This window comes from Rana temporaria, chromosome 6, assembly GCF_905171775.1.
Source record: "Rana temporaria chromosome 6, aRanTem1.1, whole genome shotgun sequence".
Classification (NCBI taxonomy): Eukaryota; Metazoa; Chordata; class Amphibia; order Anura; family Ranidae; genus Rana; species Rana temporaria.
Genome location: NC_053494.1, coordinates 30,021,865 through 30,129,218, shown reverse-complemented (window position 1 = coordinate 30,129,218; position 107,354 = coordinate 30,021,865). Strand labels below are relative to the sequence as shown.

General features: G+C 44.6%; 3 protein-coding genes across 3 annotated transcripts in view; 2 read left to right on the top strand and 1 right to left on the bottom strand.

Annotated features, from left to right (window-relative positions):
* Positions 1 to 12,895: 12,895 nt before the first annotated feature.
* Positions 12,896 to 49,207, top strand: SLX4 (SLX4 structure-specific endonuclease subunit). The gene is given in 23 exon segments (XM_040358443.1): positions 12,896 to 12,989; positions 22,924 to 23,324; positions 25,018 to 25,167; positions 25,244 to 25,421; positions 25,505 to 25,711; positions 34,086 to 34,273; positions 34,407 to 34,666; positions 34,668 to 34,739; positions 35,326 to 35,554; positions 35,645 to 35,739; positions 36,712 to 36,858; positions 38,231 to 38,323; positions 38,325 to 38,401; positions 40,113 to 40,578; positions 40,581 to 41,042; positions 41,044 to 41,714; positions 41,770 to 41,898; positions 41,962 to 42,134; positions 42,137 to 42,163; positions 42,166 to 42,198; positions 42,788 to 42,890; positions 43,125 to 43,475; positions 48,116 to 49,207. Coding segments are annotated over 22 exon segments (4,725 nt in total). The 5' UTR covers positions 12,896 to 12,989; positions 22,924 to 23,038; the 3' UTR covers positions 48,444 to 49,207.
* Positions 49,208 to 67,910: 18,703 nt separating this feature from the next.
* NLRC3 (NLR family CARD domain containing 3) lies at positions 67,911 to 99,957 on the top strand. Its single transcript, XM_040358442.1, is given in 29 exon segments — positions 67,911 to 67,977; positions 68,843 to 69,138; positions 69,141 to 69,159; positions 71,719 to 71,946; positions 71,949 to 72,016; positions 72,018 to 72,095; positions 72,097 to 72,240; positions 72,242 to 72,292; positions 72,294 to 72,815; positions 72,817 to 72,973; positions 72,976 to 73,355; positions 73,357 to 73,400; positions 75,736 to 75,752; positions 75,755 to 75,821; positions 77,857 to 77,940; positions 79,159 to 79,242; positions 80,361 to 80,376; positions 80,378 to 80,445; positions 82,600 to 82,703; positions 82,860 to 82,950; positions 84,357 to 84,434; positions 87,797 to 87,880; positions 88,006 to 88,089; positions 90,985 to 91,068; positions 91,706 to 91,789; positions 94,065 to 94,148; positions 95,632 to 95,715; positions 97,990 to 98,073; positions 99,544 to 99,957. Coding segments are annotated over 29 exon segments (3,342 nt in total). The 3' UTR covers positions 99,635 to 99,957.
* Positions 99,958 to 101,356: 1,399 nt separating this feature from the next.
* Positions 101,357 to 107,354, bottom strand: part of CLUAP1 (clusterin associated protein 1) — a 76,783-nt gene continuing 70,785 nt past the window's right edge. Inside the window, exons 10-13 of the mRNA XM_040356564.1 lie at positions 107,152 to 107,262; positions 104,575 to 104,624; positions 102,932 to 103,135; positions 101,357 to 101,755 (exon numbers count right to left, since the gene is read on the bottom strand). Coding sequence (XP_040212498.1) covers positions 102,962 to 103,135; positions 104,575 to 104,624; positions 107,152 to 107,262 — 335 coding nt within the window. The 3' untranslated portion in view covers positions 101,357 to 101,755; positions 102,932 to 102,961. The remainder of the gene's footprint in view (positions 101,756 to 102,931; positions 103,136 to 104,574; positions 104,625 to 107,151; positions 107,263 to 107,354) is intronic.

Below are 107,354 nucleotides of genomic sequence, written 5' to 3'. Positions count from 1 at the left end.
CCAAAAAAAATCCAAACCAGCCTTTTTCAACCAGGGTGCCTTCTGGGTTCTTCAGGGGTCCCTTGGCAAAATGCTCACAGATTGCTCCAAATTGGCCAAGCCAGCTAGGCCAGGCCTGCATTTTTGTTCTACAAAGTCACCGGTTTTTATTGTGCAGCATTGCAACCTTGGGCACTGTGCAAGCCTGCCACTGGCATTTAAACAACTTAATAAAGAGGACATCAGACAGGTGCCTCCCATATTTTCCCCTTCCCTTCCATGGTGGAATGGTAGTCAGTACCAGTGTGCAAAGGTATACTGCTTGTAAGAATAAATCCCCTCTAATGTTGGGTGTCCTACATATGTGGATTTTGCTGCATTATGTAAAACTATTAGTTTCGTTTTTTACATTTTAGAATGGGGTGCTTTGAAATTTGTGCCAAAATTTTAAAGGTGCCTTGACTGAAATTGTTTTGAGAAATACGGCCATATACAGTATTCAGACTGTCACAGCCCAGCATAAGTCTTCGAGGCCTTCTTTTCCTTAGTAATAGACTATGGCCCAGATTCTCAAAGAACTTACGACGGCGTAGCGCCATGTACGCCGTCATAAGTCCGAATGAGAGCCGTCGTATGTATTCAGCTGATTCTTAGAATCAGTTACGCATAAATTTGGCTAAGATACGAGCGGCGTAAGTCTCCTACACGTCGTATCTTAGGGTGCATATTTACGCTGGCCACTAGGTGGCGCTTCCGTAGATTTCTGCGTTGAATATGCTAATGAGCTAGATACGCCGATTCACGAACGTACCTGCACCCGGCGTAGCAAGATACGTTGTTTACGTAAGACATACGCCGGCGTAAAGTTACCCCTCATAAAGCAGGGGTAAGTCATGTTGGGTATGGACGTCGGAACAGCGTCGTGTTTTACGTTGTTTGCGTAAGTCGTCCGTGAATAGGGCTGGATGTAAGTTACGTTCACGTCGACTAGGCATTGAGCGGGCATAATTTAAATTGAAAATTTGACGTGATACTGAGCATGCGCCGTTCGAAAAAAGCGTCATTTACGTGGGGTCATGATTAGTTTACATAAAACACGCCCTCCTGTTCTTCATTTGATTTAGGCGCGCTTACGCCGGCAGATTTACGCTACACCGCCGTAACTTTAGACTCAAGTGCTTTGTGAATACAGCACTTGCCTCTCTAAGTTGCGGCGGCGTAGCGTAACTACGATACGCCCGCCTACATTTACGCCACTGACTGAGAATCTGGCCCTATGTCTTCTGGGGGGAATAAGCTTCTGATTTAAAAGGGTTGTAAAGGTACAATTTTTTTCCCCCCTAAATAGCTTCCTTTACCTTGGTGCAGTCCTCCTTCACTTACCTCATCCTTCCATTTTGCTTTTAAATGTCCTTATTTCTTCTGAGAAATCCTCACTTCCTGTTCTTCTGTCTGTCAGGCTGGGTTCACACTACTACACTACTTTCATCCTACTTTGCTCTGTGTTCAATGTTTCCCTATGAGAGCGTCTTGTAGCGTCCTACACAAGTCGGTCTGACTTTGAAAATGCTCCCTGTACTACTTTTGGTCCTACATTGATCCTACTTCAGGCCCATTGAATATCATTGAAGTCGGACCAAAGTAGTATCCTGTTCATGAAAGTAGGATGGATGTAGGACCAATGTAGGATAAATGTAGGACCAATGTAGCAGAGCAAAGTAGGATGAAAGTAGTGTAGTAGTGTGAACCTAGCCTCACTCGCCACAGTAATGCAAGGCTTTCTCCCTGGTGTGGAGTGTCGTGCTCGCCCTCTCCCTTGGACAACAGGAGAGTCAGGACGCTCTCTACGTTGTAAATAAAGGAGCTGTGTGTTAGTGGGCGTCCTGACTCTCCTGTAGTCCAAGAGAGGGGTCGAGCACGACACTCCACACCAGGGAGAAAGCCTTGCATTACTGCGTGTAGTTAGACAGAAGAACAGGAAGTGAGGATTTCTCAGAAGAAATAAGGACATTTAAAAGCAAAATGGAAGGATGAGGTAAGTGAAGGAGGACTGCACTAAGGTAAAGGAAGCTATTTAGGGAAAAAAAATTGTACCTTTACTACCCCTTTAATTGGAAGAGCCATAGCAGCGCACATAAGACACAGATTGGACCGTCTGTACTAGTTTACATAAATCAACCCTAGTATTGATAATGAACCACATATATGGAAGGCCTTCCTAATAGACACAATAAACAATATATACATGTAAAGCCTTGTACACACGATCAGTCCATCCGATGAGAACGGTCTGAAGGACCGTTGTCATCGGTTAACCGATGAAGCTGACTAATGGGCTGTTGCGCCCACACACCATAGGTTAAATAACCGATCGAACGCGGTGACGTAAAACACGACGACGTGCTGAAAAAAATGAAGTTCAATGCTTTCAAGCATGCGTCGACTTGATTCTGAGCATGCATGGATTTTTAACCGATGGTCGTGCCTACTAACGATCGGTTAGGAATCCATGGGTTAATTTTAAAGCAAGTTTACTTTTTTTTAACCGATGGTTAAATAACCTATGGGGCCCACACACGATCGGTTTTGACCGATGAAAATGGTCCATCAGACCGTTCTCCTCTGGTTAACCTATCGTGTGTACGAGGCCTAAGAAGTAGTAACTGGACAGCCAGAGCTGTGAATGTTACATGATATGGCTGCTACAAAAGTGTATTAAAGTTATTGTAAAGGTCACATAAAAATAAAATGGCAAGCATGTCAGGCCCCGTACACACGACCGAGAAACTCGACGGGCAAAACGCATCGTTTTGCTCGTCGAGTTCCTTGTTCGGCTGTCGGAAAACTCGTCGAGCCAAATTCTCCCATTGCCCAATGAGGAAATAGAGAACATGCTCTCTATTTGGCTCGACGAGTTTCCCGGCGAAAAGTGTACACACGACCGGTTTTCTCGGCAGAATACGTCTCCCATCGAGTTTCTTGCTGGATTCTGCCGGGAAAACTGGTCGTGTGTACGGGGCCTTATACTTGCCTGCTCTGTGCACTGGTTTTGCACAGAGTGGCCCCAAACCGTGCAGTTCCCCGCCTTTGATCTTGGCTCTTCCTCTTCTGTGTCTCCCCCCACAGCAAGTGTCTTGCTATGGAGGCTGGTGTCCTCACCTCTGCTCCCTCCTGACATGATTTGACTGACAGCAGCAGCAGCTCTTATCCAAGCTTGTAAGGCCACGGAGAGGGGAGAGAATAACTGAAGCAGAGTACAGTGCTGGATCGATATAGGACTCTGGTAAGTGTTAGGAAGGGGGCTTGGGGGGGGGCACCGCTATCGTAAGGTTTTTAATCTTCATGCAGAGAATGCATTAAGGTTAAAAACGTTTAGCCTTTACAACCACTTTAAGACTGGATGATAAAGATATTTTGGATAATGGCAAAAATACTTGCGTTTTTACCAATACAAAGAGCTGCCATGATTGTCAGTAAAGTCTCCTCTATGTTTCCTTGTCTGGTCTACTTGGGGGATATATTTTATTGTTTATCACTTCTGTTTTCCATTAAAGAGACTTCTGTAAAAGTTATTATTTGCTGCATCCCCCACCTCCTGGTACTGCTGGGGTCCTCACTAATTGAGCAGGGCTTTGGGCAATGGGGGAGCCGGTGATCTCCCCTATGTGACAATGCTTAGGCCTTGGCTGTCAACCATCAGACTTGAATGATGGGTCAGATCCACAATGAACTTACGGCGGCGTATCTATTGATACGCCGCGTAAGTTCTACGATGCGCCGTCGTATCTTTATTTTGTATCCACAAAACAAGATACGCCTGAATGTGGGCTAGATCCGACTGACGTACGTCTTAGTACGCCGTCGGATCTTAGGTGGCCGCTAAGTGGTGCTTCCGTTGATTTCCGCGTAGAGTATGCAAATTGGCTAGATACGCCGATTCTCAAACGTACGTCCGCCCGGCGCAATTTTTTTACGCCGTTTACGTAAGGCCCCGTACACACGACCGGTTTTCTCGGCAGAATCCAGCAAGAAACTCGATGGGAGACGTATTCTGCCGAGAAAACCGGTTGTGTGTACACTTTTCGCCGAGAAACCTGTCGGGAAACTCGTCGAGCCAAATAGAGAGCATGTTCTCTATTTCCTCGTTGGGCAATGGGAAAATTGGCTCGACGAGTTTTCTGACAGCCGAACAAGGAACTCGACGAGCAAAACGATGTGTTTTGCCCGTCGAGTTTCTCGGACGTGTGTACGGGGCCTAAGGCTTTTTTCGGCATAACGTTACCCCTGCCTCTATGAGGCGTACGCAATGTTAAGTATGGACGTCGGGACAGCGTCGAATTTTCTGTCGTTTGCGTAAATCGTTCGCGAATAGGGCTTTGCGTAAGTTACGTTGACGTTGAAAGCATTGACTATTTGCGACGTGATTTTGCGCATGTGCACTGGGATACGTCCACCGACGGCGCATGCGCCGTTAGTAAAAAGCGTCAATTACGCGGGATCATACTAGATTAACATACAACACGCCCACTCCAATTACACAGGCTTACGCTGGCAGATTTACGTTACGCCGGCCCGCATATGGGAGCAAGTTCTTTGTGGATACCCTACGAGCCACTCCGATTTACGGCGGCGTAGCGTAGATGAGATGCGCTACGCCCGCCTAAATATACGCCCGTTTTTGTGGATCTGGCCTGATGTCTTCCTTCATTCTAAGTTCTGACACCAGAAATTAGACAGGTGGAAATGCTGAAGCAGGAAATGTGGCTGGGTATGTATACATGCCTAGGGGGTGGGAACTATGTAGACGCCAAGTCCAGGCGTTTAAAGTGAGCAGGTCAATATTAAAATCTGGCAATGTAATTTTACATTAACTTAGACAAAAAAAATGAAACAAAAATTGAGCAGTAATCAATAGCATGCCAGCAGAAAGTCCCAGAGATGTCTACACTGTATTCACATTTATTATCCAGATTTGCAGGTTTCATTTTGGACCCCCCCCCCCCCCCCCCCCCAATCGGGGGTATCATGTAATGGTTGTGCGTGACAACTAGACTTTTTCCAAACAATTCCAAAGGGGCTACAATTGTGTTGCAGCAGAATAACTCAAGGTACTGCCAGCAGGCTCCACCTGGTGGCAGATACAGTTACTGCACCCTTTTAAAATCACATTTTACTGGAATATGTGAAAGTGATGTTGGCTGGTTGAGGTTCCATGGCATTCTGTGGTTCCAGAAAGGTTTGTTGCATGCTCATTTTTGGGAAAGAGGGTAATATTTCTGTGCAGACCCTTGTAGTAAGGTAATGCATATAATTTTTAGCCCAAATAAGGTCAGGTGTAGACTACAAGTTAAAGCGAATCCGTCCTGAATGGAAAAAGTGACATGTTCTCTTTTAAGACCTTCAACCCACCGGATGACAACCTACTGAAGGATCCCTTAGCCACGATCCTGTTTTTCAACATTCAATGGACAATCCATTTCCTTCAAACCTTCGGATGGGTGATAAACAGGGCGGGATTAAAAGCATCATGTGCCTGGTGCTGAGGATTTTGATGGGCCTTTTTATGGAAATAAATAAAATGAAAATGAAAACAATTTTTGTTAAAAACAAATTGGTATAGAACGGGATCTATGATTCCATACTGTTTCAGAGAGCCTGGTCTCCACAGAAGTTATTGCTCCCCATCAACATTCTGTAACGGAGCCATATGATTGACTCCTCTACCTTTGATGCGACCACCAACGTCTTTACCTACTTTATTCAAACTCTTACTGACCTATCTGGTTTATCTGTAAATCTTTCTAAATCCTTAGCCATGCCTGTCAATTTACCTGCATTCCCGATTGCCACTTTGAGGTCCTCCTTCCCATTTGGATGGCCCATGGAATCTGTCTCATACCTGAGAATCACGCTGACCCTCCATTTGCGTTCTTTACTTTCTATAAAATCTTCCACTTGCCTCTAAAATTCGAGGTATGCTCAAGATGTGGAGCTCTTATCATCAGGGGCGGACTGACAACTCATGGGGCCCCCGGGCAATAGAAGACTATGGGGCCCCTGGGCTTACAGATGTCCACCACGCCAGGAGGCAGTGCAGCTAAAATCTCGGGATTTTCACATCAGAAGCATGTTGGTTTCAGACATATCAGGGACAGATGTAAAAAAAAAAAAAAACATAGATTTTTACATACTGTCCCTGGTTTTACTGAGCCTGGCAACCCTGATGGGGCCCCCTAGTGACATGGGGCCCTCGGGCAGTGCCCGAGTGACTCAATGGTCAGTCCGCCTCTGCTTATCATATTTCATTCTTGGGTAGTGTCACAGCTTTAAACTGACAGCCCTTCCATACTTGCTCTACCTCTTTAGGGCCCTCCCTATCAGACCTGCAAAATATTTTTTGGACTCTCTCCAATCGGATATTAATATATATACTCGCGTATAAGCCTGAGGCCCTAATTTTACCACAAAAAAATGGGAAAACGTATTGACTCGAGTATAAGCCTAGGGTGAGAATGCAGCAGCTACTGTAAGCGGAAAAGAGGGTCAACAATGCCCATTTGCATGCCTCACAGTGCCCGTTTGCAACCTTACTGTGCCCATTGCAACCTTACTGTGCCCATTCTCACTGTGCCCAATTTCAGTTTTACTGTGCCCATTCTCACTGTGCCCATTGCAGCCTCAGTCTACCTGTATTCTTGACAGGCTGTGGGCATCCATTTTTCAAAAGTTGCGGCTTCCTCCTGGTCCCATTCTGTGATAGTCAGTGTACCTGTCGGGTCGTGGGCGTCCATTTTTCAAAAGTCGCGGCTTCATCCTGGTCCGTGATAGGCGTTTGACTCTGTGTTCCGCTACCGCCTATCACAGAGGTCCTCTCATCCTCGGACTCGGTTTCCCAGCAGATGCGGTGTTCAGTGTTCCGCCTATCACGTACCTTCTTTCATCCTCAGGCAGGATGTCCATGATAGGCGAAACGCTGAACACAGTGTCTGCTGGGAAAGTCAGAGGATGAGAGGACCTCCGTGATAGGTGGTAGCGGAACACAGTGTCAAACGCCTATCACGAAAAATAGACGCCCGCGACCCGACAGGTACACTGACTCGAGTATAAGCCGAGGGGACTATTTTCAGCCCTAAAAAAAGGGCTGAAAAACTTGGCTTATACTTGAGTATATACCAGTGATATGCAATTAGCGGGCCTCCAGCTGTTGCAAAAATACAAGTCCCATCATGCCTCTGCCTCTGGGTTCATGCTTGTGGATGTCTGAGTCTTGCTTTGCCTCATTGTAGTTCTGCAACAGCTGGAGGCCCGCTAATTGCATATCCCTGGTCTATACGGTATATATGATCCAATTCATGCCCCTGTTTTTTCTAAAGGCCCGTACACACGATCTGACTTTTTGACCACGGACCTGTTTTTGCAGACAATTAGACCATGTGTACACTCCATCGGACAAACTTTTTCGCTTTTTCATCAGACAAATGTTCGCTGTGTGAACAGACAAACTTTCCAGGAACAAATGTTCGATGGAGCAAATCCGATTGTGTGTAGACAAGTCCATCGGTCAAACACGCATGCTCAGAACCAACGCTAAAAATCAGACAACAATAGCAAAAGTTGCTCAAAAGGTGGCGGTAAAGAGCATAAAAACTAAGTAGTACGTCACTACATTCGCGTTTGTTGGCTGATAAAGTCCAACCGTGTGTATGCATACCAAGTTCATGGACAACGCCCTTCGGAGAAAAATCCACGAAAAGTCAGTTGGAAGTCCGATCGTGTGTATGAGGCTTAAGAATGTTTTTTACCATTTACAATACAAGGATGGCTTAGACTGCCCTTCCCAATATCTGGTTCTACTAGTTCTCTTCTCGCTTAACCCAACTGGCCCAGTGGAACCTCTATCAATTCAAGTTTACCTATTATCTCCTAATATCAGTGAAACTGCAATGAAATTAATTATTTAGTAGCTATCTAGATTGTGATGTGCTACCAAAAAGAGAAAAAGTGCATGTGCATAACTTTAAATCAGTTTCCTAAAAATTCACAAAATTCATACAAATAAATTATAGGTGTGTGGATATGGCAGCCCAGATAATCCCATAAATAATACTCTTCACCAATTTCTAAATACCAACACTGAGAAAACTGCTTACCAGATTCTCACACCTCAAACTAAAGGAAAATAAAATGAATAAAGCTTTCTTTTAGTTTTTTTTTAAACGCCAAAGCGCCTGGAAAACGCTTGAATAACGCCCGTAAAATGCCCCAGGGTAAAGGGGCATTAGGGGGGAAAAAAAGGGGTCACAGGAGTCCGATCGTTATTCCCCCCCCCCCCTTCCCTCTATTTGTCTCCTCCGTTTCTATGTTCTGGGACAAAGCCTGTTAAAGGAATTTAGCTGGCAGACTGACCATTCGGGCACTGCCCGAGGGCCCCATGCCACTAGGGGGCCCCATCAGGGTTGCCAGCCTCAGTAAAACCAGGGACAGTATGTAAAAATCTGTGTTTTTTTTTTACATCTGTCCCTGAAATGTCCCTTACTGACGTCATCCTTTCGGTCCAAGATTATAGCTGGGCGTCATATGATGTCCTTGACTTTGCAGGGGGATATCTGAATGATGGGTGCAAGCTAGAGGCATCAGATATCATTATTTCATGCCGGCGATTCTGTGCACGATAAGAACAATCATAGTTTAATTTCCGCCGCTTAACCACTTCCATACCGGGCACTTACGCCCCTTCCTGCCCAAGCCAATTTTCAGCTTTCAGCACTGTCGCACTTTGAATGACAATTGCGCGGTCGTGCTACACTGTACCCAAACAATTTTTTTATCATTTTGTTCCCACAAATAGAGTTTCTTTTGGTGGTATTTGATCACCTCTGCGGTTTTTATTTTTTGCGCTATAAACAAAAGAAGAGTGACAATTTTTAAAAAAAAACACTATTTTTTACTTTTTTATTTAATAAATATCACAATTTTTTTTAAAAAAACGTTTTTTTTCCTCAGTTTAGGCCGATATGTATTCTTCTACATATTTTTGGTAAAAAAATCGCAATGATCATATATTGATTGGTTTGCGCAAAAGTTATAGCGTTTACAAAATAGCTGATTGATTTATGGCATTTTTATTTTATTAATTTTTTTACTAGTATTGGCGGCGATTTGCGATTTTTTTACTGTCACCGTGACATTGCGGCGAACACATCGGACACTTTTGACACGTTTTTGGCGCCATTCACATTTATACAGCGATTAATTCGATAAATATGCACTAATTACTGTATAAATGTGACTGGCATTCAAGGGGTTAACACTAGGGGGGTGAGGGAGGGGTTAATATGTATACCTATATTGTGTTCTAACTGTAGGGGAAGGGGGGTGACTGGGGGAGGTGACCGATCTATGTCCCTATGTACAAGGGACACAGATCGGTCTCCTCTCTCCCCTGACAGGACGTGGAGCTCTGTGTTTACACACAGAGCTCCACGTCTTGTCCCTGTAGCCGCCGATTCCGAGTGCCTGGCGGACATCGCGACCGCCAGGCACGCGCATCGGCATCTCGGGGACGTGCCGGGCGCGCTCGCGCGCCCCCCAGTGGCCGCAGGAATACAGGACGTCAATTGACGTCCTGTTGAATATTCAGAGTCACCGTGGAGCCGTCATTTGACGATGGCCCGGTACTCTAGTGGTTAATCGTTCTTATAGGTGACGGGAGGGGACATCCTCCCTCCCGCCACCATCCGGTGCTTCTCCAGGCTCTCCTGTGCCATCGGGGGCCCGGAGAAAGAATCGTCCCGCGCCCGATGCCGAGCATAGAGATTTCTGGTGACCATATGGTCATTAGTCATCATCTCTATAACCGTTGGAGGCCCGGGCGCGACGTTATGACGTCACGCCCGGGTTCCCGGAATGTAAACAAAGCCGCGTTTGTGGCTAGTAAGCATGAGATCGGTGATTTATTTTTCCAGATCTCATGTTTTCCAGCCTGGAGGAGAGATGTAGGGTCTTATTGACCCCGCATCTCTCCATAAAGAGGACCTGTCACACACTATTCCTATTACAAGGGATGATTACATTCCTTGTAATAGAAATAAAAGTGATCAAAAAAATAAAAATGTAAAAAAATAATCATAAAAAAAATTTAAAACGCCCCTGTCCCCGGTAAATCGCGCTCAGAAAGGAATGCACACATAATTCCCGCCCACGTATGTAAACGCCATTCAAACCACATATGTGAGGTATCGCCGCCTGTGTTACAGCGTGTGCAACAATTCTAGCACTAGACCTCCTCTGTAACTCTAAACTGGTAAAAAATTCAAAGCGTCGCCAATGGAGATTTTTAAGTACCGAAGTTTGGCGCTATTCCATGAGTGTGCGAAATTTTAAGGCATGACATGTTAGGTATCTACTTACTCGGCGTAACATCATCTTTCATATTTTACAAAATAATTGGGCTAACTTTACTGTTTTGTTATTTTTTAACCACTTGCCGTCGCCGCACCGTCGATATACGTCCACAAGGTGGCTCTCCTAGGCGAGATCACGTTATATGACGTCCTGCCTATTAGCCGCCACTAGGGGCGCACGCGCGCCGCCGGAGGCGCGCGCGTGCCCCCCGCTCGCCCCCGACTCCCGTGCGTGTGCCCGGCGGGCGCGATCGCCGCCGGGCACACGCGATCGATCGGTACAGAGCGGGGAACGGGAGCTGTGTGTGTAAACACACAGCTCTCGTTCCTGTCAGCAGGGGAAATGCTGATTTTCTGTTCATACAATGTATGAACAGAAGATCAGTGTTTCCCCTAGTGAGGCCACCCCCCCCCACAGTAAGAACACACCCAGGCATACTTAACCCCTTCCCCGCCCCCTAGTGTTAACCCCTTCACTGCCAGTGGCATTTTTATAGTAATCTAATGCATTTTTATAGCACTGATCGCTATAAAAATGCCAATGGTCCCAAAAATGTGTCAAAAATGTCCGAAGTGTCCGCCATAATGTCGCAATACCGAAAAAAAAATCGCTGATCGCCGCCATTACTAGTAAAAAAAAATATTAATAAAAATGCCATAAAAATACCCCCTATTTTGTAAACGCTATAACTTTTGCGCAAACCAATCAATAAACGCTTATTGCGATTTTTTTTAACGAAAAATATGTAGAAGAATACGTATCGGCCTAAACTGAGGAAAAAAATGTTTTTTTATATATTTTTGGGGGATATTTATTACAGCAAAAAGTAAAAAATATTCATTTTTTTCAAAATTGTCGTTCTATTTTTGTTTATAGCGCAAAAAATAAAAAACGCAGAGGTGATCAAATACCACCAAAAGAAAGCTCTATTTGTGGGAAAAAAAGGACGCCAATTTTGTTTGGGAGCCACGTCGCACGACCGCGCAATTGTCTGTTAAAGCGACGCAGTCCCGAATCGCAAAAAGTACTCTGGTCTTTGGGCAGCAATATGGTCCGGGGGGTAAGTGGTTAATTCATGAAACCATTTGAAAAATGATTGCGCAAATACCGTGCAAGATAAATAGAGTCCTGACCTCAACCCAATAGAACACCTTTGGGATGAATTAGAGCGGAGACTGCGAGCCAGACCTTCTAGTCCACATCGGTGCATGACTTCATAAATGGTCTTCTGGAAGAATGGTCAAACATTCCCATAGACACACTCCTAAAACAGGGGTGTCCAAACTTTTTTCAAACAGGGCCAGATTTGATGAAGTGACCATGCGTGAGGGCCGACTATTTTGCCTGACATTTTTTTAACTATTAAAATTAAATGCAAATTAACTAATATACGTCCCAACAAGAATTCTCCTGCCTTTGTGGTTGTGTGTGGTGAGGAGTCTAAGGATGAGCTTGGGCGTGTTATTTGGATATACCGTATAACCGTATTTATCGGCGTATAACACACACAGACGTATTACAGCCCCTTCACTTTAAGAGGGAAGTTTCAGGAATTTTTTTTTAAATAATGAACTTTGAAGCAAAATAAGAGTTAGTGCCCCATCAATGCAGCCTCACCATTGCCATGAATGCAGCCTCACCATTGATATGAATGCATCCTCTGAATGCAACCTCACTATTGCCATCAGTGCGGCCTGATCAATGCCCATCTACAGCCTCAGAGGGGACAGGGAGGGGGGCGGGACCAGTGCCAACGGATTACATACAGAAGAATCTCCTGTTTACTTGGCGGCCTTCCTATTACAGAGGACGCCAAGTAAACAGGAGATTCTCCTGTATGTTATCTGACAGCACTTGTCCTGTCCCCTCCGAGGCCAAATATCTATATATATATATATATATATATATATATATATATATATATATATATCTTTTGGGGCCCTCAGAGAATCCCAGAGTGCCACGCGGTGCTCTGGGATTCATTGGGGGCCACAAAAGATATATATATATATCCAAATTACCAGTGGGGCCGCATTAAACCAAAATGCGGGCCGCATTTGGCCCCCGGGCCGGACTTTGGAAATGCCTGCCCTAAAACCTTGTGGACAGCCTTCCCAGAGGAGTTGAAGCTGTTATAGGTGCAACGGGTGGGCCAACTCAATATTGAACCCTAGGAATTAAGACTGGGATGCCATTAAAGATCATGTGCGTGTAAAGGCAGGCGTCCCAATACTTGTGGTAAAATAGTGTGTAATATTGCTTTATGTATACAAGAGGGAGAGTGATGTAACAGCTCCAAGAGAAATACTGATCCCCAAAACCAAGTCAGGAGCTGAGGGGAGCATGATGTCGTGAGCTGGGACCTGTAACATGGACTATCTGATGGGAACAGGCCATATCGTGTAGATATGAGGTGCACAACACCAATGAATCATCCCTCATTGGACCATTGGGCGGCCATTTTGTTAGGCAGGATTACTATCAGTGCAGCGCCGCTAGAGGGCAGCATACTCGGTTGCTGGGGGAACACCGGCTGGACGCTTGTTGCTGGTCTCGCGGTGACGTAATGGAGCTACTTCCGGATCCGTGTGTACGGCGGGGCTCAGGTACTGTGTGATAAATGGGGGAGGCGGGAAGGGGCACGGAGAGGGCGGTGTAGAGAACATAGGAATAGGATAAGAGCCTGGCCTGTAGTTGTATGTTGCAGTATGCGCTTTAGGGACCAGCCAGCTGTGTTGGGGAACCATAAGTCTCAGCATGCATTACTGTGCTGGGGGACTACAAGCTTCAGCATGCACTTCTGTGTTCACAGCGAGGTGTAGTGAGGGTTGTGGTTGCACCTATCGGCTTGCTCTGCTCTTCAGGGACCAGACAGTTGTGCTGGGGAACCACTAGTCCAAGCATGCCCTTCTGTCCTCGCAAGTAACTGTGCCGAGGACCACATAACTTTGCATGCACTACAGTCCACACAAGCAACTGTGCAGGGCAATCACAGCATGCACGACAGTCCTCACAAGCAACTGTGCTGAGGAACCACAGATCACAACATGCATGACAGTCCACACAAGCAACTGTGCTGAGGAACCACAGACCTCAGCATGCACTACTGTCCTCACAAGCAACTGTGCAGAGGAACCACAGACCTCAGCATGCACTACTGTTTTCACAAGCAACTGTGCAGAGGAACCACATACCTCAGCATGCACTACTGTTTTCTCAAGCAACTCTGCAGGGCAATCACAGCATGCACTACTGTCCTCACAAACAACTGTGCTGACTGAGGAACCACAGACCTCAGCATGCACTACTGTCCACACAAGCATCTCTGCTGGGGGACCACAGATCACAGCATGCATGACAGTCTACACAAGCAACTGTGCAGAGGAACCACAGACCTCAGCATGCACTACTGTCCACACAAGCATCTCTGCTGGGGGACCACAGATCACAGCATGCATGACAGTCTACACAAGCAACTGTGCAGAGGAACCACAGACCTCAGCATGCACTACTGTCCTCACAAGCAACTCTGCTTGTGACGTTTCCATAAGGCTGCCAGCTGTGCTATGGAACTAGAAGTCCCAGCATGCGTTATTGTTCACATGTAACTGCCAGTCTTGTCTTATGCCTCACAGAGTTGCTTGTGAGGACAGTAGTGCATGCTGAGGTCTGTGGTTCCTCAGCACAGTTGCTTGTGAGGACAGTAGTGCATGCTGAGGTCTGTGGTTCCTCAGCACAGTTGCTTGTGAGGACAGTAGTGCATGCTGTGGTCTGTGGTTCCTCAGCACAGTTGCTTGTGAGGACAGTAGTGCATGCTGAGGTCTGTGGTTCCTCAGCACAGTTGCTTGTGAGGACAGTAGTGCATGCTGAGGTCTGTGGTTCCTCAGCACAGTTGCTTGTGAGGACAGTAGTGCATGCTGAGGTCTGTGGTTCCTCAGCACAGTTGCTTGTGAGGACAGAAGTGCATGCTGAGGTCTGTGGTTCCTCAGCACAGTTGCTTGTGAGGACAGTAGTGCATGCTGAGGTCTGTGGTTCCTCAGAACAGTTGCTTGTGAGGACAGTAGTGCATGCTGTGATCTGTGGTTCCTCAGCACAGTTGCTTGTGAGGACAGTAGTGCATGCTGAGGTCTGTGGTTCCTCAGCACAGTTGCTTGTGAGGACAGTAGTGCATGCTGAGGTCTGTGGTTCCTCAGCACAGTTGCTTGTGAGGACAGAAGTGCATGCTGAGGTCTGTGGTTCCTCAGCACAGTTGCTTGTGAGGACAGTAGTGCATGCTGAGGTCTGTGGTTCCTCAGCACAGTTGCTTGTGAGGACAGTAGTGCATGCTGAGGTCTGTGGTTCCTCAGCACAGTTGCTTGTGATGACAGAAGTGCATGCTGAGGTCTGTGGTTCCTCAGCACAGTTGCTTGTGAGGACAGTAGTGCATGCTGAGGTCTGTGGTTCCTCAGCACAGTTGCTTGTGAGGACAGTAGTGCATGCTGTGATCTGTGGTTCCTCAGCACAGTTGCTTGTGAGGACAGTAGTGCATGCTGTGATCTGTGGTTCCTCAGCACAGTTGCTTGTGAGGACAGTAGTGCATGCTGAGATCTGTGGTTCCTCAGCACAGTTGCTTGTGAGGACAGTAGTGCATGCTGTGGTCTGTGGTTCCTCAGCACAGTTGCTTGTGAGGACAGTAGTGCATGCTGAGGTCTGTGGTTCCTCAGCACAGTTGCTTGTGAGGACAGTAGTGCATGCTGTGGTTCCTCAGCACAGTTGCTTGTGAGGACAGTAGTGCATGCTGTGATCTGTGGTTCCTCAGCACAGTTGCTTGTGAGGACAGTAGTGCATGCTGTGGTCTGTGGTTCCTCAGCACAGTTGCTTGTGAGGACAGTAGTGCATGCTGAGGTCTGTGGTTCCTCAGCACAGTTGCTTGTGAGGACAGTAGTGCATGCTGAGGTCTGTGGTTCCTCAGCACAGTTGCTTGTGAGGACAGTAGTGCATGCTGTGGTTCCTCAGCATAGTTGCTTGTGAGGACAGTAGTGCATGCTGTGGTCTGTGGTTCCTCAGCACAGTTGCTTGTGTGGACAGTAGTGCATGCTGTGGTCTGTGGTTCCTCAGCACAGTTGCTTGTGAGGACAGTAGTGCATGCTGAGGCCTGTGGTTCCTCAGCACAGTTGCTTGTGAGGACAGTAGTGCATGCTGAGGTCTGTGGTTCCTCAGCACAGTTGCTTGTGAGGACAGTAGTGCATGCTGAGGCCTGTGGTTCCTCAGCACAGTTGCTTGTGAGGACAGTAGTGCATGCTGAGGCCTGTGGTTCCTCAGCACAGTTGCTTGTGAGGACTGTAGTGCATGCTGAGGTCTGTGGTTCCTCAGCACAGTTGCTTGTGAGGACAGTAGTGCATGCTGAGGTCTGTGGTTCCTCAGCACAGTTGCTTGTGAGGACAGTAGTGCATGCTGAGGTCTGTGGTTCCTCAGCACAGTTGCTTGTGAGGACAGTAGTGCATGCTGAGGTCTGTGGTTCCTCAGCACAGTTGCTTGTGAGGACAGAAGTGCATGCTGAGGTCTGTGGTTCCTCAGCACAGTTGCTTGTGAGGACAGTAGTGCATGCTGAGGTCTGTGGTTCCTCAGAACAGTTGCTTGTGAGGACAGTAGTGCATGCTGTGATCTGTGGTTCCTCAGCACAGTTGCTTGTGAGGACAGTAGTGCATGCTGAGGTCTGTGGTTCCTCAGCACAGTTGCTTGTGAGGACAGTAGTGCATGCTGAGGTCTGTGGTTCCTCAGCACAGTTGCTTGTGAGGACAGAAGTGCATGCTGAGGTCTGTGGTTCCTCAGCACAGTTGCTTGTGAGGACAGTAGTGCATGCTGAGGTCTGTGGTTCCTCAGCACAGTTGCTTGTGAGGACAGTAGTGCATGCTGAGGTCTGTGGTTCCTCAGCACAGTTGCTTGTGATGACAGAAGTGCATGCTGAGGTCTGTGGTTCCTCAGCACAGTTGCTTGTGAGGACAGTAGTGCATGCTGAGGTCTGTGGTTCCTCAGCACAGTTGCTTGTGAGGACAGTAGTGCATGCTGTGATCTGTGGTTCCTCAGCACAGTTGCTTGTGAGGACAGTAGTGCATGCTGTGATCTGTGGTTCCTCAGCACAGTTGCTTGTGAGGACAGTAGTGCATGCTGAGATCTGTGGTTCCTCAGCACAGTTGCTTGTGAGGACAGTAGTGCATGCTGTGGTCTGTGGTTCCTCAGCACAGTTGCTTGTGAGGACAGTAGTGCATGCTGAGGTCTGTGGTTCCTCAGCACAGTTGCTTGTGAGGACAGTAGTGCATGCTGTGGTTCCTCAGCACAGTTGCTTGTGAGGACAGTAGTGCATGCTGTGATCTGTGGTTCCTCAGCACAGTTGCTTGTGAGGACAGTAGTGCATGCTGTGGTCTGTGGTTCCTCAGCACAGTTGCTTGTGAGGACAGTAGTGCATGCTGAGGTCTGTGGTTCCTCAGCACAGTTGCTTGTGAGGACAGTAGTGCATGCTGAGGTCTGTGGTTCCTCAGCACAGTTGCTTGTGAGGACAGTAGTGCATGCTGTGGTTCCTCAGCATAGTTGCTTGTGAGGACAGTAGTGCATGCTGAGGTCTGTGGTTCCTCAGCACAGTTGCTTGTGTGGACAGTAGTGCATGCTGTGGTCTGTGGTTCCTCAGCACAGTTGCTTGTGAGGACAGTAGTGCATGCTGAGGCCTGTGGTTCCTCAGCACAGTTGCTTGTGAGGACAGTAGTGCGTGCTGAGGTCTGTGGTTCCTCAGCACAGTTGCTTGTGAGGACAGTAGTGCATGCTGAGGCCTGTGGTTCCTCAGCACAGTTGCTTGTGAGGACAGTAGTGCATGCTGAGGCCTGTGGTTCCTCAGCACAGTTGCTTGTGAGGACTGTAGTGCATGCTGAGGTCTGTGGTTCCTCAGCACAGTTGCTTGTGAGGACAGTAGTGCATGCTGAGGTCTGTGGTTGCTGAGGCCTGTGGTTCCTCAGCACAGTTGCTTGTGAGGACAGTAGTGCATGCTGAGGTCTGTGGTTCCTCAGCACAGTTGCTTGTGAGGACAGTAGTGCATGCTGAGGCCTGTGGTTCCTCAGCACAGTTGCTTGTGAGGACAGTAGTGCATGCTGAGGCCTGTGGTTCCTCAGCACAGTTGCTTGTGAGGACTGTAGTGCATGCTGAGGTCTGTGGTTCCTCAGCACAGTTGCTTGTGAGGACAGTAGTGCATGCTGAGGTCTGTGGTTCCTCAGCACAGTTGCTTGTGAGGACAGTAGTGCATGCTGAGGTCTGTGGTTCCTCAGCACAGTTGCTTGTGAGGACAGTAGTGCATGCTGAGGTCTGTGGTTTTTGTGGATATTTTATTAAGGCTGCATTCACACCTCAGCGTTTTCAGCTCATAAAATGCATGAAAAACACCCAACAGGCAAAATCCCATTCATTTCAATGGCACCTGTTCACATCTGAGCGTTTTGTCAGCTGAAGCAAAAGGCCTGAAAAACACCCTAAGCTCAAAAAAAAGAACATAAGATTCTTTGGGGCAGATTACAGGCATTTTTCTGCTTTTTACATTGGTGACCTTTTGACCTGTACAAAATCGCGGTGTAAAATTGCGGCAAACTGCGCAACTTTGAAACACTCAAAGTTTCATTGTAGCAAAATGACACTTTGCTACAATGTTGTGTAGTGAGTGTACAGTTTGTATAACAGAGTACATTTGCTGTCCCCTCAAAATAACTCAACACACAGCCGTTATTGTCTAAACCGCTGGCAACAAAAGTGAGTACACCCCTAAGTGAAAATGTCCAAATTGGGACCAATTAGCCATTTTCCCTCCCAGGTGTCATGTGACTCGTTAGTGTTACAAGGTCTCAGGTGTGAATGGGGAGCAGGTGTGTTAAATTTGGTGTTATCGCTCTCACTCTCTCATACTGGTCACTGGAAGTCAAACTTGGCACCTCATGGCAAAGAACTCTCTGAGGATCTGAAAAAAAGAATTGTTGCTCTACATAAAGATGGCCTAGTGACCCAGGGATATGCAATTAGCGGACCTCCAGCTGTTGCAGAACTACAAATCCCATGACGCATAGTAAGACTCTGACAGCCACGAGCATGACACCCAGAGGCAGAGGCATGATGGGATTTGTAGTTTTGCAACATCTGGAGGTCCGCTAATTGCATATCCCTGGGCCCTAGTCTATAAGAAGATTGCCAAGACCCTGAAACTGAGCTGCAGCACGGTGGCCAAGACCATACAGCGGTTTAACAGGACGGGTTCCACTCAGAACAGGCCTTGTCATGGTCAATCAAAGAAGTTGAGTGCACGTGCTCAGCGTCATATCCAGAGGTTGTCTTTGGGAAATAGACGTTTGAGTGCTGCCAGCATTGCTGCAGAGGTTGGTGAGGTGGGGTGGGGGGTCCAAGCTGACTGTCCAAAGATGCCTGTGGTTAGCGGGGAGCTCGGGGATGCCGCATCGCTGGACTGAAGAGGAGCATAAGTCTGCTTTAACCTCCCTGGTGGTATGATTCTGTCTGGAATTACGTACCAAAAGCGGTACAATTATTTTGCAAGGAAATTTGGCGTTTTATATTGTAGGCCTGTAATTCTTAGGAATAACTAATTTAAAGCGGATGTGCCACTAAAAAAATATATTAAAAGCCAGCAGCTACAAATACTGCAGCTGCTGACTTTTAATATTAGGACACTTGCCTGTCCTGGAGTCCAGCGGCGTCCGCAGCAGAGGACGAGCGACCGCTCGTCACCCTGCTGCTCCCCCCTCCATCCACGGTGAGGGAACCAGGAAGTGAAGCGCTGCGGCTTCACTGCCCGGTTCCCTACGGCGCATGCGCGATTCGCGCTGCGCCCGCCGATTGGCTCCCGCTGTGTGCTGGGAGCCGAGTGTTCCCAGCATACAACGGGGGACGGACGGGATGCCAGGAAAAAACCCGTCCTTTGCCCGTATCGTGTGTGCCCGGAAGGGGGTGCAAATACCTGTCTGTAGACAGGTATCTGCGCCCCCCTCCCCCCTGAAAGGTGTCAAATGTGACACCGGAGGGGGGGAGGGTGCCGATCAGTGCGACTTCACTTTAGGGTGGAGATCCGCTTTAAATCTGACCAAACAAGAGTCTAGTAGGCATCCCGGGTATGATTTTTTTTTTTTTAAATCAAAATTATAATATAATAAATAAATAATTATAACAAATAATAATATAATTATAATAAAAATTATTCAATAATGTAATCAACTCAAAATCACTGAAATTTGCTCAGTTGCAGAATTGTCGCTGTCATTACTTTTTTTTTCTATGACGAATTTCCCCACAAATCGCTATAGCTCAATTCTGCAAGTGATTATAATTTATTATCGCTGTTTTCTAAAACCATTTTTGACATAAAGGGACACCTTTGGTTGCTATGGACAATCGGCAGGGAGAAAGAACAGTTTTTATTATATAAAAGAACATGTAGGACACTGGGCAGACCACTGGGGACAAGGGGGGTGTGTATTTTTTACATACAGTACTGTAATCTATAAGATTACAGTATACTGTATGTAATGTGTTTGTTTACTTTTTTGAATTTGGCGCCGTTCTCCGCCCCCGTGCGTCGTAACGTCGCAGGGAACGGAGATCGGCGGCACACGGGCACTGTGTGAATCGAGCGAGGTCCCGCTCGCTCACACAGCGGGGAGGCATCGCAGGATCTAGGGACAAGGTAAGTAACTTTGTCTGTGGATGCTGCGAGAAGGTAAGCCGTGCCGCTGCACGCTCTGCACATCTACCCCGAGCGTGACTCAGGGATACCGATCCTAGCATAGAAAAACCACCCCGAGTCACGCTCGGGGATACCGCTAAGGAGGTTAAAGGGGTTGTAAAGGAAATTTTTATTTTCCTAAATAGCTTCCTTTACCTTAGTGCAGTCCTCCTTCACTTACCTCACCCTTCCATTTTGCTTTTAAATGTCCTTATTTCTTCTGCACTACTGGCCTCCCAAGCAACTGTGCTGACGAGCCACATACCTCAGCATGCACTACTGTCCTCCCAAGCAACTGTGCTGAAGAGCCACAGACCTCAGCATGCACGTCAGTCCTCACAAGCAGCATTGCAGGAGAACAAAGACCTTGCACACAAGGCTGTTCACAAAGCCAGGTTTCCATAAGGCTGCCAGCGGCGAGCAGGAGTGTCAGGAGGATGCCCACTAACACACAGCTCCTTTCTCTATCTGCAAAGTAGAGAGTGTCCTGACACTCCTGCTCGCCCCCTCCCCCCTCAAGAGGCTTTGGAAGAAAGCCTCACATTACGGTGATGAGTTACAGACAGAAGATCAGGAAGTGAGGATTTCTCAGAAGAAATAAGGACATTTAAAAGCAAAATGGAAGGATGAGGTAAGTGAAGGAGGATTGCCCTAAGGAAAAGGAAGCTATTTAGGAAAAAAAATGTTTTCCTTTACAACCCCTTTAAATTTTGACTTTATCACAAAGATCAAATGCACATCATCTATTAAATCAGAATCCAACCAAGTAAACAACCTGCCTGTAACCATGGTCAGAGAGATGGCAACCTTCTAACTGTTCTCCAATGCATGCACCTCATTAGCATGACCCCCGTTACGGCTCACAGCAGGTATACCATCCCAGCAGTATAATATTCAGAAGAGCAGATTACTTACCTGACTTCACTTTTATTTGTAATATTAGGTAAGGTGTCTCTGTTTCAAACTAAAGCCTCGTACACACGATCAGTCCATCCGATGAGAACGGTCTGAAGGACCGTTGTCATCAGTTAACCGATGAAGCTGACTGATGGTCCGTCGCGCCTACACGCCATTGGTTAATAACCGATCGTGTCAGAACGCGGTGACGTAAAACACAACGATGTGCTGAAAAAAAACGAAGTTCAATGCTTCCAAGCATGCGTCGACTTGATTCTGAGCATGCGTGGGTTTTTAACCGATAGGTTGTGCCTACTAATGATTTTGACCTATCGGTTAGGAATCCATCGGTTAAATTTAAAGCAAGTTGGCTTTTTTTTAACTGATGGTTAAATAACCTATGGGGCCCACACACGATCGGTTTTGACCATCAGACCGTTGTCCTCTGGTTAACCTATCGTGTGTACGAGGCCTAAGACAACTATTTTGTGACCAAATATAGCTGGTCTTTATCTCATGCCAAGAGATCCCACATCGGATGCATTCTTCGGGTCCCTGTGCTACACTTTTATGTGTGAGGATAATTCCCTTTGCAAAACTGTAGGGACTTCTCTGACCTGTAAATAAGGAGGCACAAAAAGAAATGATAAATTCCACTGGGGCGGGGGGATTGACATATGTAGTTGTGCTGACATTTAACCTCTTGACCACGGCCCCATGTCCAAAAGATGTCCTGTTTTTAAAGATGGCTATCTCGGTAACGGCAGCAGCTGCTGCCACAACCGAGGTATCCATCTCTTCAGTGGGCGGTGGTTTACACGATAACGGCGGTCTCCGCGGCGGATTCGCAGCGAGATCGCCGTTATCTGTGGCGGACCCCCCTCTCCCGCACCCTCTGTCGCTTACCGGAGCCGTCGGTAGCGGCGGAGGAGATCGGGTGCGCTCGGCTGCTGACTGGGGTTGCAAGTGAAGGAAAAATCTCCTTCGCCCGTCCCCATAGCTCTGCTGGGCGGAAGTGACGTCAAAACATCAGTCCCGCCCAGCGTCTTAAAGAAACATATTTTTTTTGTCATTTGAAAAAATGACAGTTTAAATTTTTTTTTTCTTTTTTTTGCATTTAAGTCTAAATATAAGATCTGAGGTCTTTTTGACCCCAGATCTTATATTTAAGAGGACCTGTCATGTTTTTTCTATTACAAGGGATGTTTACATTCCTTGTAATAGGAATAAAAGTGATCATTTTTTTTTATTTCAGTGTAAAAAATTAACTAAATAAATAAAAATAAATAAGAAAACAAAAAAAATATTTTTTTAAAGCGCCCCGTCCCGACGAGCTTGCGCACAGAAGCAAACGCATACGTGAGTAGCGCCCGCATATGAAAACGGTGTTCAAACCACACAAGTGAGGTATCGCCGCGATCGTTAGAGCGAGAGCAATAATTCTAGCCCTAGACCTACTCTGTAACTCAAAAAATGCAACCTGTAGAATTTTTTAAACGTCGCCTATCGAGATTTTAAGGGTAAACGTTTGACATCATGCCACAAGCGGACACAATTTTTAAGCGTGACATGTTGGGTATCATTTTACTCGACGTAACATTATCTTTCACAATATATAAAAAAATTGGACAAAATTTATTGTTGTCTTATTTTTTAATTAAAAAAGTGATTTTTTTTCCAAAAAAAAGTGCGCTTGTAAGACCGCTGCGCAAATACGGTGTGACAAAAAGTATTGCAATGACTGCCATTTTATTCTCTAGGGTGTTAGAAAAAAAATATATAATGTTTGGGGGTTTTAAGTAATTTTCTAGCAAAAATACTGTTTTAGTCTCGTAAACACCGAATCTGAAAAACAAGCCCGGTGGGAAAGAGGTTGATATTTATTTTCTTTTTTCCTAAAGATGCTTTACAGTAATGGCTTTCTTTAGCTTGTGATGGTGAGATGAAGATTTGGCTTGCCTGCCCTGCGTCTGCTGACCCGCTTGTATTATCCAGCACTCTTGAAAGGATTTACTAATGCTGGAGTCAGACGATGAATTTACTGAATTATGTACCAAGCTCTTGAAGCGGGTTAAAAAGAACAAGCCATTGGAGGGCAAGAGTGTATCCACAGCCTGCACCACAGGCAAGAGCAAGTTAAAAAAGCCCAGACCTTCCAGGGCCAAAACTAAGACAAATAATGGGGTCAGTAAGGAGGCGGAACAGAACAACAAAGCGGGAGATGGACCAGAGAAGCCAAGAAATGAGGATGAAGCCGGGAGCGCTGTGCAGACACACCTGTCCAATGGGCACACAGAGAAAGGTAATACAAATGCACAAAACTGCTTCAGTTTACTGAATGGCTCCATTCACTCTCTGTAACAGGTTATTGCTAAAGCAAGCTGATCTTGGAGTTTTGAGTCAAATCACCCTTTGGCTTTTGGGAGGAAGCTGTATATAGAGAAATACAAGGCCAGTTATTGGTGGTCTCCTGAAAATACCGGCACAAGCATTCTCTGATTAACTGACCCAAAACAAGCATACAGATTAGAAGGTGAAAGTGAAGTGAGTGCTTCTGATCTGCATACAAGTTTAGGGTCAGAGTCCAATGCTGTATCCTGGCCTAGGCCAACAAGGCCCAGGCCTAGGGCAGCACGGACAGTGTTCCCGCCGGCTTGCGCTACACTGTTAGGTAAATTAGTTTAGCGCCCCCATAAATCAGCCGCACTGCTTCCAGTATATGGGCGTTCTGCAACTGTGGGGGGGGGGCGTCGCTTAAATTTTTTTACCATCCCTGTCCCATTGCAGAGATTTCACTTCCTGTCCCATAGCCAAACAGGAAGTGAGATGAAATCTATGCAAATTTAGGGAATCCATCGGATGCAGACGGTCCGTCTGCATCCGATTCCCCATAGGGGAGAGCGGAGGAGAGACAGGGCGGTCTCTGCACTGTGTGCGGGGACCGCCCTGTCCGCCGACTTATGTGCCACTTTGTGTTGGTCTATCACATAAAATCCTAATAAAATTAATTTACGTTTTTGGTTGTAACATGACAAAATGTGGAAAATTTCAGGGGGTATGAATACTTTTTCAAGGCAATGCATATACCTTTTTTTTATAAAAGAAGAGGTTATTTCCACATCAGTCAGTCACATGTTTATCTTCTTTATATTTACTGCTCTAAAAAAAAACAGAAGAGGAGCATATTGGCTGCTTTTACTCGATATCTACCTTCAACTGTTGGCTGCAGGGAAGACGTGGAACGCTCACCACTTCTTCTGCCCACACTGATGAAACTAGTATAAGGCCCCTTTCAAACGTGTGGATCCGTTTGCGGATGAAAAAGGGACATACATTGGTCCCTATGTGATTGCGGGTGTCAGCGGATAAACATCCGGTGACACCCGTAATCATACGCCTCCGCAAACATCCGATTTTGCAGACGGAAGAAAACCCTATTTTTTCTTCCGTCTGCGGAATGGATTCGGATGAACACAGACACATGGTCCGTGTTCATTCGATCCCCCATAGGGGAGAGCGGAGAAAAGACAGGGCGGTCCCTGCACAGTGTGCGGAGACCGCCCTGTCATCCGACGGCTCAGCGGGAATTTACGGAGCGATCCCCGCTGAGCTTACGGACACATGGAGGCGGATCATTACTGATCCACCCCGTGTGAAAGGGCCCTAAGAAGCCGCCAACTGAAGATCCTGCAAAATCCATCACGTCCGGGTGTGTCCGATTCATGGTCCTCTGCTGCACTCAGTGGTTTGGTTGATTGGCCCTCATGTCATTACATTGTCCTGTAGTGTCTTAGGGACCGCAGTGCACAGGGCAAACCAGGAAATCTGCACTCCTGAAAGTGTTGGATTCTGAAGGATCTTCAGCTGGCGGTTTGCTTCGCTACTGCAGAGGTTATCAGTGTAGGCATCTTCTGTACAGGCAACAGTAACATTTAAACATTTATTTTAGTCTCTGTAACAGTACTGAAACACATCCCTGATGTCTCGTTTATCAGATTTCAGTGGTAAAGAGTCTCGGGAAGAAACAGCCCGACAGCAGGACCAACCTTGTGTGAAAGATCTTGTCTTGGAAAGGATGCAGCAGTATAAGAGGGCCTCCCCTGTCCGAATGAAGCTGAATTCTTTGGAAGCCAATGGAGAACAAGGTGAGTGATTCCACAACAGATTCTGTACATGATGATTTAAAGCTCCTCTAACTTTACCCTTACTGTTCCTGTTAAGTCGAAACATTTAAAGTGGATGCAGATGTTCACACTGATGGGGATCTGGCAATGGCTTTGCAACTGGACCATAAGAATCATTCGGGTGACCTACAAGATGAAGGACTCTTCTTCTGTCAGTTGTGCCAGAAAGACCTCACTGCCCTGAGCAGCGTGCTGCGGGAACAGCATGTTAACAGGTGGGGCAAGAGAACTTATCATTACTCCACAGTACTACCTACCTATTTCCTGGGTTTCTGAGACTTCTTTTATAATCTTGCAGGTGCCTGGATCAGAGTGAGGGTGTACAAGGTCATTCAGCTGCAACAGCAGTTCCCAGTTGTCCATTATGTGGAAAACCCTTCACCACAGAGAAGGCCCGTGCCTCTCACCTGAAGCGATGCGCTGCCAAGCTGGAGGTGCCTGCGCAGACATTGTTGCAAGCTGTCCAGAGACAGGCTGCTCATACCAGCACAGAAGTACCAACAGGGTGAGAATGTAAACTTTGCATTATAACTTTCTAAAAAAAATAACTAATTTCAAAAGAAAAACTTAAAAAATAAAAATAAATGTTATGTTTTAGATGGAGGGTTTTACTGCTTTATGTTCCCCAATGGGGACAGAGGTAATCAATTTCTGTATTTGGGGGATCAGTTACTACTACAATAATCGGGGGCTAAATCTTTGCAACATGGACACAGGCGTCAATTAAAACCTGACAAAAATTTTAAGTTTTCAAAATGTATTTTAGCTACAGTTTTGTGCTAAAGTGTGGCCATGAAACAAATGCAATTGGTTCCTTTCCCGGCCCACTCCCAAGCAATATATATTCCTTGTTTAAGGGCCGGTTCACACTGCTGCGAATTTGATCCGTTGCGATTACTCAAATTCGCAAGTCATTTTACTAACATAGTTTTCCATGAGTGCCGATAGAACATTGAACAGAAAGATATAAAATGATCACACTCCCTATGGGGTGTCAGCAAATTAAAACAGCGCTAACAAATATCTGTGCATATTTGACTAAAAGTGAAAAAAATTATTACAACCCATATGTAATGATATATAGTGATAATAAACAATATATACCCAGTTAAGAAATAAAACTCTAAACTGTGACTGTAATAATACAAAACCACCCGTGATTAACTGAAACGTGAAGTGAACGCACTAAAGGTGCAAAATAACAGTCTTTAAAGTAATTCAAAACGTGACAAATAAATAGAACATTGCCGATAATTCAAATAGTACTGTGTACTGTTGATTGCCCTCTGATAGACCTTCTGTAAAATATACAAGCTGCTGTGTGTTTCTTTGCATCACCTCAGTATCATTTTACATACAGGAGACGTATTTGAATTAAAAAATACAGGTATATGCACAAGACGCTAATAGTCCTGTCCTATGCCAATTAGCAGCATTTGGTATCATAACAGGACATAGTATCTAAGGGCTAGTGTCACATACCTTTACACTTGTGCCGCGTATCAGAGATACGCTACGCCACCGTAACTTTTCCGGCTTTAGTTCGAATCCTGAAAGCTTGCGCTCTGAAAGTTACGGCGGCGTAGTGTAATTCTGGAGGCGGAATTCAAATTGACGGGTAGGGGGCGTGATTTATTTAAATGAAACGCATCCCCGCGCCAAATGAACTGCGCATGCTCCGTTTCGAAATTTCCCGCCGTGCTTTGCACGAAATGACGTCGCACCGACGTCATTTTTTGAACTTAGACGTGAGTTACTTCCTTTCCTATTCACGGACGACTTACGCAAAAAAAAAAAAATTTAAAATTTCGACGCGGGAATGACGGCCATACTTAACATGGCAAGTCTATCTATACGCCGCAAAATAGCAGCTTTAACTATCCCCCGGGAAAAGCCGACTAGCGACGACGTAAGAGAATGCGACGGCCGCGCGTACCTTCGTGGATCGATGGAAAAAGCTAATTAGCATACCCAACGCGGAAAACGACGCGAACTCCACCCAGCGTGCGCCGAAGTATTGCACCTACAATCTGAAGGCGTACGAAGCCGTACGCCTGTCGGATCGAAGCCAGAAGCCGTCGTATCTTGGTTTGAGGATTCAAACTAAAGATACGACGTGGCAAATTTGAAAGTACGCCGGCGTATCAGTAGATACACCGGCGTACTCGCTATGTGAATCTGGCCCTAAGAGTCCATGTGATACTAATTATAGTGTGAAAAGGATGGGAGCACAATGTCCAGGGGCTCTGAGGGCTGCCGTCATAGGGGAACAGAAACCTGATTCCAGACTGCAAACAAACAACAAGAAGAGAGGCGCCTCTAAGAGTAGACGTTGGGAAAAAAAAACTCTATTAATTAACATACAGTATATGCACTTACATTTTAGATGTGTAAAAACGAGCATATCAATATCCAAATGAAGTCAGGGTGACCACTTCTGCGACCTGCTTCCTGAATCCAAGCAGCTGCGGCGGCGCTCGCTGGGCTGGTATCGCTTCATCAGGTGGAAGCCGGGATCTGGAGGAACTCTGCGTCAGGCCGGGGCTTGAGAAGCAAAGCAGGGATGGCAGCAGGGAGATGGCGTCACCTGGTAATGGACGCGTTTCCTGAGCTGACGCGCTGCTATGGTAAGGCAAGCCGCACTCCTTTTTCAGCAACAGACTGTTGTTGAAAAAGGAGTGCAGCTTGCCTTACCATCTGACGCTGAGTTCCTCCAGACCCCGGCTTCCACCAGATGGAGTGATACCAGCCAAGCGAGCGCCGCCGCAGCTGCTTAGATTCAGGAAGCAGGTTGCAGAAATGGTCACCCTGACTTCATTTGAATATTGATATGCTCGTTTTTACATACCTAAATGTGAGTGCATATACTGTATGTATACTAATTAAAGTGTTTATCCAACGTCTACTCTTAGAGGCACCTCTCTTCTTGTTGGATGTATTTAAATTATCCTGAGTTGTTTTACTGTTTATGTGGTGAACTGCATTGTCACAGCAAAAAACAGTTACATCCAGAAAAAAAATGATTAATCTGGATTGTACTGAGGATTTCACAGGAGGAAACTTGATTCTCATTACTTATTGGCTTTTGGTTTTTCTCTTAGGGCAAATTGTTTCCTAAAGAATAAAATATAATACATTTGTGCAGCCATAAGTCTGTACACATATGCAAATAAATGCATAAATCTGCCTACATCTTTCTTTTATGGATAAGGCCCCCTTAGCAACTGAGGATGCTGAATGTAGGTGGAGGTCATTCTGTGACATCAGGATGTTGGTATTTCACTTGCATGAATGTGAGCTCTTCTCCAATGTAAAGGATAGCTCCCGAGAGGGAACCTGCACCTGGATCTGACTGCTGAATAACAGCCAACATCCTGCAAGCCTGACAGGAACCTGTGTGCTGTACTTACAAACTAAATAAATTACTCTTTTCTTTTTCATATATATATATACAGCCCTCAAAATTTCCACTTGCCTACTAGCATTTGGCGAGTGGATTTAAGCTGGGGGCGAGTGATGACAGGGCTGCATGACCAATCTCCCTCCAATCTGTGCCTACGCTTAGAGTCCCGATGAGATTAGCGGCCGAAGAGGACAGGTGCATGCTCGGGAAATGTAGTCTGGTGAACCGCGCACAGGCAGAGCAGTATACAGGTGCTCTCCTTACAATTCTCATTAAGCCATGGGACCTCTCTGAGCCTGCCCCCCCCTCCCCCCGACCAATGTAGCTGGAGAGCAGAAAGTAATGAGTGAGGTGGAGGATTGCAAAAATTACCACTCCGGTGCAGCGCTCACTGAAAGTTGCCCTGACATGAGAGCGGCAGCCTTCTAGTTTGTGCAGTTTTCTTCTCCTTGTGCTCTATGTAAGTGTCCAACAGTTTAGCCTGAGCACTGTGAACAGACTGGTCTCAATGTGTGCTGTGCGCTGTCAGTGTGCGCTGTGCTATGGTGTCAATGGCTGTGCAGTTGTGTGGATCTCAGTGCTGGATTGTACTCCCTCCAGCAGTGCTGCAGCTCCTCTCCTCTCTGCCAGCCTGAATAAAAGGGGGAAGTGGGGACATGCAAGCTTGGAGCCGCACACACAGGCTCCTGATGATGAGATGAATGGGAGAGAGAGAGAGAATGGATGGGAGTTGCAGAGGAGACAGCAAGAGAATGGGGAAAAGACCCAGTTCTAGTGCCCTGTCCCTCTGGTCTGCCCCCAGTGCCCTGTCCCTCTGGTCTGCCCCCAGTGCCCTGTCCCTTTGGTCTGCCCCCAGTGCCCTGTCCCATTTTGTTAAAGTTGTTGTTGGTAATATTTAATTTTGTAACTTGATTCTGCATAAAACATTGTCATTCCATGAGATAATCTACGAGGGCGTGTTTACGGGTGCAATTAGGCGCAGGGCAGTGTATGAATTAGGTGGGGCAATTGGTGGCGAGTAACTCTTAAGGCCTGGCTAGTAGCTCAGGACTTGAAATTTTGAGCCCTGTATATATATATATATATATATATATATATATATATATATATATATATATATATATATATATATATATATATATCTCTATTAATAAGGGAAATACTTAATCACTCTTCTGTTTGGACCATATTACCAATGCTGAGGCATTGACTGTTCTTCCTTTGCGGAGGTAGTGGACCTTGGGAGAGCAGTTCCAGCAGTCCAATCCAGCACAGCTGACTTGACACACTTTTTTTTTTTTTTTTTAAAGATATTTTTATTGAATTTTTTGCATCAACATACAAAAGCAAAACTTTGGTTATTCATTGCATCGTAATATTGCAGAAATACACTTGAGTGGTCAATAAACAGATTCCATTTTACATGTCTCTAGCAGTTATTAAATGTAAAGTTACAAGGAGTAGTCGATATGCATTTCTCTAGTTACAGAGTGTACATGGTTTAGTTGCACTGCATCTATAGGAACATTATACAGCAGGTTATCCATTTGGCGTAAGGGTTAAAGGACTGGCCAGCCATCTGCCCCATATTTTGTGAAAGGTTTTGGTTCTTTTCCAAACCTCAAACATGAGTTTGTATAGAGGTATGGAGTCATTAATCGGTTTTAACCAAAGGGATTTTAGAGGTACTTGTGAACCTTTCCAGGACAATAGTATGGCTTTCTTTGCATAGAAATGGAGGATACGAAGAAGTCTCTTTACATGAGTTGAAATGTGGAGATCCCCAAAAATGCTTAGGAGGCAGTTTTTGGGGTGGAGAATGTTTGGGAGGCTTATTGCCAATGAAATGAAAGACCCTATCTCTATCCAAAAGTTCTGAACTATTGGACAGGTCCAGAAACAATGTATAAAGTCAGCCTCTTGACCACAACCTCTAAAACAGTCCGCTGTGGGAGCCAATGCCATTTTATGTAACCTAGCTGGGGTTTAGTGGGATAGATGAACATTTTTTATGTTAATGATACGGTCTTTGGATGATATTACCGAGGTCTTGTATGTATCACTGAATTCTTACCAGTCACCCTTTTTGAGTGTAGAGTCCTGTGACGGTAGTAGAAGATATCCCCGTCAAGCATTCCCTTCTTCCCATAAAAGAAAATCACCCAATATTCCACGAGTAGAAATCCCTGGAATCGCCGAATAATCCACACATGAGCCAAAGCTTAATGCTGGAACCAGACTCTCTTTAATGGCAGCATTCTGCTAGTTATATACAGTTTACAAGCTAATCATCAATCAAAGAACAATGAAATCTCCACCCCCTTTTCACACACTGGGGCTCCCATACAGATTATAGGTAGACACTCTGGTGCCGACCCTGACAAGACACATTTCTTTACATAATGACATCAGTGAAGTTAATTACTACAACAAAGAAATCAGAATAATTAACATGAGCCAATTATCTAATCATTTAGCCTGACGATACAATACACATCTCTTAAGGGTAAACACTGGTCTTCTTCACACACACAATAGATCAATTACCCTTTAGAATAGAGAGCTGTCTGGTGATGGGACATTAACACTTCAACAGTCTGTTATGCAGAGGAATGAATCACTCGGGTCCACATGAAATCACCTTCTACACATAACACACAGACATTAAAATAGCAGGGAGAGAATTAAACTGAAGCATATAGGCAATTGCATAAAAGTCCTTCACAAGTCCATAGAGGCCCATTTTATCTGAGCCACTCGAAATCTAGGGTTGCAGTCAGTCATAAGGGCAGCATATGTGGAGATAAGTTTTGTGGGGTCAGGGTGTCACAGTACTTTCTAAGGCCCCTTTCACACCACTTCTAGCGGCGATTTACCATCAATTTTGCGGCGCTATTTAGCAGCTAGAGGAGCAGTTTTACCCCCGCTAGCGGCCGAGGAAGGGTTAAAAACCACTGCAAAGTGCCTCTGCAGAGGCGCTTTGCCAGCGGTATAGCCGCGGTGCCCCATTGATTTCAATGGGCAGAACCGGTGGAGGAGCAGTATCACTCCAAAGATGCTGCGAGCAGGACTTTTTTTTACCGTCCTGCTGGCGCACCGCTCCAGTGTGAATGCCATGAGGGCTTTCACACTGGAGAGACAGCAGCGGCTGTTTCAGGTCGGTTTGCAGGCTCTATTTTTAGTGCTGCAGCGCCTGCAAACTGACGCAGCGTGAAAGGGGTCTAACTGATGTATAACGGTGGGATTTTCCAAAGAGCCAAACTGGGCACGAATGGCGTGTCAGTGTTTGTAGTAGAAGAACATATATGAGCATGGCAGGTCAAAATCAGCCCACATCTGTTGGAAGGATTTAAATCTTTGTGTGTCATATAGATGGCACAGGTATTTAACTCCCTTGGAGTACCATCGTTGCGGGTCAGGTATAGAGCATAGTTCTTTAAAGTTGAGGTTGAACCACAAAGGGTTATTAGGGGACGTCGACCATGACTCTTTGTGATTTGACACACTTTACCTGAACCTCACTCTTCTAAGATCTCGAGAGATCACAGGAACAAGGGGGTATACTTACTAAAGCTAAAGAGTGCAAAATCAGTCACACTTCTGCATAGAAACTAATCGGCTTCTAACCTCAGCTTGATCAATTAAGCTTTGGCAATAAAACCTGGAAGCTGATTGGTTTCTATGCAAAAGTGTGACTGATTTTGCACTCTTTAGGTAGATTCAGGTAGAGAAGCCTATAGTTACGGCGGCGTAGCTTAGCGTGTTTAGGTTACGCCGCCGTAAGTTAGCTAGGCAAGTACATGATTCTCAATGTACTTGCCTGCTAATATACGGCGGCGTAGCCTAATGCGGGCGGGCGTAAGGGCGCCGAATTCAAATGTGTTGGAGGGGGGCGTGTTTTATGGTAATGAGGCTTGACCTCACGTTTTTTACATTTTTTTTTTAATGCGCATGCGCTGGGCGCCTACATTTCCCAGTGTGCATTGCGGCTAAGTACGCCGCACGGGCCTATTGATTTTGACGTGGACGTAAACGACGTAAATCCCGATTCGCGGACGACTTACGCAAACGACGTAAAAAATTTTAATCTCGCGGCGGGAACGGCGGCCATACTTTAACATTGTTATTCCACCTAATAGATGGAATAACTTTAGGCCTGCTAATGCCTTACGGAAACGGCGTAAAAAAACTACTGCGGCGGCCGGGTGTACGTTCGTGAATCGGCGTAGCAACTCATTTACATATTCTACGCCGACCGCAATGGAAGCGCCACCTAGCGGCCATACAAATAATTGCAACCTAAGATAGGACGGCGCAAGCCGTCTTATCTTAGATATGTTTAAGCGTATCTCTGTTTGAGCATACGCTTAAAGGATCACTAAAGGAATTTTTTTTTTTAGCTAAATAGCTTCCTTTACCTTACTGCAGTACTGGTTTCATGTCCTCATTGTTCGTTTTTGCTTTGAAGTAGCTGTAATTCTGCTGTGATCTCCACACTTCCTGCTTGCCTGGCTCCTTATAACCACAGTACTGGGAGCTTTTCACGGTGGTCTAAGCTGTCATTACTGTGTGTCTAAAACTTAACAGAACCAATCAGATTCATTTTAAAAACAAAACACTGCCCTGGATTTGTTTGTTTTTGTTCTGTGGGTCTCTTTACTTCACAGAAACATGAAACCAGTTTAAAACCGAAAGTGAAACTAGAGGCACATTATATGATTGAATTTAATCAATTTTTAATCATTTTTAAAAGGAATCGGTTAACTTTTATGTCTCTATACCCTTTAAACAGTCATTTCAGCCAAAATTTTTTTTTACTAGTGACCCTTTGACCCTTTAAACATAAGTTGGCGTAGATTCTGAGTTAGGTCGGCTTATCTACTGATAAGTCGACCTAATTCTTACTGAATCTACCTATTTAGCTTTAGTAAATAAACCCCAATGTTTTCTTTTTGGTCAAAGGAATTAAACATTTGTACTTTAAAGAAAATAGACCTTTGCATTTTCATTACATACCTTATCTTTGGTCCTGTGATATCAGCACTGAGTCCCTGTACGTAGATCATGCATGGTAGGAGAGGCCCTACATAGCTAGCATGGTAAACTGATCTAGGTAATGCTCAAATGTAACTCCATGATTAAAATAATTGAAATCAAATGAATGAAAACGGTGGGCTAGGGAAAACAAGGCTGGTGTGGTAATAGCTAGATAATGCTGGATGTCCGCCAGCCAGGAAATGAGGCGGGATCCATCTGACTTGCTTCAGCTTCTAATGCACACTGGGAGAAGTTCACAATTTTGGTATAGGAAAGGAGCCTGTACAACTAAGCAAAACTGAAGGCAAGGCCTTCAGCTTTAAGTTGTAAAGTCAGATTGGAGAATGTTCATCGTTATCAGTAGTATTCCGGGTCTATTTAAAATTTGTACTTAATTTTAAAAAGTCATAAATACCCTGTACATCTCTCACCCCTGCAGGAAAGTCAATGTAAAGAGGAAAGGGGCACCAAAGCAGAAGGAGCCTTCCAAGAGAAGGAAGGTAGCAAAGACTGGAGCTGATATGGAAAATTTGATGGTTGCGATGGCGCTGTCACGTTCTCTGCAAGAAGAAAACTTTTCAAAAAACCCTGAGTACGCTCAGCCTGCCAGACACATCGCTCCAATAGGTACGGACACATCACTCTGTTGCTATTCACTAGTTAAACTACTAAGGTGTGCAAGTTATATTAATATGAGCTGACATTTTTCGGAGAAATTTGTGATCCAATTCAAACTGAGCTGTCTTTTTTTTTTTTTTAGAAAAGAAAAGTCGCCGGAAAAAAAAGGACAAACCGCCTTCTGTCCTGATGGTCCAGACCCCAGAAGAGGCCATGCAGAAGCTTCAGAAGAGGTTTTCTTTGCTGCTGAGCGAGGAACCTGTGGAGAACAACCTCGTTACACTGCCCGCCAGTCACTTCTGGAACATACAGGAAGAAGACAGAGAAACCTGGAGAATACGTGCTGCAAAGAATTGTGTCCTTTGGGACATCAGCAACATGATGGAGACTAGAGATGCAATCACCCTACTATACAGCAGAGCTAAATCCTTCAATAACTCCATGGAAGCCTCCCTTGAAGGTAAACCTGGCCTTGGTATGTAATGATAAAAATTCTTGGGCAAGTGGAAGTATCCCAGATTATGCATACTAAGATATTTATCTATTCTGATGAAGTAGTAATAAAACAAGACCCCATTCACCTCTTTAGCTATAGGAAATGTGGAGAAATTCACCTTCAAATGTCACAACCGAAGCAATAAAATCCTAGCTTTTCCCCTGTTACTTTCAATTGCATGGAAATGTACATGCAATTTGCATACATTTTAGCACAAGTCAATGTGAATTAGGGTGGTTGCTTTTTACTGTCTTAGGACTGTTGGACATGAATAATCAGAACTATAAGCTGTTGCATGGATAACACCATAGGGAGCTCATTGTCCTATCAGTTTACAGTTGCTACACTTCACTAATTGCAGGAAATTTTTGTAGTATAATTGAGCTACTTAAAATGCCTAAAAAGCTTAAGTTGGGTTGGGAGGACAAAGTGTTTTTTTTTAGCTTGGATGGAGTTGAATGAAAAACTTATATAGCGCGGCACATGCGAACTGAATCGCCTCTGGGCTTCTAGTGAGTTGTGCTTCTAGTGAGTAATATAACTGTGCAACTTGTTCCTACAAAAGGTGCTACAGGCGGTTACTCCTATTGCTCCCAACTTACCCACTGGAATGCCAGCAAACCAAACGCACAATGACAAAGTTGCTTCTCCTGCCACCCCGTTTAAGGATCAGAAGCCACTGTCTGTCAGCCAGAAGGATAAACAAGCTTTGCTGGACCTAGCAGAACTAGCAGGAGAAGGTATGACACTGACTCAGTGGAACTTTATACCCAGCAAAGCCAGCAACCAAACAGGTGATCTGAAAATCCAAAAGAAATTCTAAACTGTTTCCTTTGATGTTATTTTTTTACTGAACACTTACTAAACACAATATTTATCCCCAGGCCGAGAATCACCAGTCAGCATTGCATGTAGTGGATTCATTCCTTCTGAAGAAGAAGTGACCAGAAAAGAGAGCCATATTCTTGATCCTAACAAAGTATGTTGATTTAACTCTTATATCACTAGTAGATACAGTGTTGTGGGTCTGTTCACCTCCTATACAAGCAGTGACAGTTAAATGAAAACATACAAACCCTGGGCAAAATTTTTTTTTGTATTAAGATTCACTATTGGATGTACTTTGAGTAGGCGGATGTGCTAAACACTCCAACACATCCATGCTTCACAAAGTTATAATCTGTCCTTCCCTCTCTTGTGCCTCTGCCCATCACATTATGGCGCCAATAGTGAGGCAAGGGCTTCTAAAGCTAAAAAGTTTTTTTTTTTTTACCTTAAAGCGATACTAAAGTCCCATTTTTTCTTTTCTTTAAAAATATCAATGTTTAACTTTCCTGCTCTGTGAAATGGATTTGCACAGAGCAGCCCAGATCCTCCTCTTCTCTGGGTCCCTCTTTGACGCTTCTGGCCCCTCCCTCCTTTTCAGTGCCCCCACAGCAAGCAGCTTGCTACGGGGGCACCCAAGTCGAGCCACAGCTCCCTGTGTCTATTCAGGCACAAAGCCATGGCCTGGCCCGCCCCACCCCTTTTCTCGCCTCATTGGCTCACTGACTTTGACAGCAGCGGGGGCCAATGCCCCCACGCTGCTGTCTCAGTCAATGAGGAGGGGAGTCCCGGACAGCCAAGTTTCTCGTGCAACATCGCTAAATCTAGATGAAGTATTTTTTTTTTTTTTTTTCATTTTAATGCATAAAATCCAGATCACTCAAAACATTTAGGAGTGTGCCTGCCGTGCACCACAGTGCAGCGTTAAATAGGACATCATAAAGAAAAGGTTATTTAGAAAAAAAAAATGATCTTGGTAGAACTAGCATTTTATTATAGCATCACTTAAATTTGCTCAAGAATATAATGTAAAACTCTTTATCTACAGAAACATTTTACAAAATATATACATCAGATTTTTTTCATTTGTTTCTTCTCCATCTTTTATTGTTCTTGGTATTGTCAGAATGCAGTCAATACTCTGATGGCAGATTTCATGGAGATGGTGAATAATCCTCATCTGAGTGATGCTCAGCTGCAGACGGACTGTGGGGAGGTGCTAAGTGTGCACATGTTTGTGTTGTATGCCCGCTGCCCTCTGCTTGTTGAAGCGGTAAGTGACATTTTTTTCATTTTTAACAATAAAAATTACTGTATATACTCGCATATAAGCCGACCCGAATATAAGCCGAGGCAAAAAACTTTAATATAATAAGCCTAGGGTGTCCATGTGCATGCCTCGCTGTGCCCATGCCTCACTGTGCCCATGCCTCACTGTGTCCATGACTAACATGGGAGTCTATGGAAGGGGTGCACGAATTTGAAAAATTGGTGCTCCCTGGCCGTAGGTCCCCCAGACAACAAACTTTGTACACTTGTAGAGAAAGAGTGGGGCTACAGGTGTTCCAAGTTTGGGGTCCAGGGGACCTACGACCGTCCGGTACGGGTCTTCAAATTTACCGGAGAAATTACCGTTTAACATGGGAGTCTACGGAAGGGGTGGCCGGCTTTGAAAAATCGGTGCTCCCCGGCCATAGGTCCCCCGGACAACAAACTTTGCACACTTGTAGAGGAAGAGTGGGGCTATACCAGGTCCCTAAAGTACGGCAGATCAGGCGCAAAAGGTGACTCGAGTATAAGCGAGGGGGGCATTTTCAGCACAAAAAATTGTGCTGAAAAACTTGGCTTGTACTTAAGTATATATGGTAGTTTACAGTTTTTCTGCACATGATTTGTATCTTTTTTTATAGCAAAGACAAAAAATGAAAATGTATATTTTTTATTCTCGTGTAAATTGAAATATTGCATAATAATAGCTTGCATTCTTTTTTGGAGTCAGCAGGTGGAGATTAAGGCTCCATGCACATTGGCTGCTTGCTTGCCCAGTGTGCATGGAGCCTTAGGCTCCTTTTCATCTATTTTTAGGCTCTTCCTTTTATTCTTTTAACAGAAAGACATATTGTTTACAGAACTCAATAACTTAAGTTAAAATTAACATATCCAAGTGAATTATTTAGAACAGTAACTCATTCCTTTGCTAATTGCTTATTAGAAGTTTTAGTAAGACAAATGGAGTCTGAAATTGGCAGCGTCTGTTGTGGCTTTATATGCAAATACCATAAACACTGGGAGGTTAATTTATTAAATGCAAATATACTGTGCACTTTAAGTGCATTTGCTCCAGATCTGAGGGGAAACTCTAAAATGAGGGGAAGCTCTGCTGATTTCTATCATTCAATATGTACAAGCAAAGATGCTGTTTCTTTATTTTCCTGCATGTAATTATGCATTGTTTGCAAAGTGAAGTTTTACCCGTCTCTTTCAGTGCACAGTATATTTTCCTTTTTAGTAAATCAACCCCCATGGCTCTTTCAATTGCCTTGCTACTAAGTCCGATAATAAGTTGCATTATACTTAAAAAATATGTATTCATACCATCATGGAGGTGTTTGGTAGCTTTTAATGTTTTCTTCTATGCTGTCCAGGTACACTCTGAAGGATTCTATGTAGATGAAGCTAGCACGGGTCGTGTGAGACGTTTACTTGTCAATGATGTGTCTGCTGAAGCGGCACTCGTTTTTTCTGCGATTTCTGTACTCTGCCAAGACAGACATCCCCAGCCACTGCCTACCGCATGTTTGCGAATTGGCTCGAAGGTAAGTTACACATGTGCATTTGAATGTTTTCCTTTCACAAAGGAAGATTATGTGGATGGTGAACTATTCTTTGTGTAAAATGATATACTGTATAGAAAAAATACATCTTGTAGGTATAGTTCTAAATCAGTGGGTTTGTCGGCCTACTATATTTAACTAATAGATATATAATATAGATCTTGTATGGACTGACTACCCATTAAAGTAAAATAATATTGAGCAACCAAACTGATAAGAGGCATGGAGGAGCTCAGCTATGAGGAAAGATTAGAGGAGCTGAATTTATTCTCTCTTGAGAAAAGGAGATTAAGGGGGAATATGATCAACATGTACAAATATATAAGTCATACGGGGTCCAGATAGTGAACTTGGTGTTGAGTTATTCACCATAAGGTCATCACAGAGGAAAAGAGATTTATTCTCGAACTACAGAAAGGCTTCTTCACAGTAAGAGCTGTGAAAATTTGGAATAGACTCGCTCAGGAGCTAGTTCTGGCCAGCTTCATAAATTACTTTAAAAAGGCCTGGTTTCTTTCCTAATGCATATAGTATAACTGGATACTTATATTATAGGTAAAGTTGATCCAGGGAATATCCGATTGCCTGTTGGGGGATCAGGAAGGAATTATTTTCCCCCCACTGGAGAAAATTGGATCATGCTTTATACTGTGGATATAGGATTGTGTGTGTGTTTTGTTTTTATTTATTTTTTAGCCAGACTAACTATGCAACTATGTAAGTATTAGGAAGTGACACACTGGGGGTTATTTACGAAAGGCAAATCCACTGTGCACTGTAAGTGCACCTGAAAGTGCAATTGAAGTGCACTTGCTGTAGATCTGAGGGGAAGATCTGAAATGAGGGGAAGCTCTGCTGATTTCATCATCCAATCCTGTGCAAGCTAAAATGCTTTTTTTCCCCTTGCATGTCCCCCTTTAGATCTACAGTGACTGCACTTGAAAGTGCAAGTTCAGTGCACTTGCAAGTTCACTTGTAGTGCAAAGTGGATTTGCCTTTAGTAAATGCCCCCCACTGTCCAAATTCAACCCTTGACCATCTTATAATCACCTCTCCAGCAGCACTCTACTCTTGCTCTCTTTATTTCATGGCTGATAGCTTAGAATATACTGGGCACTCCTAGGTGTGGGGCAGCATGTGAGCTCCTCCAATCATTCTCAACTCCCCCCCTATAACCCAATGTTCGAGCTAAGAGGGAACGGTAACATTACCCCTTCCATGATGTGACAGTGCTCAGTCATGGTGACTGGCTGCTAGGCTTAAGCACTATCACCTGATGGAGGAGATTATGTCACTCCCTCTTAGTTCCAATAATGGGTTTATTAGTAATGGCTACACAAAGTAGCACAGGAGTGCACTAGAGAGGTGAGAAGTACATTGTCGGGGTCGGCTTTACCCAGACCCACAATGGGCACGATGATAGGGTCTCTAGAAAGTCAATTGCACTGAAATACAGTCACAGCCATGAGGAATCATGCCCTCACCCAGTATTTCCTGTACTAAAAATGGGGAATGTGGAAAGCTCTGGTTAAGGCATAGATTACTTACTTGCTTCCTTAGAAGCCAAACCGTACTTGTTTTGTGGACGATTGTGTTCTTGAGATTCTGATAACGAAAGCCAATTTTAGAAATCGTTGTGCTGTCCTTCTCCTATTAATGTGTAATTTTCTTCTTTTTGTCATATGTCTTATAGATTTGGAGTAAAAAGTCTCATAGACACCTGTGAGCTTTTAGTGGGCATGCCCCATGGGTCAGAAGATGTGGCACTTGCAGAAGAAGAAGAGGAGGGTGATGATGGAGAAGAGAGAGAAGAACATTTCCGGGAGTTATTGAAGTCCATGTGGGTGGATGAGGGCGAAGATCTCTTTTCAGAGCAGGAGGTGGTGGAAGCACTTGAGGAAAAAGTTAATGATGGACGGGTTGAGGAGGTGGATTTGGAGGAAATCTATGAATTTGCAGCCACTCAACGCAGAAAGCCAGAGGAACAGCCCACAGAAGCTGAAAGTAGTAGTGAACTTGAAGCTGGATATCAAGACAAGGAGTCTGAAGACCAGTCTCTTTCAGCCAGAAGCCAGCCGGCTAGAGAAGGAACAGCCTATGGATATAGTAAATCAACAGTCTGTCGATTGTCACTCAAAAAACAATATAAAAAATAGTTCTTTAACCTTGTCCCTGTCCAAAAGGATGTGGCATGGTCTCCTCTTCAGAATTCACCGCTTGTCTTAAATCTAACAGCCTAGAGTCTTCTCCTGCAATACCTCCCTTAGCTTCTCCTGCTTGGACCAAAACGCAGCCACCTCCAATTCATTCTGTTTCCCCTGTTCAATCTCCCTTCAAAAGGCACCGTTCTATATCTAATTCTCCAGCGCGTAAATGTTTTATCACACACTCGGAGCCATTGGTACGTCCCTCAGCTGTGCTCAGTGATACCTCTGCTGCAGTTGTACACACTATTTCACTCATATCCCCAGAAAGAGAGGAAGATCCTGAAGCAGACTTGTTCAGCCAGCACAGCCGCACACCTCTCGATGATAGCTTTGACCGTTTATTTTCAGAGACATGTGGCGAGTATGTAGAACCTTCGGGGATTTGTGGATCAAGCTCCCGCGTGCGTGTTGACACTCCTTGCCACGGGCCACCTGTACTTACAAGCTCACCTTCTGTCATTCAGCGTCCTTTTCTTCCAGAGCTTGGATCTTCACCTAATTTTCAGCAGCAAACACGGTCTTTTAGGGCAGTCCTCTTTGTCAGCTCCTGAGAATGGAAATTCCCCAGCCTCCATTTGTAAAGATTCTAAACATAGTGAACCTACCCAGAATTCTAGCAAGGTTTCCTCTACAGCTGTGTCCCAGGAACAAGACATTATCTTGATCCTGTCATCTGACGAAGAGGCAGAGGACAGTGCTCATACTGCTGAAGTTAAAGCACATAGCAGTAAGTCTGGTATATTCACAAGCATTAAAGACTCTCCCACTAGCTTCAGTATACGAAAAAGCAGTGAAGGTCATTCACACATGGATAAAAGCAGCAGTTCAGAGATGTCTTGGTTGATACCTGCTACTCCAATGTCACATTTAATAGGGACAGGAGTTTCCCTGCTCCAAGCATCACATATAATGCAAGCAGCCAAAACATCCAAAGCAGGCAACCATGATGATTCTCGTCATGACTTGGTGTCACCAACTCAGAAAAGCACCTCTCTCGCTGTGACTTTGAACACAACCCAGACATCTTCATTTGCTAGTCGACCCTCATACCCAAGCACCCCTGGAAAAGATCGTAGGGTCCTGCACTAGCACAGGTAGCAAGATTTCCTGTGTCCGCTCATCACCATTGTCATCCATTGCTAGCAGTACTGTGTTTGAAGTTGTGGACAGTGAAGAGGAGGAACCAGTGGCTGAGCCCCAGGCTGACACCAGCACTTGCAGCTTTCAGATGGATTACGATGAGCCACCTATGCCCATTGAAGATGATTTGTGGCAAGAGAGGAGTCCAGAAGGCCTTACTCTTCACCAGACAAGGCCCCTTCTTTGCACGTAACACCAGCCAAAGACCCCGGGACCCTCTGCAGAATGCCTGCACTTCAGGAAAGAGACAGTGAGGCCTGATAAAAGCGAGGACTCTACTCACACTACAGCTTCACAGAGCAAGCAATCAAGCTACCTCAACTCCAAGCTGTGGGATGAGTGGGAGGATGAAGAGCCTGAGTTGCCTGCTTTCTGCCATTGTCTCAGCGAATAACAAAGTCCCGGATGTGCATAAGTTGCTGAGGACCCCAGGTAGGTTTGTCCGCCATGATGTGACAACACTGTAGAACAGGGCTCTCCAAAATGCGGCCCGAGGCCCAGATGCGGCCCTTTGCTAGCCTTTATCCGGCCCTCAGGTTTTTTTTTCTCCCACTGATATGAGGCACTATTCTTCCCACTGACTCCAGCAAGGGGGGCACTTTTTTTCACTGATACCAATAATGAGATGCAATTACTCCTACTAACAGAGGCACTACTCTTATCCTACTGATCGCAAACTACAAGGCCATTTTTATACTCTCAACCACAGCTGGGGCTCTGGGCTTTTTCTGCCCCAGCTGGCCACAATCTGGCACTCCTAAAGGCTGAAGAACAATAAACTGGCCCTTTGTTGAAAAGTTTGGAGACCCCTGCTGTAGAACCATGAAAATGTATGTAACAAAACTTTATAAATAAAATTACAGTGCGAAACTCAGTGACCAAATCACAGTAAAAAAGTGTTGTGATGAGACTTTGAAGTGAGCAATCTGCTTGTAGTTGGGATGCATTACATAAAAAAGCGTTGCCATTTTTCTGTGGCCCTACGTAGTATTCCTAACAAGTCATCTCTCTTCTCTTTTAGTTTCTATTGTGCGCAAGAGAGAGCTGCCACCGAAGGTTGCTATCACCCCACTACCGAATTATTCAGACATGGACACCCCAGACTTAAAGAAGGAATTAAACAGGTAAGTAAACGGCACTGTTTGCCCCCCACCTTTTTTTCTGATATCTTACTAATTTATTTAAGGAATGTGTAGGATAAAATTAATGTTTTCGCTAGTGCAGGAGCTTTGCACCAAAATGGCTAAACTGCTGTATTTATTTTTATCATCGAATGAGAACGCAATAGTGTGTATGTCAGCCTAGAAAAAAAGTTTTTTTGTGTTTTGCCATATATAATTTTTTTTCCTGTTACTCAGGTACGGAGTGAGAGCCCTTCCCAAGAAGAAGATGGTGCTGAAAATGAAAGAAATATTCAGTTACACACATCAGGTCATGAGCTCCGATTCTGAAGAGGACATTTCCTCATCACAGCCTGGCAGAAACATAATCAGTGCAGTCCAAAGTCAGCGTCTGCCTGCGTCCAGCAAACAAAGCGCTCCATCCACAGCTACAACCACCAGCATTTCCCTGACACAGATGGGGAAGAGGACAACAACTGTATGTGCAGCACAGGAAGCAGACAGTGGAGATGATCAGCCACCAACAGCATCACAGGAATCTACAACATCTTCTGTGGCTGCAAGTGACACCTCTTCTATATCCCACAGGTAATAAGAAGCATCACTATTACTGTAACCACCCACACATGTATGAGTAGGTACAGGGCAGATATGTATTTATAGCTGCATTTTACAATACAAAATCCTCCTCTTTCATAGCTTTCTGTACATCCTTTATTTTTTTCATTTAGATTTAGAGCAGACCTAAAGTAAAAAAATAATCGCACCTTCCTCAATCTACTGTCATTTTAAAATTCAGCTAAACACTCAAATACTTATCTATACCCTGGGGCGAGGTCAGCCTGAAACCAGCCAGTCACTGTTCCTCAATTCCACTTCTCAATCTTCTCTGCAATTCTGTGCGTGGCTAAGGCTGATTGCTTGACTTTGAGTGCCTAATTATTGTTTGCAATTGAATAGGCAACCATGACCCAAAAATCAGACCTACACTTTTGTTTGTAATACAGTGCACCACAGCACACAATAGTGCCTAACCGTGTGTTGCAGCACAGGTGCGTTCTCTGCATAGGTGTGAACAGAATTTTGGGGCTCCTTGAACAGCATCAGGCATGGGCCCCCTGGAGCAGAGAAACCAGGGGGGTGCAGCAGCTGAAAATTGAGAAGCGGGGGTGATGCAAGTTGAGAAGCAAAAAAAAGGGGGGGTGCCATCTGGGGACCACCGGGGGCCCCTTAGAGGTCTTCATCAATTTAGGCCAATAAGTATTCTGCTACATATTTTTAGGAAAGAAAACAACCTTTAAGCCTATGTTGATGGTTTGCGCAAAAGTTTATGCGTCTACAAACTATGGGATATTTTTGTTTATTTTCATTTTATTTATTTTGGCAGCGATCGTCGACTCAATAGTGGGATTGCGATATTGCGGCGGACAATCAGACTTACTGACATGTCAAGGAGAACCAGTGACACTAATACAGTGATCAGTGCTAAAAAATATTTTGTGCCGGCATTCGGACACTGGACACCACCTGACACTTTTTGGGGACCAGTGTCACTAATATAGTGATAAAAATAGCTCTATTTATGTATATAGTGATAAAAATATAGTCCTAAAAATATACACTGTCATTAATGACAGGCTGGGAAGGGGTTAATGTCATGGGCTATCAAAGGGTTAACTTTGTGCTTAGCTAGTGTTTCTGTGTACTATAGGAGGTGCTTTCACTAGGGGAAAAAGGTTCCTGCACTATGGGAAACAAGTGGTACCCAATCATGTGATCACTATGTTACTGATGATCGTGATGACTTGCAGTATGAAGATAGAAATGTTCCTCTTGAGAAAAGAAAAAGATCCTGGATGGCCGCACAACATAGAAGGCATCTTTATTGATATGAAAAAATAAGTAAAATCCAAAGGGAAAAACAGGGAGAACAGCTAACACGTTTCACACCTTTTCATGAAAAGGCGTGAAACGCGTTAGCAGTTCTCCCTGTTTTTTCTCTTTACAGGAAGTGACTGCATTTGGATTTTACTTATTTTTTCACATCAATAAAGATGACTTCTATGGTGTGCGGCCGCCCAGGATCTTTTTCTTTTCTCAAGCTTGTGCAGAGCCAGCACCTGTGATTTCCATTTCCAGGCTGGAGCGGCAATCTTTGTTTCAGGAATGTTCCTCTGTTTAATACTGTAACTATCAGATACAATTACAGTATAAAATAGTAAATTTAAAAATAAAAGCAATGTTTTTGTTTACATATTTATGTCCGCCTATAGTTAAAACACAGCAGTGTTTTTTATTAAAACTTTGTAACAAATAAAATCTTTTTATGTCAACAGTAAAATTATAAAAATGATTTAGGTATGCAAATTAGCAAATGAGGTTTAGCGTGAGCATTAAAGCGTCAGTAGTCTCTGGCAATAAAAGGGTTACTGCCACTTTGCTGAAACTTCTGCAGTGATAAGAATCTTTGCAGTGTCCTTGGTGACTTCATCCTCCTCGGTGACGTGCCACACTCTGTGTATCATAATTAGGCAGAATTTTGACTCAGCTGTCCATGATTCAGGGCATACTGCAGGGTAAGAATAGTATTTACATAGATCTTTACTCCCACGCGGTGAGACACATTCACAGATTACACGATTAAATTTAACTGTAATGAAATGACATTGTGTCAACAGGTGAAATTATTAGCTTTAAGCCAGAAAATGGTCTGTATAGGCTGGAGCCCTAAAACCTTCTGAGTTTTGCATCTCTCCTTAACCACTTCAGTACAAGGCATTTTCACCCCCTTCCTGCCCAGGCCAGTTTTCAGCTTTCAGCCTTGTAACATTTTGAATGACAATTGCGCTATCGTGCGACGTTGTACCCAAATAAAATTTTGATACATTTTTTTTACCCACAAATAGAGCTTTTTTTTGGTGGTATTTGATCACCTCTGCATGTTTTATTTTTTGCGCTATATAAACAAAAAAAGACCGACAATTTTGAAAAAAACACAATATTTGTTACTTTTTGCTATAATAAATAAAAAAAACATTTCTTAGTTTAGGCTGATACGTATTCTTCTACATATTTTTGGTAAAAAAATCGCAATAAGCATTTATTGATTGGATTGCGCAAAAGTTATATTGTCTACAAAATAGGTTATTGATTTATGGCATTTTTTAATTTTTTTTATTTTGTTTTACTAATAATGGCGGTGATCTGCGATTTTTATCGGGAGTGCCACATTGCGGCAGACACAAATCGGACACTTTTGGCTATAAAAATACACTGATTACTGTGTAAATGTGACTGGCAGGGAAGGGCTTAACACTAGGGGGCCATCAAGGGGTTAGTTGTGTTACCTAGGGAGTTATTCCAACTATAGGGGGAGGGGACTCACAAGGGGAGGAGACCGATCGGTGTTTCTCTGTACTGGGAACACACCATCGTCTCCTCATCTCTGACAGGACGTGGATCTGTGTGTTTAAACACACAGATTCACAGTCCTGCTGTGTTAACAGGCAATCGTGGGTGACCGGTGGACATCGCGGCCGCTCAATTTTCCGGGGAAGCCGAGGACGTCATATGACAGTGACCCGCAGGGGCGGAGGGTTTCTGCCACCGTCATATTACAATGCCTCGAATGGCAAGTGGTTAAAGTGGAATTCATGCAAAAACTAAAATCCCTGCTTCTATAGACACCACTGATCTAACACTAACCTATCTACCCCTGTAAAAATTAATTAGTATACATACCTTTTTGGGCTGTCAGTCGCGGCTTCTTTGTGTAGGTGGGCGCTCTGAGCATGCCGCTACTAACCGCATCATGCCGTTAGTAACGTCATCGCTGCTCCGGGCAGTCACAGCGCCGGAGCAGCGATACCCGGAAGTCACTCCGGGTATCATGGTGGCGACAGAGGAGGTGTCCGAGGACCGCTGCGGGAGCTTCGTTCTCAGGTAAGTTATTCATAATGAGCTAGTATGCTAAGCATACTCATTATGTCTTTGTCTTGCAGGGTTTTTTTTTTTTTAAGAGAGGGTTTACTTCCTCTCTAAATATCACCCTAGCATGCCACAACTGTGTGCATTTCATACAACTTCAGAGTACTTGCAGAGCACCCCCATTCACTTGAATAGGTCACGGTTGGCAGGTGCTAACCCCACTGAAAGGGACAAGGTTGAATTCCTGCCGAAGCTGCAAAGCAAGGAGCAGTTGAGAAAAAAAAAAAGGAGAGAAATCTTAAAAAAGAAGACTAATGCAGCCATCACATCTAAGAATTTTTAAGCTGCAATATAATAAATGTTTGTTTTTGGGTTTAATACTGCTTTAACCTCCGTGGTGGTATGATTCTTTCAGATTTTTGGTGCTGAAAGCGGGACAATTGTTTTGCATGGAAATTTGGCGTTTTATATTGTAGGCCTGTAATTCTTAGGAATAACTCACTTAAATCTGTCCAAACAAGAGTCTAGTAGACATCCCGGGTATGATAAAGTTTGAAACACAAAATCACAATATATAATTATAACAAATAATAATGTAATTATAATAAAAATTATTCAATAATGTAATCAAATCAAAATCACTGAAATTTGCTCAGTTGCAGAATTGTCGCTGTCATTACTTTTATTTTTTATGACGAATTTCCCCACAAATCGGTATCGCTCAATTCTGCAAGTGATTCTAATTTATTATCCCTTCTAGCTGCTCTAAAATCACTTTTGACATAAAGGGACACTTTTTGGTTGCTTTGGCCAATCTACAGTTTCCAGGCAGAAAGAACAGTCTTTATTATATAAAAGTACATGCAGGTCACTGGGCAGACCACTAGGGACAAAGGGGGTGTGTATTTATTTTATACAGTACTGTAATCTATAAGATTACAGTATACTGTATGTGTACTGTGTTTTTATTTTTTGAATTTGGCGCAGATCTCGCCCCCCCGTGCGTCGCAGGAAACGGAGCTCGGCGGCACACGGGCACTGTGTGAATCGAGCGGGGAGACATTGCAGGATCCAGGGGACAAGGTAAGTAACTCTGCCTGGATACTGCGATGCAATCCTGAGTCTGAATTTCGCTAATGGTACTGGATTTCCACCCAGAACACCAACCAATATTTTTTATGAGAGAAAAAAAAAAATCTTTAAGGCTACCAGAGGGCCAGAAGTGTATTTTACTAAAGTTTTTTTCCCCCCTCCATTATGGGCCATTGTGGGTTTGTAAAATGTACCACCTCTCTCTACAGTTCCAACACCAATGAGTTTGAAACGGCGTTTGCAGATGAAGACGATGAGGAGTTGGTGCCGGCTTCTCAAGCAGCCAACAAAGAGGCACTGACAGTCGAAGCATTGAGAAAGTTTATAGAAGATCGTCCTGATTTACATAAGCGTATCTTGCTCTACCAGCCTCTGGACCTGGCAGCCCTTCATGCCGAGCTTAAGCAGAATGGGATTAAGATAGCTGCTGGGAAGCTATTGGACTTTCTGGATGCGCACTGTGTGACTTTCACAACTGCCACCGCGCGGAAGGAAAAGAAGAGCCGCGGGAAGAGGAAAGCAGGAAAGCGTTACTGAATTGTTTTAAAGGGTCAGCCCTCCAAAAACTGATAGGTGAACTATGGGTGGACACTGGTGTACCTGATCACTATTTTATTTTATTTCATATATATATATATAATGTGTGTGTGTGTATATATATATATAATCTATTAAGGGGTTCCAGAGGCAAGATCCCTGACCAAAGTCTCAACTTTCCCTACATTTAACATGGAGACTTACGGCTGCTGTGGTCGTTTATATGTGCCTGTTGTATTCTCAATAATGTGAAATTAATGAAAAATCCAACAGGGAAACTAATTATGTCTGTAGAACACTGTTTCTCAGCTCGCGTCCCAACAGGTCATGTTTTCAGGATTTCCCTCGGTTAAAACGGCTGTGGTGACTACTAAGGCAGTGCAACTGATCAAATCATCTGTGAAAAATAACGGAGAGCCTGAAAACATGACCTGTTGGGGCGCCTTATGGACTGGAGATGAGAAACACTGCTGTAGAAGGTGGGAGGAGCTGGGAGCTCAAGGGCTGAGATTTTGCTGCAAAGTCCCAGTGAGATATAGGAAACCAGTTGAATTACTACAGTTCATCATTTAACCAGGAATTACAGTTTTAGGTGGACTGACATTTTAAGACAGAGGGGTTATTCCTTCAATGTAAATATATATTGTAATTGTGTATCAAATTATGTATATGGATTTTAAAGAAAAAAAATGAACGTGATGGCTGTTTTGTTTTGGATTTAATATGTAATAAATATGAATGTTATAATGACTGGTTGCACTTCAGCAGAGCACAGATATGCTTTATCAATGGCCCTTTAAAGTGGTTGTAAATCCTTAAAAAAAAAAAAAAAAAAACTGCAAGACAAAGGCATAATGATGCATAGCATACTAGCTAATTATGAATTACCTTAGATCGAAGCCTGGGGGGTTACTTAGGTGTATCACGGCTCCAGCTTTGTGATTGTCCGGAGCCACGATGATGTCACTCCAGCGCATGCGCGCGGCAGCTGCCGGTAATGGAACACGGACTGAAACAATAGCACATAGGTGCCATTGCTTCAGTTTGCCCCAGTGCGCATGTGCCGATGATATCGGCACATACAGGGGATATCTCCTAAACCCGTAAAGGTTTAGGAGATATCCTGGGTAGCTACAGGTAATATAGGCTTACCTGTAGCGTAAGGTGGTCTGTAAGGGTTTACAACCACTTTAAGTGTATGTCTGGTCAACATGAACTTTAAAAAAAATCCTTTAAGTACGCCTCTGCAATACTTGCAAATTACCCCATGTTGTGTCTCTAAAACCCCTACAGAAAAATACCTATTAATCTGTAAAAATACAGTTCCTAACTTCCTATGTGAACTGAAATGCTGCCTCTGAAACTCCAGTGTTGCCAGCCCTGCCCAGGTCTCTCCTGTTAGACTACAGATCACCTCCTCATCTCCTAATCTCCATAACATAAAGTGTTATGTAGAGTGTGGTAGGGCTTGTGATTTTAGTGCAGCAGAAGGAAAGTTGTCGGCCTACTACAAAAAGCTCGGAGCACACTGGATTTCTGGCATATCCAGGTATTTTTATGTAGTTGTAGCATTTAAAGGGGTTGTAAACCTTCCTGTTTTTTCACCTAAATGCATCCTATGCATTAGGGTAAAAAAACACCTTGCACTGTCCGGTCAGCCAACCCCCCCGTTTTACTTACCTGAGCCCCGAATTTCAGTGGGCGCGATCCCGCATCGCTCTCTCCACTGCTTCTCGACTCTTCATTGGATAGATTGATAGCAGCGCAGCCATTGGCTCCAGCTGCTGTCAATCAAATCCAATGACGTGGGGGGCAGGGCCGAATCATACACTCGGCGGCTATGGACGCCGAATGTTTAACACGGGAGCGCGCCCGCAAAGTAACCCCCTCGGGAGAGAGATTCCCAGAGGGGGTTATCTGTTGCGGGGAGGAGCCACGAGAGCCGCCGTGGGACCCCAGAACAGGGGCCACTCTGTGTAAAACCAACTGCACAGTGGAGGTAAGTATGACATGTTTGTTTTTTTGTTTTGTTTTTAAGTGTCACTTTAAGCCATACAACATGGGGATATGTGCATGTATTGCAGAGATGTACTCAATCATTTTTATTTTACCCAGATATTTACTTTAAGCCTTGGCGGATGATTATCGGGGGATACAGAGGGTATGACTGCCCTTGGATGCATAGGCCATATAACCATTCTGGTCCCTTGCTCACAATAAATGATGTACATGATACAGCAGTATTTTCCTTGAAACTCTTATTTCCTTTCTGTGTTTTTCTATTTCGGTGTCTAGTAGTCGCCTTATTAGAATGATTTTAAAAAATGCCCATTTTTTTTTTTTTTTTTTTTTAGTTCAGATTTAGCTTCCTGTCAAACATTTTTGTATAAATTGGACTAAGTTTGAATCTCATCAAATAATGTGTGGTTTTCTTTGACACCTATGATGACATTATCCTACATTATAATTGGTATTACAGGACAGGAAGTCAGCTGTAGGAAGAAAAATGTCTCATTTAAAAAAAAAAGAACTTTATCTCAATTATCTCCCATTCTGTTACGTTCCTGAAACCTATATATTTGATGACGTTAAAATGTTATCATTAAAAGTAAATATGAATTCCAGCAGTGAGTGTCCCCACATTTTTATTATGGAATGTGTGCTTTGTTAGCTTGGAAAGAGCAATGGATTCAGCGAGCATCTGCAGAGCATTTAGCACATTTTGTGGCGCACAATTGAAGCCTATAATTGCACTTCTCTAAATACTTTTTTTCCCCTATGACTCATCCATCTCATCACTTGATGTGTGGGTTCTCTTCTGTCATCGGTGGTGGTTGGGTCCTGAATGCTGCAGAAACGCGTGGCCCCGGCAGCACTCTCCTGTGAACCCTGTGAAGCTTGAAGAAATACCCCCAGGGGATGGGTCATTCACACATTGGGCTCACAGGATGAGGGTTAAATGACATGGGGCCATTCAAATTAGAATAGAGGCTGGTGCTGAACCTCGGAGCAGTGAGTCTGCAGGGGCACATCCATTAAAAACAGGGTGAGTATTTAACAAGGCCTGGGGACAGGCCCGGACTGGGACAAAAAATAGGCACGGGCATTTTAGACTGAGCAGCCTGGCATTGCTTCAAGGCGGTGGTTAATGATGGGATGTGGGGTTCCAGCACCTTGTACCTCTGGACCCCTTTACATTACACAGCACCCTGCACCTCTGGACCCCTTTACATTACACAGCACCCTGCACCTCTGGACCCCTTTACATTACACAGCACCCTGCACCTCTGGACTCCTTTACATTACACAGCACCCTGCACCTCTGGGCCCCTTTACATTACACAGCACCCTGCACCTCTGGGCCCCTTTACATTACACAGCACCCTGCACCCCTTTACATTACACAGCACCCTGCATCTCTGGACCCCTTAACATTACACAGCACCCTGCATCTCTGGACCCCTTAACATTACACAGCACCCTGCACCTCTGGCCCCCTTTACATTACACAGCACCCTGCACCTCTGGCCCCCTTTACAATACACAGCACCCTGCACCTCTGGATCCCTTTACATTACACAGCACCTTGCACCTCTGGGCCCCTTTACATTACACAGCACCCTGCACCTCTGGGCCCCTTTACATTACACAGCACCCTGCACCTCTGGACCCCTTTACATTACACAGCACCCTGCACCTCTGGGCCCCTTTACATTACACAGCACCCTGCACCTCTGGGCCCCTTTAAATTACACAGCACCCCGCACCTCTGGACCCCTTTACATTACATAGCACCCTGCACCTCTGGACCCCTTTACATTACACAGCACCCCACAGTTTGTTACACAGACACCCCCCTAACACTTCTGGACCCCCTGCATGTAACACTGGGGGGAGACATGACATGCGGCCCACGGGCATATTCCAGTCCGGGTCTGCCTGGGGACCATTTTTTTTGTACTCAGAAATTTGAATTCGATTTTACCTATCAAGACAGAAATATAGAAGCTGACCGTCTTTGGGGTTGTCACGCTGGGCTTGGCTTTACTACCAAGTAAGCCATTGACCAAAAACTTAGAAGAAGGGGAGCTTAGATTTACTGGAACTTAGAAGCCTACAAGGTAGGTGTATCTAGGATCAGAATTGGGGAGAATGAGCAGGGTCACCCAATCAGCTTGTGTTATTTCATTGGTGAAACCACTGTTTCTTGCACATGATTGGATGATTGACGTCAGCAAAGATTTACTTTTTCACTAATGCCTCGTACACACGACCAGTTTTCCCGACAGGAAAACTGCCATGAGAGCTTTTAGCCGGGAATCCCGTATGCTCCATCGCAGTTTTCCCGACAGGAAAACTAAAATAAAATAAGAGAACATGTTTTCCCGGCGGACTTTTTCCCGTCGGGGGAAAAAAAGGGGCGTGTGTATCCTTTTCCAAAGGGGCAAAAAACGTGCATGCTCGGAATCAAGTATGAGACGGGAGCGCTCGTTCTGGTAAAAACTAGCGTTCGTAATGGAGATAGCACATTCGTCAGCCTCTGACTGAAAAGCACGAGGCTGAAAAGCGCGAATCGTCTCTCACCAAACTTTTATTAACACGAGAATCAGCAAAAGCAGCTCAAAGGGTGGTGCCGTTTGAATGGAACTTCCTCTTTATAGTGCCGTCGTACGTGGTGTACCTCACTGCGCTTTGGACAGGCGGTATTTGGCCTGTGTATGCAAGGCAGGCTTGAGAGGAATCCCGTCAGGAAAAACGTATTTTTTTTCCTGCCGAGAAAACCGGTCGTGTGTACGCGGCATAAGTTAAATGAACATTCCCTTTACTAAGTGAATGTACTCTACTCAATTAATACATCAATCCCACTGTCTTTCCAAAGGCAGGACGGTTGGACACTTTGGAGAAAGCGGTGTCGCCCTCTTGTCTGACATGTTCTGGTTCAGAGACTCGGAAAGTATAGAAGCCAGAGTGTCGGCATACTATGCTGTCTACTGTCCTTGTTATGCTTTTAAATGTATACTTTGATGAAATCTTTTTGACAAGTTAAAGCGCTACTGTCCCTTTCCATGTTGAAGGTGCCACCAGATGTCCTCTCCTTCCAGGTTGGACAACGCTCAGCATCATTCAACCACTTCCTGTGAGCCCATGCTGTCAGCGGCACTCCATCTGACAGTGTGTAATCACAGAGCCAGAGCGAAATGCTGCATAGATCGGAGCACTCGCATGTGACAGCGCAACCAGCATTGAGGATCACTGTGCTAAAAAAGATGAACAGCGGACCAATCCTATGTGAGTGCATTATTTTCAGTTTTTTAGTCTAATAAAATGTTCAGGAAGTACAGAAAATATGTCCTTGTCACTTCCTGTAAACTAAAAATAGATGCAAAAATTTAGCTTTTAGATTCATACTGTATTTTTTATTTTTTTTATGGACCTAAACGTGTTGTAGCCGATGATTCCATGCACAAGGCAGCTTTTGGATCTGTTTTATAGAGCAGTAAAAAATCGCAAAAATCCCACATTCGCCAAAACGGCTGATTATTTTACACTGTAATTGTGGAAACCCTTGTACAGTAATACTTCGGATTGCGAGTAACGCGGTTAACAAGCGTTTTGCAATACGAGTTAATATATATTTTTAAAATCTGGACTCAGTTTGTGAGCAGGATTCAAGCCTCTGCGGTGTGCAGTACCTCATTTGGCCAGAGGTGCGGGGGCGCCAGTGACATTCGTAGCTGCTCAGGTGCACCATAGAAGTCACTGTGGAATGAATTATCTGAGTTTCCATTGACTTCTATGGGGATACTCGCTTTAATATACAAGTGCTTTGGATTAAAAGCATTCTTCTGAAACGAATTATGCTCGTAATCCAAGGTTCCACTCTACTAAAATTTGCATGCATGGCTGACATGTAAATAATAATGTCTAGAGCAGGGGTCTCCAAACTGCGGCCCGAGGGCCAGATGTGGCCCTTTGCAAGCCTTTATGTGGCCCTTGGGGCACTATTTCTCCAACAAGCAGTATTTTTCCCACTGATAACAACAAGAGGGCACTAGTTCTTCTACTAATATCAATGATGGGATACTATTCCTCCTACTGATAGGGGCCCTACTCATCCTACTGATAGGGGACCTACTCGTCCTACTGACCACCAACCCTGAGGCCACATTTATTCTCACTGAAGCTGGGTCCAGAACATTTTCTGCCCCCCGCTGGCCACAATCCGGCCCTCCTTGAAGTTTGAAGGACAATAAAGTGGCCCTTTGTTTGAAAAGTTTGGAGACCCCTGGTCTAGAGGGCGACACCGCCACTAGTTACTATTGATGCTTAAATGATGGCCTGAATGAATGAGCAATGGACAACTGAAGGCTGATCATTCTGCACATGCGTGTCGGCCAACGAATGACTGATTCAGGGCCAACATGCATCTTTGTTGCTAGAATGCAGGTAGCTCAAGTCTAACGTACTAGCAACTAGTAGTGCCCATTTGCACGGTACTGTTGTATGTATGTAAACATTGCAGAAACATTTACTGCATACAGCATATGGACAACATTTTCACGCAGGATCTTGTTACTAAGCCCTGAAAACAGGATGTAGGATTGATGGGCAGATTTTAGTTATTAGTTTGCATGAGCCCGAAGCCCTATCAACTACAATTTAATAAGGATGAACAAAGGCAGACATAGTCCAGTTTGTTATGACGACCATGTTCATAGATACAGTGGAGGCGTAAAGCCCCTTTCACATGCGAACTGTCAAGCAGTTGAGATGAGTGCTGGACAAACATATACAGTGGTACCTTGGATTACGAGCATAATTCGTTCCAGAAGAATGCTTGTAATCCAAAGCACTGATATATCAAAGCGAGTTTCCCCAAAGGAAGTCAATGGAAATGCAGATAATTTGTTCCACAGTGACTTCTATTGCATGCAGTACCGAATGTGGCCTGAGGTAGGGGGGGCGCCAGAGACACTCAGAAACCGCTCTGAGCCATTCGGAGAGGCTCGTAAACACTCGGGAATGCACTGTTTCCGAGTGCATCCGTGCGGCTCCGAGTGTCACCGGTGCCCCCCGCACCTCTGGCCAAATGCGCTACTGCACACCGCAGAGGCTTGAATCCTGCTAGTTTTCTGAGACAACGCTCGCAAACCGAGTCAGGATTTTTTTTTAAATAATAGCTCGTATTTCAAAACGCTTGTTAACCGCGTTACTCGCAATCCGAGGTATTACTGTACACATTTTAGCAGCTGCCTGCTACTATGCTCCAAGAGGTGAGTGGGGCAAGGCATCAACCGGGCCCAATGGATGCAGTCGGAGCAAAGTGAAGAAGGATTTCATAGTGAAATCCAAACAGGAGGTGACACATTCCCTCCCGATAGCCTAACTGTGTTTCGGCTGATGCTGACAATGCAGTTCACTGCGGATTGAGAGTAAAGGGCTAAGGCGAAATGAAAGAGGCCTAAGTGCAGACACAGTGGGACATGAAGTGTGTTATTTCCTGGATTACCAGGTTAAAGGGGTTGTAAACCTCTGTGTTTTTTCACCTTAATGCATCCTATGCACTCTCTGGTCCCCCCAAGCCCCCGTTTTACTTACCTGAGCCCTGAATCTCCGTGTGCGCGATCCCTGGATGCTTTCCCGCAGCTCTTGTGGGCTCTTCATTGGATGATTGATAGCAGCGTAGCCATTGGCTCCCGCTGCTGTCAATTAAAGCTGAGCTCCACCCTAAAGTGGAACTCCCGCTGATCGGAACCCTCCCCCCTCCGGTGTCACATTTGACACCTTTCAGGGGGGTGCAGATACCTGTCTAAAGACAGGTATTTGCACCCACTTCCGGCCACACAGTCTTGGGCAGACTGCGGGCATGACGTCACCCCCCCCCCCCCCCCGTTGTGATCTGGGAACACTCGGCTCTCAGTACACAGCGGGAGCCAATCGGCAGGCGTAGCGTGACTCGCGCATGCGCCGTAGGGAACCGGGCAGTAAAGCCGGAGCGCTTCACTTCCTGGTTCCCTCACAGTGGATGGCGGGGGCAGCAGAGTGATGAGCGATCGCTCGTCCTCTGCTGCAGACGGCGCTGGACTCCAGGACAGGTAAGTGTCCTCATATTAAAAGTCAGCAGCTGCAGTATTTGTAGCTGCTGGCTTTTAATATTTTTTTTTTTAGCGGAGCTCCACTTTAAATCGATGACATAGCGTGTCGGGGGCGGAGCAAAGTGATACACTCGGCGGCTATGGCTGCCGACTGTATCACACGGGAGCATGCCTGCAATCTACCCCCCTTGGGAGAGAGCTTGCCAGAGGGGGGTTAGCTCTTGCGGGGAGGAGCCGAGACAGCCGCCGAGGGACCCCAGAAGACGAGGATCGGGGCCACTCTGTGCAAAAAGAACTGCACAGTAGAGGGAAGTATGGTATGTTTGTTATTTAAAAAGAAAAAATAATTAAACCTTTACAACCCCTTTAAATTAAAAGAGAAAAAAAAAGATAAAATATAAATAATATAAAGCTTTAGATAGACTAACAAAAAAGACCTGCAGGAGGTTGGTAAGGATCCACTGGGTGGTGATACATAGCTGGACCAAACTAAATAGTCCATGGATAATAAGTAGGGATCACTTTTTAAACATGCAGAGAGTGTAGCTGGTCCAAGATGTATACAAAGTAGCTGAGCATCATTCATGCACATAGCTAGCTCTGTCTTCTTCTTTGTGTGGTTTATAACTTCCTGAGTGTGACCCGTGTTCTCTGCACACTCCTGTAAATGTATATATTTAAACACACAAAATGTCACCACTGGAGGGTTACCGCCTATCAGATGTACTGTGTATGAGCTGAATGGAGGATGGGACTTACCTCTGCTGCTGTAACTGACCTCACTTTCATTAAAGTCATCTGTATTAATATAGTGTATGTAAATCCTAAAAATTACCTCTTATTTTTGCTGCCTTTTGATCTTCAAGGGAATTCAGTAGAAAAAAAAGTTCATCCAATCCCCCCATAGAAGAGCGGAGATCTGACAGGGCGGTCCCTGCACAGTGTGCGGGGACCGCCCTGTCATCTGCCGGCTCAGCGGGGTTCAACGGAGCGATCCCCGCTGAGCAAGCAGATAACACATGTACGGATCCTCACAGGATCTGTACATATGAAAGGGGCCTTACACTTGTTGTCAAAAATGCTGTCTGCTTCACAAAAAAACAAAAAAACAAAACGGAAAAAAAGGCGCTGACTCAAAAAAATGTGTTGAATACTATAGGCAGCAGCTTGAGTGGGATAAGCACAAAAAAGCAAATAGAAAAAATGAAACTGCGCCAATTGTGACGGAACTTGATGGGGAAGCTAAAGCCTCGTACACAGTGTTCAATTGTTGGAAAGGGATTGTCTGTTGACAGACTTGTCCTAAATTCTTACCGTTAATACGCTTCTTTAGACAATTGTTTTTCGATTTTCAGCCAACGAATGTTGGATAGCAGGCTAGTAAATTTTCGGCGAACAACGCCTCCATGTCTGATTTTTTTATGGTCAGTACACAAATCCGTCACACAAAAGCCGAATGTACAAACACGCATGCTCGGAATCAATGCTCAGCAAACACAAAATTGGCAGAAGGGGCCCAATGGGTGACACTCAACAGCTGGAATTCCTCGTAGTACGTCACTACGTTCGTGTTTGTGGCACAAAAATTGTGTAACGTTAGTAGGCAAGACAAGATCCTGGCACAAGATCCTTTTGACAAAAATCAGACACTCGGTTGGCCAACAATCGTACCGAGTATGAGGCTTAAGACACGAATCCCCCATCAGATTCTTTCTCTTCTTTTGATTAATAACAGGCAGTGGATGGATTCTATAGCAGGCTGTCTATTGGCTAAGGAATCAACCTACTATCTGCTGTCAGTTACAAGGGCAGCTACAAAACATCTTGGCTGCTGTACTGTCTGTATGACAACTTCAGCAGCAGGAGGTAGCTCAGCTGTGCTGAGGACGGAGTTATTTTTTTGTAATCTTTATTTTAGGTTTTACAGATATAAAAAATAAGTAAAGAAACAAGTCAGTATCCACAAGTGAGTGTGACATAGGATACTTACTTAAATTCAGCACTCTCGGCATCCACAAGTTTCACTGTGCCCCAGCAAAAAAGGCATGTTCAAGTAAAAAAATTTTTTTTTTTACATGAGAACAATAGTTAAGCAGCAGGCTAAACTAACAAGGAAAACAAAGTAAAAAAAGAAGATAGAAAATAAAAAACATTAAAGCGGATGTCCGCTGAAAAAAAAATATTAAAAGTCAGCAGCTACAAATACTGCAGTATACTGAGTCCAGGGCCGTCCGCAGCAGAGGACGAGCGATCGCTCGTCACTCTGCTGCCCCCCCGCCCCGCCATCTTCGATGAGGGAACCAGCAAGTGAAGCGCTCCGGCTTCACTGCCCGGTTCCCTATGGCGCATGCGGGAGTCGCGCTACGCCTGGCGATTGGCTCCCGCTGTGTACTGGGAGCCGAATGTTCCCAGAACATCAGGGGGGGGGGTGGGTTTGTAGGTGACGTCATGCCCGCAGTCTGCCCGAGACTGTGTGGCTGGAAGTGGGTGCAAATACCCAGACAGGTATCTGCACCCCCCTCCCCCTGAAAGGTGTCAAATGTGACACCGGAGTGGGGGAGGGTTCCGATCAGTGGGAGTTCCACTTTAGGGTGGAGAACCACTTTAATATGGATACTAGCATTGCAATTGTTGAATGAATGAGTGATTTGTATAGCGCTACACATGCGAACTGAATCGCCCCTAGGCGCTTTTTGCAGCCAGTGTTATCCTGGCAGGTGCTCCTAATATAAATAAGCAGCCTGGGAAGGTTTCACCCCGCCATACGGTGCCAATGTGGTCAGGATGACAACCCATGTGATTAAATTACATGTCGCCTCCACATATCAACAGGTCACCAGTGAGAAATAACTAGTTAACCTATAGCTCAGGTGGAACCGTGCACCGTGACTAAATAAAGAAAACAAAAATGATACAAAGTGAGGAACTCAAGGTGAGTCTAAGACGAGTCAACCACAGGCTGAAGGGAACTGAAATAGAAACCCACAAAATCAGAAAAAAATGGGAGGTAAGGAGGTCAAGATCATTGGTGTGCCTGGACAAGTTGTTTAATCACTTGCCGACCGCCGCACGCACTTTTACGTCGACAGAATGGCATGGCTGGAAAAATGGGCGTATATATACGTCCCCTTTGCCAGCCATGTGGGCTGGTGTGCTCGCGACCCTGTTGCGAGCTCCGTGACCGTGCCCACGGGACCCGCGGAGTCGATGTCCACCAGTGTCGTGCAATCAGGTCACAGAGCTGAAGAACGGGGAGATGCCCACTCTTACATTGAAATGGAAACTCCCTTTCATGAGAAATCTTTTATTACCTACCCAAATTTTTTTTGGGGATCTGAAAATGATCACTAATTCTGATAACTACTCTTACGGAAGTTTAGGAAAGAGGAAGAGGAAGTTGTAGACCACAAAGGACCATAGGTGATGCCTTTCCCTCATGATAATTTCATGCTGATTGTTGTCAGCTATAATTATCACTGTGTGAAGGAAAACATTTATAGCCAGATTCACGTAGATGGCCGCAACTTTAAGGCGCAGCGTAGCTTAAGGCATTTAAGCTACGCCGCCGTAAGTTAGCGAGGCAAGTACATGATTCACAATGTTACGGCGGCATAGCCTAAAAGCGGGCGGGCGTAATGGCGCCTAATTCAAATTTAGCTAAGGGGGCGTGTTTTATGTTAATGGGGCTTGACCTGACGTTTTTGACGTTTTTTTTTTTAACTGCGCATGCACCGTGCACCTACATTTCCCAGTGTGCATTGCGACTACGTCCGCCGCACGGGCCTATTGATTTCGACGTGGACGTAAACAACGTAAATCCCTATTCACCGACGACTTACGCAAACGACGTAAAATTTTCAAATTTCGACGCGGGAACTATTCCATCTATTTGATGGAAGAACTTAAGACCACAATCAATACAGATGACTAGTCCTTTGCCCTCTGCCGGACCTTAACCGGGCATAGCTTTCAGAGTTCAGTTCCTCTTACCCTAGATTGCCCCTTTTTTTCTTTTACTGAAATTTTATTAAAGTTTTATAATATAACAAGTGCAATACAAAAATGTTACCGCTTGCCGACCACCGCACAAACTTATACGTCGGCAGAATGGCACGGCTGCGCAAATCTGGGGCATTCAGCAAGAGGAATATGCTTCACACAGGGCGATTAAGGTGTGCCCAGCACACCCTTTGCACACGCCTATGGGTAGAGGGATTTGGTTCCAAAAGACGGAGAGTCCCTTAAAATGAGTTACAGTTAGGAGCTATGAGTTATTCCCTTTACAGTTTCTTTATATTAGCTTTTAAAAACAAGAAATCCAGTCTTGGGCCTCGTACACACGCATGGTTTTCTCGGCAAGAAAGCTGCTGGGAGAGCTTTCTGCCGAGAAAAGCATGCGTGTGTATGGTTTCTCGTCTGGAAAACTGCCGGGAATCTCGACGAGAAAAATAGAGATCCTGCTCTCTATTTTCCTTGTTGGGATTCTCGGCAGTGTTTTCCTGCCGAGAAACCTGAGCGTGTGTATACTAACCTGCCTCCATGGAAAACCACGCATGCTCGAAACGACTTTGATGCATGCATGGTAGCTTCCAAGGAAAGTGTAGGGTGTAGCAAGATGGCGGCGACGGCATCGAATGTGTCGAGCGCATGCTTGTCGTAGTCGATGACATCACTGCTTTCTTGCCATTCAAAAGAACGGCGGTTCATTTGAATGAGCGTCTGTACACAGGACTTGCCAGGAATCCCATCGAGAAAACCGACGGATTTTTTTTCGATGGTATTCTCGCCCATGTGTACAGGGCTTCACAAGGCGTTACAAAAGTATACAGCATTTTTGTCTAATAAATATTTTCTGCTGGATTCACGTAGGGCGGCGTATTTTTGAGCCGGCGTAGCGTATCATATTTACGCTACGCCGCCGTAAGTCAGAGAGGCAAGTGCTTTATTCACAAAGCGCTTGCCTCCTAAGTTACGGCGGCGTAGCGTAAATGGGCCGGCGTAAGCGCGCCTAATTCAAATTGTGAAGAGGTGGGCGTGTTTTATGTAAATAAACCATGACCCGACGTGATTGACGTTTTTAACGAACGGTGCATGCGCCGTCCGTGGACATATCCCAGTGTGCATTGCTCCAAAGTACGCCGCAAGGACTTATTGGTTTCGACGTGAACGTGAATTACGTCCAGCCCCATTCACGGACGACTTACGCAAACAACGTAAAATTTTCAAAATTCGACGCGGGAACGACGGCCATACTTAACATTGGCTAGGCCAGCTATTTGTTCGACTAACTTTACGCCTGAAAACGCCTTACGTAAACGGCATATCTTTACTGCGACGGGCAAGCGTACGTTCGTGAATAGGCGTATCTCGCTGATTTACGCATTCTAGGCGTAAATCAGCGTTCACGCCCCTAGCAGCCGGCGGAACTAGACAGCTAAGATACGACGGCGCAGGCAGTCGTATCTTAGCTACATTTAAGTGTATCTCAATTTGAGAATACACTTACATTTACGACGGCGCAGATTCAGAGTTACGACGGTGTATCTACTGATACGCCGGCTTAACTCTTTGTGAATCCAGCTATTTGTCTTATTTTCTCCAAGGGGCTGCTTGAACCTAAAAATGGACCAAAGAAGGACTGTCCCTAAAAAATTAGATACTTATGGGAGCTATGCAAAGTAATTGGGTAAATCCAGTTATGCAAAACACAGCTTCTGACCTTGAGAATTGGCGACCCATTTTTTTATTTTTTTACTTCTACAGATTCTCCTAGATAAAACCTCACTAATTTGTCATTCTTGTAAGTTCAGTTTGAAGACAGGAAGTCAAAGTGCATTACAGCAGGAAGAGGTGAGAGCCGTATATCAGAATATCGCAGACAGAGGAGAACTAGTAGACATCGAAGGAGAACTGGGTAGCAGCATGGCAATGTGGTGAGGAGCTACAGTGGAGATTGCAATGAATTCACTTCTTGAAGGATTCGGACGTGATCACAAAAGAAATATGGACAGAAGAAGCTTAAATGCACTGTGATCAGAGATAGTAGAATATAGAGAGAGGAGCCCAGGATACTGAAGCGAAGAAGAAACAACACATCTGGCCCACAAACCTGGTGTTAACGGCAACTGACCAACGCCTTTACTACTTTGTGTATGTTGGTGAGTATTATACCCTCCTGTCTGTCTCACTGATCTAAACTGTGTCTATTGCCCACAGCAACTTATGAGATTTCACCTGTCACTTAAAACTAGGAATCTGGATACTATTGGTAAGGCAACCTATACATATGGGACAACAGTCAGCCAACGCTGTATAGACATCAGGGGGGTTGTACGAAGATGTTATGGCTTTGAGCGGTCCTAGGTGCTACTATTTTAGATAAAGTGATTGGACAGCTTAGATAACCTGTATCTTGATCGCTCTTGTTCCCCTTGTGCTAAACCAATGGCAGCAACCTCTACCCTACTCCTCTTTTCAAGCGCATCAGCCAAGCTGATAAGTCTGTCAAGTGCTGCGCAGTGCCCTCCAGGGTCCCTCTACACTTTTGCATTCCATGACTTTAAGGCAGCCCCTTCACAGCACAGGGGCGTTAGAACATTTGTCAGGTGTTTATTGTTCTCTGTGTCTTTCTGTCCCTGGGGCAACCGCACTGTCTCATTGCTTTGCCTGGTGTCGCCAAAAAAGGAAGTAAGAGGAAATCTCCCCAATTAAGACACGGACAGCGATAAAAGTTTTACAAAGAGTGAAATATCTTACTCAGATAGATTTGCTGTAGTTGGGCTGTAGAGCTCCATGTAGATATCAATAAAAACACAAATGAATGCACTTAAATGTATTTGAAATGCTACTAGTGTAAATATATACCATATTTGCCGGCGTATAAGACGACCCTCTAATTTTCCAGGAAAAATTTTGGTTTTGGGATATACTCAACGTATAAGACGACCCCCTTCCTACTAGTCTTTCTGGAAGCTGAGGGGTAGCCAGAACAACCGCTGACAGGAACAACCTCTGACAGAAACAGGCTTTTTTCAGATCTCACTGTGCCATTACATTACACGCCTCCACTGTGCCATTACATGCCTCCACTGTGCCATTACATGCCTCCACTGTGTCACCACATGCCTCCACTGTGCCACCATATGCCTCCACTGTGCCACCACATGCCTCCACTGTGCCACCACATGCCTCCACTGTGCCACCACATTCCTCCACTGTGCGGCCAAGACGATCTCCTACCTTACTTTCTGTTCAGATTTTGGCTTCAGGCTGCGGGCATCCATGATTCAAAAGCCGCGCCTCCTCCTCAGGCTGTTCCGGGATAGGAGGGAACACTAATTTTCCCAGCAGGGCCTCTGTTCTGTGTTCCGCCTATCCCGGATGTCCTCTCGTCCGAGGATGAGAAGGCATCCGTGATCGGCGGAACACTGAACAGAGCCCTGCGTGGGGGGAAAATCAGTGTTCCGCCAATCGCGGAACAGTCTGAGGAGGAGGCACGGTTTTTAAATCATGAATGCCCACAGCCTGACGGAGACCGGTACCGGCGTATAAGACGACCCCCGACTCTGGATGCATTTTTTTGCATCCAAAAGGTCGTCTTATACGCCGGAAAATACAGTACACTCACCGGCCACTTTTTTAGGTACACCTTGCTAGTACTCTCGGTCTCTTTGACAGCTATAGCAGCTTTCCTGCACGCGCGCCTGCTACAAGGCGGGGGAGCTGATACATGTGGTCGGCGGCTGCGATGTCTGCCGGCCGCCCGCGATTGCTCCACAGAGTCAGAACAGGGATCTGTTACATAGTTACATAGTTAGGTTGAAAAAAGACACAAGTCCATCCAGTTCAACCAGAAAAAAATTAACAAACAAAATAAAAAACATAGTACCCATACACCCAACTCGATACCCACAGTTGATCCAGAGGAAGGCAAAAAAAAAAACAGCAGAGCATGATCCAATTTGCTACAGCAGGGGAGAAAATTCCTTCCTGATCCCCCAAGAGGCAATCGGACTTACCCTGGATCAATTTTACCTTGTTTGTCTGTCAATGTAAACAAATAGATCCCCGTTCTGACAGGGAAGTACAGAGTGATGGTCTGTTCCTAGTGATTAGGAACATCGATCCCAGTCAGTCCACTCCACATCGCAGTCCCGCTAAAATAGCTAAATAGCAATTCGATCACTTCTGCGGGTGGCGAAAGGGGGTCCCGCCGCCGCCTTTCCCAGGCTCTACCGTCCGCTTGGGGAGCGCGGGAGTGATGCTACTGGCGGCTACACAGAACAGAGAGAGAGGAACTGATGTTTTCCTCCCTCTTTGTGACCCCGGAAACCAAGAGCGACGAGTATGTTGTCACTTCCAGTTCTGCCTCTTTGTTTACCTGGCCGTTAGCGGTCAGGAAAGCACCCAATTAGACCGATCTGTGTCTTATCAGCTGCATTGGAGGCCAGAGGAGAGATTTGGGGTCTAATGGACCCCAGATCTCTTCATAAAGAGAAGCTGTCACAGCCCATGCTGTCACAAGAGATGTTGTTAATCCCTTGTGATAGCAATAAAGTTAATCCCAAAAAAAAAACAGTGAAAAAAAAAGGGACCCCTGTCCTTCCGTGCATAAGCACGGGGGGGGGGGGGGGCAGGGGTTAAGCACTGCAGTTTGCCACCATTCCATGGGCAGATGCAATTTTAAAGCGTGACATGTTAGGTATCTATTTACTCAGCGTACCATCATTTTTTTTACATTATACAACACAATTGGAGTTTATATTGTGTTTTTTTTTTTGTTTGTTTTTTTGAGTTCAGCTTTAAGATATTTCATGAGACTATGTGCAAGTTGTAAATCCATTATGAATAAATTCCCTGTACATGCATTAGATATGCACTGTCCCAGAAAAGGACAGAATGCTTGCTTTATGAAATCTGCGCTCTGTAAATAATAAATTATGTACAAAAATAGCATAAAGCTTTTTTATGGCATGAGTCACAGCTCTGATGTCCAGAATGAAGTCTGGGGTCCCTGATTTAATTTAGGTCACAGCGCTTTTATTTATCCAGAGCTAATATTAGAGTAGTTTAGCGTAGCTGATAAAAATAAATATAAATATATAGTTACAGCTTCTGCGGTCTGAGAAAGTGTTACTTTTCAAAAAAAGGTGCTCAGTTTCCTAAATCAGCTTTCCAAAAGCAGTATTAAATCCCAAAACCTAAAATGTAATATATTGCAACTTACCAATCATTAGGTGGCTGCATTTGTTTTCTCCCCCCCCCCCCCCACCCCTGTTTTCATTTGGTGATCTGGCCAGTAATGCACCTCCTGTATTAGAGTGCTGAGTGCACACACTTTGGATGAAGGCGCACAGGGGTGCAGATTTAGAACATTGGGTTTTGCCAGAATTTTGTTTTAAGAGGGGAAATTTGTGTTCCAACATCTTGCCTGAAAGGGAAATTCTCTCACTTTGCAAAGTTTTCACTATTGCAGAGCTAAGCATAGTGCACATGACCCCAACCATGTGCAATACAAAGGTGTTCAACATTTAAATCACAAAGTGCCCAATGGACATAAGTCAGAGGGAGCCTAAAAAATGTGTGAGTCTCACCCAAAAGACAGCCGACCTTGACCCCGCTTTCCTCTCCAGACAATGAGGTATAACTCCAGCATTCCATATGGTCAGCTGAATAGAGTACCAGCCCCAGAACTCCAATGAACCAGGCAGGGGGCGTGCAAACCATGGTATGAATTTCAAATATTTGAGTGAACTGAGGACAGCCAGCAGTTCCACTACCTTTGTCAAACTTAGTTTGAAGGCTCAGGCCCGGATTCTCAGAGGACTTACGATGGCGTGCGCGCCATGTACGCCATCGTAAGTCCAAATCCGAGCCGTCGTATCCTATGCGCCTGATTCTTAGAATCAGTTAGCATAGATTTCTATTACATCCGACTGGCGTAATTCTCTTACGCCGTCGGAGCCTAACTGCATTTTTACACTGGCTGCTCTAGGGGCGTGTAAGCTGATTTACGCGTCGAAATATGTAAATTAGCTAGATACCCGAATGTACGCGCGGCCGACGCCAGAAAAGATACGCCGTTTACGTTAGGCTTTTACTGGCGTAATGTTGCCCCTGCTATATGAGGCATAACTGCGGCGTACCAATGTTAAGTATGCGCGTCGTTCCCCGCATCAAAATTTGAAAAGTTACCTCGTTTGCGTAAGTTGTCCGTGAATGGGGGCTGGACGTCATTTACGTTCACGTCGAAACCAATGACGCCCTTGCAGGGTACTTTGGAGCAATGCACACTGGGAAATTCCACGGACAGCGCATGCGCCGTTCGGAGAAAAAACTTCAATCACGTCGGGTCACAGTACATTACATAAAACACGCCCCCCCCCCCTGATCCAAATTTGAATTAGGGGCGGGCTTACGCCAGCCGATTTACGCTATGCCGCCGCAACTTACAGAGCAAGTGCTTTGAGAATACAGCACTTGCCCCGTCTAAGTTGCGGAGGCGTAACGTAAAGCGGATATGTTACGCCCGCACAAAATTACGCCGCTGGACGAGTAATCCTGGCCCTCAGTGTTTGTAAGTATACTTGTAGGAATTGTAGGGATGAATGGACCAGTGCTTGCATCTGGTTTCTTCCATGTGTAGTGCTGGCCTGGACATTAAAGTATATGATGACAAAATATCTAAGCAGAACCTTCTGCTCTGAAAGCCAGGCCATATTTCAAAAAAGTTTCATAGATCCAGAGATACAAGCATCTGAAGTCAGAGGAAGTAAACCCTCTTGTCAAAAAAAAATGTAAACGACAACCTGCAAGACAAAGGCATAATGAGCTAGTATGCATAGCAATTTTGTGCATATATGTGTAAAAAAAAGTATTATGATGTTTAGATAAGAGTATAAGGTGAAGAACATAAAGCTCTACAATCCCGCTTTCTTTTCCAAAAAAAATAAATAAAAAAAATTTGTGTTAATAATACTATGGATGTGGTGTATAATTTATAAATGAAAAATATATGTGTTCTTGTAAAGAACAGACTTTTATAAACCCTTCAGTTGTTTATAACTTTGGAACTGCTGATCACTTTGATGTACGTTATTTCTGATGTTGACCTCTGCTTATGTGTTTTGCATTATATCCTCAAATATAATTGCCCAGTTTGCAACAAGTTTACATGCTACATTATTTGACAGTCAAAGAAAGCAAATTACACCGACACCATAACACTGCAAAGTATTTAAAAAAAATAAGATCTTTTTATGTAAGAAAAAAAAAAGTATAATGTATCTTATTCTTCTATTCTGAACTAGATCCTGCTCTATCAAGATGATGTTAGGAGGGTTCCATCCACTCCTCACCTTATCCTGAGGAGATGACATGGATCGTGAACAACCTGGAAAGCCTGAGTCTCATTGGTGTTTTGAAACATGACATGGAAGGTATGTATGTAGGCACTTTGGCCCGGATTCACAGACACTAGGCCGCATATTTATGCCGCCATAACGTATCTCCTTTACGCTACGCCGACGCAGCGCAGAGAGGCAAGCACTGAATTCACAAAGCACTTCCCTCCCAAATCTGCGCTGGGTTTCCAAGGCGTAAGTCGGCGTAAGTGGAAGTGGGCGTGAGCCATGCTAATGAGGCGTGACCCCATGCAAATGAAGGGTCCGAGCGCCAGACAGATACGTATCGCCAACTGCGCATCGCGCCATCCCAAGGGCGCATCTCAGTGCGCATGCTCACGAATCACGTCGGAACAACTGCCTAAGATACGTTGGATCACTGCCTCGGCGTGAAACGTAACCTACGCCTAGTCATATTCACGTCCTACGTAAACGTCGTAAAATACGTCGGCTTGTGTTTCCCTGGTGCAGCCCTTTGCATGGATGCTGCTGAGTTACACCTCCTTTATGGGGCTTAACTTTACACCGGACGTATGACTTTAAGGCGCACTGCGTCGGACGGACGGACCGTGAATCGCGTATCTCCTTATTTGCATATGTGATAGAAAATCAATGGGAGCGCCAAATACGACCAGCCATAAGTATGCGCCCACTCCTACGCCGGCGTAGGCAAGTTACGTCGCTCCGATGAAGCCTATTTTCAGGCGTATCTTAGTTTTGTGGGCATGGCGCACAGATACGACGGCGCATATTTGCACTTACGCGGCATATCTCGAGATACGTCGGCGCAAGTGCTTTGTGAATCCGGGCCTATGTGCATAGACTGTGTAGTAAACAGATACCTTTTCTCTGGGTTGAGCTGGCAGTGTAAAATGTGTGTCTTTACATTGTTTTGCCATAGCTTTATCTCTCTTGCCTCTAGTAACTGTCTCCTCTCCTCTCTGCCAGGCCTATGGATCCTCCGGTACAGGAGGCAGCTGGCAATCCAGCGCCAGTTTGGAATCCCATACTGGAGTCATGGCTAAGCTGCAGGAGCTGGAGATGCTAAGCGTGGAGGAGATCCGACGTCTTCAAGAAAACTGACCGCCATTAAACAAACGGGCTGAAGCTCTGATGGACACACTCAGGAGGGAAGGGCCGGTTGGTACCCTTCAAGGACTGCAGACCTGCATAGAAACAGTCCGCTCTTCCATCTACCCTGCCGCATACGTCATCATGGTGGGTAACCAGCTTGTCTGGTTTATAAAAATGTAATGGGCAAGATTGCCAGATACAAGTCCAAAGGAGATCGAAGGTTTGCAGTCCAGGGACCTCAACTGTGGAACGCTCTACCAACCACCACTCGATTGGAGTTGGACCACTTGGCCTTCAGGAGAAGGATCATAACCCATCTCTTTTGAGGTCAAAGGGTTTCACTCAACGGAATGGATACAGCACCCAGAGGCGATTCAGTTCGCATGTGTTGCGCTATATAACGTTTTTCACTCACTCACTCACTCAGTTATTGGAGTTTTACTAGGAATGTGGTCACTAGGGAATTTTTGACTTGGGCTGTGGATTTTGAAACCGTCCCACTGAGTTCAATAGGGCATTCAACGAGAGCCAAGTGCTTGACCTTTGTCTGTAGTTTAGGAACCGACACTTCCTGTTAAGAATCCACATATCCTACAATCCTGGGTCTCTCAGTCTAGTGCTCTTCAGGTAACAGCTAGTAATTATATCTGAATTAAACAAAGCAGGCAAAACTTTTTTTCAGTTTTGGATAAAAAAGAGGAGGGATTAGAACACCTGTCAGGTTTTATTTACTGTCCCTGTTAGGGAGATTTATCCTCTCTATTTGTCCTTTTTACCATTATAAATCAAAGTGAAAGTAAAAGAATATAAACATTTTTGGGGTGTTTCTAGAACAGCAATATGGTTTGCAAATGTGTGCTAATTAAACGCCTGTTTTTTAATGCATACTGTAATGCCTTGTGCACACGATCAGATTTTCCATCGGGATAAACCTCTGATGGATTTTTTCAGACGGAATTCCGTTCAAGCGGTCTTACACTGTCGCACCAAATTCTGACCGTCAAGAACGCGGTGACGTTCAACATGTACGACGGGCTGAGAAAAATTAAGTTCAATGCTTTCTAGCATGCGTCGACTTCATTTCTGAGATGCGTGTTGTTTTCTCCGTCTGAGTTCCCTACAGATGAACGGAATTTACGCTAGAAGAGAACATGTTCTAAATTCGGATGGAGGGAAAAGGCAGATGGGGCACACACAGGGTCGGAATATGCGATGAAAAAATTCTGTCTGTCTTTTTCCATCGGAAATTCGGATTGTTAATTTGGTGGTAAACAGACTGGTTGGTGAGTTGAGGCTGGGAATTTTCTCTGGTTGTGTCTTGCATGTGTTGCCCTTTCCATGTGCTACTTGCTGTGAAGGCCATTTCAAGTGTTAATACTGGGGATATCTTCCATTTGGGACACTAGTTCTGGTGACAATGAGGGATTGCCTTACTTTAGAGGGATATTTTCTCACTTTTTGTCTTGGCTATGGGACAGGAACTAAAGGCAAAAAGAGGAAAACGGAGGGCGCACCGACCTAGTGTGATACTGATTGGTGTATTTTATTAAAATAGTAAAAACAAATCATAATACTCACAAAGGGAGTGTTAAAAACAGGCCTTGAGTAACAATGCAGCAAGAACCAACACCATCGGCATAACACGATATTGTTTCGATCCGTGGCTAGGGCTGACGCGTTTCAGGGGAGAACCCCTTTCCTCAGAGCTTAGTGGTCTGCAGTGCTTCCTCACCATGGGACTTGTCTCAATAAATACTAACTTAGGTAAGTGGAAAGAACACCCCTCCATAAAGAAGGAGGTGCCATAGCCGGGAACCCACCCACATGTCCACCTCCCTTCCCTTCCCCTCGCCTCCATGTCTATATCCAGCCATCAGTAATGTAAATACACCATCCAGAATGCACTAGACACAGCAATGTATACAGGAATGAAAATACAAATATATACCACAATATGACAACAATATATACCACAATATGACTGGCCTTTTCAATAGGAGCACTCAGCAAGTTACTGGCTCCAGGGTAAATGGTTACATCCAATCTGTAAGGTGCCAAAGTATAGTGGAGCGTCTCAGCGTCAGCACTTCCAATAAGGGGCTATATGCTGCCCACATGTGCCACACAAGCCCCACTTGCAGTGCTATGCCTACCTTTCCTATGGACGAGGTGGCCTGAAGGAGGGCTGCAAGACTTTGGAAGATACCTTTTAATTGAGTTGCAATTGAGTTTCACCTTTTCCTTCAAACACTTTTCCAAAAATACCGGATGGCGCAGGAGATTTGTCTTTGTTTTAAAGGAAGTAAAGGGAACTCTCCTTAATGGAAAAAAGATGGCAAAAATAAATCTATACCAGGGATAAAAAACCCTCACAATATCCAAATGAAAAAAAGTTGCCTATCCCTTTAGCGAATAGAGACAAGCTAGGTAAATGATTCACGTGGACATAGAGAGATCGATCAGCCATGATATTACAAACTGCAACCATGATATCTTGAGCCCATCATTACTAAGTAAAGCAATAAATGACACGAATACCTAGTTAAAACTACAAAAGCATTTGAAAGTGTAAAAATGTCTTTAAGCCGTACAGAAACTGTCCCAAGGAATTGTTAAATAGTTGAACATGAATAGACAAGGAATGTTTTTTAAGTTACTTTCCTTTAATTTGTCTGTTTGTGCTTGTGTCTTTTTTTGTGACAGATCCATTGGTGAAGAAACATTTGGACAGTGTGAAATATGACCAGCAACCCACTGCTAGCTCAGTTGGACTCTCTCTGTTGGTCGAAGGCCTTACAGATGCCCAGCTTCAAGAACATGACATTGTGCAGCTGGAATTAGGCCAGGGTGGAAGAGGTACCCCCCAAAAGATTGCCCTTGGAAAAAAACTGTTGACGCCACTGTCGAGGGTCAGCCTTCCGCCACGTATCACCTTACTGTAGGAGTTGCAGGAGCTGGTAAAAGTACCCTGGTGAGGCTGTTTGTGGAGAAGTGGGCACGGGGGTGAGCTATGCACTAACATTCCCTGTTTGTTGACCCTGAACCTCTGGGAGTTGAACGTCTTTGATCGTCTTTCTGTGGGAGAAGTTAATACGGATTGCCTGTCCTAGCTGTTCAGTGCCAACTCCCAATTCCCTTCTGATTTTGGATGGCTTGGATGAGCTTCGAGCCCCACTTGACTTCTCTGAATCAATAGCTAGCACTGACCCTCAGAAAGAACTTTCCCCCTGAATGTCTCATTACCAACATCCTACGGGGGAACCTTACTGCCCGATGTCTTTGTGTGGGTAACATCGAGACCAGGAGCTGCTGCTATGATTCCTGGAGGACTTGTGGATCGAATGACGGAGATATCTGGACTTGAATCAAGTGAAATTAAGCAGTACATGGATCAGCTTTTGCATGATACCAATGGCTTAGCGGACAGGATCTGTGGGCACCTAGAAGGCCATCGTTCCTTAAATGCTTTATGTTCTGTTCCCACCTTGTGCCATATCATAGGAGTATCTTTAGGATTTGCAGCTCATGCCTATGATTCTACATGTTCTTCTCTACCTATGACACTCTCCACCATCTTCTCCTGGTATCTGAAAGCTCAGTTTACCTACTTAGAGGGAATAGAGCAACCAAGCAGTGCCCGACGAACTGTTGGCAACTTAGGAAAGTTGGCATTTCAGGGATTGCTTAGAAGACGGACTGTATTTTACGAATCAGATTTGAAATCTTGCGGGATTGAGACTCCAATATTACCAGGAAGCCTTTGTAGTCGGCTGCTGCTGCCCCAGAATTCACCCTCCTGTTCCCGCTTTCGGCTTCTCCCACCTCCTTGTACAGGAGTTCCTGGCAGCTGTCCACTACTATTCTGCGGCCAAACGTGCCATATTTGACCTCTTTGCTGAGGGAGGAGTTTCTTGGCCCAAGTTGGGCTTTCTAAACCATTACAAAGGTGCAACACAGCGGTTTTACAAACGGAGGGAGCTCAGCTGTCCATCTTCCTTCGCTTCCTCTCTGGCTTCCTGTCTTTGCAGGTTGTTAGGGTTTTAGCTGGGTGCCTGCCAAACAAGGAAGAGCCCAGCAGCCACCGTGGGCAAGTAATGGACTACCTTCAGAGCTTGATGAGTGCCAGCAAGGCAATCTCCTGTGGAATGGTGAACTTAATGTGCTGCTTGCATGAGATGGGCCACACCGATGTGATCTGTATGGTGGAGGAGGCTCTGAAGACCGGAACACTCAGCAGAAAATTGAGCCCTTTGACTTGCTGTGCTCTTGCATTCTTACTTAGAACATCTCGCAGCTGTGCCGAAGAAACAAACCTTTCCCAGTGTCTAAATTACAATCTGGGTACAAAACTTCCTGCCACAGCTACAGTACTGCACTAACCTCAGGTATGTTCTCAAAGCGAAACTGGTCATGGGTTTGGTTGATTGTATTTATTTTTTTACTTTATTAAACTAATGTTTTATGTGTTTTGTTTTGCAATAGGTTTTACAAACAAATATCATTACAGTGCTTTTTTTTTTATTTTTATATTTTATTATTTACAGTGCCTTTTAACCACTTCCAGCCCAAGCCAATTCTGGCATTCATTTCCTACATCTAAAAATCATAATTTGTTTTGCTAAAAAAATTACTCAGAACCCCCAAACATTATGGGGCAGATCCAGAAAGAAATACATTGGCGCAGCGTATCAGAGATACACTACGCCGCCGTACCTTACCTGGCGCATTTTCGAATCCTCAGCGAGTTTGCGCCGTAAGTTACGGCGGCGTAGTGTAATTTCTGGCGCCGTATTTCAAATATGGGCGGGATTGGGGGCGGGTTTCATTTAAATGAAGCGCGTCCCTGCGCGCGAAAGAAATGCGCATGAGTCGTTCCTAAATTTCCCGCCGCGCATTGCGCTAAATGACGTCGCAAACTACGTAATTTTTTGAACTTAGACGGACTTACGTCCATCCCTATTTCACGGACGACTTACGCAAAAAAGAAAAAATTCAAATTCGAAGCGGGGAACGACGACCATACTTTAACATGGCAAGTCTATCTATACGCCGCAAAATACCATCTTTAACTATACGCCGGAAAAAAGCCGACTAGCGACGACGTAAGAGAATGCGACGGCCGTGCGTACGTTCGTGGATCGTCGGAAAAAGCTCCATTTGCATACCCGACGCGGAAACGACGCGAACTTCACCCAGTGGATACCGAAGTATTGCATCTGCGATCCGAAGGCGTACGAAAGCCGTACGCCTGTCGGAGCGAACCCAGATGCCGTCGTATCTTGGTTTGAGGATTTCAAACTAAAGATACGATGCGGGAAATTTGAAAGTACGCCGGCGTATCAGTAGATACGCCGGCATACTTGCTCTGTGGATCTGCCCCCAAATATATATTTAACAGAGACCCTAGGGAATATAACTGGTGGTCGTTGTAATTGCACAAAGGAAAGGGGGCGCTTTAACAAAATATAGGTATTTTTTTTATTTTTACACTTTTCCTTTTATTTTTTTAATCACTTTTATTCCTATTACAAGGAATCTAAAACATCCCCTGTACTAGGAGGAAGGGAATGACAAGTTCTCTTTATAGGGATACCTGGGATCTAAAAGTCCCCAAATCTCTTCTCTATGCTGGAATGCATGAAAAAAAAAAAAAAATAATCGATCTTAGGCTTTTTAGCTAAAAAAAAAAAAGCAGTGTTTACATCTGCCGGCGCTGGAAGTGACATCATGGCATCGCTTCCAACCTTCAAGGGTCTAAAGCCTCGTACGCACGATAGGATAGCCAGAGGACAACGGTCTGAAGGTCTCCAACATCCACCAGCTCTGTGATGTCATCATGGAGGAGTGGAAGAGGGCTCCAGTGGCAACCTGTGAAGTTCTAGTGAGCTCCATGCCCAAGAGGATTAAGGCAGCGCTGGAAAATAATGGTGGCCGCACAAAATATTGACACTTTGGGCCCAATTTGGACATTTTCACTTAGGAGTGTACTCACTTTTGTTGCCAGCGGTTTAGATGTTAATGGCTGTGTGTTGAGTTATTTTGAGGGGACAGCAAATTTACACCGTTATACAAGCTGTACACTCACTACACAACATTGTAGCAAAGTTCTTCAGTGTTGTCACATGAAAAGATATAATAAATATTTACAAAAATGTGAGGGGTGTACTCACTTTTGTGAGATACTGTAACTGTCTAGATAGGGTTTCCCTTTACCTTAGGAGAGACTTCCCTTCACGTCCTGTTGTGTTGTGTCTCCAACATGACACAAACATACAATAAATATGTATTAGGTAATCTTTTAAGTGATTTATCATATGATGATGTATTTTTACTAAAATGTATGCAGTCAGCTTGCCCACTACTTCTTCAGGAGGTATTCACCAGAAACCTTCTGCCCACTACTTCTTCAGGTGGTATTCACCAGAAACCTTTAGAAACCTGGCTTAACTTCGCAAATGATGTGATTTTCTGAACCAGGCACTCACAGTTATTTTATTTCTGTACCCACTATACTCAAAGATCTTTGGTAGTCTGAGAGGAAGGGGGCAATAGCTATTGATATTAGGTAATGCGTTGAGAGAAAGTTCGGGGACCTGAATCTGTGATATAAATGACCCAAATATCCAGTGTGCCACCAAATTGATTAATGGCCATTTGCTGTAGCTATGTGAAAACTGTCAATCTACTACAAGCAATCATTACTATGTTTCTGTAACCCAGAATGGAGAACAACAACTTTAAGATGATGTGATGGAGCTTCTGGCTACCATCCTGCGAGCCAAGGACTGCGCCATCCAGAAGATCAGGTAAGAGATTTGGACTTTCTTTACTTTCTTAATCCATGAACCTCTTTCTAAACAACAAGAACTCCCTACAGCTTCTCTCAGGCATCCCTTGACTTGGGTAAAAATTAAATCTACACGTTAAAGGGATATTAACCACCTAAGCCCTGGACCATTATGCAGCTAAAGGACCAGGCCCATTTTTGCGATTCGGCACTGCGTCGCTTTAACTGACAATTGCGCGGTCGTGCGACGTGGCACCCAAACAAAATTGATGTCCTTTTTTTTCCCTCAAATAGAGCTTTCTTTTGGTGGTATTTGATCACCTCTGCGTTTTTGTTTTTTTTGCGCTATAAACAAAAATAGAGCGATAATTTTGAAAAAAAATGCAATATTTTGCTATAATAAATATCCTCAAAAATGATGTAAACATTTTTTTTTTCCTCAGTTTAGGCCGATACGAATTCTTGGTAAAAAAATCGCAATAGGCGTTATTGATTGGTTATAGCATCTACAAAATAGAGGATAGTTTTATGGAAATTTTTTTTAATAATTTTTTTTTTTTTACTAGTAATGGCGGCAATCAGAGATTTTTATCGTGACTGCGACATTATGGCGGACACATCAGACACGTTTGACACTATTTTGGGACCATTGTCATTTTTACAGCAAACAGTGCTATAAAAATGCACTTGATTACTGTGAAAATGACACTGGCAGTGAAGGGGTTAACCTGTAGGGGCACTAAAGGGGTTAAGTGTTCCCTAATGTGTGTTTCTTACTGTAGGGGGAATGGCTGGGCGTGTGCGTCACTGATCGTCTTTCCATATGACAGGGAACAGACCGATCAGTGACAGGCTCACTAGGAAGCATGGGGAGAGGGTTTGTTTACACTTACCTCTCCCGTTCTTCCTCTCTTTGACCTGATTGCGGGACACCGGCGACGATCGGGGTCCCGCGGTCAAGGAGCAGGTCGCGAGCGTGCCACTGGCGGCGCGCTTGCGACCCACGGCTGGGTTTCTTAAAGGGGTTGTACCTGTACATCCATATGCCCAGCCGTACCATTCTGCCGACGTATTTAGTCGTGTGGCGGTCCTTAACCTGGTTAAAGAGGAAGCTCCAGTCATATTTCTAAAAATGTTACGAAAACTGTAGCTGCTGACTTTTAATAAACATTATGCTCACCTGTCTCAGGATTCAGCGCTGTGCTCACCTGAGCTGTTTTTTTCCATCAGTTTTCAGTCTCAGGCATCCTAACAGTGGGCACCCGGCTGTGACAGCCTTGCGGCTTTACGGCCGGATGCCCACTGCGCATGCATGAGCCGCGCTGCATATTGCAAATGGTTCCAGTCTGTGGGGAAGGAGAACTTAGGTGATCCGAGTACAGGTGGGAGGAGGTACCCCTCAAAACCAGGTCACCCCCCCCCCACAAAAAAGTGCCATTTATTAAAGAGGAGCAGGGTAAAGCTTTAAAAATCCAACTTTACCTTTAAATCATCATACTCATAGGTATAATGCAAGAGTAAGATGTAAAGTTGTGGATATTTCTTGATATTGTACCCATTTCGAAATATAAAAAAAAAAAGACAAGGACAAAGCAGGGGAGAGCGGGTACCCTGTTTTTACAGGCCATCCAGCTCCCACTTCCTCCCGGGGCTCCATGGCGCCGGAAGGAAGTTCATCTCTCCCCCCCTTCCTCGTGCAATCTTCTGGGATATATCACAGGTCCCAGAACATTGCCGGGCCAATCACCGCGTGCGGTGCGGCTCGCGCATTCGCATTACGCACCCGTCTGTGAAGCCACAGCCGGGCACCGATGGTTATAATACTGGCGCCGCGGAGAGGAGGGGGAGAGGAGCGTGGCTTCATTCACCCGCATCCCTGGACCGTGGGACAGATAAGTGTCTGATTATTATAAGTCAGCAGCTACACTTTTTGTAGCTGCTGACTATTAAATGGGTGGAACTCCGCTTTAACCATTTGCATTGAGAAGATAATCATTATATTGTTTGTACTGCAATAATTACAGTATGAATGGTTTGCTGTGCTCTCTTTGCAGTCTGTCGGAGAACCAGCTGAGTAACAGAGGTGTGAAGGTGCTGGGAAAAGCCCTCATGGTGAACCGTACGCTCTGCTCCATTGAGTAAGTACTAGACTCAGCTATTACTATGTATCCAATGCCAACATGCAGCAGAGGCAGCCATCTTGTTCTCTGAGAATTTTTTTAGAGGAATTTACTCATATCAAATCTCAGATGCCCCAAGCAGGGCTGGGACAAGATGTGGGCCGGAGGGGAAGCTGCCCCTGGGCACTGTGATCTCATGTGAGGTGGGAGGGGGCACCAAGAGGCGATTGAGGGGAGGAAATTTGTGTTGGGAGGGGGAACTGGGGGGTTTGTAGTAAAATGGCAAGGAAGGGGGGAAATTTGTGTTGAGATCAAAAATGTATTTGGGGGGGGGGGGGATGGGAGATTTATGCTAGTAGGGAAAAATTGGGGGGGATTTGTGCTAGGAGGGGGATTTGGAGGGGGGGGCGGATTTGTGCTTTAGGGGGGGAATTTGAGGGGTAGAGGATATGTGCCGAGAAAGGAAGTTTTTTTGGGGGGGGGGGGATTTGTTGCTGGGGGCATATGGGGGGGAGAGAGAGGATTTGAGCTGGGGGGAAGGGGGAAATATTTGTGCCAAGAGGGAGGATTTCACCACGGGGTGTAGTTCTACTGGGAGGAAGGGGAATATATATTCTTATGGGGGAGTATACAGATTAGTACAGATTTTTTTTCTGACACATAATCATACATCTTGGGGGGGGTGCAATTTGGCATGTTTATCCTGGGCTTTAGATTGCCTTGTCCCAGCATTGGGAGGGGGTTTGAGCGGGTATGTGGTGGGGTCGGGGGGTGGGGGGGAATGTGCACTAGGAGGGGTAATTTTAGGGATAGAGGATTTGTGCTATGAGGGGTGATTTATTTTTGTCCGAGGGGGGCATTTGAGCTGGGAGATGGGCGTCAATGATTTGTGGGTGGGAGGTGGGATTTTAGCAAGGTGGCAGATTTGTACTCGGGGGAGGGGAGTTTATGCTTAGGGGGGTAAGCATGCAGATTAGTGGTCAGTGTTTTTTTTGGGAGGGGGGGGGGGGATTTTTGCTAAAACATAATGCTTGTACATTTTGAGGAGGGTAGTGCGGGTGCAGTTTGGCATTTTGGCCCTGGGCTCTGGATGACCTTGTCTCGGCACTGGCCCCAAGTTGATGGTGACTGGATGGATGGCAGTAACAGGAGACAAATGTACTTCTTCTCCATGTGTAGGCTTTGTAATCAAATTAATAATGATGAAATTGTCCATAAACCCATTTTATGTCACAGCCTGCATGGAAATGGCATTGGACCCAGCGGTGCCAAGGCGTTGGCGGAGGCTCTAAAGAACAATCAAGTACTGCGGAGCTTGAAGTAAGTAGAGAATAGCAAGTTTACTCTTTATGTATATGTTCAGGGTGTAGACCTTTCCTCAAGAGACTAGTGTTTGGAGAGTGGGTGTTAGGACCTGGGGGTGGTATTCTGAGGTTTTATTGTGTGAACGGTTATTTCATAAAAAAATATGATGGATAACCCAAAATCTTTATTCTTTTTGGATAGATTGAGAAGGGGTTACAACCTCTGTCAGTTTCTTTGCTAGTGGAAACAGCGCTGGACCCATAGGGTTATCTTCTTGAACCCATAGGGTTATCTTCTTGAACCCATAGGGTTATCTTCTTGAACCCATAGGGTTATCTTCTTAAACCCATAGTGTTATCTTCTTGAACCCATAGGGTTATCTTCTTGAACCCATAGGATTATCTACTTGAACCCATAGTGTTATCTACTTGAACCCATAGGATTATCTACTGGAACCCATAGTGTTATCTTCTCGAACCCATAAGTGTTATCTTCTCGAACCCATAGTGTTACTTCTCGAACCCATAGTGTTATCTTCTCGAAACCCTTAGGGTTATCTTCTTGGTATTGCCATAAAGAACCGATGTTAATGTAAATGATCCGATCCCTGGGCTGGCGGCTTCTACACCCCAGAGGACCTACACAGTCTCCTTGGCTTGTAGCGTAATGTATCAAACATTGAAAATGAGGCGCCATACCACCAATAAGAGGTCTAGCTACAGTTTTATTCCAATAAAATCAGGGGGGACAATCTATCTTTTTTTCGAATGTCCCTCTGATGTTTATTGGAATAAAGTCGTATCTGGAGCTCTTAGAAGTGGTGTAGGGTGTCTGTCAGTTTCCATTTTTGTTACCCTGTTAGGCAGATGCACCCTCAATAATGGTCCTGTGATCACTGAGTTGTCACCAGAACAGGAATAGAGGGTAAATCTTCCAAAGGGACACCTGTCCCAGTGACAGCTCTCAAATAGGAGGAAAGAATTTATCTAAATTCTTGTTGTGTCCAAAGTGATAAGCTTGATAGGAGATTAAACCTTTCCCTACTCTATCCACAATGTAAAATATTGGCTTTAGATATACTTTAGGTATTTTCACAATGCATATTATTTTTTATCTGGCATTTTATCTTTCAGTCTTCAGAACAACCAGACTCAAGTCTGAAGGAGCGACATACTTGGCCCAGTCTCTGCTGCTGAACCGTAAGCTGATGGCCCTGAAGTAAGTATAGGTTCAGTCTGTCCGGGGAAGGTCAGTGTGATTCAGAGACACCTAAATGTGTCACAGGAACGTGACTTTAGGTGTTTTACAACCTACAGGTATTTCACTGTTCAGCACACATATCTTTACAAATTGCTATATTATAAAAACAGCATTCAAGACGAACTCCAACAAGTCCAGTTTACTTCCAAGCTGACAACATAGATGCAATACATTTCTGTCTCTGGAGCAGGAAGTGAAGGGAAATCTGCCAATGGGGCAAAGACAGCAAAAAAAAAAGGCGTGTCTCTAGATATATTTTCATGTTTCAATAATCTTTATTGTTTTGAAAAAGCACAAAGAAGTAGAAGCACATAGTTCTGAATAAGGCAATATACAACATGAGTCGCATGTGTAAAGGTGTCACACAACGTCAGGTTATGCAAATTGTATGAAAAACAAAGTTCCACAACCTCCTAGCGTTTATATGCTGTTTGTTCATTCCAATGGGGCATAATCCATGTTCTTGATAACAGCACCACAAATAAATGAGAATAAGAGTGCTATGACATCTGTAAATGAGAATAAAGCCCCATACACACGATCAGACTTTTTGACAACAAACTTCAAAATTAGCAGGTTTTCAGAAAAATCAGACCGTGTGTACGCTCCATCGGACCAAACTTTTTCGGTTTTCATCAGACTAAAGTTCGCTCAAACTTTTCGGCAACAATAGTCCTACAGTGCAAAATCCTGCCGTGTGTACAGAAATCCATCTGAGTTTAGTCCGAAGTACAAATGCGCATGCCCAGAACCAATGTTAAAATCAACCAACAATAGCAGAAGTTGACCAAAGGGTGGCGGTAAAGAGCAGAAAAACCACGTGATTTTGGGAAGCTTTTGAAAAAGTCCTGCCGTGTGTATGCATACCAAGTTCACGGCCAACGCCCTTCAAACAAAAATCCACGGAAAAGTTTGTTTGAAGTCCGACCGTGTGTATGAGGCTTAAGAGAGCTATGACATCCGTAATGAATGGGAGATTACAGCCCTGAATTCGAGTCGTGTAACTGTGACTCAAAAAACAATTTTCAAACCTCAGGGGAAAACAGGGAAAGAGAAAAAACAGGTGAAAGAGAAAAAAAAAAGAGAAAGAGCAGAAGGAAGAGTAGAAAAAAGATGTCCCTGTTGGTAGACCATCCAGGGACCCGGGCCACCAAGTTCCGCCATACTCACTGTATCAGTCTGTACATTGCAAATACCTCTAGATATATTGACCACACGCACAGGACAATTTTCTGAATATTTCAACCAGATTACAATAACAAAAATGACTGAACAGATCAAAGCAAACAATTGCCAGCTGCTTAGGTCTGTCTACCCCAGGAGAATATGGGGAATCTCAGTTGACTACAGTCATTAAATCATTGTGAATCATTTATATATATATATATTGTATGGAGACTATGGGCCAGATTCACAAAAGAGATACGACGGGAGAGATAATGGACTTACACCCGTCGGATCTTAGGATGCAATTCTAGGCCGGCCGCTAGGTGGCGATTCCATTGCGGTCGGCGTAGAATATGCAAATGACTAGTTATGGCGATTCACGAACGTACGCTTTACCCGTCGCTCTAAATATACGTAGTTTCCGTTCAGATACGCCGCGTAAAACTAAGGCTGCCCTCTAGGTGGTGTAACCCTGTTAAGTATGGCCGTCGTTCCCGCGTCGAAATTTTAAAATTCACGCCGTTTGCGTAAGTCGACCATGAATGGCGCTGGGCACCATTTACGTTAACGTCGAAACCAATGACGTCCTTGCGACGTCATTTAGCGCAATGCACGTCGGGTAATTTGACGGACGGAGCATGCGCAGTACGTTCGGCGCGGGAACGCGCCTAATTTAAATGGTGCCCGCCCCCATTTGAATTAGGCGGGCTTGCGCGAGCGGATTTACATTACACCGCCGCAAGTTTACAGGTAAGAGCTTTGTGAATCAGGCACTTAAGCTGTAAACTGCGGCGGTGTAACGTAACATGGGATACGTTACGCCGCCGCAGCATAACGTATTCTACCTGAATCTGGCCTTTGAATGTTTTTTGGGGCTGTTCTGTTGATAAGACCGATCTTAGTTGGAGAAAACTAAAGCGTGCCTGATGCCTGTTTATCTTGCAGCATTCAGAAGAACGGCATTGCCTGGGAGGGGGCAGAGAGCCTGGCAGCCAGGCCTCAAAGACAAACCAAGTGCCTCCAGGAGCTATGGTGAGTCCATGATTATAGTTGTAACTGCCCGCCCTCTGTGTCCTCACTGTTATTACTCCTCCGTATCACAAATTATAGGAATAAACATTTAACCTTCTCACGTTTCATTGAACTCACTACTTGTACATTCCTGTGCCCATCTGCTGACAAACACCTGTTATTTCTACATTCAGGTTATCCAAGCAACACGTTGGGAGACCAAGGAGCAACAGCCCTGGCGGCAGCTCTCACCAAGAACTCAGGTTATAATTACCTTAGAAGTAAGTGATGCCCACAGTGTATTCCGGTGTATTTACACCCTAGTACAATGCATATCCTCCTGCAAGGTGTCACCTGACTTTTCTGGGAACTCACAATGTACATACAAGTGTTTTTTCAGCCCCAGCATCAAACCTGTCTATCTTCCATGTCAGATCCTGGCATCCACCATTCCAATGTATACCTGTCTCAGGGGCACTGAGCTCACTGGCTAAGTCACTAGTTGTAAAAGGCCTTCTGAACAATTAAAGAGTATGTAACCCGAGGCTTTTTTTCTCAGACAATAGGTGCAGGAACTCCCCCTTTCCGGGTTACCCCTTTTCTCCACCCCTTCCCCACCTCCCAGTACCGTCCCTTTCAGGTCAATACAGAACAAAGTATCATTTTGTGGTGCTAAGTCATTTGTATGGAATTTAGTAATGATATCAAGAAAAGCTGTAAAATAGATCCCCTGCAGCCAGCAACATAGATCCCCTAACAACAATGGACCACCCACAACAAAATTTCCCCAGCCGGCAACAATAGACTCCCGGCAGCAATCAACAGATCTCGCCACAGCTCAGCATTAATAGACTCTCTGGCTGCCATCAACAATAGACCCTCCCCCAACAGTAGATCTCTGTCAGCAACAACTGGCCCCTCCAGCAACATAAGACCCCCCCAGCAACCCACAGTCAGTCATGTTTTTATATCAATGCCATAATTTCACAATTTCTGCCAGGGTATGCAAACTTTTAAGCACAAACTGTATTCTAAATTTAATACAACTTGCATACAGATAATGAACATGTCCTTAACTTGTGATATAAAATATAAGATTCAATAGATTAGCAACTACTATTATGAAGACGGTATTGAGAAGCGCTCTCGGTATGTTTGGCTCTGATGATAAAAAATATATATATAATACTTACCTGCTCTGTGCAGTGGTTTGCACAGGCAGCCCCTGATCCTCCCTCCTCTTGGGTACCCCCACCGGCGCTCTGGGCCCCCTTCCCCTTGCTGTGTGCCCCCATAGTAAGCCGTCCATAAGACACAGAGAGCACGGGTCAACCCTGCCCCCACCTCACTGGCTAGGATTGACAGCAGCAGGAGCCAACATCTCAGCCAATCAGGAGGGCCTGGGAGAGCCTTGGGTCTCGTGCACATCGCTGGATCAAGATCGGCCTTGGGTAAGTATTGGGAGTGCTGAGGGGGGAGCTGCACACTGAAGTATTTTTACCTAGAATGCATGAATATAAAAAAAACTTCAGCCTTTACAAACACTTTATTTTGTCACATGGCCATGTAGGGCTTCAAGTTTGGACCAAAACCTGTACGGATCTCTAGTTATAAGTCTGTTATTAAAAAAAAACAAAGACCTGTTTTTTTATGCTGTGTATTAACTGAATTCTTTCTGTTTCAGTCTGAAGAGTAATTCCATCATGCAACCAAGGCCTTAAATCTCTGACCATTGGCCTCAGCAAGAATCAGAGCCTGAAACACCTAAAGTGAGCCTGGAATCTCTGTATATGCCAATTACAATACATTATAGTGAACTTATTCCTTTTATAATGGGGATGTCTACTTCCTTATTTGCACTTATTAGCCCCTAATTTGTGGGCTAACCAGAGACCACATTCTCGGCTGGCGGGATTCCTGGTTATAAGCATAATGCTGCAATGAATGTCAGAAAAGGAAATTAATCACCACCAGGCAGGGGGCGGACTGACAACTCATGGGGCCCCCGGGCAATAGAAGATTATGGGGCCCCTGGGCTTACAGACAGGCCACCACGCCAGGAGGCAGTGCAGAGGCGGGGCAGCTAAAATCTTGGGATTTTCACATCAAAAGCATGTCGGTTTCGGACATATCAGGGACAGATGTAAAAAAAAACATCGATTTTTACATACTGTCCCTGGTTTTACTGAGCTGGCAACCCTGATGGGGCCCCCCTAGTGGCATGGGCCCTCGGGCAGTGCCCGAGTGACTCAATGGTCAGTCCACCCCTGCCACCAGGGGTATCTCTAAGGTCCTAATACATAGCTCCCAACTGTCCCTGATTTTGAGGGACTGTCCCTGATTTGGAGCAATGTCCCTCTGTCCCTCATTCCTCCTCATTTGTCTCTCATTTTGGTTGATCTATATAGCTGTATATAAAATGTATTATATATACCTACCAAAAAGTGTTTCCCCAGTCCTTTCTTCCAAATTCAGAATGGCTGCATTTGTAAATTTTAAAAGCCAATATAAAGGAATAGTGTGGTAAAAAAAAAGCACTTGTGGATTTAATAAACCTTTTGTTTTGTGTTAATTCTCCTTTAAGGGGGTGTGGCAGGAGGCGTGTCCTACGCCTACATACGTTTGCTAATAGGTGTCCCTCATTCCCATCTCAAAATATTGGGAGTTATGCTAATAGACCTGGGGCACCTCTTGGCATACAGACTAAAATGTTGAGGGGCTACTAGGATACCATGAGGACCCATTTGACTCAAATCTAATGCCCTGTACACACGGTCGTTTTTCGGCTTGTTCAGGTAAAACTACCATTCATAATGGAGTAAGCACATTCATCACGCTGTAACAGACAGAAAAGCGCGAATCGTCTTTTACTAACAAGGAATCAGCTAAAAGCAGCCCAAAGGCGAATGGAACTTCCCCTTTAGAGTGCCGTCGTACGTGTTCTACGTCACCGCGCTTTGTTCATCATTTTGTAAAAACGATGGTGTGTGGGCAATGTCGTTTTTAATGATGAAGTTGGAAAAACTTTGTTTTTTGGACATGCTGAAAAACGTTGTTTTTTTTAATGCCGAAAAACGAACGTGTGTACGCGGCATCAGACTAATGTATTCTTTTTAATTAGCAAGAACGAGTTGGTGTAAAAACTGTAACATTACATTATGAATGACAAATAAATAAAGGATAGGTTAAAAAGCAGATAAAATATACAATGTTCCAAAACTGTATAAAGCACAGAGTGGGTCGTCTCCATATCTGAAAGAAGATCTGGGGCATGTGCCCTTAGTGCCAGGCTCTAGCAACACCCCTGATCTACGCACTTCGACCTGCAGCAACCTTTTTTGCTTATTGATTAGTAGGAGTCAACTCTAGAGGGCCCCCCTGCTACAATTCAATAAACAAGAACAGTTGCTGCAGCCCAGAGTGCAGTGATTCCTTTTCTTTTCTGACTGATTTGCTGGAGTCCAATGAGCTGGAGCAGAACCCGGGAATTTTACAGCAGCGCAAGTGATGAGCGACTCACTTTGGGGTTGATTTACTAAAGGCAAATTCACGCTGCACTACAAGTGCACTTGGAAGTGCAGTCGCTGTAAATCTGAGGGGAAGATCTGAAATGAGGGGAAGCTCTGCTGATTTTATCATCCAATCATGTGCAAGCAAAACATTTTCTTGCATGTCCCCCTCGGATCTACAGTGACTACACTTCCAAGTGCACTTGTAGTGCAAAGTGGATTTGCCTTTCGTAAATAACCCCCAATGAGTGGGCCACTTATCTATTTGTGCATGTCAGTGCAGTTACAGTATAAGTGATCAATGAAGGTAGTGCAACAAACTATAAATTAGATATAAGATGCTACAACCCGATGATATGTGAGAATCCCTCAGAGCTGACGGGTGCGTGATGGGTAGTCACACAGCTGCAGACACAATCATGAAGGAAGACAATCTACTACTCCATGCATGCTCTTTAAAGCGGAGCTCCACCCTAAAGTGGAACTCCCGCTGATCGGAACCCTCCCCCCTCCGGTGTCACATTTGACACCTTTAAGGGGGGAGGGGGGTGCAGACACCTGTCTAAAGACAGGTATTTGCACCCACTTCCAGCCACACAGTCTCGGGCAGACTGCGGGCATGACGTCACCATCCCGTTGCCCCCCCCGTTGTGTACTCGGCTCCCAGTACACAGCGGGAGCCAATCGGCAGGCGTAAGTGCGACTCGCGCATGCGCCGTAGGGAACCGGGCAGTGAAGGTGGGGGGGCAGCAGAGTGACGACCGATCGCTCGTCTTCTGCTGCGGACGGCGCTGGACCTCCAGGACAGGCAAGTGTCCTAATATTAAAGTCAGCAGCTGCAGTATTTGTAGGTGCTGGCTTTTAAATTATTTTTTTTTCAGCGCACATCCGCTTTAAAAAAACGGCAAATGTATTCACAAAACACAATATTGATACAGCAGTTGTTAACACATTTCAGCCTTGTCGGCCTTATTCATCATAAATAAGGCCAACAAGGCTGAAATGCATTAACCGCTTGCCAACCGTATACTGTAGATATACAGTGGCAAGGCGGTTCTTCTGCGTGGGCCCTAAACCCATGGGTGCAGGATCACGTACTAGGTACAAGATCCTGCACGTATGGGTTTAGGCCCATGCGTGTGCCGCCGCCCCCGCTGTGATCAGACACAGCGGGATCTGATTTTGGGTACAGTGGACACGATGTCCACCAGCAGACGCTTATGCTTCAGTACACAGACAGAACAGTGGTCTATTGTATGTACTGGAAGAATGGTCAAACATTCCCATAGACACACTCCTAAACCTTGTGGACAGCCTTCCCAGAAGAGTTGAAGCTGTTATAGCTGCAAAGGGTGAATGAATGAATGAATGAAAAACTTATAAAGCGTGGCGCATGCGAACTGAATCGCTTCTGGGTGGGGCCAACTCAATATTAGACCCTATGGACTAAGATTGGGATGCCATTAAAGATCATGTGCGTGTAACGGCAGGTGTTGTCCCAATACTTTTGGTAATAATATAAGGTATATAAAGTGGGACACGAAGGAGGTGATCCTAGGCCGATGTTTGATTTCCATTGTCCAGTTTCGGTTGTCTAAATTTTTCTGTTTTTTTTCTCTCAGCTTGCGTGAGAATTCCATCAGCATCGAGGGAGCCCGAGCTCTGGCCCAGGCCCTCCACACCAACACCACACTGACACACTTAGAGTAAGTAAGCATCTTCTGTGCACTTCACCCAACTTAGGGTTTGTCTGATGCTTGTTGTATTTTATAAAATATCACTCTGTACAGAACTGTATAAAGGACAATATCTGTGCCCTCTGCCCTTACAGTCTGACGGCCAACCTTCTGCATGACGAGGGAGTGGAGGCCTTGTCTGGAGCCCTGAGGGAGAACCACAGTCTGGACACTCTACAGTACGTTTCTTCATTCAACTCAGCCTAGGTTCACACTGCTGTGAATTAAAAATCGCGGTAAAATGCGCGATTTTTACCGCGATTTCGCGGCTGCGATTTTGCCGCGATTTCGGCCGCAATTTTATGTAAATCGCGGCCCAAAATCGCAAAAAGTAGTACAGGAACTACTTTTTGAAATCGCAGATGCGGCGTCGCACTGATTAGGACAGTGCATTGCCGACAATTGCCGCCGATTTGAGATGCGATTTGACATGTCAAATCATATCTCAAATCGTTCCAAATCGTACCCAGTGTGAACCAGGGCTCAATGAGTGCAATTGTTTTGGGAAATAAAAAAGTCATGTGCAGTAAATCTCCTTAATTACCTTATTGAAAGGGCAGCCAATGAATGAACCAACAGTTTCTGGTCACTCTAGATCAGCCTTTCTTTACCGTTTAAACGCAGAGGAACCCTTGAAATAATTTCCAGGTCTCAGGGAACCATTCCAAAAAACAATTCATTGGTGGTCAGTGGGAAAAATGCATTTTACATTGGTGGGTAGTGGGAAGAAGGGGGTGTGGTCTGAATACCCCCCTTAGGGACAGCTGAAAAGAATATTGGTGTCATGCAGCTGGCTCTGCTAAGTGTTACAAGGGGCTATTCCTCTGCATTGTGTAAAAAGGCTGATTGATCCGGTCTTCTCTGATCCTCCCCTTTTCCACAGTCCCCAAACCATCTCCTGATAGAACAGAGCCTAGAGGGTTTTTTTTCCTTTGGAGGATGCATGTGATCAGCACAGGGCCAATCAGCAGTCAGGGTCAGGGGGTCATACAGCCACATAGGACAATCAGGGGAGAATGAAAACTCCTCCTACAAGCTTTAACTATACACTGATATAGTTAACAAGACTGCTATATATTGCTGATGAGAGGGTATTTAGCAGTTCATATTTACTAAAAGTATTGCGTTTTCCATGTACTGTGGGAGACCAGATATAGTGAATTCAGAGTCCTGGGTTTAGTAACACTTTAAATACTTCCCCCCCCGGACCATTTTGCTGGTCAATGACCGGGCCACTTTTTGTGATTCGGCACTGCGTTGCTTTAACTGACAATTGCGCGGTCGTGCGACGTGGCTCCCAAACAAAATTGGCGTCCTTTTTTTCCCCACAAATAGTTTTCTTTTGGTGGTATTTGATCACCTCTGCGGTTTTTATTTTTTGCGCTATAAATAAAAATAGAGCGACAATTTTGAAAAAAAAAATGAATATTTTTTACTTTTTGCTATAATAAATATCCCCCAAAAATATATAAAAAAAATTATTTTTTTCCTCAGTTTAGGTCGATACGTATTCTTCTACATATTTTTCGTTAAAAAAAATCGCAATAAGCGTTTATTGATTGGTTTGCGCAAAAGTTATAGCGTTTACAAAATAGGGGGTAGTTTTATGGCATTTTTATTAATATTTTTTTTTTTTTTACTAGTAATGGCGGCGATCTGCGATTTTTATCGCTACTCTGCGACCTTATGGCGGACACATTTTTGGAACCATTGGCATTTTTATAGCGATCAGTGCTATAAAATGCATTGATTACTGTAAAAATGTCACTGGCAGGGAAGGGGTTAACACTAGGGGGCGAGGAAGGGGTTAATTATGTTCCCTGGGTGTGTTCTAACTGAAGGGGGGTGGGACTGACTGGGGGAAATGACTGATCACTGTTCATACATTGTATAAACATGCGATCAGTCATTTCTCCCCCTGAAAGGGCCGGGAGCTGTGTGTTTACACACACAGCTCCAGGTTCTCGCTCTGTAACGAGCGATCGCGGATGCCCGGCGGGTGATCGTGCCCGCCGGCACCAGGGTGAGTAGGGGGCATGTGCGTTGGCAACAGGGGCGAGCAGGGGGTGCGCCCCTAGTGGCTGAAATGCGAAATCACGTTATATTACGTGATTTCGCGCAGCCGAGCCGACCTGCCGCCGTAAAACTGCGGCGGCTGGTCGGCTAGTGGTTAAAGCTGGATTCCCAGGTAAGCAATTATTGTCTAAATACAAGAGACATGTGTATTCTTTTTTGAATCTTAGTGTTTTGTGTATTTCTTCCAGATCTGTGCAGTAATTCAACCTTTGATTCAGGAAGTTCCAAGTAGGAGCTTCCTGTAATAAAGACCGGTCACCGCTGCCCTCTCTCCTTGTACAGGGTGACTGGTCTTCTTCCCGCTCCTCCTATAGTGGGTAAAGCCTATGGGTCCCTCACACAGCTTTGATCTCTGCACAGTGATGATGTCATAGCTATGTTTACTATCAGGGTTTGGTAAACACTCTTTTTGACTATCCAGGAATATCTTTTAAAGCGTCACCAATAATCTTGTTCCCAGGGGCGGACTGAGAACTCATGGGGCCCCCGGGCAATAGAAGATTATGGGGGCCCCCGGGCTTACAGATGGCCACCATGCCAGAAGGCAGTGCAGAGGCGGGGCAGCTAAAATCCCAGGATTTTCACATCAAAAGCATGTCGGTTTAGGACATATCAGGGACAGATGTAAAAAAAAAACACAGATTTTTTACATACTGTCCCTGGTTTTACTGAGCCTGGCAACCCTGATGGGGCCCCCTAGTGGCATGGGCCCCCTAGTGGCATGGGGCCCCCTAGTGGCATGGGGCCCTCGGGCAGTGGTGCCTCAATGGTCAGCCCGCCCCCCGCTTGTTCCTATGACACAGAACACACTGATTTTTGGTAGCATAATTATTAATGTGGAATGTATGTTCCTTGCTAAAGAACAATATTTTTTATCAAGTTCTTGTGGGTAAAGTTCCACGTTAATATAATATTGCCAGTCACCAGGTGGCACAAATTCAGTTGCTGGATAACTTTCCCATATTAACACCTTGACTCTGATCTCCTGTGTCTTTCAGTCTCCAGTGGAATTTCCTACGAGTGGGATCAGCGAGGTCCCTTGCCGATGCGCTTCGAGTGAACACGTGTTTACGCTGTTTAGAGTAAGTGTGCCATGTATTTGCACTTAGTAGCTGTGCAGCCGTATTGACTGGGTCCCAGTGTAAAATGTGACACAAAACCCTATAAGGCCCCATTCACACCTTTGCGTTTTTTGGATAAAATCAACAATTCTTTATGGAGATGGTTCACATGTCCACTACAAGTCGCCTGAAGCTCAAAAAAGTTCTGGAGCTTTTTTTGTAACTTGAATCAGGCAGATTTGAGCATTTTTATTCCCATTAAAATGAATGAAAATGCGGGTGTTGTCGATTGGCGATTTTGTGTTGTCGATTGGCGATTTTCTGCCCAAATAAAAAAAAAAAAAAAGTATTAATATATGAATAAATTTAAACTAAATGCCTCCTGACCACCCTGCTGTTACCGTGTATGATCCAGGCTCTACTTGACTATGTCCCTGACTGCGTCGGAATCTCCGACAACAAATGTTGGATAGCATGCTTTAAAATTTTCTGACAACAAATGTGTGATGTCAGATTATCAGATCGTGTCAGTCGGAAAAAAATCCAAAGTACAAACACGCATGCTCAGAAGCAATACTAACCATAACACCTTTACACCGTTACACCTTGCTGCACTTCAATAAACAGAATATCAAGGTTTGTTGTATTTTCTCATTAGTCTGCAGGAAAATGCCATCGGAGATGAGGGGGTGTCTGCGCTCTGCAAGGCTCTGCAGGAGAACTCTACTCTTTCAGCTCTCTAGTAAGTGAAGTCCTCAGCACAATGAGGATGTACAGAAGCACACACAGTATAGGAATACAATAAGCTGACTAATGTGCCACCATCCTCTGGGCAAAAGGTGCCTTATATACACTTCTTCTTTTTTCTTTTTTTTGCCTGCTTTAGCCCTGGTTCACACCACTGCGGTTTTGAATTTGCGCTACTTCCTGAATAACAGAACTCTATACAAGTTGCAATGAAATCGCAAAAAAGTAGTGCAGGAACTTTTTTCAAAGCCGCTGCGACTTGAGTCACCACAATTCGAACGGCTCCATTGCTGGCAACGGGGTGCGATTTGTCATACAAACTGACAAATTCCACTGATGTGAACCACGGCTAATCTATATGACCAGACTAATGACCTGTACTCAGTGGCATAGCGTGGGGGGGGGGGGGGGGGGGGGGCGAGGGGTGCCACCACCCCGGGCACAAAATTTAGAGGGGCGCTGTCACTAGTGTGGAGAGGAGGGAGTGCCAACAACAGATGGGACATAGGAACATATGCATGATTTTACCAGTCATTATCAAGCACGCTCTCCTCTTCCTACAGCCATAGCTTTCTCACACAGTGGATCATGTGACCAGACTGGGACTAGCTAAAAATAGGTAAGTCCATGGGTCAAGGGGTGCAAATTACTTGCTTCGCCCCAGGTGCTGACAACCCACGCTACGCCACTGCCTGTACTGTGTTGCAATTTTTTGGCAATTGCGCAGTCATGCAACACTAGATTTATATCATTTTTGTTGTTTTAATTGACAATTTTTATTAAGTTTTGATTGTTTCAATACAAAAATATAAGACACAAATACAAAGGGGTAATAAAATAAAACAAATAAAAAGGGGGAGAGAGATGGAAAATAATGGGGGATCAACAGACTTCTGTAGATAGCGTAGAGGCATGCTGCAATTATCAAACATGAGGAATAGACGATTTAATAAAATAAGGTTGAGATACAGCTCTAGAAGAGTGTGAGCATAACACAATAGCAATACCTATAGGGGGAATCTGGAAAGTTATCCTATTGATTTATATCATTTTTGTTTTCACACAAATAGAGCTTTCTTTTAGTGTTTGATCCTGTTTTTTTATTATATAAATAATATTTTTATTTATATTTATTATATACATTTTGAAAAAAACAACATAGGCCCAGATTCACAAAAGAGATACGACGGCGTATCTCCAGATACGCCGTCGTATCTCTGAGTTGAGCCGTCGTATCTATGCGCCTGATTCTTAGAATCAGTTACGCATAGATATCCATTAGATCCGACAGGCGTAAGTCTCTTACGCCGTCGGATCTTAACTGCATTTTTTTTTTGGCCCGCTAGGTGTCGCTTCCGTTGAAATCCGCGTTGAGTATGCAAATTAGTTTGATATGCGAATTCCCGAACGTACGCGCGTCCGACGCAGTAAAGTTACGACGTTTACGTTAGGCTTTTCCCGGCGTAAAGTTGCCCCTGGGTCTATGAGGCGCAACCAATGTTAAGTATGGCCGTCGTTCCCGCGTCAAAATTTAAAAAAGTTACGTCGTTTGCGTAATTCGTCCGTGAATGGGGCTGGACGTCATTTACGTTCACGTCAAAACCAATGATGTCCTTGCGACGTCATTTTGGAGCAATGCACACTGGGATATTTTACGGACAGCGCATGCGCAGTTCGTTAGGCGCGGGGACGCGCTTCATTTAAATGATACACGCCCCCTACCCGCCGAAGTTGAATTATGCCGCGTGATTTTACTTTACAGTCAAGTGCTTTGTGAATCAAGCACTTGCCTGAAAAACTTGCGGCGGCGTAGCGTAAATCGGATACGTTACGCCGCCACTAAGATACGCCATTCTACGAGAATCTGGCCCATATTTTCTACTTTCTGTTATAAAACGCATCCAAAGCATGGACCAATGTAACTATGTATGTACCATACCTGGTCAATGCCCCTGGAAGTGGGGAATAATAGAAGTAGACACGCTGCTAGCCCACTGATCTCCACCAGCTTCTGGGTCCCACGCAGAGTGGCCGGCACTGGGAACACACAAGGTTGGCTGCACAGCATGGGCACCATTTGGAGAATACTTTGCATTTTCTGAATAAATGAAAATTGTTCTTTGATTGGATGAGGTGCAGAGGCGGTGGTGGTAATGGGAAAACATCTCTTTTGTTTTCCTATTAACACCTCAATCCAGAGGTATTGCATAATATATGAGCATGTTGTTTTGTTTCTTTCCTTGTATTACTGATTGACAATAATGTTGCAGTTTACAGGGAACCGCCATTGGACCATCCGGGGCACAGGCTCTGGCAGAGACGTTGCTGGTCAATGAGAGTCTTACCACTCTTGAGTGAGTATGTTCAGATCATTTTTAGAAGTAAATAACCAGTTTTACAATAAAATCGTATTAAACCATTATCTAGATCAGTGTTTCTCAACTCCAGTCCTCAAGGCGCCCCAACAGGTCATGTTTTCAGGATTTCCCTCAGATGAAATAGCTGTGTTAATTACTAAGGCAGTGAAACTGATCAAATCACCTGTGCAAAATGATGGAAAGCCTGAAAACATGACCTGTTGGGGCACCTCGAGGACTGGAGTTGAGAAACCCTGATCTAGATCAGGGTGTTTCAACCGGGGTGTCACAACACCCTGGGGTGCCGCAAAGAGTCCTTAGGGGTGCTGCTGTCTGAGCGCTACTCTGTGTTAACTCCAGTGCAGTGCGACTCTGCAAGGAGAGCAAGAGCACAGCCTGTACGGCTCTCTCCTCCGGTGTCTTGTCGATCTAGTTCCCCTATTGACATGGTTCCCTGCCTGACTGTGCAGGCGCAGACAAAGCCCACGGAAATCTCCGAACCTCGGGCGGCATCCAGGCTCATTCCTTAACATCCCCGTGGATTGGAGGATGTTAAAAAAAAGCGCAAGGAGGCCGAGTGAGCGCAGCGAGGACGTGAGGCCGACTGGCCACTTACCTCAAATTCCACGTCGCCCTGGAGGTTCGGTGATTTCCATCGGCAAGGATTGCGCCTGCGCAGTCAAGACTGGAACCATATCGTCAGATCACCGGCCGAGGTTCGGAGATTTCCGTCGGCAAGTCTGCGCCTGCGCAGTCCTTGAAGGAACTTTCACGATAGCCGGAACCAGCTCGGCAGATCACCGGCAAACAGCAGCTAGTTTCTGAGATTTGTTATTTACAGCGATATTTTGAATTTGTTACCTTGGCACTTGATACAATAAACTATTTTTATTATATAAAGTTTCCCTGACCATCCTTTACAGCCTATAGTAGCCCTCTATATCTTCAGGGACTCTCTGTTCTTTCGTTTCCCTGAGCGATACAACCCACCTTTTTGCATGTATGTTTTTGGCTACGGCGGTAACCTCAGAATGAGGAGGGACTAAAAACAGGGCTTGCAGGTATACAAGGGTATTTACTCGTGGGGATAGGTTCACCTTCTTTTGGGTTTGTATTATTGTATTGCTGTAGACCAGGGGTCTCAATCTGGCAGCCCTCCAGCTGTTGCAGAACTACAAGTCCCATGAGGCATTGCAAGGCTGATAGTTACAAGCATGACTTGCAGAGGCACGATTGGACTTGTAGTTCCACAACAGCTGGAGGGCTGCCAGTTTGAGACCCCTGTTGTAGACAGTGCTTTAACCTCACTGAGTACCTTCTGCTTTCACGCTTCACGCCACTCATGGCATATCGGTGTAAGTGTCTTCATGAACATGACTCCAAGAATAAAATATATGTTTTTATCCATCACTTTATAATCTTAGTGATTGTTTTGTGAGTATGCGGTAACAACTAACACTTAAATTGTGTCTGCCAACAGTCTGCGAGGGAACCACATCGGCCTTGTAGGAGCCAAAGCCTTGGCAGGAGCTCTCAAAGTTAACTGCACATTGAAGATCCTCAAGTAAGTACCAACAGAGGAGATCAATTTAAACTGAGCACCGTACAGAATTATGACTCTCCATTCCTCATAAAGTGAAAGTTTAATGGTTTTTGGTAATTGTTTGTGAAAGTTTACAAGTTTCCCTTTTTTTTGTTAAAGGGGTTGTAAAGGTTTGTTTTTTATTTTCTAATCAGGTTCCTTTAAGCTAGTGCATTGTTGGTTCACTTACCTTTTCCTTCCATTTCCCTTCTAAATGTTTTTGTTTTCTTTGTCTGAATTTCTCACTTCCTGTTCCTCCTCAGTAAGCTGTTCTGACTGACTTTCCACCGCTCGGATGATGGTGGAAAGCTTACTGAGGAGAAACAGGAAGTGAGAAATTCAAACAAAGAAAAAAAACATTTAGAAGGGAAATGGAAGGAAAAGGTAAGTGAACCAACAATGCACTAACTTAAAGGAACCTATTTAGAAAATAAAAAACAAACCTTTACAACCCCTTTAATTTTACCGTTACCCACTGAATAGGGAAAGAGGGCACAGAAATATTTACCCATTACATGTGCAGGTTTGCTTTCTGCGTTGTATTACTGCACAGTGATTGGTCTTTTATATTTTTGTTAGGGCCACTCACACCAGTGTGAAATAGTAGAATGTATGTTGGTGCAATGCGGTGCCACTCTGTATATTCAGTCAGAAAATTAAAGGGGTTGTAAAGCTTTCATTTTTTTTTTGTTTTTAAATAACAAACATGTTATACTTACTCCACTGTGCAGTTCGTTTTGCACAGAGTGGCCCCGATCCACATCTTCTGGGGTCCCTCAGCAGCTGTCTCGGCTCCTCCCCGCTTCTGGTAACCCCCCCCCCCCCCCCCTGGGAAGCGCTCTCCCAAGGGGGTTACCTTGTGGGCGCGCTCCTGAGTCCTGTATTCGGCGTCTATAGCCGCCAACTACAGGACTCGACCCCGCCCCCCACCCACGTCATTGGAGTTGATTGACAGCAGTGCGAGCCAATGGCTGCACTGCTATCAATCTATCCAATGAAGAGCCGAGAAGACCGGGCTGAGATCAAGCACGTTCTTGACGTGGGGCTCAGGTAAGTAAACCAAAGGGCGGGGGGCTGGAAAACATCAGATGTTTTTTCACCTTAATGCATAGGATGCATTAAGGTGAAAAAACATGAACCCTTACAACCCTTTTAAGTCCTTCTAGATCACTTCAGTCTGGTTCCTTTTGTAGCCATGTAAAATATAAAAAAATAAGTGTCTATACTGTGTAAAATCCAGTAATACATGATCTCACCCCCGCTCTGCAGATGCTCAGGTGTTCTTTATTTTTTGGCATTCTGCCAAAAATCTGAGCTTCTAGAGGCCGATCTGCTGGCAGCCTAAAGACTTACTGCTGCTTAGGGGCTCTGTGCTTCAGCAAAATGGCAGCCTCCAGCAAGAAGAAACAGGAGCAATGCTGGAGGCAATTTACAGCACACACTCATTTTGGTAGCATAATTATTAATGTGGAATGTATGTTCCTTGCTAAAGAACAATATTTTTTATGAAATTATTATGAGTAAAGTTCTGCTTTAATGCAACAATCCCATGAATAGGCTCTTATTGTGTTCGATGTGGAGATTTGTAAATTAGCAAATAGATGGAGTTAGCATTTCAGTGCAATCAGATGCTGAGATAAGAGATCAGTTAATGAGAGCATACTTGGGTCACCACAAACGTTACAATTTGGCCATATATTCTTTGTACTATCAACTTTTGAGTTACCACAAAATGAATAGCCACTGTGCTGCCCTAAGGGATAGATAAGTTAAGTGGTTAGCACTTCTGCCTGGCAGCACTAGGGTTGTCGGTTCAAATCCCAACCATGACAATACCTGCTTGGTGTTTGCATGTTCTCCCTGTACCTGCGTGGGTTTCCTCCCACACTCCAAAGACTGGCTGACAGGGTAATTGGCCCTCGTATGTATGAATGTGAGTTGGGGACCTTAGAGTGTAAGCTCCTTGAGGGCAGGGACTGATGTGAACGTGTAACAACATATGTGAATTGTCAGGGCTAATTAAGTACCTGTAAAAAATGTAATTGGGTATATCTAAAGGAGACTGTACAATTCGATTGGTTAGCATGTGGCCAACCTATAGATTTTCCGAATTTTCTGAACAAAAGTCAGTATGTGAGAAGCAGCAGTAAAGCACAAGTACTGGAGCAGGAGGCAGAACCTGTATATGTAATGAGCAATAATATAGACAGATATGTAAGAGTTGTGCAGATGACAGCTTGTATTGTATCGTTCCAGCCTGCAGGAAAACTCTATTGGTCTGGATGGCGCTATCTGTTTGGCAAACGCCATTTCGGGAAACTCTTCTCTCCTGTCTCTCAGGTATGCAATTTCATTACTGGTCAGAGTTTTGTCTCCTCTCCCCCATTCCACCGGTCCCGTAATATGAAGAGTAATGCCGGGTACACAGAATCGGAAATTCCGACAAGAAAAGTCCAATGTGAGCTTTTGGTCGGAAATTCTGACGGTGTGTAGGCTCTATCGGAATTTCCGCCAAGAAAAATTTGAGAGGCGGTTCTCAAATTTTCTGACAAGAAAAGTTCTTGGAGGAAATTCTGATTGTCTGTATGCAATTCTGACGAGCCAAAAACCACGCATGCTCAGAATCATGACGACGCATGCTCAGAAGCATTGAACTTCGTTTTTCTCGTCTCGTCGTAGTGTTGTACATCATTGCTTTGACGATCGGAATCTGGTGTGACTGTGTGTATGCAGGACAAGTTTGAGCCAAGAGTCCGTTGGAAAAAAAACGTTTCGTGTACAGAGTGTGGCTGTAAACATGCCGTACACTGAGCCCTAACATTAGATACTGGATTCTAATCTGCAAGCTAATTTGCTGGGTGCATTTTCTGCACTTGGATCTGCATCTGCTGCATCATGTGGTCAGAAAAAAAATCAAGACAATCCAAAGCTTCTTACAAAGGTGTCGCTGCCAGGCATGCTTGAATGACTCGGCTATCAAGGAAAAGATGCCTCTGCAAATATCCAGGTTTGTTAGTGAATTGGGCGTCTAGCACTCAGGAGACACCATAGTGATCAGCCAGGTAAATCCATCTTGGCTGTATACAGCTAGATCACCCAAATGTCATATATTCTCTGCCGGTATCCTCGGTGCTGGTGATTAGTCCATGTTACTGCCTTACATCGTTTTTTTCCCCCTTTTCTTTTGTTTCCACTATTGTGACCTGAAAGTCGCGTGATTTTGCCACGACTTGAAGCAATGCTTGAGAACTATGGACCTCAAGTTGCATCAAAGTCGGACCAAAAGTAGTGCAGGGACTACTTTTTATTTCAATGTTTTTATTGAAATTTTCACAAAGAAAAGAAATACAATCTTGAGTCCAAAAAAAGGGTACAATATAAAATGTAGGCAAAAGTCCTGAGTCATCCTAACAATAAGTGGAAACCTCCATAGCAGCCAAGTTACAAACTAGAGTTATTATGAAGTGGAGTAAGTAAGACATCTTCAGCCCTAACAATAACCTCAAAGCTTGTTTGAAATTTTCACATATGTGCTGTATCTAATACCGTGTGACATTTAGAGATAGATCCTCCGTGCAGGGACTACTTTGAAGTCGCACAGATATGAACAGTACTCATTGGAAATCAGGTACGACTTGTCATGCAACTTTGCAGTCCCAAGTTGCATGACAAGTCGCACTAGTGGAAACATAGCCTTACGCACCACCTGATCTGGGAGTTTTTATTTGTCTTCTCCATACTGATGTTTATATTCTATAATTCCCTCTTACTTATAATAGTTAATGTGACCATGGGATTTTTGCTATACAGTTTACAGGGGAATAACATTGGGCCTTCTGGTGCCAAGGTGATAGTGGAAACCCTGAAGAGCGATGCTCCGAACTGCACAGTGACCATATGAAGAACCGGAGGACAGCGCAGTGCTTGTACAGGACAAGGTTAGGCACTGCAGGAAAAAGAGAACAATTCAAAGACAAGAGGATATGATGAAAACCCAGCCTGTGGTATTATAGAGTTTGCTTCTCAATCTATTAAGTGCAATACTCAGCAAATCCATATTTTATCCACATTAAGGCAGATCTATCTGAAAGCACAAGTGGGGAGCTCAGAAAAGTGGCACTGCGCTGCTGGCTGTTTGATGATTGAAGCTAACCTGGGCCGCCATCAGGGGGGTACAGGCATTACACCTGTAAGGGGCCCAGCTGGCACCCTTCACATTTTTTTATTTATTTATTTTTGCATTACACCTGTAAGGGGCGAATGGTCCCTAGGGCCCCCCTCGCGTTTTTATTTTATTTTTTTATATTACACCTGTAAGGGGCCCGACAACGGAAGCCCCATAGTAAGTCTATGGGTGACGTCAGTATCTGCAGCTGTTGTCACTGCCTCTCCTTTACACTGAAGCCGTCACTAGATTGATCATGTGACCGGACCAAAGCGGCTTCATAATAGGCAAGTCTTTTATTGTACAAGGTAGATAGAATCGTTTTAGAATGGGGGTGGGAGTAGCTTTAGGATTAGTTGGAATTCCAATTTAAATGTTTAAATTCTAACATCACAATTGAATGCAAATAATCTATAAATTTGTAAATATTCAATAAAACTGACCAAAAATTATTGTTTTCCTTTTAAGTGCCATAAATAAAGTTCCGGTCTTAAATTCTTATGTTACCTTGCTAAAACAATATAAGTGCAAAAACACATTGGGGGTTATTTACTAAAGGCAAATCCACTTTGCACTACAAGTGCAAAGTGCACTTGGAAGTGCAGTCGTTGTAGATCGGAGGGGGATATGCAAGGAAAGAAAAACAGCATTTTAGCTTGCGCATTATTGGATGATAAAATCAGCAGAGCTTCCCCTCATTTCAGATTTATCCCTCAGGATTTACAGCGACTAAACTTTCAAGTGCACTTTGTAGTGCAAAGTGGATTTGCCTTACATAAATAACCTCCAATGTATGGCAGCTTATCAGTCCTTAGATGTTGTGGGTGGATTCCTTTCCTTTTTCTATTTAATTTTTACCTGTGATCCAGCCAGTAACATTTCTTGTCCAAGCGTGACGATGCTCACTCACCCTAAGGCAGGACTACAGAACACCTTTCCCTTTTTTCTGCTTTATAACATAAGCAGAGGTGTTCTATAGCCCTCAGACATACTGTAGCTACAAACTCTGTGGGGTTGATTTACTAAAGACAAATATACTGTGCACTTTGCAAGTCCAGTTGCACTCATTTTCCCCAGAGATTAGTGAATGTGATGAAGCCCTGCTGATTTTCATCATCCAATCACGTGCAAGCAAAAATGCTGTGTTTTTTTCCTTGCATCTGATTGGGTATTTTTTTTTACAAAGTGAAGCTTCACCTCATTCACTATGGCAGTGATGGGGAACCTTGGCACCCTAAGATGTTTTGGAACTACATTTCCCATGATGCTCATGCACTCTGCAGTGTAAATGAGCATCATGGGAAATGTAGTTCCAAAACATCTGAGGTGCCAAGGTTCCCCATCACCACACTAAGCTCTGGGGGAAATTAGTGCAACTACACTTGTAAAGTGCAGTGTTTTTGCCCTCCAGTGGTATGTTTAATAGATGAAAAGCAACTAAATAAGAGAACTTCATTGTTGGGGTTTACACACACTTTAAAAAAAGTATTTTATTTATTATAACTGATATGTGTATATGAAAAGATCACACAATGATATTTACTGTAAACAAAATAACTAGGCAATAACAAACCTGCTGTACTTTAATAAAGATGGATTTACAGAACGGGGAGCCGAACACTTTGGAGTTGGACAGGAAAATGACCTTCAGCAGGCAGATTGCAGAAGTCATTTGCTCAGAAAAGAAGGGCTCTGCCTGGCTACTAGAAACACATCATTGCGTTCCTTCTTCTGACTTCTGTAGGCCCATTGCTGTTTGTAGCACAAAAGATCCGGGGAAATATAAGCATGGCGGACATGAGAATAAAGTGCGCCTATCATCTCCAATTTGTGGAGTCCGCCATTTTGTTGGCCTGGCTAAAATAAGAAAATATGGGGAATTACTTCTTAGGTCCTATTGCTGGAGTGTTAGTTATAATAAATAAATACTGCATTTCAAATCATTAGAAAGTAAATATCCTGCCCAACAGCAGACACCATAACATGCCAATGTTTTATGTGCCCCCCTCTGAAGTGGTTTTATTTCATTACCGGGGCCGGATTTTCCTGGACTTTGTGACTAAACCTTCCAACTGCCATTCCACTGACCAATAAAATGGTTTCAGTCGCCAATGGCGGGGGCTTAGCCATGAAGTCAGGACAATTTATGTTTAACAAGGTGAAACGAAATCAGAGAGGGGCACATAAGAGGCTTTTCTTAATCAAGGGTATAAATGGGCATCTTGGTGGTGTTTTTTCTAAGACCGGAGCATTTAAGTAGCTCTGCACACTTATCAGTTACTAGGCTCACTATAACATAACTGAGGGGTGAAAGAATGGGGGAACATCTGGTTCTCCTCCTAATTCACCATCAAGTGGTTATGATCCTCCAGTTATGATCCAACGTCACACCACACAATTTCCCCATATGGTTCCTGACAGCCAAATATCTACAGATCCAACTTTCATGGTTACAGCAGCCTCCCGGGGAATAGATCAGGTTAACACTGTAGAAGATATGATAAATAAGGATGGGCCCGGGCATGTTCACAACTCCACGTGCCGATCCCGCCAAGAAGCTGACACTGCACAGCGCTAATCGCAGGCAGGGAGACATTTCCTGATCCGTGCAGCTGCGGACCGGCCTGTCTCCCTGCCCGTGATTAGCGCTGTGCAGTGTCAGCTTCTTGGCAGGATCGTCACGTGGAGTTGCACACAGGACAGCATGCTCTATTATTATTAGTTTTTTCCCTTTTCTGTATATTTTAGCAAAATGCAACAATTGCTGTGTAGAAGAGAAAATTAAAACAGTGTATTGTCAGGACTCTCAAATGCTCCCTTTTTACTCCTGACATTATACGGAAACTCAATATTGGATAAAATCGTGAGTAAACTAGTGCAATGTCACAGCCCCTCTAACTAGGAAACAATTTCTGCATCACTGGCTTAATAGATGTGTGATGAATGACATCTCTGACAAGTTTTCATCTAGAATATCAGCAGAAATGTGGATATATAAAACACACTTCTTAGTTTGAAATTAGATATACACACATTTGGGCACTGCTGCAGGGACGGCCATCTCTAGAAGTCACTGTCATGCTCTACAAATGACTTGGTTTGTTGCGCTCTTCTGCTGGGTCTGCCCAGCTCTTTTCTAGGTACCATTGTCCTAATGACCTCATCCTCTTCATCTTCCTCCTCTTCATCATCATCATCTTCATCATCAACATCCATCTCACTGTCATCCAGGCCCTCCTGTGAGAAGACATAATCAAGGTTACAAAAGGGAACATAGGCACACTAAACAGAAAATGTACAATGGTGCAAAGGATTGACCTTCATCTACAACTACTATAGTTCTGGGAGATGCAGACTGAGGCCACGGCTACACAGGGTGAGGGTACTGGACAATCTAGAAGGCAAGGGACAAAAACCATCAACTGGCCACCACATTCAGACTCTACAGGCTAGCAAATGAGAGCTGGTATTTCATTGGTAGCTATAAGAACCTCAGACAGTTTACCCATCTTGCTGCAGACAGCTTTATGGTTGGCTTATAATTGTGCTGAGAGGGAATGTGGGAGGAACTATTCAGGAGAGCGTGTACCAACCTGCTTGTTTTCGCTGACGACATCAGGGTTATGCACCGTGGCAGGACTGGCTCCCGCCTCCACATACTGACAGCGCGGAAATAAAAGCAAAACCAACTATTGAGAAACAACTATCACTTAAAGCCCATGTTCACCTTTCTTCCATGTTCTGCCTCTCCAGGCTGAGGTACTTGCACCACATGCATCAAAAACAAGTATGTATTTGTGTCTTTAATATCAACCTGGAATGCAGCTGTTTTAGTCCAACTTAGACTGGAATTTCAGTGTTTGGTAAATTCTGGTGTAATAAAACACCTTTAACTTTTATATTAGCAAGTGTCTGTGTGAGCCTTTGTTCACTTCAACAGGGTTTTTCATCCCAATACAAGTCTATTGGAGTGCAAAACTCAGTAGAAGCAGGTCACCTAAGTCAAATACTCCGGTCAATGATCTGGAAGGTCTGATGGCCAGAAAATTGTCACCAATTTTGCACAAAGCCAAAACAGGGAAAATAGGGGGGGGGGGGGGGCATTGCTCTCCATGGTGAAATTGTATTTACTCCCTGAGTAATGGCGATGTCATGGTTGGAGTCCTCAAAAAGTCAGTAAAGTCAGTAGGAAGTTCCACCCACCAGACTCCACCAAAAACACTTTTGGGTGTGCTGGCCTTTGATTATACATGAAGGCTCAATACATTATATCAATCACTACATGTCATTATTTTCAGCAACTAGAACTGAAAATAAAAGTTACATGGCTGAAAATAAATAATGCTGTGAAAGTATAAAACCTTTGTATGTGACCTAAGCTCTGTATTAGGCTGCTGAATTCTATGAAGCATCAAAATGCATATCGATTTCCACCCATGGCGTTTTTTCTACCAGTTTCCTCCAAAGTCAAACCTATATGTAGTAACCTGATCAGCCACTAGATGGCAGTATAGCACTCAATAAGTATACATTGATTTATTACAAGCTGTCAAAAGTATTTTTTTTTTTAACAAAGCAAATAAATAATGTCCATTCGCTATAAATCATCTTTCCTTTTGTAAATGGCTAATGGGCTATGACTGTCTGAAGGGTTGTGGTCTTTAAATGACACGTACCTCGTCACTGTCTCCACCGACCATCGTTCCCACAAAATGCGCTTCCCTTCCTGTAGAAACACAAATGAGTTTTCTTAGATTCATTACAGGTGCTTCACCAATCAGCACTTCAATGGTTAAAGCTGCAGTTTAATCTGGTTATAGTTTACCTTCCCTGGTTCCCACCTTCTCTCTGGTCAACATGCTAATAACATTTAAATAAAACCGTTTGCATTACATCCCTTACATCCCAGTCATGATATCATCTGGTGCTTTTCTATGCAATGCAGGCAGTCTGAGGCAGATAGATCATGGCTGGTAGGAGGGGCCGGCAGAGTGCTGTATATAGCTTTGTGAAATCACAGTACTCACACTGCCTCAGTATTGGCCCTCAGACCTATACAAGCAGTGGGTTGGCTTTTGGAAGAAGTAACACAAATATAAAAATGCTTTGATGAGTGGATGTTAGTTAAAGTGGATGTAAAGCCACTCTCATCCTTTCTAAACTACTGCCATAGTGCTGATCTATAAGGATATAGATGCCTCCTGCACGTATCCTCACCTGTCAAATGTTTCCCCTCTGTCTGTTATAAGAACTGAAAAACTGCAGATTCTGTGGGTGGGTCTGTTGTCTGGAGCTCAGTGGGTGGAGTCGTGATGTCAGTAGACTCCCCGCCCACCTCTACACTCCCCTTGTCAACATGCATGTTCTCCTATGTGGGGTGGGAATTAAAAAATAATGCCTGTCTCAGGCTAGAGCTAGAGCATGCGATATGTAAATAACCTGTCACTCACAGCAAGGGGGGAAGAATGGACAAAAGTTTTCTCTTGTTTGTCCGTTTATCTCACTGAAAAAAGAAAAAAGAGGATTGCTCAGAGCTGGATTAATTCTTTGTGGCAAGACTGGGCAAAGATGATAGGAAATCTTATATTCTTCATTGTGACGGCAAAAAAATAATAATCCACTTTAATTTTCAGGCATACAAATTCTTAGGAAGACTGTCCTAAGAAACGCCCTCAGGTAGTGCCGAGTCTCCATGGTTGGAAAAAACTAAAATCCAATGACTGAAAGAAGTGAGCCAGGGAAAGTCTGACTTGCTGAAGCTTCCAATGTACACTGTAAGAAGGTCACAGTGTGCAGTGAAATCAGAGAATGCAATTTCAGTACGGAGGAGAGGATCCCAGACAACTGTGCAAGGCTGAGTTCAGCTTTAAAGAAAGCAATAACAGTGATCTAGGGATGTTGTAGGAAAACAAGTGTATTTTCGGGAGGTATAATTTCTGGGTTGGGGCTCCGGGAGGACTTGAGGCCATAAATGCAGTCTGTGTCTAGGATCCATGGAGCTCCCACAAGTGCACAAGGATTTATTGGAAGAGTAAGGCAGGCCATACAAGTATAGATTTTTTTTTTCATTCAACCAATGGGTTGGGGGGAAAAAAATGTGAGAATTCCTCCTCCGAGTCACACATTGGATGTGGATGGAGGAATCTCTTCCGCTTAGCTATTGAATTCCCTGCTGGCAAAATACATCAATATTGCCAGCTATAATTGATGGAGCTAATCAGGCGGGGGGGGGGAAACGGACAGGCTGGTTGAACAACAGTCCAACCAGCCTGCCTACAGATAGATCGAAATTTGGCTGGTTGGTCCCTGCTGAACCAGCCAAATTTCAAGCCATCTATGGCTGGCTTAACACAGGTAGTTGCAAGTGTGATAAGGTGCCTGTACTTGTGATTGTAAACACATATATTCAGTAAGGGAACTGGCCCCAGGTGATACACAGAGATTCATTTTAAAGCTAGTCTGAAAAGTTCAGAAAAAAGGGGATGGAGAGACGAAATTACACTCTACAGAGCTCAGCGAGGAAATATCAGAGAGCCGATTGGAGGGGAGGGGAGGGAAGGGAAGGGAAGGGACACCACCACCCCCCCCCCCCATTTCAAGCCATCTTACGCAAAATTGGAACTTCTACTTTTCAGAATCCCCCCTCCGGTGTCACATTTGGCACTTTTCAGGGGAGAGGGGGGAGCAGATACCTGTCTAATACAGGTATTTTCACCCACTTCCGGCACCCATGGCTATCTATGCCTCGTACGGCACCTCCCCCCGGTGTCTTCTGTGAGACACACATGTCCCAGGAGACAGCAGGGACCAGTGGGATCGCGCAGCACAGGTCGCGCATGGGCAGTAGGGAACCAGGAAGTGAAGCCGCAAGGCTTCCCTTCCTGATTCGCTTACCGAAGACGGAGGCGCCTCCACCCGAGGGACAGATCAGCTTCGGGTGCCAACATTGCGGGTGCCCTGGACAGGTAAGTGTCCCTCTTTTTAAAGTCAGCAGCTGCAGCATTTGTAGCTGCTGACTTTAAAAAAAAAAAAAAAAAAATTTGGCGGAACTCCGCTTTAATTCTACCTATTAAATTAACAGCTTGTCAGGAACGGCAGTGAAATCAGATGCCAAGTATAACCCACCTTTATGTAACACAGATGTCACTGCAGATCAGATGGGGACTGTAGCTGCCTCTGGGCTAGTATGTAGTTACTGTTAATGTAGTATTTATTTTCCCTCTATGGGTGCTACGGTGTGACATTGTAAATACCTTGAGACATTATCCCTCTCCTCATCGGTATCTTCCCTGGTCTGTCATAATCCTCCATGTCATCAGAGCCCTCGTCCTCATGGATCTCACTGTCTGAATCTCCGCTGCTGCCTGTTTGGGTGAAAAAGACAGATATGTGAGGTGTCAGGGAGGCAATATACTGTCACCATAAATGTAGCTGCTTCCACATAGATATTCATAGC